A 144179-nucleotide genomic window follows, 5' to 3' on the forward strand; every position below is an offset into this window, starting at 1 on the left:
CTTTCAGCTTCCAAAACCCATCAAGTCACTGAATTCAGACTCAACTAGGATGGCCAGCTTCAGGGATTTTAATGGTGTCTGTTACATCATGTTGCACAAGAACAAGCCTGTTGTTTTCACTTCAGCCTGCTTTAAGAGAGGCATGTGTAATGCTTTCAGGAATGAGGCAGGAGCAGGAATGGTTCTGTGGACGGGACTATTTAATGATTAAGAGCTGGTTCCACGCAGATTCCCACGAGAGAGCTGCATGACTCTGCCTTTCCCAGCAGCTGAGTGAAGCCCTGCTTCCTTCTCTCCCTGAACCTACAGTACACGTTGCAACACACCCCGATCCTGTGAAGCAATAATCCTCAGCTGCAACAGTTTTTATTGAAACACAGATTCTCCAAAAGTTCCCGAACCTCTCCTCACAACTCCTTCCCCTACCCTCAGCTCACCCCCACAATTCCTACTTTTATGGTAGAAACAGTGAGCTAATTTCTCTCAGTTCCACCAGAGCACCAAAACACCGGCAGAGAAAAGCAATAAATCAAAGAGCAAAGACAACCTAGAAAAATATTTGTGCTAGAACACATTTTAAGGATACAAGTGATTCATGCAGAAGAAGGGCACAAGGCATGATTAGAAATAAATTTGAATTGAAAAATACTCAGCCAAAAAGCCTGAATTAAGAACATGCTGAGCACCAGAGAGAGCTCGGAGACACAGTCTGTTATTAAGCTTTCTGCATTAAACAATTAAATGAAGCAATTAGATTTCAGAAAGGAGATAATTATTTTAGGAATGAAACAAAGGCTGGAGGAAATGCAGCTGCCTGAGTGTGGAGAATGGAGAAAAGGAAACCAAAGCATTGTATCTGAAATGTTCACAACAACCAATTTGTGTAAAAGGATTTTTAATTAATAGTCTACAAAACTTCTTTTAACCCAGTAATGAAAATAATGCAATTTAAAAAAAGATAACCACCTCAATATGTGATTATAATTGGTATCTTCAAAAATCATAGGCAACAGCAAGCAAGTGCTGAAAGGGACTGAGAAGTGACAAGAAAAAACAATCCTCCAAGATGAGAATTCTCACGAGATGGCACTTTTAACTCTCCACATGTTTTGATGTGCTGTTGTCTCAAGGCTGTGAGGAAAGATTGTTCTCACGAGACCAAAAGGAAAAAGGTTTGAGTAATTCCTCACAGGCAGATCCTCTTGCAGGGCATCCTAAAGGATTTGATAAAATGGGCAATTAAGTTATTTGTCTTACTCACTCACAGCTTTAAGTGCAGGCTGACACTCCACAGAGCACTCTGTCAATTCGTTCTGAGCACGTCCTCTAAAAGCCTGACCAAGCTTGGACTAAACCAGAAGCCAGGCTTTTAATTAATTATAAAACAAATATAATATCCTTAGCACAGCATGGCTAGCAGAGGAGTAGAGAAGGAAGCCTACCCACAGGCAGCCTGTCTCCCAGGCACACTGGGACTCGAGTTTGGGCTCCTGAGGGAATCCTTCTTTCCTTATACCTCCCTGAGTGACAGCATTCAAATGCTGCTGCTGCTGGCAAACTGCAGCCTGTTTAGCACTTCTGAGAAGCTCAATGACAAAACACTCTGCTTTTTGTCTTTAATGTCCCAAGAAGGGCACAGGTAACACAATGCCTGTTTAGCACCACTCCTTGCTTTCAGTGTGTCCTTAATATCCACTTTCTCCCAGTCAGAGATCTTAACTGCAGACAGCAATCCCATCAAACAAGAAAAAACCCCATTCCATTTATTTTGGTTTTTAAAAGAATTATTTTAAATTAAATGTACACAGAGTTATACAATATAAAATTTTAATCCAAGTTATAAAAAATATGAGTTCAAGGTGTTTAATTTGAAAATAAAAGATTGTCAACTGGATCAGAAAACATTCCTTTACAAATTGTTCCCTTTATCCCTCCTCCCAATAAAAAGATTTTGTTCCCTTTGTTTCAGTTGATTTTGCTTTCGCATAAATAACATTTTAATATCTCATAAAAATAATCTTAATTGGCCCTAAGGCATGGCACAGATCGATGCAGTTTAGGTCACTGCTTTCAGACACAGTAAAAGGATGTATAAAATCCTTAGAGAAACAAGAGGTTTTTACCTCCTGAAGCAGAATATTTCTTGTAGCTCATGAGTGCTTGGCTACAACCAACATTTTATTGTCCTAAAATATCCTGGCTGTATGCAGTGGGCAGTATACTCTTCCTATTCCACATAAATCTCCTCAGTGAAGCAGAAGACTTATTAAAAGTGGATGAGAAAAGCACTTCAACAGAGATTGGACTTGGAGCTGTTGCAGAGCTGTTTGAGCACTCACATAACATCCTGCTCACTCCCACTCCTCAGCTCCCAGGGATTGCTCAGAGGGAGGAAGGAAGAGCTGTTGGAGCAATCCTTTTCTTTGGACACTGCAGAATGGATACTTCTGATGTCTATGAAACAAAAATCTCCAAAACACCTGAGCTTGTCATTCAGCTGAAGCTCAGCATCTCCTCCTGGGAGCCTGGAATTGACAATTGATACAAGTAAAGGGAATAAGAACTCAGAGAACTCTGCCTGCCCAAAAGGCAGACAAGTGGCAACTCCTTTGCTTGGATACAACCAGTAATACTAAATATACCAAATTGGAAAGATACTGCAAATCAGCACATAATGGTTTGGGCAGGGGGGACCTAAAAGATCATCCAGTTCCAACCAATGACTCCTTCCTCTAGGTTCCAACCAATGACTCCTTCCACCAGGTTGCTCCAAGTCCCATCCAGCCTGGCCTTGAGAACTTCTAGGAATGTGGAAAAGAATCATTGAAGGGGAAAAACCTCTGACTGAAATGATTTTTCTATCATGTGAACTTACAGCAGTTTCCACTAACTACAATAAAGTATTCAAGCCTCAGTGTTCGAGCAAGAGGCACCACATGCAATGAAAACTTGAAAATGATCAGTGTCACAATGTTTCTGCAGAGCAGCGACAAGTTATGTGCTAACACCCGGTCTTCACAGCAATGGCACCACATAAAAACAACTTGGAAAGAGCTGAAGTCCCACAGGTGCAGCAGCAATAAAACCTCTTCCAGTGTCTAGCCAGGCACTTGGGAGATATTTGTAGAAACACAGAATCCTACAGCAGTTCAAGCAGTAATGATTTCATGGGATTCTTCCCCCTGAGGCCTCTACAGCCCTGCATGTCCTAGACTGTGCAACTGTGCAATTTCTCCAGCCGTAGGTGAGGCGTGAAGGCCACTGACTGAAGGTTGTCCCAGATGAAAGCTGAGAACTGCATCTGACACAGGCTCACGAATCCTGCTCCCTCTGTGAGTGGCTCACCCCTTCCAGCACACACGAGCAGCCTCTGTGACACAGGCCACGGAAGGATGCCCAGCACGGAGCCCCAAAGGAAAGAGGCTGCTGTAAACATCTGTGTGACACACTCTCTTGGATAGTTTCAGGAGAACTTCGGGATGCTGAAGGCACTTGGTGCAGACATTTGACTTCAAATTCAGGCACGTTTTTTCCAAGAAAGCCACCACAATATTTAATGTCCCTCTTGCACTGCAGTCTGAGGTTACAGTTGTCTTAATATACTTTCACAGAGAGCACATGTATTTGACAAATTACCTAAGATACTATTTTTTGCTACTCCAAGAGAAAAGCCAGCACCAGCTGAAAACTTTACTCCTTCTCCCTTTCACACTGTATTTATAAAAGGCCATAAAAAAACAAAATCCATGAAATTTTTAATTCCAGTTGTCTCAGATGTGTCCCATGGATGTATTTCCAGTGGAGATGCATGTGAAAAGTTCCCGCAGCAAAGCAAATCTTTTCAGGTGAGTGGCAGAACAAAAGCGTGACAATTTCTTCTATTAAAATATCTTGAAATAAGCATCAAACTACAGAGTGCTCTCTGAAAGGAATCTGTTTCCATGTCAATTTTCAGCTGAGCACAAATTAACTTATTAAGGCACATAAATAAATGGCATGATAAACAGCCAGTGATAATTATTTTGGTCCAGAAGAAAAGAAGGCACTCTGACTTTTTTCATTCATAGTTTTACACTGTTTTCAGTTGGTTCCAGTGCTCACCTGTGAGATCCTCTCTTCAACCCTGTCTGCTACCAATTTCAGGTTGCAGTTCTGGAGGGCTTTTATTAAGTCAGCCACTTTTGCATCCTTCCCCTTCCACTTCTGCCACTCCCGTAGTGCCTGAAAAACCTCTTCCTCCAAATCAAATCGATAGGCTGCCTCTACCTTATCCAGCTTCACCTCTGGCAGCCCAAGTTCTCGCATCAGCTTCTTCCACTCTCTCCCAACATTGGCACAGATGACATCAAAAGCTGCTTTCAGGAGACCTGAAACAGAAACAGATCAAGCTAGCCATGCATTTACTAAGGAACTCAAGAAAACGCTTAGAAGTTGTTGGTTTTATTTCAGCAAAATGCCACTACTCCTGTTGCACTGCCCATCCTGAGAGTTCTACAGAAGCCACCGGACAGACTTGGAATCCCAAAAGATAAAAGAAAAGTAAGATAAAAAGGGGGGGAGGGATTTCACCCCGGAAGACGTTTATGTACACATTTACTGGGGTTGCTGGGGAGCGATATGCTCTATATAAGAATCTACCTACGTTTTTCACGCTCATCTGGCTGATCATCATCAGGGGCACGAAGTTCTCCCTGCTCGAACTGCACCACTAGTGACAGCAAATCGCCCCTACTGATGTGCTGCAGCAGCTCTTTCAGGAATCCCAGATTGTTGTGCGCGACCACCTGCTGCTCCATCAGGATGCTGAAGAGCTCCAGGCCGCTTCGCACCGTCTCAAGCTTTCGCTTCCTAATTTTGTCGCGGCAGAGGAACTTCATGGCCTCGAGCTCCGCGGCCGTCAGGCCCGAGGAGATGGAATGCTGCAGGCTCAGGAAACGATCCACGGCGCGGGGGCCCGCGCCCGGCACAGGCCGCGCGTGGGGGATTTCGGCGTCATGTCCCAACCCTCCGGAGACGAAATCCATTCCTGTTTGCGCAGAGTGACTTGCCGGGAACACGGAGAGACCCGCACAGAGACACCGGCACGATTCCGGGATAGCCACCCGACCCGCCCGGAACTCACGTGACACCGCGGCTTTCCCGCCCCGCGCCTGCCCGCCCCAAGATGGCGGCTGCGCCGCCGCCTCTGAGGGGAGGGGTTGTTCTGGCGCCGCCGCCGCCTAACCGGGGGTTGGGGACTCTCTGCCCCGAACCTCTCCCGAGACGAACCGGCTTCTTTGGTGCTGCTGAATGCAGAGCGTGTGCTGGAGCTGAGCTCGGCGGGGCCGGTGTCCTGCTTCAGGAGAAGCCCCGGTGCCTCAGCCGTGGCCAGGTCACAGAATCACAGAATCACTTTGCTTGGGAAAGACCTCGGAGCTTATCGAGTCCAATCTATAACCGGACACCACCACATCAACCAGAGCATGGCGCTGAGAGCCACATCCAGGCTCTTGTTAAACACTTCCAGGAGCACTGCCTCCACCGCCTCTCTGGGCAGGCCATTCCAATGGCTGATCACCCTTTCTGCAAAGGAGTTCTGCCTAATATCCAGCCTAAACCTCTGCTGGTGCAGCTTAGACTATGTCTTCTTATCCTGTCACTTGTTCCCTGGAAGCAGAGCCTGACCTTCCCTGGCTGCTCTCTCTTGTTAGGGAATTGTGCAGAGCCAGAAGGTCCCCCCCGAGCCTCCTTTTCTCCAGGCTGAGCCCCTTTCCCAGCTCCCCCAGCCTCTCGTGGTACTCCAGACCCTTCCCCAGCTCCATTCCCTTTTCTGGACATGCTCCAGCCCCTCAATGGCCTTCCCGAATCGAGGAACCCAGACCAGGACACAAGACTCAAGGTGTGACCTCACCAGTCTAAGCCTGAAGTTGGGAGAACTGTAGATTTCCTGCTTAATATTGAATCATTGGACTTCTAGTGAACACCTACCCCTATAAGAGTTAATCTCTGTGGGTTTAGTTGTTTTTTTTTTTTCCCCAAAAGGTGGAAGGAAAAGCAGCGCAAGGATGAAAGGTTCAGCCTGGGGATGAGGAGGCTCAGGGGGCACCTTCTGGCTCGCCATGGCTCACTGAGACGAGCATGGAGACAGGAGAGGCTCGGTCTCTTTTCCCAAGGAAAAGGGGCTGGACAAGAAGAAAATCACCAGAGGAGGTTTAAGTGGGATATTAGGAGACATTTCTTCACTGAAAGGTTGGACAGGCATTGGAACAGGCTGCCATGGGGAAGTGGTGGAGTCACCATCCCTGGAGAGATTTAAAAGATGTACAGATGTGAGCCTGGGGATGAGGAGGCTCAGGGGGTACCTTCTGGCTCGCCATGGCTCACTGAGACAAGCATGGAGACAGGAGAGGCTCGGTCTCTTTTCCCAAGGAAAAGGGGCTGGACAAGAAGAAAATCACCAGAGGAGGTTTAAGTGGGATATTAGGAGACATTTCTTCACTGAAAGGTTGGACAGGCATTGGAACAGGCTGCCATGGGGAAGTGGTGGAGTCACCATCCCTGGAGAGATTTAAAAGATGTACAGATGTGGCGCTTTGAGACCTGGTGGTGGACTTGGCAGTGATGGGTTAATGTCTGGACTCAATGATCTTAGAGGTCTTTTCCAGCCTTAATTGTTCCATGGTCCTATGATTCTATAAATGGCTTTCTCCACCAAGAGCAAGAAAGGCCCCAGCAGAGCCCTGCTCCCAGAGAGATGCCGTTCCCATGGCCTGACAGCTGCTCAGGGAAGCAGGTTCTGCCCTCCCTGTGTAGTCCTGCTGCCCCCAGAGACCCCCAGCCTTTCCCTGGAAGCACAGGGCATGCAGCCTGGCCTTTGTTCCTCGCGAAGATTAATTGTGACACAAAGTACCTCCTGACCTTTAAAAGGCAAGAAATAGGGCAAATGTTAAGTCCCTGTGTTTTAGAGGCGGCCCTTATACAAGGTGGAAGGTTGTGAACTTTTCTTAAATGGAAAAGATCAAGTTCATACCATTGTTTTGTAGGTGCGTTTTGGCTTTTCTTTTCAGCACATGTAGATAGTTCAGAGATTTTCTTGTTCCTTCTGTGAGCACTGGCATGTTGATTCCCGAAGTTACCCCATTCCTAAGTTGTTTCCAGCACACTTTAATTTATTATTCTTACAACATACTCACAGACCTATGTTCTCTCATCGTAGAAAGGTTTCTGACTGATAAATGGACTTGAACACTATCATCTTCCTCATCTCCATCTCCACTCACATTCCAACGTGAAGACCAACCCCCCAAAACATTTCTAAAACTCCCACAGGCACAAGCCCTCCTTAGATAAACCCACTAGATATTTTTGTTTATTCCCTAAATGCTACACACTGGAGGGAATTAACTTGTTACAGGGTCTCGTGGTAAAGAAAAGAGTGAGAGGAATTGCCACTGTGAATCTGAGCTGGGACAAGATGTGCCTGATTTAAGAGGTGTATTTTTTTTTGCAGCCCTGAATATACTTTAAACTCAAAGAAAGACATGAAAAAAAAGGGTAGCATAGGAGAAATATATTTGCTGTGTGTGCATTAATTTATGAAGCAGGAGTAACCCTTGTAATGGTATCAGAAGTATAAAATCCAGTTAAATAAAATTTCTTTTGAATTTTGCCAGCAAAGTTGACTCTACAAAACAGGAGGGAACAAATCACATGGTGCCTGGTGGTGGCAACCAGCCGAATCCAGAGACAAATCTACGTGACAGAAGTCCAAATCAGCACAATTTATACCTTTATTCTCTATACCCTGACATACAATTGAAAACAGCATCAACTGAGATTTTAATCGGTTCATACAAACCTGGTGGCCAGATTCAGCACTGAGGTACGAGGAGCGTGAAAGTGATGCTGCACATTTATGTAATTCCAAAGGTGTCTAAATTAGTAACAAATGTGAAACTGAAAGACACAAATCAATATTTAATTAAGATTCTTAAATGCTTTTAAACTCACTCCTATTGGAAGGCAGAGTGATTGAGCAGGGTCTTTTATTCTGTCTGAACCTGACTTGGATGCATTCACAGATGAAAATACCCCAAGCAATAAATTGCTTTATTCCAGTGATTTCCTTTGGAAGCAATTTGTGGGGCTTTGGCAAAGAAAGTATTAGGCGAGCCTAACAGATTGTAAGCGCTTCTGTGTCAGAATAAAACTTAATAGAAATTATTTACTGGGGCAGCTCAGATTTCAGTGAAAGTGTCCCAGAAATTTAAGTGCTGTGAATGATCTGGTTCCTAACCAAATAATCCTCAGGTTTCTCGAGGCAAGATGAGTCCTTGCAAAATACTGCAGAGGGAGCTCGAAGCCTGGGAGTGCTTCAGACTTAGCTTTGACTTCACGGTCCCTGCTGCAGGAGCAGGGCAAAGAGAGCGTGAAAAGATTAATTTCAGCAGAGCTCTCGGGGAGGTGTCAATCACCAGGACATTTGGGCAAAATCACTCATTTGGGGACTGCAAAAATGGCAAAGTGCGGGGCTGTCCTGAACTATGGATGGCTGAGGTGTGTTTGTGTGGAAACTCGGGAAGATCCTTCATTGTTTCCAGCCAAGGCAAGAGGCATTCTGCTGGTCCAGAGAGATTGGAGTGTTTAGGAGCTGCTATGTTTTTAAGTGAAGCAGCTTTGCTAATTTCTTTAATTTCCCACGCAATTCAATAGCATATATCCCAGGTGGGATTTAAAATCCTTATCCTGACAATTCTGAGAGACAGGTTGGGCAAACACCTTGGCACAGACAGTGCTGAAGAACTGTTTCTCTTTTGAGGCCCAGGTGATTGTACACTTCTTTTAATATACCTACTCTTGCTTTCCAAGGGAATTCATGACTTCTCCTTTTTTCTTTGCTGTCTTCAAGATAAGAGGAGATTTTGCATAAAAAACCCCACCCTCTCCCTAGCAGAATTAGGCTGCAAGAGGTTTTTGCTTGCTTGTTTTTTACTCCTACACTGAATAAACTGATTTCCATAACATTTCTTAATGTACTTATCCAATGCCTCTCACCCATTTTTTGAAAAACCCTAAAATGCCTATTTTCAGCAAAGAGAAGACTGTTTCTGTGTTTTCTTTTGTGAATTAATTATCTGTACATGTGTATTTTGTCACCCCAGCTATCACCCCTCTGTTGCTATAACATCCAGTCTCTAAAGAAGTGCTCTGGTAAAGAAACTCATTTGTGAAGAGACTGAGAATCTTAGGAGAAAAGTGTCCCTGACAAAAGGGCCCATAAGAAATGTCAAATTATTGTGGGTTGAGAGAGAAAATTAGAAGCAGAGTGTGGGAAAAGTAAATAAGTACTGAAAAGAGAGTGAACTCTGGCATGACTACGTTGTATACAGATAAAAGATCTGGCCAAGTAGCAACAACAACAAGCAATAAGTTGTTAGCAGATGCTTGAACTTCATATTGAAACAGCAGAAGTGTTGATATAATTCTGTTGATACAGTTATGTTGTGTTATTGTTGGCAGAAGTTAGTTTAACTTTAGGGGAAGGGTAAATTGTAGACTTTTGTTTATTTGCTCCGGCTAAAAACCTCTGACTTGACTTTTTACCTATTTTTGTAATGAATTTTCATCATACCATGGAAGTATGAAATCATTCAAACAAACATTTCACATGTCAATAAAGCTGTGTGTATATATTAGCCCAGCACACCTCATTCCTCTAAACCATATTTATTACTTAAGCTCTGCAACATCAATTTTGCACTTGGAAACACAGAAGAACAGAGAAGACAGAGAGCAAGGGTTGTTTGTAGAGGAATGTCATTGTGAAATGACAAAATGTCCCTGAATAACAGTGTATGATCATTAGATCTTTTTTGGGGCCCTTTCTATTTCTATTCAGTTCAGTTCCTGCTCTGTGACTGGCTGAGGGCAAAGCAAAGCAAGTTAAGATCCAAACTGGAAGTTGCTATTCATGCAGGGAAATAATCCAGCAGCTCTGATTGCCAGGCTTGGAAGCTAATACTAATTAATTTCTGCAGAGTATGTATAATTTATTCTTTATTTTTCTGAGCTGCTGTATTGCCAGTTCTGAAACCAGATAAAACCATGAAAAGGTAAATACTTACCACAAGAACATTTATTTTCTGTAAATTGAGGTGTTTTTCTTCATACAATATTCCGAGAAGCTATAAAATAAAGATTTAGATAACAAAAATAATTGTTTTGCAGAAAATTGATCCATTTTGCACCGTTTTGGAGTATTTCTTACAAGCATGTAGTTAGTTCTGTACCACAGGACTTCATCCTCCCACCAAGGAAATTCTTACCCTTTCCTTACTGAGGAGCAGCACTGCATTGCCTGCTGCAGAGCATTGCAGTTGAAATAATGGCAGCAGGGATTTATCCCTTTTTTTTTTTTTTTTTTTTTTTTTTTTGGTGTCTGTGAATATTCAGCTCTTAACTCTTCTGCACCAACAGACTCTGCTTTGGACCTGGTGAAAAATGGAAACTTTTTCCGAACTGTGTCCCTGCATCCAGCCTGTGGAGTGGCCTATTCAAAGATGAGAAAATATCTAAATGTCTCTCAGAGGTACTGAAATTTTGCTTTAATAAATAAAACTGAGTGAGCCTGGTCACACTTACTTGATTTTTGAGTTAAACTCAGGTATTGTGAACTCACTGCTGTGACTGGAGAGAGTGACAAGCCAAGATGTGGGGGTTATTTCCTAGAAACAAGCATTGCCTTAGATATGATTTTCATTCTTTTCTGGACATGCCAATGCAGTATTTTCCATCTGAGTCACTGTCCTGGAGGTTGGAAGGTGCAAGTTTTTTACTCAATTCCGATTAGAGAGGGGGTGCCTCATCTGCTCAGACACAGCGCAGTTATTATCCAGTTATTTCCTTTTAAAACATGAATAGTTTTACGTGGTCACTAAGTGACACAGGATATGACTGGGTGAATTACTCACAGGGATTTAGATATAATAAATAAAAAAGCAAATCTGGTTTCATCATCCCTCTCCCTTGATTCTTTGGGGAGGAAGTATTATTTTCTGCTCTCTGAAGAAATACTGTAATTTGAGCTAGTCCACAGTGCTGTGGTCAGAACCAGATTCAAGCTAGTCCTAAACCACAATTTGGAGTCCATTTTCATACACAAACATGTGGGAAACTTGTTGCATTTGTTCCCAGAGATGAAAAGTCTAGGAAGGGAGCGTGACTTCCTGAGAGAAGGCTGGATTAATCTAATACAATATATAGCATTTATTTATTTTCCTTACTGTCTGTATACTTCAAAGAAGTGAGGAAGCTACAAACGCCACAGCTTGGTGCCAGAAAAGCTGAAGAGTTTTCTTTTTTTTTCCTCGTGTAGATACAAGTCAAAATTAAATGACTTGTAGCATAGATTAGCCCCAAGCTCCCCCTCTCTGATCACTGAAATACACGTCTAACTATACTTTGCTGTTCTTCACCAGTTTTGGAGTGAGGCTTTTGAAAGGGAGCCTGTACCACATCTTTGCCAAGCACCTAAACCTGGCAGTGATTAATTAATTGCCACTTATTATCCCCAAGAAGCTCCAGAGGCAATTACTAGCTTAGCTCAGCAGCTCTAAAAGGCAAGCCTTGTAAAGAGGTGGAGGAACTTGGTTTCAGAAGCCAAAGGCAGAGAGGCAAAAGGGAAGAGGCTCAGTAGAAGTTCAGAGCTGCCTCTCACTTTTACTTCTTTCTCTCTTTTGAAGATGGAGCTGAAGTTCATGTTGATTTGCTCGCAGGAGTTTCACCATTCCTTCCCTGCTCACAACTCCCCTTTTCCACTCCCAGCAGTGCCTGAGGAGAGCAAAATGCCCAAACAGTTCCAGGAGTCAGAGCCCACCAGCCTGCAGACACACAGGGCACACACACCACCTCTTGCAGTAAACCCAGAGCAGTCTGACCTGCTGGGATTTATTGCTTCCCCACTTGCTGGCTAATTACCTGCAATTACCTTCCTTCTTTACCTGGAGATGTATTTCAGAGATTAATAGGTTGAGAAATGTGAGCTGCTTCTGTAATTACACACTGCTGCCAGGACAGATGGGAATTCCAGGCTTACGAACTCCATTCCTCCCACAGGACCAAACCTTCCAGCTTCCATCTCCACACGAGACCCACGGCATTGCCTGGCTTGGTGTGGTTGGGATGGCACGTGGGAGCACTGGCAAAGGCTGGCCTATCACCCACCTACAACGGGAATCCATCTTTTTTCCAGAAAAAAACACTCAGTGGCTGTCAATTAACTTGGGTCTGGAAACAGCAGGCAAAATCTTTTTCTTCCTCTCTTCCCTGCTTTGCATCTTTTCCTCAGCTCCATCTCATAGTTCAGCTGGAGAAGATAACCATTATTTTCTCATTTAGCAGTAAAAATAGGGAAAAACCTTTTGTTCTCTTTAAGATTGCTTAACCACATTTACTTAGCCTCTCTGAAAAATTGACTTTATTACACTTAAGCTTGTTTAGCACAAACACTCTGCTAAATATTTTGTATTTTGATTCTTGCCTCTCATGGCCATCTGAACAGATACGTTTCCTGTTTTGGCGTGAATTTTTTTCCAGAGATGGTATTCAGCCAAATGAAAGCTATGACCTCAAAATCTTCAATTTTCTTGGATTTTCCAAGGCCTCTGCCTATGGCAACCAGCACAATGGTGCACCCAGCTGTTCACTTCTCTCATAACACATCTGCATCAATTTATTCTGGCTTTAGCTGACACTGAGGGTTAGAAAAGTAACCTACAAAAACTGTCAGGAGTTTTTATTTTATCCAAAGTGAAACCAATCACTCAATAAGTACTGCTTAACCTCATGCAAAGCACACTGAAGGGAATCAGTGGGAATATTTTCTTTGGCTTCAGGTGGCCAACATAGCCTTAAAAATTAGGATAGAGTTAAAATTCAAAGCAAGCCACATTCATAGTTAGTTTTTTCTTCAGAAAGGCCTGTTGGGCTAAAAAAAGAAGGTTAAAAAAAGAACTTTGGTTTTTCTCTGCTATACTAAAAATGGCATGTTGTGTTTGGTTATGGAATAAATAGTGCCTGAATGTGCAAAGAATTGAACCAGAGTTTGAATGGAATTCATATAAATTTTGAGACGGGGTTTTTTTCAGTGGTAAGAGGAAGAGAACTTGTGTACTCTGAAAGCTTCGTAGGAAAATATAAATGCACTCAAGTGATGTACGGAACTCTGGGAGAGGTCAGACTCCGGAGGTATGAGGATGAAAAGTAAATTATTATTGCTTATTGGAAATCACAACAGCCAAAAAGATCATTAACAGCTCAGGACCAGAGAGCGTAGGGGGATTAAAAATAGAAATGTGTCTGTGCCTTGGTGTGAGACTTATTCACCCTTAAGCTATTTAAGACTGCAAAATATTTGTAGGACAGTATCTTGGAAACACAATGACATGGAAATCCAGGAGATTCAGACTCACACTGGCAGCACTTGGGGTGGGAACAGCTTCCTCCTCAGATGCACCGACTGGCGTCATCTTTTTGCCACCAACCTCGCATGGCAAACAGCGGTTCAGAAATGGTTCAGAAATGGCCCCTGCAGCCACTTCCAGCAGGAATCTTCCCCAGGGTCTGCATTTTCTCTTGGACCAAGCAAGTGGATGCCATGACTTTCCTCTTCAATACATTAAGATGAGACTTTTTTTTCTTTGATCAAATCTGGGCTGGGAAATGGTTTTTGTGCTTATGGTTTTGGGGCAGAAGCATGCCAAGAACAGGGTGACTGCATGTCATGGACATGGTGTCATACCAACACAGAATTCAGCTTTGTACTTGCACAGATGAAGTATTTGCTTTGCTATCTTTTATCTGGTCACTGTAGTCACATCAAGGCATGTGCAGGTATTCTTTGATCACTTCCAGATCCCTGCTGCCCTGTTCTAAGTTTCTTTTCCCACCCCTCTCTATTCCAGTAAATCCTTTCTAGCACAATCCTGCCTCAAATTTGCTATTGTTAAAAGCAAACTTTTTTTTTTTTTTTTTTTTTTTTCGCCTCCCAAATGTGAAACAACTTTAAGGAAAAGTACCACAACTGCAGTGCAAATGGTTTTTTGGAAGGCATCATCTTACATCTAATGAGCTCATATATACCATTTTATCTTTAATAACCGACAATCCCACATGGTTACCAGCTAGACTGTGGTTTGCCTGCTGCTGGTGTCCATATCCATTCTCCCAGGACACAATTCCCACCTTCTAAACTAAATTTCCTGACTTGGAGCATTAATATCTTTCATCAAGGAAAGGAGGGCTGGTGTGAAGCCTCGTGCTTTGCCTTCTCACATGACAGTTAAATGGGAAAGAGAAAAAAAATTGCAATCAGCAAGTGAGGTTCTGAGGCCAGCTTTGCTTGGACAGGTCCCTCAGGGCAGTGGAAATGTGACTGCCACAGTGGAGCCATTCTGCAGCCAAAAACTCCCTTTTGTACTCCTGGAGATTTCAGGTGGGATTCACTCATCTCCAAGTGGGTCTCTAAAGTAGCTCAAACACCAGACCAACCTGGGACATTTTTAGGGAGATGTCTGTACACTCAGAGCACAAGGAGGGTTGGGAACAGAACCTGTCCCACAGGAGAAACTCTTGGATATTTAAGTTTATTTCAAATAAGTGTTCAAAGAAAATGAAAAAAAAAAAAAAAACAAAATAAAACAGATTTAGTATATATTTGCTTTTCTTAAAAAATGATTCCATGAAAGAATTTTATAGATATCTAAGTAGTAATACAGATTTTTATATACAAAATTCCATTTAAAACAATTTACTGTAGAAAAGAAAGTATAAGCAACTGTTACTATTCCATGATTTCAGCAAATAATGAAAAAATCAGATAAGTATGTGTTCAGGATATAGTTCCACCATTTACAGGAATGTCAGTATTAAGCTGGGAACACTTTCAGGTCAGTATTTACAGATTAAATCCCCTTCGAGGATGATCCCTAAGATTTCTCCCCAGAATAGGTAGTTTGGCTTTCTCCTGAATCTTTTGGGCTACTAAGGAATGAGAGGAAAAATAGGTTTTCAACAAAATGTGTGGACAGAATTCTACTTGATTTCTCCCCAGTCCTATTGCAGTCAACGGGCCTGATCTGGTAAACATTACTAACCAGGCATTACATTTATGTGGGAATAAATCAGGCAGGATTTGGCCCTACAGCAACACGCTATCATAAGTTACAAATTTTAAAAATAGTGACATTCCTGCAAGTCAAAATACAACAGAAACAAGAGTTAACAAAATATAAGCCCTTTATTAATAAAAATCTTTGGTTGGATCAATATTTTAAATAAGCTTCAAGAATATTTGGTTAATACCATTTTCTTTCTTCCACATAATTTCTCTTTTGGTACCTTCTTTGGACAGACTACAGAAAAATATCAAGTTTATCACATACTTTAAAACAAATAAATATATCAAAAGCTATATATGGCATTCTTTTTAGAGTTCTAGCATTAATCTTTAAATTAGTTTGGCAAAGAAAAAAAAAATGAAAGAAAAAAAGAAATAACTAACCTCTTGAAAACAGTTTGGTTTTGTAACAAACCATACAGTAGTTAGACTTTAAAGAAATCTTTCCTTTTTATTTTCTTTTTCAATATTTCATAATGCAAGTGCCATGGACAAGACAAAGCAATAAAAGAAATAAGGTTAATTGCACCAATATTATTTGGAAGTGCAGTTTATCGGTCGACAAAGCAAAACAAAAACGTATTATGCTTAAAAAGAGCTGTATTGATGGGATTTAGCTAGTCATGGTAAGTAAGGATTTCAGACTTATACTTTAGGGAAAAGCTCCTTGTACAAAAGACAGAGGATTTTAAGACAAAAGAAAAGTCCTGTAACTAGCTGAAGGTCTGGTCCTGTAGCCCCAGTGCAGGCAAAGCTTCCATGAAGACAGTAAGTGGGATGCATTTGGGATTTACTCCTCTGGCACAGCCTCTGGGAAGTGCCAGCCAACAGCAGAAAGTCTGTGGGAAAACCTGGCTGTGAAACACACTCCCTTCTGTGCAAGCACTCCCTTCTCCTGCTCCAGAGGGCTACAGGGAAAAGCCAGGCTGGGACAGGGATGTGCTGAAACATCGGGGAAAAGGGAATTTCCTCGGCAACAGCAGTGTGTGAGTTCTTGGCAGGGCAGTGAGAGTCATTGGAGCTCTCTGTGTGCTCATTAACTCAGGGCATTTAACGAATGCTCCATGACCATGGACCTGCTGGGAGGATCTCTGGAATTGTGCTGCTGCTGTTGCTGCTGCCAAGAAAGCACTGCCCAGAATCCCTGTGCTGATGTTTCCAGAGGCAGTGGTGCCCCGGGGAGGGTCTGAGGGACACAGCAGGTTGCAACAAGTCCCCCTCCCCACACCTTTGGGACTCCAAAGATCAGACTCACAGAGCTAAACTCAGTCTTGGGAAGCAAGTCAGTCTGGTAGATGGTAGTATTAATGGAATACTAGGGAATACTGATTTTGCATATCATTTAGCGAGTTACCCCATGGACCTTCAAACCCAGCTTTCCAAAAATAGTTCAAATTATCATTACGATTACTTCAAATTTACCTTTATTTCATTAGCTGATTGATAGGCTAAGATCAGATTCTTAGAGAATATCTCTAGCAAGATTGTCCTAAGTACCTGCATTTCTTAATGCACGTCAGCATCGATAGTGTTACCTAAGGATGAAATATAAAAACTCCCTGCATTACTGCTTGTGCAAAAGAAAAGAAAAGAAAACAAAACCCCAAGGTTGTCAGAAATAGAATGTGGTCCTCCATGTTTTCAAGAAGGGCATTTCTCACAAAGATGGGAGTGAAATGGCAGCACATCCTTCAACATGCACCGGGGTGTCCATTATCGGAATCCTGCCCTTGGCGCCATGGCTTTTGTCTCTGGAATGCCCTGACAGAGTCAGCTCCCTCCTCTCCTAAACGTCCAGAGGATAGGAATGACAGGAGGACAAGCTCCCACTGCGGCTCCTCGGGAGCCTAGGGCTGTGGTTGTTACAGTTTTCCCCTTTTCTCTTGTCCTTGTCTTTCCAGGTTTCCAGCATCTGCAGCTTCCCTTGCTCTTCCCTCATGAAGACCTCCACCATGAGAACTTTCTCCTTGTGTATCTGCTGACTAATGTCCTTGGGAATGTCTGGGATAATCCAGTCAACAAATTCACTCATGAACATGACCAAGTTCTGAAAATGAAGTTGTGAGAAAGTGTCAGCAGGGCCAAATTAATGGGTGGCTGTAGGGAAAGGAGAGGGCACTTAGGAAGGAAAATGAAGAGAGGACAATATTTGAGTTGGACTGCGGAACCAAATTCCCCTCAACTGCTTTGTGCATGCTAGAAGTAGAGAAATACATCAGGTATAGATCTCTATGATTTATGTACCAATCCTGACACTGCAGCCACTTAGAAATCCAAAGGAATTTGCAGTTGGTGAGTGGCTTGTGAGATTTACATCAGGAAGGCAGAAGCAAATACAAGAGGTAAAATGGTAGAAGTTGGTAAAATACATTCCAATTGAATTTTTCTCGTTGAAACCCTTGATTCAAGGAAGGGGTGGTCTTTTCTATAAAGATAATTTTTAATTAAAAAAAAAAAAGACTAGAAGTTGTGAAACAAGTTACTCAGATAAGGCAGACTGAAAACATTTTTGTCACAATAAGTAGCATCACTGTTGTGATTAAATAATGTCTTTTAAGGACAAATTACAAGATTTTAGCTTCTTATTCAGATGCAAATTAAACTTAAACTTGGAAAATTTTGAAAATCTCATTTCTTGGCTAGCTCTAAAAATGCTTTTGGGTTAAATTTATGGTGCTTCAGTGAAATTGTTGATGTCCTATGGGAGAAATTGGTGGGACCCAATTAGTAGCAGCCTTGTGCTTTGCTGGTCTCTAAGGTCATTAAGTTGTTCTGCATCAAACCAATTCAGGGAATCCCTGGAGATGAATTTTTCCACTGAGGCTATACCAATGCCTGGGTGGGTGGGACAAAGAGGGTGATGAAGATGGGCAAATTTCTTTGGCTTTTCCATGAAACAACTGAGAAAGAAGATATTTCTTTGGGCCAATAACTTATTTCCAAGTGCCTGCAATGTCACCTACCTGGAAAACTATCACAAATGCCAATCGTGCTGCTAGGACAGCCCAGAAATCCTTTGAAATGTCATATTTGTTTTCAGACCAGGGGGGTTCTCTGTAATCTTTGTACCTGCAAAACAAGACTCAGTAAATCAGGGGTGCAATTCAGAAATGTTGGCACCAGAAGGATTTATTAACAAACACTCAAACAATAAACGGAACTGTTTAAAAGAAAGCTCACTGTATTAATCTTTCAGAAATAAGACACAGATTAAACTCTCCCATAGTTCAAGTTAGCCTTAAAATTAAAGGTTAATTCATCTTAATACACTCTGATTACTACATATAATATCAATTTTGTATAAGACTGAGTAAACTACACAGCTCAGGTGATTTATTTTAGGATAGGTAAAAAGGCAACATATATTTTTCAAACTAATTTTAAAGACAAAAATACTGATCTCAGATTCATAGAACGTGTTTAACATGTGATTAGCAAAAGGTTGAAGCTAAATTTTGCCATGTGGAGAGAAGAGAATTTTTCCTTAGCTATGGCTTACAGAATCTATGTGTTGATAAACAGGACCAAGAAAAATACATACAATTCAAAACCACAGCATCCTGTCAATATTTTGAAAGAATTAGGGCTCTGCATTTTCAAATGATTTTAAAATCCTTGGGATAAGGATGGGATTTAAAGAAGACAGAGGCTGGGAGTGGAAAGCAAATAAATCTGGCATTTTGCTTTTGGACCACAATGCCAACACTTCCATTCTGTCCTGAAACATGTTTGCCAACCTTGCTTAACCTCTGCCCAGAGAGCAGCAGGAGGAAACCAGAAGAAAGTAAAAGCAAGCAAAGCTACTGCAAATGCAGTTGGGTTGGTTTTGCTTTAATCTCTGAGCGAATTTTCTGTTTAGAGGTCATTTCACCATATTAACTTGCACTATTCAAATGCACAAAGAATATAATATAAAATAATATGATCCAAAGGCAAGGTTTTTTACTGGGTCAGTTAGTGTGATTTTTTTTTTAGTATGCATGTATCAAGTCATCTTTGTTTCTTTCTCCCCTGGAATATCTCTTCCTTCCTTACTCTCCTCTCCCTCTTCCTCCCTCTGTTGTCCCCTTTCCAGCTTTGCTCGTCTAAGTGCTTTCACTGTCAGATTTGGATTTGATCCCCAGTTCTAAGAATATATTAGCTGAAATAGGTAACCACAATTTTCCTTTAAACATGAGAAGAATAGGTATGAATTGTCACAGGCATGCAAATTTCTCCTGTGTGATGACACTACAAATAAGTCCTAAGTTCCAGTGCAGATAAGGATGCTACTGCTTTCATCAGGAATTGGGAACTGGACAAAAAAAGAAGTCATGGTCATTATATCATGACATGACATCAGAGTGACATAATTTTCTTCCCTTAAAGCATCATTGTGCTGTTTATCATTATTTGTCTCCTTTCCTGGAAAAGGGAATCCATAATAAGAAAAGTCTTTGCATGGACAAGCACTGAATTGAACTAACAATTATCTCCATTTCCCAAAATAAGCAGTAAGTCACATTCAGGTATGTGATTACTTAATATGCAAGCAGGATGTTTAAGGCAATGGATCTATCTGATATAAAAGGCTAGCAAAGTGCTAAAAAGGTATGGAAAATACAAAGAACCTGCCCCAGGAATGTAAGAATTTTCCATGTTCTTAGCCAGCTGTGAAAACACTTGGCGTTAGCAATCATTCAAGAGAGTACCTGCATATCTGAACCTCGTAGCCAAGATCCAGGGGGTCGTTGGGAGCTGTTCCTGCTTGGAAATCGCTGACATTAAAAGAGGATAGTGTATGGTTGACGAAGCCATGCATGGTGCCATTCTCACTGTACATGTACAGGTACACGAGGCGTGGAATGAAGTCGGATGTGAATGAGATCACAAATGCCTGAGCCACAAGAGTAAAGAGTGAGCGCGGTACCCAGGCAGAGCTTAACTTCATCACATCCTCAACCATGACTTGCCCAAACTACTCACACCACTCAGGGCAGCCTGAGAGCCCTGAAAGTGGAGCATTCACTGCACCAGCAAGGGATTGTTCACTGCCCACTCCTGAGGTGCGGCGTATTCCCTGGAGCAGTGCCACACCAGCTGAGGCGTCTGCGTGGGTGACAACCTGGGCCCCCAAAAATGGAGCAGCTGTACCCCCAGCATCAGGGGGAGCTACCACAGCTCTGCTTCCCTGTGGCCTTGTCACAGCTTCTCCCTGTTGCCTTGAACAAGGTCCAATTGATTGATTTCCAGCTGCTTTTCCATCCTGCAAACAACCCACGGTGATTTGACTCTTCAAAGTCTCATTGCATTGCAAAAGAATGTTAATTGTGTGTGGTTCTCAACTTCATCAGGATAAAAGGATGAGGAGACTGAGCCCAGTTTTATTTTTATGGTCACAAAAGTTGCATTTCATCCAGTTATTTAAAATTTTCTGAAAAAATCGTGGGGAAAAGGCACAGCAGTCAATTGGGCTGAGTTCCTCATCACTTTAGCCTTCCTCATTTATCCTCATTATGAAACATTGCTACTGGCATAAATCTCATGTACATGTGGAACAAACAGTACAAAATGTTTTACTTATTTTATGGTAAAGAAGAGCAGTACATTGATCAAAGAGGGAAAACTAACACTGGGTATTGATGAGGAAAGACTACACAGAACAAAAGACAAAAACAGAGAAATTATTTCCAAAGGAAAAGAGGAAAAATGGGAAAGACAAACTAAGGCAGCACATCAAAAGAATGGGTTTGCCATAGCACAACAGAACCCTGGGGACAAAATGAAGAGGTTTCAAGTCTGGATAATAAAAAAAAAAAAAACCCAAGGGAGTCCATGGCCATGTGGCCATAAGCCCTGCAGAGCCCCTGCTTTGCTGCACTGCAAACATGTTGAATTTCAGCTGGCTTTTGTTTTCATCTTCCCCTCAGCTGGGGTGCAAGGAGGATGATCATTGTGGATATCTATTCATATAGAATAGTGCAGAAGTACATGTGTTAATATATTAAGGCCTGATAAATTTTTGTGAAATGCTGAAATAAACTTTTTTTTTCAGGATTGTCCAAGCTCTCTGAGTGGGGGCAGCGCAGCTCGAGGGCAGATTTTCAGTGGAGGGATTCTGCACTCTCAGGAGCTGAACTGGTTCTCACCTTTCCCAAAATAGCACTGAAATTAGAAAATACATCTTATGCTACTGATAGTATTTAAAAAGAGTAAAAGTAGAGCAGCTGTGGTCATATTTGTTTGAAGGACAGAACTGTTTTACAAAAACATTCTGGAAAAAAGCGGCAGTGACTACTTACTATTTTATATTATTGCTACTGCTATCACAGCTTGAAAATAAACACAGCAACTCATCCTCAAATATTTCCAAAAATTTCTCAGTCATATACTTTCACTTGATTGAAGGGATTTTGTACTGAAATAAAACTAATGGAGCAGAATGGAAAAGCCAGCCTATTGAAATCAAATTTAATTCATGCTGATTTACTTACATTTATGATGACAGCAAGCTTTCCAATACCTCTGAGGATATTATACCAGATTCCTGAGGAAGGAGACAAACATGTAAATGCTGTTCTCATCCTTAAAATGAGATAAATTACATCTTCAGTTAACAGAGTTAGGAGCATGTATGATTATGCTGAGCTAGTTATATTTTAAATAGAAAAAGAATAAAATTATAAAAAATTAATTTAATGGCTTGTAAGCAAAAGGAGCCCAACTATGTTTTGGCATCTATTTTTTTGAGGTTTTGATGAATGGGATTGAACTGCAATGAATTGCAATTAACACATTCTCAGAAACAAATTAAAAAAAATCAAACCCCACCACAATCAAAAAAATCAACATCACCCTCCCAGTCATCTCCACCAGCAACCTGAACCTGCAGCATCAAATCAGGGAGTCACAAAACACCCCCAAAGCAAAGTCATGACAAAACGTGATGTGTTCTTCAAGTCTAGGATGATCCTAGGGCACAAGGATGAGCCCAAGAATAAACTCTGCCTGTACTGCAGTAGAATGAACTTAAAGTTTAATAACAGATGAACTTCTCTGCTCTTGCTGCTTGGCTCTGTAACAAGGACAGTTACTTTATTTGTACTTTTATTTTTATTTTAATGAGCTTTTAATTCACAAGTAACCAGCATTTGGGAGAAGCAGCTCCCTCATTACAAACACCCATAGGTGTGAGCCCCCTGTAAGAGCACGACTGGGCTCTTGTCCCCACAGAGCCCAGCTCCAGCTCCATCCAATACAGTTTTCACCCTTCCTGCTGAGTAGGGACAAAGGGATACATCTACCCACAGACTTTTGAGTCTCCTCGCATTCCCAAGGGTACTTCTGAGGCCAGTGCAGAGTTACTAAATGCGGAAATTTTTGCTTCTGCATGAAAACTGCATTGCCAGGAAGGGCTGTTGATGTCAGAACCGTGTGAGATATTTTCCTATTGCATTGATCACGTTGATTTAAAAAGTGATAATATTTACTTAATGAAATATTCATCTGAAATTAAAGCTTTGGTCTTCCTATTTTAAAGCTAAAGCCTCAATAAATTATGACAATTCACAGGTAAGCCACAGCTGAATGTTTTGACTTTTCCTATAAATATCTCCTGTTATTGAAACTAGCTCAGCATAATAATATCCTGCCATCAATCCAGGAATAAACAAACAGGGATACAATAACAATATCCACTTACCTATATCCTTTGCTCTCACTGCTACCGGTCTCCTCAGCTCAGTAACAAATTTTTTGGCATCCAGACGGATTTCAATGATGTTGTTCAATAAAGCAAACAAAGGTGCCAGCGGGAAGGAGGCAACAAACAAAGTAACAAACCCGAACTGGATAACTGGAAAGAAAAAGAAAACATTTCACTGCCTGTTGTCAGTATTTACCAAATGCACCCATCACCACATCAGTGCCAGCCCCTCGGTTCTGATGAGGTGATGACTTCTGGGAGACTCAATCCCATTTTCTGTGTCAGGCACAGTTTGCATGATGGCTGCTCTGTTTGGGTATGGAAGGGCCAGTTGTCACCTTGCAAAAGGAAAGGCAATAGTAACCAGAAGGATGGAGAAGCTCCTAAAACAATTTTTCCGTGGGCAAAGCTGGCACAGGAGTCACCTGAAGGAGTGGGATTATGGCAGTGACTGTGTTGGCTCTACCTAAGCTTGCCATGTTCCACCTGGCAGGTTTTTGGCCTTCTCTGGAAGCTTTGGAAAGGACATGGCTGATCCCTGCCTCTGCCAGGAATAGCTTGCTTCCTATAACCTGGGATCATATTTGCTTTTTGTATGGATGTCATGCTCATCCTGGTACTGCCCAGGCCATCTTTCTCTTGTTACTTCCAAATGCTGATCTCAGTAACAGCATCTTTTCTTATTTTTAGGAACTGGCAGCATGGCCATTCAGTTTGTACCACTGAATTCCCATCTGCTTCAAGTACTCTGAACATCAAGGTCACCAGATATTCTAATTTATCTCACTGAACAAGAGATACTGCTTGAAAAAAAAATTCTATGTGATCTGTCAAGTACAACCAGGTCTACAGACATGCATTGCTCTCAGAAAATTTAGTTCAGATATTAGATAAAAAGACTCTGGTGTGGAAATAATCAAATCTGAACTAACTTACTTCCAGTGAAGGGTTCAACTGATGGTAAAATATGCCTCACAATCTCAAGTTGATGCCACTTAATCATTTGCATTTGAAACTTGACAGTGATGTGTTACATGGCTTGAAAGAAAATATCTAAAATATCATTCTAAAGTAAGGGCTTGCAAACAGCAGAGAGCACAATTCAGCCCTCCAGCAGCCAGGGTTGGCTGAAACACTCTCCAGTCCAAGACTGCACATGTTAATAATTCAGTTATCTCATATCCACTGTCTGCTGAATGTACAGTTCAAAAAACTTGTCTCTCCATCCCAATTAGTCACAATAATTACGGTTTAAAATGCCTTCTTTCCACCTCACTTACTCATTTCCATGTACTCAGGGGTGAGTCCAGCGAAGGGCTCCAGGTTATAGTCCACTTCATAGCGCTGCTTTTTCTTCATGTGCTCTTCATGGTCTAGAGAACGCCGACGCTTCAGTTTCAAGTATCGTATAAACTTCTTCATTTTTCTGAGGGAAATGGAGACAATTTGCTGAGCAGTCCATTCTGCTCACTCAGTGCTCATTTCTCAGTTGTTTTACATTACCAGGCACAATAGTTAAAATAAGAAAGCACAGAAGTTGCTACTTACGGGATGCCAATTTCAAACAAATTGTTCTGGATCAGCTGCTTGCCCAACATGATAATACTGAGCTGGATACACAACTCCATTAGGCATCCTCCTGGAGCACACTGGGGTGGACAGAGGAGAGGTCAGTCAGAACATCTCCTCCACCCCATCCATCCAATACGATCCCAGACAGGATAGAAATTCAATTACCTCTTCCATTCGGAAGGAATGGAAAATGTAGACGTAGTCGCCTGGACGTCCAACAAATCTAGGGCACAATGAGTTAAAAACATCAGATGGATTTTATACTTTCAGTATTTGATTCCTAAAGTAATTTATGTCATACTCCATGCCTCTGAGTGGGACCACCTAATGTTTAGTCCTGAAAAGGCCTCCAAGAAGCTGAAACCCTGAACAGCCCTTCCATCACTCACCGGCCTTTGAAGAAAGCCACGTAGAAAATGGGGGTGTAGGCGTTGACAAATTTCAGCAGGAAAGCCTTGAAAATCAGCCGCTCCTCGAAGTTCTTGTCAGTCTTTGGTACCTCTGGAACCAATAGGACATGGATGAGAAACGTTAAGGAATTACCTTACCTGGAAACATTTCAAGATCTTGTAAATGTGGGTTTTTGAGAACATCATCAGCCACTTTTTAAACAAAGGGATATATATATGTGTAGTGCTATATATATACATATATATATATATATAAAAAAGCAGCATGGCTGCACTGAGGTCAGTGGTCAATCTACTGAGGATCCCACCAGTCAGACACGTTACAATGGCAATTCCAATTTAGTTCCACACCTGCCTGACCTTCAGGACAATCATTTGTAGGTGCGCCAAAACTTGACCTGAAAAGATTTCTGGACCTTTTGTTACTGACAATTTCTTGGGAAAAAAAAAGTTCCACAGTGGAATTTTAGGCACAAATGTGACTGTCCTTGGCTTTGCTCACGAGCCCCAGTGATCTGGGTGGTCTGAGTTAACCCCTTGTGGCGAGCTGAGGGTTCCGACGCACCAATCTGCGTGAGCCACCTGGCGATGCAGCCGTACACCTCGTCCAGGATGATGATGACCACCAGGTTGATGATGACGGCGGTGGCAGTGACGGTGACGCGGACGCTGGAGCGCCCCGAGGGCGTGGAGCTGATGGCCAGGGCAGCGGCCGTGGAGATCCTGTAGATGATCACCCCGAACACAATGGCGAACGTCAGCCCAACCTGCAAGCAAGAATCGCCCAAAACCTTACCAGAGGTTTGCCTTTGTCTGGGATTTAGAAATAACCTTAAAAATGGGACCTCTGGGCCACACCCTACATCCACCCACTACTGCATTAAGGCCTTGATGAACTATGGGAAGGGAGCCCCCTTTTTTACTTGAAAAGCACAGGAAAAAGAATGGCACTGTGGTGACGCAATTGCAGGCAAAAGGCTTTTTTTTTTAAGGCATCTAAATGTAAACTCCATGCTTAGCAGCATTAAAAAATACTATTACTAATAAATAAATTCTAAAATACTAATTACTAATGAATATAAATAATAATTGTAATTAACATCAATACTAATATGAAAAGTATTAGTGGGCTTGCTTTCAGCTGTGACACTAGCAGCATATACACATGATGTTTCCTCTGTGATAAAAAATCCCCCAAATTTGAAACAAATAGGAGTATTTCAGCTTCACTCTACACACCAGCCTTTAAATCCCTTAGACAGGCTCACTGTGCTCTCATAATCAAAAACTGAAATTAAATCTGATTAAATCAACACACTTCCTGGCACAGTAAAATCTCTCTCAATTTTTCATTGCTTAAAAAGAGGAATGATTTTAAAACATGATTCTCAAAAGGTACTGATTTTTCAGCTGAGCATATGAGATTTGCTGCATTTCTGCTCTCTGAAAATACAAATTTTTAAAAAACTCAACCCTAAACCAAAATCCCTACACCAAAAAACCAAATTAATTGACTTAGTCTGGGAAATTTTACCTTTGGAAAGGGTTTAAGCTTTTTTCAATATCTCTACCAATCTGTTCCATGACTTGAATTATTATTATTTCTGTCAACATTTGTTTTAAACACTGATGCTTTATCAGCAATTGGAAGAAGGCTGTTCTCATCATTATTTTACCTTTTCTTTGAGTTAAGTGCTCTGTTTGCAATTCTCCTGTTAAGATGGTATAGCTCCAAATTTGACTGATTTATTAAAAATCATTGCAATTATGATTGCAGCTGGCAACGTCAGTTATTTCCTAAAGTTTGATTATAAAAATGATGTTGGTCTCTCCTTCCTGACCACCTTCTGAGAGGGCTCTCTGTACTTTTTAAGCTTCATCCCATCAGTGGTGTAGGAATTTCCATTTCTGTGCCCTCACTTTCCCCTCCCCTAGTTTAGTATTCTTTTGTCTTTATTGGAAAAAGACAGCAAAGTAGAAATTCAAGCTCTTGAAAATATTTCAGATCATAAACCAATAAAATGCTTGAATTTTTTCATTGGAAAAAAGCCATTTTGAACTACATCCCCCTCAGAAAGTTTCCTATCACTTCTTTTCCATACAACGACTCAGTAACAAAAAAATTCATGTTTTGCCAGGTGATGCTTACCATGAAGATGATGCCAACAAAATTGGTTAAATAGGCTGGAAAACGGTCCTTCCATGTCAGCTTCTCTTTATCAGTCTAAATTTTTTTTTGGTGGGAAAAAAAGGTACATTTGATAAAGAAGGAGAGTGTGATTCTGCACATGTGATGAAAACAAAGAGGGGGAAAAAAAGGCTGGGAAAACCACAACCAGTTAGAAGATGCAGACACAGTGTTTACAGTCACAATTCCACACAGGCAAATTGTTTACTCCGTATCCAGGTTCAGACTGGTCAAGCGCCTGCGCTGGGAGTATAAATAAACCAGATTTTTCTGTGTACTTTTTGAAGGAAACATGCAAATAGGCTGTCATAAACCATGAAGTAAGTTCTCTCTTGCTGTTAAATATTTTCTTTTGCTTTCCCTACAAAAATCCCCCACCTTCCTCTCCCCTTCCACAGTTGATATTTGCAGCTCTGCTGTTGCACATTGGCTCCACTGAAATACAGATTTAAGTATTAAATTAATTCATGCTATGGAGTAGCTCCAAGGTGAACACCCACTTGACAGGAAAGATTAAGTTTTGGTGTGTGGCAAGACTTAAAATTCCTTTGATATGAGTGACTTTTAATTTAACCTGGCTATTCCTATGGTATTCAATAGACTACAGTAACAGGAATTATAGAAGGGGGGCTGGATTGAGGTGATCTTTAAGGTCCCTTCCAACCCAAACCATTTTCTTTGTTATTTTCAATATAACAACTCTGTATATTCTCCGAATTCCCTAAACCCAGTCAATCAGCCACTGCCTGAATCTTGTCTACAAAATATTCATTTAGAAGAGCATTGCTCCTCTGGAGTCCTTCACAAACTTGGATGCCCGGAATTGTTTTGAAACACCAGAAAATCAAAGCAAAAGGAACATCTCAGGGGACGATGCACATGTAATGCACATAAAAATATTGCTCAAATTCTATTTTTATGCCATGCACATTGTCTCAGGGAAGTGCAAGCAGCTCTTTCAACAGATGGCCCATGCTCCTCTGCAAAACATAGCATCCAGGATGGGAAATCTAAGATTAGCCGTGCAGTGCCATTCCCAACTCATAGAGCATTGTCCTAAAAAGTGCTGAAGGAATGAGCGAGGAAGGGGAAGAAACCCAGAACTGAATGTGAATATTAAACAAAGGTTTAACAGCCAAAACCAAATTGATTTGTGTCTTCCATAATTACTCATAATTTGAGTTTCTTCATAAGTTTGTATAAAAAGAACCAATTTCACCCCAGCCATGACTTTCTTAACTCTTTGTCTCCATTTGTTTGCTGTCTCTTCTGGAAAATATTGGTGCTTCTGATCGGCAGTCAAAGGAAACAGAAAAGGGTCGGGAAATGTGGCATTACAAAGCACTGCTCAATTAATTCCAGTAATTAATTCCATATTCTCTACTGACACAGCATTTTAGCACAAGTGAATGCTCTGTTAGCTTGGTTAAGGCTTTGTGTTTCAGTTTTAAGTTAATAAAATATAACAGCAACAAAAGAGAAATGCTTGCCCCAAATCCTAGGGAACATCAGGCAATCCTGCAAATGATATTCCCTTTTTAATATAGGATTATGCTCTGCTTTCAATTTTATGAGCTGTAAAGAATGTGGAAATTTTTTTTTCCTTTATTTTTTTTTTTTTTAATTAGACTTCTCTTGAAAAATCTATAAGCAATTTTGGTTTAGCTTTAGATATTTTTTCTTTAAGAGGGTTTCCAAGTATTACAACTGTCGAATTTGAACTTTAACACACTAGATCCCAATGAAAGATAATCACCAAGTCTTTCAGAAAAAAACTTATTTTTCTCACGTTTCCCAAATTAGTAACATCCAAATTGAACACAGCCCAAAAACTTATAAATAGTCTGGTTAAAAAAAAAAATCCTTTCTTAATTGCTTGAATTTCATTCTCCAATATTAGAGGGCCACCATTCATTAATTGTCTGATTAGTCTTCCACATTTAAGACCCAAATTTTGATTATACTCAAAAGTAGAGCAAGTTACAGGTTTTTAGTGGAATACAGTAAAGTCTGTATCCAAAATCGTTTACCCAGCCTATCACATGCAGCAACCCAAAGTGTTGCTCTTCTGCAAGGGATTTAAAAAGGGATTTGGTTTGCTTATGACACTGAACCACTTACAAACAGCATCCTATAGATTAATAGGAACACACCACCAGCAGATCTGTAGCATCTGTTAAGAGGGGCCCAGTGGTACTCAAGTGTAAATTTACTTAAACATTCATCTATATGTGCTGCCTCTAAAGAGTGTAAATGTTATTGCAGTATATTTTCACAGTGTTGTCATAAAATCCCAATTTAGGGAAAGGTCCCACGTTGTCGTGCCACTGGCAACAGACACAAGAGAGGAAATTCTGCCAAATTTCATGTTGGAGTTTTTACTTTTCTCAATAAAACCACGGCACACAAATGGCTCACTTCTTGCAGTGGAGGGGGAATAACCTCAGGTAGGATAGGGGCATCAGTGTGCAGGGGAGAAAAGGAGCTTTCCCAAATCCCTCTGATGCTGACAGGAAAGGAATTCCAGCTCCAGTGAAAGGACAGGGAAGCTGCTTGTGGGGATTGCACAATCCCTTGGCAAGAGGCAGGTGCTCCTCTGGTGACAGGCAGCACCTTTCTCACAATGATATAAAGAGCAAGTTCAGAGCATAAGTGAGCACTGCCTTGTTCAGTGGGATAAAAGAGGAAGCTGCATTTTTAAAAGGCGGAAAGTTATTGCCAAGGCTGGAATTTGGCATGGAAATTGGAGTTAGTACTCTTAGTTAATATTTTTATTTGCAGAGAAAGTCCAGCAAGACAGAGAAGTTCTGCTGAGAGGCTTTAGGTACTTTTACTGCACAGAACAAGATGGTTTGTTACAGTTTTCCGAAACTTGATTTATTACAGTTTTCTCAGACTTGATTTATTAGTGTTAGAGGAGCACCTCTTTGATGAGGCTCTGTTAATTTCCCTGGGCCACACTCCTGAATCTAATTAGTAAAGTCATTTCTAGATTTAATCAGGTCTTGTGCCTGGCAGACCCTGAACATCTCATGTGTGGATGAAGACACCTGGAACTTAAACACAGTGAACATTGACTACTTTTTACCTATTCATTAGTCTCGGGTCACTGCCTGCTGTAACAACCTTCTTTTTCATAAGAGAAACAAATGAATATTTTTACCATACCTCTTTATGTTTGTGTTCTTTTCTCAATGATTTTTCTAAAACTTTTGCTTCATATTCTGCTCTTGGATGATCCTGTGAAAGAAGTAATATTTTTTTAAAAAGCAAGATTTCTTATTTTCTCTATCAGCTACAGATGAACTCTCTGCAGGTTGATTTCCTGATAATTTCTGAGTTTTCTAACTGAATTCCAATTCACTTGGTATGTCATTCATATCAATTGATAGTTGACCGTAGTTTAAAAAAATGTTAAGTGCTGTGAATACAGGAGCAGCTGCAGAACGATTTGGACAGCAATGTGCAGTGCTGTGTAGATTACATTTAATATATGAGATATGCAGCACAACCTGCAGACAGCACAGCTCATGATGCTTGGATTTTAGTTACCTCTACTTTTGAAAAAAGTTAAATGTCATTAACTAATTTCAGTGATCCTCAGCTCATGAGGGGATTAGTTTTCTGCTGTAAATATGCAAAATACTTGTCTTTGGGATCCCATAAAATTGTCAGTTGGGGCGTTCCCCTTATTCTGTCCTGGACAGCATCCACAGATTCTCTGTCTGCATTGCAGGAGAAGGTGTAGGAAACACTTGGAAGTAAGAGACAGCTAAAAGACTGAGGAAGATTCATGGGTTCAGAATTCCCAATAATTACGCATTCATAAAAGAGTCGGAATTAAAAATTATGCATTGGATGGGAAACAGAACGGAGCTGAAAAAAGTCTGAACAAGTGGAGAGGGGAAGGGTGTAAAGGCAAAGCAATCAGTGGGAGTTCCAAAGAAAATCTGATGCTCGAAAAAGGAGAAATGGAGATCAAAAGATGGCATTCATCAGTAGACATGGAATAAAAAAAGTAGGAGCGATTAAAAAAAAAATGTTTTCCAAACCTTGACTGCCTCCTTCAGGAAACCAGAAAAAAACCACGAAAAACAAGAAAAAACAAAAAACAAATAAACAAAAATTTGATTACTGAACTGTTCCAGGTCATATTGTATTTATATATTAAAAGTTACATGAAACAAACATAGGTACAGTGGATGGTTAGACACTATGGGAGAAGACCCAGTCTATTCATGTTCTATATTAATTAACATTACTGCAAGTATTGTGTGAACCTGGCATCTCTAAAAACACCAGAAAATGAGATACTTTGTGCTTTAGCATTTCACTTGAAACCCCAACTATTCAACATGAGTCTAGCTTAAGTTTCCCCCAAATCAGCAACAGCAGAACCTTAAATCCTGTGAAAAACCCCTGGCTGTATTATTTATCACTGACCACCAAACACACAGAACTAAATATACGGAATTGACAGCTGCTGGTTTGGCTGTGCAGAGCTCTGAACTCAGACATGAAGCTGCCATTGAAAAGATACACTTAATCCTCTTCACTTTCATGGATGCTAACAAGTTACCAAAAATAAAAGAGCATATAGTGTCCAGGAAATAAATCCCTATATTCTCTCCCAGTAAATAGGTATGGACCAGTGCAGAGGCTGCTGGCACAGGGTACCAAAATATATTATGGAGGAGATAAACATATTAAGGGGAGATAATTCCTACAGAAAGGCTCTGGGGGTAAGGGGAGCAATGGCTCAGCGAGCTGCAGGGTGTCAAAGCCAGGAAGAGCTGCTGAGGTTTGTGTTTCACGTGCGCAGTGTTTGTTGTGTATCTATTTAGGACATCTAGAGACGTGACAAGGGAGGTCATACTTCTTTTAATAACAATAGCAGGGCAAGGCTGGGGGCTGGGACTGTGCTCTGCTCCAGCAAGGTGTCTCCTTTATTTTCTGTAAAGTGGCAAAATCAAAACCAAAAAGGTGGGAAACAGTTTCTTAGCTAACTGAGGATTTTCTTTCCTCTCTTTCTAAAACTTCATTGATTTTGAAGATCTTTTCTTCATACAGATTTGGGCCTTTTCTCCTTTATGCTCTTCAGCAGATTTAGAATAAACCTGGCCAGAAGTATTACTTTTTTTTTAGCCACTGCAAAAAACTCCACCACCTCACACCGTGTCCTTCCCCATGCCTCAAGCCCATTATGTCTGGCAATGCTTTCTGAAGTATTTTCCAAGTCAGGGCTTGATCCTGCATCGTTAAAGTTAATAGGAATTTTTCAGTGCTTTTTTTACAGCACTGTAACTTTATCAGCTTCAATGCACTCATTTCTGATTTACAGCAGTGTGTGATGAATGAGGTCCTTGGCTCTTGGCACCCTGACTTCAGCCCAGCAGAAGGTCTGAGCTGTATATTCCATGCCTACACTGCTAGGTGTGACCCCACACTTCAAAAAGAAAAAAAAAAATCACATTTTGTGGCTATACAATTATGTTCCCATGGCAACAGGACTGGACTAGTCATGCCTTTGCTACAAAAACCTCAAACAGTTCACGTATAGGGATTTTCCTTCCTCCTATAGGATGGAACCCTCCCAGGAGCACGAGGCAACCCTGTAAGGTCAGGGCAACAGCAGGGTGGAAAGCAAAGAGTCAGAACTGAAGGGACAAACCTCCTCCTCTTCAAACCCAGTCAGGTCCCACCTGTAGTTGAGGCGCATCTGTTTTCTCTTCCAGTGCTCCATAAAGGTGGCAGCTGAAACAACAGTTTAACATGGAACACAGATTACCACATAACTTCATTTTTGTTTTCTTCTATTCAACAGTCAGGTCTGGCTAGGAAATGCTGATGTTCCAGGAGCCAAATATTTTATCCAGGTGAGCTGAAAAAAGGGCATTTGCTACATCCACAGCTTCATGAAGGAAGATGCCTGCAATTTTTAAGGGCTCTAAGAAAGCCAGGCAGCCAAACTTATTTAAATATTTGTATGTGGGACTAATAATATTATTGGTCTCCAACTGTGTATCATTTAATCTGTGAATCCAAAACACTTGAATCTCATATGCACAAAATAGGAATGATTTCACTTGTAATGATGGCAGAGTTATTACCTCAAAGGTATCAAGATAAAGCATTTTTATATCATTATAATTACATCCACCTAGTGGTCACAATAGAGCGGCTGGCTCTAATCATCACACTCACACCCAAACACTCTTGTGAAAGTGTGAAACAGGAAGCCTTTAAGAGTTTTAATCATTAGAAACCCATCCATTTTCTTTTTGATGGAGAAGGCTCAGAGGAAAAAACCTGGTTAAAGTAATTCTTGAGTCCCCATGAATGATCCCAGTCTATATCAGTCTATCTGCCCCTGAGACTGGGCGAGTTCTCAGAGGACATATTTAGATGCTGGGAATACACCAGTGTTGTATAATAAATAAGTGATTATGAAAGAGGCAAGTCTACCAAGAAATGGTGTTCCCAGGGGAGCTTCCCACAGTGAGTATTAACAGATGTGCTCAGAAGCATTTGTGTCCAGAAAAAACAGAGGCAGGGAGAGGGTAACAAAGTTGAACAGAGAGGAAAGGACACCCTCTTGACTGCAGCCAGGCCAGGGCCATGGCATTCATTCGCCTTCCAAGTGAAACTTTCATGTGGAAAAGCTACAGCTGAGCCCCTTCACAAGCCACAGGCTTCCTGTGAATTAGGGTGGCCAGAGCTGTGTCTTGAGAGGGTTCCTGTCTCAGGGACCTGGAATTGCCTCTCCTCTCCTCACAGTTCTCATGCTGGCTGGGGGCTGCAGCTTCCATTTACAGCCAGAGATGAAGAACATGAACGAGATGCTGCAGGAAATCCCCCCGTGGCACTGACTTACAGCAGGGCAAAAGGAGAGGACAGTGTCTGGAATGCTGGCTTGTTTTGGGAGCCACGGGGGAAGGTGCCAGGCCTGCTCTGCCATGAGCACCTGCACTTTCCTGTTTCAACCATACATGAATTTAACAACACTAATTCAAAACTATGTGGAGAAAGTTCTTAGTTTTCCAGTTGAAAAAGACCTTTTTGAAACAATGTTTGGTTTATATGGGATTGTACCACAATAAAACTTTGTGTTGACTCCAAAGAGCTTGAAAAGTTTGACATCCCACTTCAAAACCCTCTCAGATTTTGTGCAGGGCCCAGAACCTGGCTTCTGCCAATCTGCCTTACTTTGCACAAAAGTGCAAAAACTGGATGAAGAGACCCATAGCTGCTTGCTGTGGAAAGGGAGGCAAACTTTTACTTTTTGGACAAGAGGATAACATGCCAAGATCCTTGTGGGGCTCCCAGTAGTGGTAAATGAGGGAGACCACAGCTGACACTTGACTTTCCTTGTGCTACCTGATAATACCTCACAGTGCTGCATCTAAAACAATGTTATCTCAAACACAGATCCTAGCCAAAATGAAAATTAAATTATGCTGAGTTGTACTTAAATCAGTTCAGATGAATGGTAATGTACAAACAGTTCCCTATGTACTCGAAGGGATAAAAACTCAGGGTGTATTATTAGGATGAAATATAATCCAGAACAGGTTAGGTTAATTCACAACGAGCTGTACAGGAGGGCTTGTGCTGCTCTCACTGCTGCTGGGAAAATGTGGCCATCAAAGCTCCTCTTCCCCAGAGCCCATTCCTGGGGCAAGGAGGTTGCCCATCCCTCCCAGCAGGGAGGGGAGAAGCCCTCCATAACCATTCCTGAAGACATCCCCACAAAGATGTCATGAGAGGGTTCATATTTTGACCCAAGTGTCAGAGACATGCCCAGAAAGGGCTCAAAGCATGAGGGCAGCATCAGGATCAGGAAAAAGCCCTCTCCACCACTGTTCCTTCTTCCCAGCCTCCTTGCATGATGTCTGCTTGCAGATAAGCCTAATTGCATCTCGGAGCACACTCAGGAATCAATGTTGGTTTGTCCTGAAGACGCTAAAGGCCATTACACTTCCCCCCAGAGCCCTCCCCTCAACCCCAGAGTACATTAATACATTTCTTCTGTAATGTTCTAAAGTGGAAGCTGGCTCTGCAAAGAGATTTTTTTTTCTTTTGGCAAGCTGTGCAATCCCGTTAATGAAATTTTGACATACCACGCAGCAGTTTTATGACAGATGCTTAACAATTTCATTTGCTATTCAGCTTCAGCAACTTTTTGAATTTTAGCCTCCAGTCCAGAATATAAATTTGGGTGTGACAGTTTCATGGGAAAGGAAAAAAAAAAGGAAGAAGAAAAAAAAAAAAAAAAAAGATAAATTCTTTCTGTCATTTACTGCCTGTGTATAAATATACTGCTTTATCTCCTCTGTTTCTTCCTGTTGTATTTTTAATAATTAAAATCTTTACATCAAGGCCTGTATCTTCTTACCCCAGAGAGCCATGAAGACTGAGAAGAAGACAGTTGCAGGGTTATCAAACAGATGACTCGCACGGGCAGTGGCACAAGCAGAGCTCATCTTCCAGTAACTGCAAGTTTTGTCACACAAGGGACACATGGTGATGTTGTTTCTCTGGTCACACATCTCCATACTGCAACAAAGCCACAAGAGAAGGGAAAAGCATGGTCAGGATGGCTCCAGCTTTGTGCTCTGGTGATCTTTTCTCCTGTGGACAGCAGCTGCTTCTGTAGGATCATTGGATAGGATCCTACACCACTGCAGGGGCTGAAATCCTCATGTAAGGCTGTCTTTCCTCCCCGCTTCCTGCCCCAGAGCCATAAGGCTCTATGCTTTCTACTCTAAGATCCTAGGGAATAAAACAAATAAAAATACAATAAAACACTCTTGTTTTGAAATACAAACTACAGGGATAGATAAGGTACAAGGGAAGTGCTGAACATCAAGAGACTGGAGTTCAACCAATTTATCTCCTCTGCGCTCCATCTGTGAAATAGCAACAGTGACCCTCCCTTTGACTTTCTTCAACTGTTGGAAGCACTACAAAGCAATCTCAGTCAACAAAAAAAATATTAAATCTATTTTTTGGTACCCATTATCTGCTTTTTTATTCAGGGCTGGTGCTTGTTGTACAAACCATGTAATTCACATCTCCAACTGATGATGCATGCAGGGTGAATAATGCAAAATCAGAGGGGTTTGAAAATGTTTTAATACAAAACTTGCTGAAAGATTAAAAGTAGGAGGACATCCAGATTTTGTTGATGTGATCGCAGTAGCTTATTTGAGGGATGTATATTCTTGATACATCTCTCTGTCACACAATGCTCTCCTCAGCACTCTGTGCTGGGAAGCACCAAACCCCCTCATTAGCAGAATTTTGCTGGTTTGTTTTAACATAATGGTCTGAGTTTGGGAAAAAACCCAACCACCTGAGCAACCGGCCAAGAATTATTTTTAGGGCATCAATGCAAACTGCCCAAGTAATAGTAACAATGAATGCTAATGAGATAGAAATGGGTTGCTTTGTGCCCTTGGGAGAGCTCTGTGCCTTACTGGAAGCTGAGATCAGGGGGCCTGTGGAGGTGGATTAATTTTAAGCACAGCTTCCAAAAGATGAAGCATGAGGATGGAGAGTTTTAGGAGCACACCATCCTGCTGCAACAGCCAGTTGGCACAGATGGGAATGGGGACTGTGGCGAAGGGGTGTGGGGGGCACAGGACAAGACCCAGGAACAAGAAACCCCAATTTCAGCTGTGCTTGGTCTAGATATTACTGACAAAAGATTTCTAAAGTGATTTCGACAGCTTTGAGCTTGAAGTGCCCTCCAACAGCAGAATCTATTTATTCATCCATTTTACCTGGGTATATTCTCATCCACAGTTGCACAGCCATAGAGGAAAACGATAATCCCTACAATTGAAGCTGGAATGAGCATTTGTGTATAAACTCCCAGCCAGGCAAAATATAGCCCGATCTTCTCTCCAAAGTATTTTCTGAAATACATTTAGAAAAAAAGAGAAAGAAATGAGAGAGACATGTTTCCTATTTCTTAAAATATAACGTGGCTAAAATTATGAATCACATCTGGATTAGGCATGGAGAAAGTAAGATCTGATGACCTGTGGGAATTTTTTTCTTCTCAGAGGACTCTCTTTCTCATGATGCTTGGAGTCCATCCAGAGATACAGGCACCCTGAAAACAAGTTTGTCCCACTGGTCATTTTTCCCTCCACTGTGTTTCTGCTGTGCAAATTGGTATCTTTGGACCTTCTGTGAGTGAATCCTCTTAGAAAGGCCCCTCATTTTCTTCAGAGAGTCTTATCATGAGCAAACAAAATTAATTAAAAATATATCCCCCGCAAGCTTTCACTCTATGTGGGATATATCAGCATGTTCTAAACTCACAGAAAACTCCTTTTCTCCCAGTGAATTTCCCATTCTCTGGAATCCCCCAGGGTGAGGGCAGCATCCCCCCAGGGGCACAGGGCACGAGCATCCCTGCAGAGCTTCATCTCTGCCCCGTGGAAACTCCATGCCCAGGGCTGAACTCTCACCTCACCAGGTCGATGGGCTGGTATTTATAAAACACTCCGTAGCTCGCCCACTCCTCACACAGGAGCTGGAAAACAGAAAGGCATGAGAAAGGCGAGAGCTGAAGCAGCACTGGGCTCTCCTCCGGCCGCTGCAGGACGCACAGGCCTCACCGCGCCGGGGCTTCAGCCCACATCCCGCCAACACACGCTGCCCGAATTAAATATTAAAAGTAAATGCGATGGTTTGGCGTGCTCCAACAGAGAGATGAATTCCAGCACGTGGAAAGGCTCTTCAGCAGCTGGACTGATGGACACCTACAGCAGAGACGGGGACAGCAGCGCTGCTTTTGCGATCCGTAGGCCCAGCCACCCTCTGGGGGAAGAACCTTCTCCTGACATCCAGCCTCAACCTCCCCCGGCACAACCTCAGCCCATTTCACTGTAATTCAGCATCCAGCAAGAGGTGCTGGGCTGAGCTGCCTTAAAGGCTGCATTTAAAATTTTTCTTCAACTTTAAACCACAAGAAGCCAATGATTTCCACTCTTCCTTTTTGTCAGGGTGTGGGCCAAAGAAAACAATGATCCCCGTTACTGATTTGCAAAACTGAATGCCTCACAAAAATAGGTTCATCTGAGACCTTCAACTTATCCTCTGTTTTGTAAAATATATAAGTAGTGCTTCTCAAACCTCACTTTCGTCTCTCATTCAATTCAGCCAACAGAGAGAACAAGAAATGAAACTCAGTGGGGAACAAAGACCGAAACCAGTATCAGTACAGGGAGGGCAACAGGATGAATCTTGTTCCTAGACCAAACAGGATGTTATTCCCTAAACTCCAGGCTATTTTATCATGGGAAACTTGACAGATGTCAAACTCCTACATGTCTCCAGTGAAATGCAGCAAAAAGAAAAGGGCAGATCAGAGCCTGGCCACTGCCCATGCCCATTCCTCCTGCTCACACTTGATCACAGAGAAGTCCCAGAGCAAACCATGTTCCTACAGCAATTTTGGAATTCTCCTGCCAAACCATTAATGGAGAATTTCCAAGCTGAACTGCTGTACTCACACAAATGGCTTGACTCATTAAAAAAACAAAAAAGCAACTTCTCAGCTTTTACAGAAATATGACGTCAAGAATGTAAGTGGGATGTAGGTTTTCCCCTCTGCAACCCAAAATCATTAATCATTTCTAATTTCCTTACAACAGTAAGGGCAGGAACTGAAACTTAACAGCAGGCCTTTGTTAAACTGCAACATTCTTGCAAATTTTATTTTTATTCTGCTTTCGGTTTCTTTCAACCACATTTTCCAAAGGTTTAAGGCCAACTGCCTATGTCTGGGAAGAAATTATTTGGGACACCTCAACGTCCACATGCAGCCCTAGCTGAGCCCCTTCCTTCTATATATACATATTTAAATTTAATCTTTAAAACTAAGTTCATGCTGGAAATTAGATTCCTTTTCTGTGATCCAAGCTGGTCAGGCATATCACAAAAACACTAAGCTGAGGAGATTTTGCATCAGTGCCATGTTTTAGTTTTGTGCAACTTGAAACCAGATTTGTGTCTAAAGTACAAATGAATTATCTCATTTATCCTGACATTTATCAGCCTGATATTCAAAGCACAGCTTCAAAGACATGATTAGAGGAGATCAGCACACTAGAGCTAAATATTTACTTCATTTCTAGGCCTCAAATCTTTAATTTTCTTGTTAAAAAAGGCACAGGCCTGGCCTAGCTCTGGATAAGATTAAAGAAAGCTTCAAGAAACCAGAAGAGACATGCCAAAACACACCAAAAGATTATTTGATGGAACTGAAAGTCAAAAGCCAAAGTAAACACTTCCAAACACACAATGAACTTCTGAAATTAGTGAATTTGTGAGGTTTGAGATGTTAGTAATGCAGAAGATAATCTGGACACTTTCAGAAAGCATGGACTTTCATCCTATTTTTAGTTGAGTGATGTGTTGCTTAATAACGAAAAGACAGATGTGTGGTATTTTTAACACAAATCAATAGAGGGAGGGAAATAATATTCACTGCCTTTTGATGAGCCATTTGCACCTGAAGGACCAGCACACTGTCAATTTTTGGAACCTATTTTTATATATAAAGCCTGAAGGTCTTTAATTCTGCTTTTCCTGTGACCTGAATGTTCAGAGCATTTCTTTGGAGGGGAAAAAAATAATTATAAAACAAACAGGAAAGGCAAAGTTTCAGGACTGAAACCCCAGCGTACACAACACCCAAATTTAGTAGCTCCTCCTGAGAGAACTGGTGGTCACCTCTCCACTTCAGCTTTTGTCTGATGCACAGACAAAAGCCACCCTTCTTTGGGGAAGTGTGATGGGGAAGATGAAGTCATTGAGCTTTGAATTTAAGAAATCAGCATTTCCACAAAGAGTGGAAAATGTGGTTTTTTGCTCATACTTCCTTACAATAAAGTACTACTTCCTACTTCCTTAGGAAAAGTACTTCTTTAGGATAATTCCTACAGTGAACAAATGTCTTTCACTATACAGACAATAAAACCACGATTTAAAGCATTAACTTCAGCAAAAAGTGATGCATTGTCTCAGTGTACACCCACAGGACAGCTTCTGGCTGCAGAGCACACATTAAAACATTGTTGAGGACCCCTTATTCCTAAATAACATCCAACACTTATCTTTCCCAATCACTTTTATGCTTATGTGCATAAACTGCCTCTGCCTCCCACTCCTCCAATTCTGATCCTCGTGCCATGAAATGAAGCAGGATTTATGCCCAATACAGACAGCAGAATATGACTGAGCATACTCTCATCAGAGCTAGCCTGAAATGACATTATCTGAACATATGTCAATATTCTTACCAATGTGGCATGAAATGTATCATTACTGAGCTGGGTACTTCATACATATTCACATTACATTCCACATTTGGGCAAATTTAAATGCTGCAAAGCACTTTTTTTTCTTAAACTGCTTGGCATTTAGTGCCTTTTTGCAGCATTTTCTGTGGGATTTTGGCAAAAACATCCAGATTCCAACAGGTGACTCTTCAGGCTGGGATTCCTATGTGTATGTCAAACCCCCCTGTGCATCAACTTACTTTTCTGTCATTGGGTTCCACGTTTTCACCTTCATAGTCACCCTTTAAAGAGAGAGAAAATCTGCGTCATCCAGCGGGTTGTGCCAAGAGCTGCTCTGATCCTGCATACCCACGTCTCCCACTCACTTAATGCATCAAAACCAGAAAAAGCAATCTGTAAAATAATGCTGTATTTTAGGACCCCATTTGTCACAGCACACTTTGTCTTCTGTCGTCGGGCACATTAGGAAAGAGCAATAGGGTCTGTCATGGGGGGAAAAGGAATGAATAAGTGATAAAGATGGCCTAAAAATGTCGAGGGAAAGGACGCGGTATTGCCATGGTATTTGGGGTTCAGCTCAGTCCACTGGAAAGAGAAGGAACCAGCTGAGAGAGCTGCTCCCTCTCCAGACTCTTCAAACACTCAGGGCTGATTAGATTTGAGGTTTTAATTTGGAGCTATTTTTTTGAGCAAACTAAGACAATAAATAACTTCTATACAAGACTATCAGCAGCTGTCCAAAGATGTGAGGCTAGAACAGGAAGAGAAGTTTATTTAATCTTACTTTCTCGATTTCTACATAGCACTGCTGTAGTTTGAGAGCCCTGACATGTATGACAAACATCAGGCAGACAAAAAGGCTGCTGTGCTCTTGGGTGCTCCAAGATAAAGCTCTCACAGTCCCATGTAAAGCCAGTGAGAGTGTGGGGAGCAGAAAACCAGGAAGACACACTTCAGCCTCAAATCCCAGGCCAGAAAACCAGCACTGGGCTCCACAGCCCTTGGGCACTCACACTCAGCTCAGGCGTGAGCAGTGTGACAGCCAGTCCCTGCGACATCTGCCAAGCTGTTCTGCAGGCTGAGAGCGTGTGTTTGTCCGTTCTAGTTGCACCCCGAACCTCTAAATCAGAAGGACACCAGCACCCAGCTCTGTGCACCTCTGACAGGACGGGGGTCCCTGGCTTGCCTTGAGTGCCACCAGAATTCCTGAGCTCTCACTGGCCCTCTCAAAGAGCACCACGGCTGAACACATTCTTGACATCTCACTGAGCTGCTCAGAAGCAGATTTCATCAGCAGGAAGTCTCCAGTCACATCCAGCCCCATGGAATATGTGACATCAGATCCTTGCTTATGGTTTTTCCTGGTTGCATGGACACACAACTACTGATACCTCCACAGGGAGATGTGGCCAAGGGAACCAGCTGCTTGGTGCCCTGGTAATAAATGTGTTTCCTGGCAGTGGTGCCAGTGATCTTGGGGGCAGAAGGTCAGGAAACAACAGAAGAATTTCATTTGCTAAAAACACTGTAACAACTCTTCTAATGTTGCGTTCAAATTTGTGATCATCGGAGGTAGAACTGAGGTGGGGAATTCCTTAAAAGAGAGCAGAGGGATGGAAACAACATGCAGAAGTTACTGCAGTCATGACACAAGTGAGAAGAAAGTCAGTCATGTTTGGGATGATGCCACCAACACGTCACACATGAGGGATTTCTTGGTGACAGACAGCAGATGTGTAAAATATATTGAAGACCACTTACGTCATGCAGAGGATATGCAGCACTGTAAACTCCATTGGCAAGAAGGCTGGTGATCCCTTGAAAAATAAAAACATAATAGTTATTTATAATTTCAAGGTTAGACAGCCTCACTTCATCATCCTTCCAGGAGATTTCCCTCAAAATAACAGCCATTTGATCAGATAATGATTTTGCTGCCATCTTATTCCTTTCCATGTAGTTTCATTTTTTAATCATATAGGTTATTATACATGACTCATTTTATGAAATGGAAAACTGCAGAGAGCAAGAGGAAGTCATATATATTTGAGAATCAAGAATTAGAAGCCAATGACTTGGAATTAGTCATTAAAATAAATTACATTTTCTGAAAAGTCAGATTGATTTAAGGGCAAGCCTGAAGATTTGAAAGTGTAGCAGAAGGCTGGATCACAAGGAGAATATGGCTGGAATTGATGGCATAGGGAAACCCACATCCACACGCATCACCCACGCAAAGTTTTGAATTCAGGTTTCAGATTGATCAGAGAAATTGTAGGGAAAGCCTTTGCGAAGACCTTGTCGTAATACTTACCATATTTACCACACTTTCGTCTTTTATTTAAAAGGGCAGTTTCCTTCTTTCTTCCCTCTCCTTTCCCTGTTTACACAGCCGTTTATTAGTGACATGCATGAGGCTGAAAGCAATTAATGCTTCATCTATTAAATGTCTGCGGCACGAGGGACTGGGAGGAGTCCTGCCTTTCCCAGGGGTGGTGTCACTCCTCAGCTGGGGGCCGGAGGGAGGAGTTGGTGTGGAAGTTTGGAGGAGTGCTGCACCATCCCCAAGGGTGGCTGGACCAGGGCCTTTGGAGGGTTGTAGCTCATTAATTCCCTAATGTTCTTTCCTCCTGCAGCTGCTGGCTTTAATAGAGCTACTTCCAATTCTGTCCACCACGTCTGGAGGCTTCACGTTGCCCGTGAACATACATTTGGGGATTGAATGAACCAGTTTCGGGTGCTGAGTCAGAGCTAAGTCAAGCACTTGTCTTTGTGCAGGGCAACGGTGATTAATGCCAACTGAAAAAAAAATAATATATATAAATCTGGCCACTGGCATTGGGAAGGATTTGAAAAGATTCAAAAAAAAGAAAAGAAAAATGAGGTGTTCCAGTGCGCTCCATGCTGCCTGTCAGCTCATGGCTAAGAAAAGAGTGTGGGACTGGTTGTGAAGGAACAGGACTATGAAACAGGAACCAGCTCACTGCAGAGTCATTTTTGATTGCTCTTGAAATGAGGATTGTTCAAGTTCATTAACGTTTTCGAGATACTAATCACCTGCTGGAGGAGCAGCTCCAGGAGTGCTCAGTATCTTGCAGATACTGATATTAATTTTCAAAGCCCTATTTAAGATTATACAGGTCTATGAATTGTCTGCCAATGTTTCCACACTCCTGGCAGGAACAACTGGTGAGCTGATAAATTATTTTTCTAGGGCTGTGAGAAGAGCTACATAGTCCCCTTGTATTAGAGATCTGGATTTAACAGTGAAGCCAAATTCACATTTTCACAAATTTTCCCAATAAATAACAAAGGCTGCAGTGTTCCCCTGAGCAGCTGCTTTTTTTCCTGCTGGGCAGTGGTGCTGCACCATTATCTGTGTTTGTTTAAATCTGTTTGCCACCTCTGCTGGGTTGTAACCCAGCATTCCAGCACTGGAACACAAAGGAGCTGATTGAGTTGATGGCATTTTTATTAGCAATATTGTGTGGCCTTGCCAGTCTCAGGTAGAAGAACCATCCAGGAATCCTAACACTCTACCATACATGAGTGTCTTCCCTATTCAACTAATCCCTACTGTGCTTCCCGTTTACTGGACCAAAAAAGGAAAAAAAAAAAATCAACTGAGAAACCAACTCCAAGGCAAGAATTTAAACTGAGCTGTGTGACCTTCCCCTTTCAAGAGTCCAAAGATGTAATTTCCAGTGAAAATGATCCAGCACCAGACTCGGAAAGGGTCTCGAAAGTCACAGAATAATTTGAATTTCCCATGCTACAGAGAACAGCCGTTCTGTTAATACTGGCTGGACACCAAATTTTAGTGTATATTAGGAGTCAACAATTGTGCATTGTGTGTTGTTACTTCAACACAAAAGTCAAAGCATGGAAATAATTTGTGGCGTAATTGTTCTTCTGTTATTTGATGTCTTTTTAAGCAGCTGATGGGTCAATATTGAACAGAACTACCTGTAATTCAAGTTCCTATCGTTTTATTTAACTTCTCATAGGCAAATACATACCATAACAGATTTCAACAGTTACCAAACATTTTCTTCCATGTTTACGCACTTTTCTTACTTTGTTTGAGAATTCAGCCTTCCACCTTATTTGTTTGGATTTACCATTAACTATCTGTTAACTTTGGTCCCACAGTCAAGTGTGTATCTGTGTATCATGTATAAAATAAAGTATATAACAGCTGAGCAGGATTTGCCAACAAATCTTTAAGGTGGCCTGATTTGCAATTCATTTTTATTACGAGTTTCATTCTTACAGCACAAACCCTAGGGCTGAAACCCTAAAACTCTTGGTCGTGGTAGTACAAACTTCACATCCCCTAACTTGCAGCACCTTTGCTGAGGGCTGAGGTGCCCAGTTCTGGGGCAAGCCTTGGCCCCTGGCTGCTCCAGGGGGCTCATCTCAGTTCCACTCTGGACAGTCACCAGTTAAGACCATTCCCCTCAAGCCAGTGGAAAACCACCCTGCTATAAGATGTGGGGTTCCTGCTTGAACGAAATGGGCCAAGCCACAGGCTTTCACTGCAGGTATCGGATTTCACAGAAACACCCTCAATCATTTCAGGGAGTGTAGAACACAGAGCACATCTCATCTGCTGGCTTAGGTCACCATCCATCCTAAGTCACATCTGCAGGGGCCACATGCTCACTTACCATTTAATTTAATCTATAAATTCGCATTTGAGAAAATGTCAAACAGCTGAATAAATTGAATCAGATTTCCAAATAAAACAATTACATCCACATACATTGAATTAGAAAGCAGGGGGAAAACCTAAACTCCACAGCCATTTACAACATACAATTATTTTCAATATCTGAAAAAGATATTGATCTTAAAGCTAAATAAAGTTCCTTACCCATGCTATATTTTGCTTTGGTACACGTCGTTCTTTTCAATATTTCATAAACCTACAGAAGCAGAAGAAAAGACAGGGTTACTTCACACACCACCAGTGAAAAGCACAATCTTTTTGTGTACAGTTCAAATATTGGCCGAATCAAGATGCGGATGAAGTCATCACTCTTTAATAAAAGTCATGGTGCTCAGGAGAGCGGGGCTCAGAGCTCTGTGTGCTGTGCTTTCTGTACAGGAGAGAAAAGCTTAGCTAAATAGTCAGCTACCAGGAGAACTGACGGGGGCAACCAGGGTTACATCTACCCCCTGGCATAACAGAAATGCAATTTTTGCTCACGTTAGCCATCGATTAGAGCTCAGGGGTGTTCTTCCACCTGGAGCAGCTCTACCCTGGCCTCCCAGAGCACAGGCTGGCTCCATCCCAAGGAGCTGCAGAGAGCTCCGGGCTCACGGCGTGTACGCAGCACGCAGCCGTTTATCAAACTGGACTAACACAGGCTGACCTTAACATCTCTGAGCCTGCCTGACCTCAGTGGCAAAACAGATGTATTTATTTTGGGATTTATTGCATTTATTGTCGAGTAACCTTTGCACAGCTCAGCAGGCTGCCTGCGAGGTTCAGCTTTTGGCCGCTCCCGTGCAGCGATGCTCTCTGGCAGGGCAAGCAGGCAGCACAGGGAAACCTGGAGCAAAGGCACCTCCTGCCCACTGCCTGGCCTGTCGGGGGACCTGGGGACTGTTTCCCAGCTCCCTTATCTCTGTGCTAACTTGACTCTTGCCCAATTCACTGAAGGAAGCAAGTGAGGGCATCCGGGGCAAGTCCCACAGCTCATCCCAAGTCTACTTACAAGTCTGTCGTCTTGTAACCCCAGTGAATTAAAGGGCTGTCACAGAGAGATTTCCAGTTATGTAATACATTTTTTTTATTTTCTTTTTTAATAACTAAAAGGTCTTTGGCTTAGTTTCTATTCATCAAAGACTCATGGGTAGTGACTAGATTCCTGTTCATTTTGCAGTAGGTGGAAGGGTCAATATTTGCACTGTGGTTCAAAAATACATTTGAGAAAGGCAGGGGAGAACTTTAAGAAAGAAGAATACAAACAGCAATGCACACAGAATAAAATGATGTTGGGAAACATTCAATATGTTCTTCATTACTGAGTGATTTGCAGGGATTTCACCCAAAGCAGCACAGCACCAGAATTATTCTTATACGCCAAGTATTCCTTCAGTCATTTAAAAAACCCTTGTGCCTCCTTTCCCTCTCAGCCTCTGCTCTGAGCTCCTGCTTCAGTCCATTTTCCAGTCAGTCTTGCTCTTGTTCCATGGAGCCATTTTGTCTTGCTGCCTTGCTCAGCCTGTCATGAATTTGAACTCTTCATTTGTTGAGTTCCTTGTACTTACAAGGTTTTTTCCCTATACATCTGGACATATAAAAGAAAGCCTACAAACAAAAGCCAGGCTTCCCCCCCCCCCCCCCCCCCCCCAAGTTAAATGTTTTATTTGCAAATAAACCAAATCAATATTTGTCTTTTTCTTCACCATTTCTGTGCTCCTGCATCTGCCTCCCCTGGTTCAGCTCACCTCACCCCCATAACCAGTGCTCACATCAAACCCCTGCTCTTCAGGCTGGTGGGGAGCTAAACTGTGGAATAAGCTGGAATTTCAGAGCAGGAAAGGGAAGTTGGGTATCTTACAGCCCTTATCACCACAGCAATGAAAGGCAGCTCTGACTGGGATATAAGCTCTTCTGGAAACCACTTGGCATCCCAAAAGGCTGAAGTTAAATATAAGATAAACGCATGCTGGCAGTGACATACCAAGGCACCAGTTAGGAGCAGTGGAATGGGGCAAAGAGTCCCTGTTATCCTCTGAAATGTGCTGCAGCCAGGGCTGCTTGGCACAGCCCCTTCCAGCTGCCCTGGATATCACACGAGCTGGCCTTTCAGTTCCTCCTTTGGTGGCTATAAATGAAGTGACACCTTCTTCCTCACCTCTATTTTATGTTCTGTAAGTCAGATAAAAGCCATCAACCTCAACACTTTCAATACCACCACTGCAGAGAATTTCCCTCAAAAACTACATATATAATATTCCCTGTAAATACCTGGCTGTTTTGTTGGAATTTGTCTCAGGGTAATCAGCAGCATTTTGCAAAAAGAACAATGTATAGTTACAAAAAGTTCAACCCCTCGTGGGTGCAGGCAGCTGGTGGGCAGAATGAGTGGTAAAATCTAAACATTCCCAGATGGTGATATCTCTACTAAGAAAATTACCCATGAACTAGAAAGAAGATCCAAATTATTTTCCAAAAGGCAGCAACCTGTTGGCATCAAACACTACTCAGCACTAAATCTGGAATTATTTATAATTTCAGTACCTGATGGCACAGGAGATCCTTGGCATTTGGTTAAGAAAGATAAACTTGAACAGGCATTGCACTAAAGCTGTTAACACCACGACCGAGGCAATATCCACCATAAATTATTTACAGGCAGTACTTACTATAGTGCTTCTGGTTTTACTGTCAAAGAAGGAATCTTTGTCAGACAAATCAAATCTGTTAAAAGATTACAACAAAGCCCATTAGGTCAAAAAAAAAAAAAAAAAGTCAGTAATTTCCGGTTCTCGTTGACCCCTTCAGTATTTTCATTTCTCCTGGGGATCTCTCAGAGCTCAAATTAAAGAACAGTTTGCAGAAACCCTGTTAAAAAGCAAGTCAAACCCAACTCCCACATTTTAAAGAAGCTGCTTGTACATTTCACTGGGTTGATTTCTTTATAGGTTTTTCAGCACAAAAGAGAGTGTTGACACTCATTTAAGTTGAATCCCTGACCACTGCTTGAATTTCCCCTCATAATCTTTAATTTTCCCTGTGAGACCTCTGTTTCCTCCCTCATTCAGCAGAGACCCAGGTGCTGTTCCTGGAAACGCCACCTGCAAACAGTGTGAGGCCCATCCATGTCTCCACTCAGGAGCATATTTTGGAGCTTCCCCGGACCTCCAGGAATGCCCTACTCTCAGCAAACACACCAAGACATTTCCTGCAAGCCCAAGGACAGGCCAAGATGTCACACACACACACACTGCCTGGCCCAAGCCCATTCCCGCTCTGCATCTCTGGATGAAACACTCAAAGCCCTGGGGGTGCAGGGAAGAGCTCCTGCCCTAGGACTGCTGTTTGTTCCAGCTGGCACATCCATAAACACAGCCTTCAAAGTGACTCCTCTGGGATGCTGGCCAGGGAAGAGCAGCATCAGGGCAATCCAAGGCAGGAGAAGCTTTGGCTGGGCTCTACCTCGTGATTTTTTTTTCCCTACACCCACATTTACAGCTGTTCTTGCTGATCTGGGATTGAAGGCAAAGCCACCTCTGACTTCACAGCACTCAAAGGCAACGCCTGGTTGGCACTACCTGTGTGTCAGCTGCCCACACCAGATATATGAAATTATTCTGAAATTTAGCAATCCACATCTCTGGCTACAAGTTTCACTAAACATTTTATTTAATGTGGAGAAGAGACTGTTATAAATCAGATTATAAATCCCCTTTTGGCAGCCTAACAGGTGAAGTGTACAGTTATACAGACACACATTATGTGCCACAACAGCAGCTAAAACACACAGAGATTTCCCTGCAGAGACTCATTCCTCAACAGCAAGCCAAAAAAAATCCCCCCAAAAGTAAATTTACTGTAAAATGGAAACATTCTTTGCAGCAATGCCCACCAAAGTGTTGGTGTTCATGTTCCCATTCACCCTCTGGTGCCTGAGCTGCTGTCAGAGAGGCTGGAACCTGTGGACATGGATATTCAGGGAAGGCTTTCACTTACAAGTGCTGCTTCTCTCTGGAGAAGGGGTAGGAGAGGCGCTTCACCGTCTGAGGTTTGTGTTCTGCTACTTTGGGCTGGATGGGCTCCGTTATTTTTTGAATCACAGAATTAATCTTTTTCAGGAGGCCATGGGTCTGGTTTATCTGATACATCTGAGGGTGCAAAGAGAAAAAAAACAAAAAACCAAACAGTGAAACTTTACTGCTTTTTGGTTATCCATAGGTCAGAGTGAACTGTAAGGAATCAACCAGAATTAGATAAATACAGCACAATAAACTATCGAGGAGTGTGGTTTACATTCTTGAAATCATCCAGAAAGAAAGGGATGGGAAAGTCAAACCAAGGGTTAGGGAACCACAGGATGACAACAGACTTTTTAATATAATTGTGCTTCTGATTAAAATCCCTGGTAAGTGAGGCAATAATGGGGATTAATATGAAATCCAAACCAAAAGTGCGGTTTTAGTGCTGTAATAAATGATGCTGGGCTTGGAGACTGTCTCTGGCTCCATTATGGACTTCTCTGTGCAGTCTGGGACCTGCATTTAGTCTGTGTTTAAATATTAATCCATCTCTGAGCTGCGCTCACTGAGCAGGTAGCTATCTATCACAGGTGATTTAGAATTGATGAAAATACACTGTCATTCCCTTAATGATATTTCAAATATTCTGGAAGGTAATTTATTTTGTGGTTGAGTGGCCCCAGCTCCTGCAAACATGACTGACTCTGTATATGAATAGTCCCTAAACCCAGCGAGACAAATTCTTATCCTTGTGTTCAGATTTAGCAGTCTTCAAGTGAGAAAAAAATGTCCAAAAGACACACAGAAATTTCACCATCAATTGAAACCTCTTCTTTTAAAGCATACTGAGGATGAAATCACTCTCATCATGTACAGACAGTGGTAGCAGCCAGAAATTCTTAATTTCCATTATTCCTTCCACTTTTTCCCTCTGCTGCCCCAAGCAAGTACATTTGTGACTTTCATTTCTGGTATGTTTCAGTTAATTGTTTTGAAAATGCTCGTGGAAAGAGAAGTCTGCATTTATAAAGTGCTCTGAGAGGAACATATGTTTAAACTACGCCTTCATGAGGAAAACAAGAAAATCAAGACTCACCTTTTTTGTGGGCATCTTGAGCTTAAGGAATTCTGCCTCTCGACACAATACATTCCATGGTGCATGTATTTTTACAAATCCAATCCCATGGATTTTGGTCTTAAAAAAAAAAAAAAAAGAAAAAAAAAAAAAGCAGGGGAAAATTTTACTGACGAGAGGAAATTAAATGCATTACCCCTTGTGCTTCATGCATATTTAAGGAAGAAACAGTCCATTAGGGCCAACATGATACATCTCATTTGTTTGAGAGAGTTGGTTTCTAACAACAGGACAAACACTGAACACCTCACTGTGCTGAGCTGCTATAGAATGTGACTCAAAAAATGCTATTGTCTCCCAAAGCAATTACCACAAGGCTAAACAGATAAAAGCTGTTTGGGAAATAAAAGCTAATGACTGTGGACACAAACACAGGCTGAGCCAGTTAAACTTGAAGCAGAGGCATCCAGCCAAAATGGTGTGATTTGGTGAGTGTGTTGTAGTTTCTGGGGCTGAGAGAGTCCTTGCTGCTCACACCTCAGAGGAGCAGCCTCAGAATCAAATGTGAATATCTCCATTAAAGCATCATAGTTAGGAAAACCAGTAGGAAGAACTCCACCAAACAAAGCAAAAGGAGGACAGAAGTTAATGGCAATATTAGTGGTTTGCCTGCAGCCCAGTAATTCTCTGAGCTGTGTTCTAGAGAGCAGGACATGGATGTTTGCTCCTGGCACTCCCACATACACCCATGTTTGCTCCCCCTGGAGCAGCCATTCCAAAGGCTCTGGAAAAACGATACCCAACTAGGAGGCATTCAGCAAACAGAAGAGAAATGAACTTCAATTAATCTTTCTAATCTGGTTGCTGCACCAACTCAGTTATTACAGTAACCAGCCTTCACACAGCTGTATTCTCACTCGCTTTCTAGAAATTGGTTACTCGGAAGACCATGGAATGGTTTGGGTTGGAAGGGAGCTCAGGGGTCATCTAGTTCCAAAACTCCTGCCGTGGACAGGCCAGGCTGCCCCAAGCCCTGTCCAACCTGGCCTTTTTTATCAATTATTGTGGACACTGAGCCAGTGACCACAACTCTTTGTGTGTGACCATCCAGCCATTTCATTGAAGAGAGCTTAAGTGGTTTATTAAACACCATCTGTTTAAGAAGCCTTTGCTCTTTTGGAATCAGTGAGGTCTCCAATGCAGCTGTGTGGCTTTTCAGGCCCAAGTGATTGGAGATCTTTTCCCCCTACATGGACGTGCTGGCTGTGGAAGCTGATGTAAATCCCCAAATCTTGCTTTTGTGTCTACACTTTCATCTCATGTGGTTTGATGTTTTGCACTGAAAGGACAGGGTTCTCTCTCTTTTACAACGTCCTGGCTTGACCCCTGAGTCCTTCTGCATCATTTGAAGTCATATTACATGTCATAGGTGGAACCTCCCATCTGGCAAAGGATTCAATGTCTATGACTTGGCACAGGCAAAGTCCGTGTTTGTTACAGGAACCTGCAAGCTGGACAGAAAGCAAGTCTGATTTTCACTGTTAGATGGAGAGGGGAAACATTTTGGGCTTTTCTTGCATTGCACCATGTTAAGTATATATATTACATATACATACTATATAAAAGATATAAATGTCTGTAATTTTTGAGTAACAGGTGACAGGTTTATTTTTTTTTGCAGTCTGTTCCCAGGTCAAAATGTTTATCTCAACTTTTAGATCCTGTAAATAAAACCAGCATAAATGTTTACCCTCTCTCTCGGGAGTCTGGGGCACATTGGTTGGGTCAGATAATTGCAGCAGCTTTCTTTGAAATTAATACTGCTGTGTCTATTTCTACTAATCACACACTGGCAGCACTTCACATACATCATTTTTTACACGGTTCTAATGGGCTTTTAATAGAATATCCTGTTTTCAGAGTGCAGGTGGGAGATGTTACAAGCTGTACTGTTCACGTCTAAGAATGGAAAGAGCAAACTGTAACACAGACCCATGTGCTCCAGCAGAAGCGTGGACCAGAGCCTCCTGAACTAATTTAATTCTCCTCAAGCCTATATTGAGGAATAAAGATGACACTGCCTGTATCTGATTTTTTCTTCCCCTCATAGCTGGAATTACCAGAGGATCCAAACAACTGTGTACTGCAAACCCACCAGACTGGGATTAGTGTTCAGAGCTGTTTAAGCCTCACTTCCAGACAGCACAACACAGCCGTGTTGCAATGGTGGGTGTGCCACAAATCCTGGCCAAGAAAAGCCAGGAAACTTCACCTCATCAGGGCATTTACAACACCATGGCACACTCCTGTGCAGTCAACTAAATCAGTGGGTGAGGATGGCACTGACTGCCAGAACTGCAATCAAATCCTGCAAAAGCTGAGACTGTGCAACCTTGATCAGAGCCAGGCTCACAGGGACAGCTCAGCATCCCCCAGGACGTGGCCAACCTCTCTAACCCTTTTAAATGGATCCTTACATCTTCATCGCGTTCCAGCTCCAGCCCGGCCTCCACGAGGTTCCCCTCATACTCCTCCCTGCGGAACCTCTTGTCATCCTCATGGTAATCCATGTGAGGCTCACTGTCCCCCATCTCCAGCTGCACCCCCTTCCCCGGGAGTGGCTGGTCCTGCTTGGTGCTTCGGACACTGGCATCGTTCTGCTGAGGTCTCCTGGCCAGAGTCTTCCCGGCCGAGGACTTCTTGTAGTGGTAAACCAGGATGTAGTCCACCTTCCTCTTGCCATCTCTGAAGTACAGCCCGTATTTGCAGTCAGCATCCGGGTTTTTGGATAGGGAATTTAATAACTGGAAGTGGGGAATGGGTGTGTGGAGAGAAGAGAGAAGACTAATGAATGCACAGCCCAACACAAGCACCAGATAGATCATCCTCTCCTTTCAAGGCTCCTTTTGCCTGGAGCACAAGATTCCCTCTCTCCAGAGAGACAGCAGATGGGAGGAGTCCCGTTCCCCCCCCCCCCCCCCCCCCCCCCCCCCCCCATGCTACTTACTCCAAAAATTTTTGCAAGTTAACACCTTTAATTTTACTGATAGCCAGCTGAGATTTTATTGGCCAGAAATAAATAGATTGCATGACTGGGATTTAATCTAATCACCAGCACACTGGTTCATAAGTCAGCTACTTGCTGGGTTTGGTTTTCTCCTTTGGGGGTTAATTGCCGCTAAGATCATCTGTCCTTTTCCACCCATGACATCTGCAATGCTGCAATTCTGACAAATAGATTAATATCATGTGGAAACATTTCTCACTTCTCTTATCTATCATTGCAAGTCCATATCATCTGAGAAAAAGATCATCTTAGATACAGACTGAAGGGAGCCAGCTGCTCCTGCGGCATGGCCAAAAACGCCATGGAAAGTGGCCAGGAAAGTGGGGTCACTGCTTGTTGAGTTCACCACTTTTTTTCCCACTTATAAAAACCTATGTCACTATGCAATCTGATGGTGGCAATGGCTTTATTCCCAGCCTGGGTTAAAGCTGGGTAAGTGTTGCAAGACACATGAAAGGTACAACTCAAAAGACAATTTCATTTCCAAGCATTTATCTGAAAACTGCACAGGGCGACTGTAGAAACAAACAAACAAACAAACAAAAATACTAACAATTTATTTATTTCTACTTTTATAACAGTTCTCATGCATAATTCACAATTCTACCCTTGGAGGTTCACATAATATTAAAATTACAAAAAAAAAAAAAAAAAAGGAAGAAAATTCACTAGTAACTGGCATTTATTTTCACAAAAATTACCCAACACAGGAGTGGCTTTTCAGTGACCAGGGAACTTTTCTGGCTTCTAAGTTTATAGAAGAATGCCCATTCTCCATGGAGGGAAAAGGAATTGTGCTCCAAAAGAGAGCAATTGGTCATCAGTTGCAAAATGCTAAAATCTATTTGGGATGTGCACACCTGCTTATTTCCTACATAAAGCACAAAATGTAAGTTATTTTAGATAGCCTTTGCTATCTGCTTCTCTTTCCTTTAGGATCTCATCCCTCTTTCCCATTTAATCTAAACCCTTTACACCAAGTTAATAAATATGTAACAAAATAATACAGCATTTGGAGCCACCATGGAGTTCACTCATTGTCCTCTTGCCTCTATTCCCCATTGCATGAAAACAGGGGAGGTTATTTAGCCATGTCAAACTCTTCAGGGCAGTCTGTTAATGTTTATGCCCTACCTAGATAGTCTCATTTAGTTAATAAGCATACTTTTGATATAAAAGACCATTAATAACTATTACTTTTCAATTGCTTTATGACTAATGGCATGCACCTGTGAATTCAGAACATTTTTTTTAAAGCAAGCTGACAGTCTACTTGTGGCAGGCAACTCACTTATGCAAATTTCTACAGAAACAAAATATTAACAAATGGCAACTAACTGGATTGTGGGTTTTTTAAAAAATATGTATTGATCTTACTAATTAATTAAACAGCAGTTTCTGAAAAACCAGGCTAAGCCACCACTGTGGCTACTAAAGCCTCAACAAATTCACTTATATGTGAGAACAGCTATATCCACAGTAAACAAGAAGCAGCCAAAAAACTTGGTTCTGTTTTAAAGAAATTAATGGTCAGATTATTTTAAGGGTGGGGTATAAATGCTGAAAGATACTCATGGGCCAGATATTCTTTTGCAGTGCTCCTGTGCTTAAATTGAGTTGCATTGACTTTGACCATGTAAAACTTAGGTCTCCTCAGCAGTGAATGAGACAGAGAAAAAACATTTCAGTTTCACCACAGCAGGAGGATTTTAACACCCTGACAGAACCATTCCTCCATGCTCCATCCAATTTTAAGCACAAGCACAATAAATCACATGCTGCTTTTTCTGGTACCTCTTTCCCCAGTGAATCTGTTGTATAGCCCACTCCACCTTAATAAACTTCTTTTTATGTTCAAATTACATAACCAAGTCGTAATCATGCTGGGTGTTCATATTACTAACGTCCTTTAAAATCTGTGTTAAAAAATTTAACTAAGGAGCAATTATTGACACTGGAAATCTAATGTCTATTGTGTGCTGGAGAAGATCAGTTTAATGTTTTCTATGTTAACAACGGCTTTTGAATGAAATTTGAGACATTCTCATCTGTTCTTCTCTGCACTGGCAAGAAGATGTGAAGGTTGGCACAGCCTTATTGCCAGATTCCTTACTCTGAGAAGAGGCAGCCCCTTTTTATGCTACAGGTTAAACCAGCTTCCGTTCCTCACACATCCAAGAACACCCCCCGCCAAATCAGCATGGACTGTGCCTGGTGGCAATCCTTCCCAGCACCTTGGGAAAACAGAGGGAGAGGATTTCAGAGCATCCTGGGAGTGGAAAGGATGAGAAATAAGCTGCGGGGCAGCATGCCTGGTGTGACCCAGCAGGTTACTCACCGTGCTCTCGTGCTGGTCGTAGCCGATGTCCTCGATGGCTCGGATGTTGATGATGTGGATGCCCTTCTCCTCAGCAGGCAGACAGGAGTACTTCTTGTTCACCCTCATTCCTGTCTCCTCTGGAGCCTCACTGAGATCTTCTGGCAGAAAATCCACCCCATGAAACTCGCTGTCTGCGTCTGAGAAGGAAGGGAACAATTGTATCAAGACACTTTAATCCAAACTTGCTCCTCCCAGAGCCACCCAAAAGCTGAAACGTATCCTGTTCCTGCCCTCTCCTGCCAATGAGCCCTTGGGCAGGGCTCCCACCCCTTCTCCGCTTTCCTCAGCCCTCTTCAGCCCTACCTGGGTCTCCTCCTCCTCCAGAGGAAGAGAGCTCAGTTAACGTTTATCCTGCATGGGTGTCTCAGGGTGTTTTTACTCTGTGGGCTTGTGGAATGACTCTATTTCTTGGCAAGAGAAGGAAAAAGGGGGGTGGAAAGGGAAAAAACTGCTGGTGAGGATAGGTGCCATGGTGCCTTTCCCTTTCCAGGAGGTGTTTTCTCCTTTAACTTGTTCACGATGAAAAACTAAGTCAAGGGTTTTCCCTCAAGTACCTACATCCTGCATCTGATTTACTGAACCATTCTTATTTAAGTAGTCTTGAAAAACTGGGGGTTTCTCTGTCTCAGCCTGCTTCTGATGGAGGCATCAGAACTGTTTCCATTTCCTGTTTAAGTATAAAGATAGGCTAAAGGATTTTAAATAAAAATTTCACTACAAACTGAGCAACCAATAAGTTACAGAATGCAAACTGGGGTTTGCATATGCAAGCAATAGAAGGCAAAGTATTCCAAGATTTTATTAATTTTGACACTGAAATAAAATACTGCAGCATTGTACCTTATTATTTTTTTTTTTTTTTTGAAACCACATAGGAGGAGAGCTGGCTTGTTGAAAGAGTGAAGATAAAACAAGAATTGTAGAATTTATGGCTCCTAAATTAGCTTTCCCAAACAACATAAAAACATGAAACTGAATTACCCTGTCTGGGTCTGGTTGAACTTCAGGGATGTTGAGGGAAGAGACAAAGAAAATCCCACTCCCCAGCAAATTTGCAGATGATGTGAAACTGAGGAGCAGGATTGATAAGCTGGAGGGTAAGGCTGCCACTTCAAGGGGTCTTGACAGGTTGGAAAAATGGAAACCCAAAAAAGTCCCCCACTTATGCAGCCCAAAGGAGGGAAGACAAATGATGGGGGTTCTATTCCTGCCTTCAACCACCAACTGAGTAGGTACAGACACAGCAGGGCCAGATTCTTCCCACAGGTGAAGAATGAGAAAAGGGTGAGGGGCTAGAGACACAAGCTGCAATAAGGGAAATTACAACCAAACATTAAAAAAAAAGAATCTCAGCTCTCTAACAAGAGTGATCACACAATGGGGAAGGAACCAGTGAAGCTATAAATCTCCATCCATCCCTGGAGAAGGTCAGAGCTTGACCACACCTGGCCCAGTCTGAATGTTGGGAGGGCACTGCAATAATCACCACACTTCTGATCAGGCTCTTCCTGGGAACAAGGCGGGAGCCAGCAAGGACAACAACCTGCAACAGGCAGAGGAGGAGGATGCAACTGAAGCCTTGGCACCTGTCCTGAGCTTATCAGAGAAAGGTAAACATTACTGTTATGAAAGCCATGCTTCTGTGGAATTTGCAGTTGCGCTCCTCTGGAGCTTGCCAGCACCACGAGTTTGTGGATGTTCATTTCAGTTCTGGGCAATCCGCTGCCCCAAGCTGCTTTCCCAGGAACACCAGTGCTCATTAACATCATCATAACACCTGAGCAGCAATCACCCTCTACATATTCATGTGCGCAGCCTGTAACACCCACACCTGTGCAGATCTGGGCTGCTGCTCTTGGCTCTTCTCTAACACTCCCCAGTAGCTGTGCCAGAGCAGACACCACTCATGAGATCTCAGGGCAGCAGCACCAAACTCAGCGAGCCACTTCAACAGCAATTTGTAACAACTCAAGGAGCTTTTTTTGAGGGGGGTAATGTAGAGGTGCAGCCAGAAATCTGCTGGCTCATGGGAACAGCTGGAATGTTTGTACCAATTCCCTACATGTGTATGGTCTCTTTTTCTCAACACTCACAGGCACATATGGGCAGGCTCCCTGAACAATGGGAACTGAAGCAAGTGTGGGCAGCTGCAGAATCCTGTGTACTCAAGCCTTTATTCTGTGGCTGCAAAATACTCATAAAGTAATACAACTTTTAGAACTTCATAACTGCAACAACCTGCATTTTTATCTGGAAGGATGCTTGCAAAAACAGTGGATTAAGTGCAGTAAAAGTCCTCTCTTTTCCCTCCTTTTCACATGTGTACTAAGTAAAACCCAGTTATTTCAGAATTTTGCAGAGGGTATTGGAAGAGAAGCAGCATTTACTGAATGTGAATCTGAATAATGGAGCTGTGAACTGAAAAGTGCTAGTTTAGGAATCACCACTGGGACAGAATAGGCTCAGAGGAGAAAATCACAAGCTTCATTGAGCCCAAATGACGTCCCTGTGCTCTGAATCTGCACTTCCAAGCAGAGTTTGTTAAGCCCCAGCACGGAGCAAGGAGACCTGCTCAGATGATTCAGCACCATTGTGCAAGCCCAAACAATCCCCCCCGACACAAGGAGATATTTACATTCCTGTTTACACATCAGTAGCCTGGCAATATTGGAAAGAACAAGTGCTTCAGGTAGGCAGTGAATCATAGAATTTTGGTTTATTATGACTACTGGAAAATATGTGAACTGTGAGAGCTTTCTTAATACAATCTTAATTACAACAAGTTTGATTTCTGCACTGAAGGATGATGTCAGGATTTAATCCTAAGTAAAGCCATCCAAACCACTTTGGTAATTACAAACACCCAGGGATTATGAGCAGTTCACTTATGCTGATTTGGCAGAGGTCAAAGCCTTCTGTTGCAGAACACAAAACCTTTTTTTTTTTTTTTTTACATGGAGTAGAGCATTTCAAAGATTTAAAACCATGAATATTTTATGTTAATCACATTAAACAAGGACAATAATTTAATCTCAAAATAAATTCATGTTCAGAATTATTTATGGCCAGATAGAAGAGGAAAGGTAAGGAGTGAAAAGAACAATAATGTCCTAATTCAGATAGACTGACATTGTAATCTCTTTGTTGGGAGCTGAAAGAGGTGAGCATTATGAAAACTGCTGGCTTTGCTGCCTTCTAATGCTGACTAACCCACTCTCTTCTATTTATTAAGCAGAAAACACTACAACAAAGACTTGAAGAAGCACTCAATGTATTTCAACACAGCCATAAAACCAACCTCAAAACCCCATGGATTCTGAGTCAGCAGAAGTCCCCTAATATTCTGGGGCACAGAGTCAAACTCATGCCTGAGTCTCTCACTCTGAGCCGTATGGGAAACAAGACTGAACTAATAAAAAAATCCCTCAAACTCAAAACCACTTCTTCCTCCATTCAAATTTCAGTCGCAGCTGTTAAAATTCCCAACCTCATCATGCAAAAATTAACACTAATTAATTAATGATCACTTTTCCACCGCTGAAATTTGGCACACTGTGCTGTAACCTTTCCTCATTCAGACAATGCTTCTTCACTGAATGTTGATGACCAGGTGAACCAGGACCCAAAACCTGCTGTAGAAACCAATGTATGTTCTCCATGATTCAATCAACCATTAACATTATTGTCATAACCATGCACAGCCACTGAATATTCCCTGGCAAAAAGTATTTTTGTCATTAAAATGAATTTTAAAATTGCATTCATGCAATGCAACTCTTAAAGAAATACCCTGCACTAGTTCTAAAATAAGTATCATCAAGTCAGCATGAGTACATCTAAACAAATACAATATTTCCCTGCTCAGCCTGAAACCAATAATGTCACTGAAGCTGACTTCCCTTGTTTTCTTTTTCTTTTTTTCCTGGTTTCCTCTTGTTTTCACTTTTAGAGAATATGTTTAAGAAAGTGTTAGAACAAAAAAAGGTCACAAAGACCTCTGGATTGAAAAGGTAAAGCAGCAGGAGAGTTACAAGACCATGTGATTCAAGCTTTTAAATGTCCACGGCCTTATCTTTTTGCTTTATATAAACTATGATAGAATTCAGAACGAAAAATTAAGAAACATGCAGGTAACAAGGAAGAATATTAAGAAAGTCATGCACACATGCATACACACATATATATACCTGTGGTAAAAGAAACGAACACAACCTCTAAGTAAATGTTGAATATTTGTTGATCGTATACTCTTTCTACGGAAAAAAAAATGTTAGTTTGTGCAATACATTGGATAACTTTTGGATTTAAGTCATTTTCTTGAAGAAAAGGTAAGATATTGAGATAAAACTCCTTTTAGTGGGGTTTTGCTTGCTACATATTGCCCCCTAGCAGCAGGATCCTCCTTCAGCACGTCCTCACCCAGTTCTCTACCGCCTGTATCTCCCAAATTCCAAGTCAGAGGTTAATCCTAAGAAGAAAAAAACCATCATCCTCACAAGTGATTCTCCTACCTCTTCTCCTTTTCCTTCTCCCACCTCCTGATAGCTCCAAGGCTGTCAGATTTGGAGGCCAAAGCCCTGGAAGAGCAAGGCCAGGCAAGCTCCAGGCAGGCTCAGTGCCACCCCAGCACAGCCGGGCTCGTTCCGACCCGCGGGTCAGCCTGCGGCCCGAGGAGCCGTGCCCGGGAATGCCAGCCAGCAGGCTGGAATGCCAGCGAGGATACCCGCTGCTGGCAGGGAGGGCAGTTCTTTTTTTGGGATGCTGACACCTGTTTACGAGGCACTGGCCCTGGACCAACAGAGCTGCCGTGCTCTCCCAGGAACACCCGCACACGTCCCGAACTTCTGTTCTGCGCAAAGTCCTGACATCAGGAGATCATTAGCTCCACATCAGGGACAATTTGATGCAAATTCTCCCTCACCCCTCCAGCTGTGAGCAGCCAGATGTTGCCCCCAACTGTGCTGCTGGTGGAGAGGCAGCAGGTTTCACTGATACCACTGACTGGCCTGGCAGGAAAAGGGAGCCCACCTCCCTTGGGGCAAAGTTAATGTTGATACCTCCTGTCCATCCTTTCAGGGATGTTGACACCTCCTGTCCATCCTTTCAGGGATGCAGGGATGTTGACACCTCCTGTCCATCCTTTCATGTTGATACCTCCTGCCCTTCTATCTGCAGAAAGGTGAACCCTGCCTCTTTCATCTTCTCTAAGTAGGACACTTTGGAACTCGCCCATCTCCTTTGCTTTTCCATTTATTTTAAAACTTGTAGCCTACATCTGTGCTGGTTATTACCTTAATGAATCAAGTATGATGTTATAACCCAATCCATTAAAAAAAAAACTCAAACAGTGAAATAAATCCTGGATTCCATGGACGGTTTCCTTTGCAGAGGAGAAATACTTCCAAAGCAGAACGACCTTGATGTGCCTGATGCTGACAACCCACACTGAAGGGCAGAGCCCATTCAGACACTTTGTGCCCAGTGCTTAGGAGTCACAGGGGTGGAAAAACTTCAGCTCCTGGCAGGATTGTCTGGATGATCAGCTGGCTTAGCTCTGTTCCTCACTACTGAGAATGGTGGGGCTCTGGAGTGGGGCTGCAGCTTTCCTGGAAGGCTGTCTGCAGCTTTAAAGTTATTGATCTATTATTATCAGCAGCATATTCAAAGCAGGTTAGAAGGACACACAGCTATGACATCATTTTTTATTTATGCCTGTCTATTTTTGTTTTTAAAGATTTATTTACCCCATTTGCAGGATGCAGTCCTGGGCTTGAACACATGCCTGATCTGACACAAGCCTTGTGAAATGTAAAAACAAAGAACAAAACCACCTAAAACCTCTAAAGATAATGAACATTTTGATTGAAATGGCATTTTCAACAGCACATAAATGACAAGAAAATACAAATTCTACCATAGCACTAGAGCCTGTTTCTTCACACCCCATCAAATCTCACATTTTATGAATAAACATAAAGCCTCTTCCCATCCCAAGACAAACTTGACTTTTTTCTCCACAACTACTTAATGGTCTATTAAGTAAATCTGTTTTCAGACATATTTCTAATACACCTAAGTTAAGGACTCTTCTTCTGCCAGGCACCAGAAAAATATTATTTTCTTCTGTTGCTATTGCACAAAGATCAGCACTAAAACTATGCTCAATGTTATGGTGAAAACAAAGCCAGATATGGGAGAGCCACTGAATCCATGATTTGTGACTCCTATTAGATATGCTTTGCAGGGTTATGATTCTCATTATTTTTGTTTGTGTGTTACAAGGGAAGGCAGTTTTTATCAATGGCAGCAGTGAGATGAAAGGAAAAAAAAATACTAAAAAGCAGATTATGGTAAGAGAATTGGTATTTATTGGGACAGTGGATACGCAAACTCTCACCAGAGTCTAAATATAAAAGATATCTAGATACATTTAAAATATGATGTATATTTTCCTTTACCAGGCTGTAACAAAAGCCTCTTTATACCAAACATGTGGAAATGAGGATCCAAAAATTACCAGTTTTACTCTAAAAAATCTCAGTCCTGGACTGCAGCCTGGGGCTGAAGCGATGGCTCATGTGCTGACTGGCAGAGCTGCTCTTTATCCCTCAGGTTTCCCATTTAAAGTCCTAATCTTGAGACATTTGCACTGGTGTTTACATTTCCATGTGAAGTCACGAGGACTTTTGGGCTGCATAAACCCAGTCATGGATGCCTTGGAAGGCTTTGCTCACCTGATAAAGAGGGTTTGGGCCACAGGCACCACATTCAGGAGTTGCATTTGAGCTGGGAGAGGCAGTCACTGGGGCTTACAGGGCACAGCTCCACCTTATTTATATATATATTTTTTGGGTGTGCCCAGGCAGGTGGAGCTGATGTGGTAGGGTGATGGGGGTGGGAGATATCCAGCTGAGATCCCAGCTCTGTGCTTGACTCTCCTGAGTTTTCCTCACAGCCCTGCAGTTTTAACTTGGAACACCACCAATGTAAGAGAATAAAGGGGCAAGTTCCACCAGCAGTTGGAAGAATCTCCCCCCCTGAGCAAGAGAATGCAAATCAGTGATGGGAAAAGCTCTATTAGCCCCTGTCTATCCAAGGAAATGCCATTCCCTGTGTTCCCCAGTCCTCAGGAACCAAGCTGAGGCACACCAGAGGCAGAAGCCCTAAGAAGTGTCGGTGCAAGCAGGCACTCTGCTCCTTGGTTTTTGGAAAAGAGCTGAGATCTGGGAGGGTGCCATGTCCCAGCCAGGCAGCTCTCCCTGTGCCAGGGGATGCTGCAGGAAAAGAGGACACTCCTGTTCAGGATTCCCAGAGTGGCAGAATTCTTGGAGCAGAAAGAAAAGACAGCTTCTTTTTGGGGCCAGCAAGGGGAAGGAGTGGGCCAGTGCCTTGTAAGGGTTCTTGACAGCCCCCAGGTGAAAGGCATACTTGGAATGGTTGAGGATGGACAGTCTTTGCAGTTTGGCTCAGCAGGGAAGCTGAGAAGGACAGCAGGGCTGAGCCCAGGTTCACCCAACCTCTCCTTAAGGAGCTTTTGACAATAATTATTATCTAATACACCTAGGTATCCAAGGAGCAGTCAGGATCCAGTCTAAGTATAAACAGCTGCCCTGTGGGTTTTGTAACAGGGCACAGGCTTACTAATAAACCTGGATTATCCAAAGGTACACTGGTACATTTCCTGCCCTAAAACAAAGGAGAGGCAATTGCCATGAAATTGCTGTCACCTGCACAATGGAAAGAAGCAGAGCGTGGAGGGCTCTGTGGTTGCTGCAGGTGCTCACAGGCAGCTGGGCCAAAATCTCTATCCAAATATCTCAGTTTCATTCCTAACTTGTTCCTGTTTGTTCTGCAGCAGCACTTTTCCAAAAGGAGCTCAGAATCCATCCCAAAGGCGTGGTCCTTAAAGAGGCAGATTTCTACATCAGGGTGTAGGTGCCTAACACTGCTCCCCCCCAAAAACAAACAACAAACCCAAGGAGTTCATATCAGAAGAACCTAAGACAGACTTATTTCGAAAGATGATTGTGCTCAACCTGTGTATAAGCAAGGACATCTTGGCAAACTCAAAGAGATGTCCTAAAAAAACCAACCAACCAAACCTAAAGATATTTTTTTTTGTAATTATGATGACCATGTAAAACACTAATGAAAACAGAAATAATAAAGGGCAACTCTAGTCCAGTATTTTTATTTCCAAAAGTCTGAGACAGGATTCTCCTGTTCTCTCCATCTTTCTGTTCATTATTCTTTGAGAAATCATTCCCAGAAAGAGCATCACCAAACAATCACAAGTGCCACCAGAAGGGCATCATTCTTCCCATGACAAACCTTCAGCACTCTCCCCTTACTACTAGAAATGAATCCTCCTCCACTGAGGAAACACCTCAGAGCACCACAAAAGTATGGCCCAAATAAGCAAAACTAGTAATTATAGATTTTCAAACAGCATATTTTTCTGTAGCCAAATCTTCTTTAAATTCCCAAACTGCAGCTGCTCCACCATGAAAGAGCCCAAAATTCATCACAGGCACACGGTCAGTGATGGGCTGCTCAAAGATATTCTGGGTAAGAAAGGAAACAGCAGCTCCTCCCAAGAGCAAGCATTTGACATCAACCCAGAGAGAAAGAGAGAAAACATTATTTGTTTTCATATTTCCTGAGAAAGACATTGAGGATGTAACCTTGTTATTTATGCAGGGTCAAGGTTTCATCCTAGAATTTAGGAAAGGAATTTATTTTCCCCTAAACTGTGATTAAGTTTATAAGCCTAAGACAAGTTTTGATTTTGTTTTTTTTTTTTCTGTTTTGGTTAGCAGAATAATATTTCACTTTCTGTCTTCTCTTTTTTTGAAAGAGGAAAATGTGCTGTTCATTTATCTGGTAAATGTTTATCCATTCTGTGTTAAAAATGCCTAAACAATAGAATAAAATGGAATTAAACTTTAATATATTGCTTATCTACAAGCACTAAACCACTTAGAAAAACAATACTCTTCGTGAAAAAAAAACCCCATGTTTTACCAATATGTTTTAGAAAGTAATTGTTTTGGATACACTAAAGGACAGTATCTGTTATTCCATAAACCTGTTCAAAATATGCTGTAAAAGGCTATTTACAAAGTTGATTGCTTTTTAATAGCACATACTCTATGCTGGTGGGTTTGTTAAACCAGTTTACAAAACATGTTTTTGTCAGCTACGTTTCTAGTCTCATGAACAGTCTCTACAATTTTAGGTTTGGGGTTTTTTTTAATATTCAAGCTCTTTGGAAATTGTCTTGAAGTGTTTGCTTTTAGACATGCAATAAATGTATTGCTGATGGAGAGAAAGGAAAGTTCTGACTGCAGTAATGATGTCAATATTGGTATTTTTAAGGAAGAGAGGACAACTAGCTTAATAAAAACAAAGGTATTGCAGTTCTGATTGATTTCAAATCCGACTGAGATAACAATGCTAGCAACATCCTTGGGCCATTTGCTTTGCTGACCTTTTGGGTGTCTGTGGCCTGTAGCAGTTCCTGGTTTTTGTTATGATACTGCATTTGTTTGTGCTTGAGCGAATATTTAAAATATTTGAACCAGTTGCAGAGAGTGGAAAAAAAGATGTTTGATGCGGTAAAATTTTGTTTTCACACTGTCAGACTCCAGCCCAATTCAGCATCAAGGCACCTTTCCATGAGGGTGAGGATGGACAGAGGGGTGGGCACCTCACCACAGCATCCCCCTGAGCCAACACACACTTGGGATGTTCCTGTAGCTACTTGTTTTCTTTGCCTGATTTCAACACAATTTCTCATTTAGGTGAAACTAACCCTTCTTCCCTGAAAACCCTCATCTCTTAACTGTATTCCTTCAGGAAATATTTGTAACTCAGATCAACAGTTAGAGCTCTTTATGCCTCTTCTCCTTGCAGGCTGTTTTTTGCCTGTCCTTGGGACCAGAGACAGGCAGGACAGTGACTGCCACCACAGCACACCTCCAGGCAGCCCAGCAAGATCCTGCAAGGAAATTTCAAAGCACAAAGCCAAGTCTTCTTGATAAAACATCCCACGGTGGTGCTGCACAGAACTGTGTTTTGTGAAAGGCTGGATGCTCCAATGGTACTGATATCTGGAGCAAGCGTAAATGCCGGAATGAGTTGACTCCACCCAAAGCTTTTGGAGCGCCGGTTCTCACCGGAGGAAATGCCTACAGACCCAGGTTGTCACCTGAACATGATGTTCCAGTGGGAAAAACATCATCACACCTAGTCCAGCTATGTAACAATTCCCACAGCCTCCATCGGGATCCCCCCAGGCTGCAAAACGTCTCTGCTAATCTTTACACTTGCTAATCAGCCATCAGGCTCTTAGAAAGGACTCAGCCCACGACCTTTTAAACAAGATTTAAGAAGCCAGGCAGCAAAAATCAGTTATTTGCAGAAAAATCTGTGTCTGAAACGCTACTTTTCATGGTAAAACAATGTCTTGCTGGTTTGACAGAAAGACACCTCTTGCTGACTGTGAGTCTTTAGAGCACCTATATCCCGTTTGGCTTCTCTCATTTATGCCTATTTATTTGGGAAATTCATGGTGGGATTCCCAGAGGTTTGGATGCCGTATGGCTTATCCACATCAGTAAATAATCTAGAGCACTGTTTAAATATGGAAACACTTCGTAGCAGCACAACCAAAGGCACTGGCTGTGCTGCTGCTGTGCCTGAGGGGAAAAAGGGTGTGTGGGGGGGAAAGGGATCTCTGGTGAAGACAGCCATTTATCTTTCATTAATCCACCAACACCACTGGGGCACACCACACAGCTGGAAGATTTACAAATTCTGCCCAACCTGCCCTTGAGCTGGAGGCTCTTCTGATGTGGGTTAGGATATAATTTGTTGTGCCATTTACTGACAATTCTGCTCTCTCCTTAATTCTTAGCTGCCAAAACTAAATCTGTTTCTGCTGACCTCACAGTGTCTTGGTTTTGGGAGACACTTGGTGCTGAGAACTTCCAGCCACCACTGGTGGCAGAGGAGCTCTCAGAGCAGAGCTGCAGAAAGGAGTGTCCAACCAACTGGGAGCCAACACCTTGAGGTCAAACTGCACACCCACTGGCTGTGCACCCTGTGCCCAAGCACAGCAGGGCTCCTCCTTTTCAAGGAACACCCAGAAGAATATCTTCCTCAGGACTGTAGAGCCTCTAGGAGCCCATCAGACCTCCCAGCATGGTGTAAAGTGTTCTGCTGGAAGGCAGGCTGCTCCTAATCTTCTCCAGAGCTGTCACCTGCCAGCACTGTCTGGCATTGCAGGTGCCTCAGGATTCTTTCATTCTGTGCCAGCACAGCTGTCCCTCTGTGAGAAACAGCTCAGGAAAAGGAAAATTACTATTCAGGGTATGTCCAGTGGAGATGAACAAGCAACAGCAGCTTTTTTCTGGGCTGTTGCCTGCAGCACACATCACCCGCTGTGTCAGACACTGGAACTCAAATTTAAACAGACGCAAAATGACAGAGGGTGTTGTGGCAGTGATGGAGGGAGGAGCTTCTCTTCCTAGGACACAATAAAAGAACTAAAAATCTACCCCCTCATTACCCACTTTCCCCATCCTACACTGGATAGTCAAGAAGACAAAGGATAATGAAGGACAAATAAAGTGCACAAGTGATTAATTAACACTTAAAACACTCAAAAGCAGTCATTAGAGATGTGGTTCCAAAGCAGAGGTTCATGCCAGGGCAATAGTGGCAAAAAAAAAAAAAAATTAAAAAAATATAAATAAAATAAACCTATTTTTGTAATAGCACTTGAGAAATTTATGAATGGGATTCTGTGATGTGGTTGCCCGAAATAGCAAAGATTTGGACATGGTGACCCCAGGAGTTCCTGAGAGCAGCTGGCACAGAGGCCACACGTGAACAGAGGGTTTCCCACTGTGCCCTCCCCTCTCCTGTCAGGATGGGCTTTTCCCTCTGAGTTACAAACAAAATTCAGCATCAGCATAAGGCACCTCACACTAGGACAAGGATGACAAATATTGCCCCCAAACCAACAACTCTGTCCAGAAACTCAAAGGGAATTTTGCAAACCCCACTGGCCAGATGCCTCTCTTCCTTTACTTTCTTCCAAGACATATTTCCCTGGATTTCTTTTCAATTTTGTTGCTTTAGGCTGTATGCTACACATTTTTCTTGTGAAAAGATGTTTGAAACAGGATAAAGTACTCCAGGTCAGGCTTTTCCAGCCCTGAGCAGCATTACTACATGTTCCCTACACAGAGATGTTGAGGATTTATGTTTAGATTATTAGTCTTAGACCCTTCTCTGAGGAGCTGCCATTTAATTGGCTAATTATCCCTGCCCAGATGGAGGATTTTGCACTTGTCTGGTTCTCATCTCCAGTCCTGGGAGCACATCCTTTTCCAGGAAGATAAGCAACAACAAGTCTGCTTTAACAATGCAAGATTTAAGGCTGCTGGTATCAGATCCAAACCTCCACAAACACAAAAAGCTGAAGGGGGAGGCACTGACTTCACTGGTTCAAGTTTCAGGAAAGTTTTGGTGGGGCAATCTGTCATCAGCAGGCTTTATTTTAGATCTATTATCAACTGTCTTGCCATGTCCAGCCTAAAGCTGGCATAGAGGAACAGAACTGCCATTAACCCCTCTGGGTGATTTTTTTTTTGAGGAATTTGATGGAAATACAAACCATATGTGGCCGTACTCAAAGCAAATGAAAGCAGTACTTTTGAGTGGCCTGACACTACCCAGATCCAATACCTAAAATTGTGGAATCAGGGCTGAAGTTTGGGTTTTACACAGTAAAACTTAGGAGGAGTAAACCTGGAGGAGATTCTTCTCTGTAAACATGAGAGCACATCTGACATGGAGATCAAAAGGAGAACTTACACTAATTGTACCGAAAAACAATCAGTGCTCCAGAACAGATAATAATGAGAAATGAACACTGCAGGAAACTTTGATGTACTTCTTAGATAACTGTGGTACTTTAACACTGGATGCAGTTCAAACATTTAAAACATGTCAGTCTGAGATCTACATTTCAGATTGAGAATGTGTTGATGCACAAGTAGATTTTAAAATAAACACACAGTGGAGCAGAACACAAACATGGATTAAAATTTTTAAAAAAACAAACCCAAACCCCTGCTCTTCAGTTAAACCTCCCATGCTGAAGAGGTTTTAAAACCACTTCTCCTTCACACAAGCTAAACCCTGATGCCAGATTTTACTGAAATCATTGCTAATAATTCAGTTTGCAGCCTGGATTGGTTGGGGTGCCTGTTGACTCAATGCAATTTGAGTCACAGGCACAGCCTGGATCACACTGCCAGCTCCTGCTCCCGCCAGCAGGCACAACACTAAGGGCAAAACGTGTCAGTCCTGATGGAGGAGAACACAAACCTGTGGATATTTCAGCAGGCCATTTGTCTTGCTGATGCCAATGAAGATTTCTCAGGATGGATAGGTCTGGTTCCTCACTGACTAAGCTGTGGGACCAAGCTGAAAAGGTGTTCCCAAAAGAATTAGTAGTGACAGGATGAGGAACACAAAGCAAAAGGACAGAAATTTGGAGAATTTCTAGATTCTCTAAACATACTTCCTTACGCTCCTGTTTAGCAGTAAAATATAACACCCTTCACCAGAAAGCAATCTAAAACAAAATAGAGAACTAAAAAGACAGCTAAAGGCGCAACTAAAGAGACAGGTAAAGTTTTTCTAGGACTGCAGCTGAATGAAGTACGTGAAGACAAAATGCACCACAGGACAGGATAGAACAATTCCAACAGCACCATCTATCCATCCATTCACACAAGAACTAATGTCCATGTGATACACTTCATTTTCACTCTCTGCAGCCAAGCCATGGGAAGTGGATTTTCTCAGTATCATGATGTGACTTTTGCTGGGCATCAAAAAATACATGATAATCTTCAAAATACCGTGAAAATTCAGAAATGCTATTAACAACAAAAAGTGTTTCGCCCCGACATTTATCATTTACATTTCCTGTGCTCTGAAGTTTAAAATTCCTACGAAAGGCCCTTCTGGGGGCATGGAGAACACAACTGGAAGAGGTCTATGTGCTCCACCAAAAAATTAACAAAAAGATAAATTTTTAGAGCACTCTCTCTATATAAACTGCAAGACAGCACGTGCTGCCAGGATTACCCTTCAGGAACAATATGTGCCAGCACCTATTGGACTGTTTATGAAATTGGCCATTAAATTTAAACACTTTGGAGGATGGAGAAGAGCCTGTGGCTCGCTGGTTTTAATTATTTTGCTGAAGGGGGGCTAAGAGTGTGTGTGACAGCTCCAGGGATGAGCACAGCACACGGGAACAGCCTTGGACAAAGCTGCTCATGTTCCCCGTTACATCCACCCTCCGGGAAGTACAGCTTTTCAAATTTAAGCAAATTAACCAGTGGTCCTCATTAACGTGGCCAACCTTAAGGACATTTGACCCAGGGCACGGAGTGGGGCATCAGAGGGGACACGGGGCACTCTCAGTTGCAAGCATGCACGGGCTTGCTGCCACCAGAATGTCCTGACAAAACGTCCATCATGTCATTTTCAAAACAGCTGCTGCCCATGGGCGCTGTTGGAGTGTTTAATTACATGGAATAAGCTCTGAGGGCCCAGTGCTGCTCCAGCTCCCACGCTGGGCCACCACGCTGGGCGCCTCTCACCCCAGGTGACAGAGCACAGCTGTCACCTGCAGGGTGCTTCCTTCCTGGTGCCCACTCCATTTATTTCCTGCTGGAGTCCATCCCTGGAGTGCTTCTGGAGCCAACCAAACATGCAGCACATGAAATCCGAACATGCACCACCTCAAACATTGGTTTCCTTTCCTTAAGAGGCAAAGGATACAGCTCTCGTTTTATTTTCAGGGTGCAATGGCAGCCAGCACCAAGGAAAACAGAGGCAGAAATACTCTTCTAAAGCCCTTTCCAAAAAACATTTGCCATCTGCATGCTGGATGACGGACCGTGTCCACACACTGTGTGATTTCAGGAGCAGATTTCAGGGATTTCACATTTTTGAAGCAGTTGGGAGTCAAATATTTTTTCAGCCTGTAATTCTTTCAATCAATTACTGCCTACTGGTTACAGAAATATTAGAAATCCTACAGTTCATAATTCTTAAGGTCCAAATTCATTACTTGAACACATAAATCTGCTGAGACAACATGCACCTTCTCCTCTACCCTAAAAAGCATTCCTGGAGCCCACGCAGCAAACTCCCAGGCAGCAAGCTCTGCTCACATGGAAATGTTAAAGAAGAGAAACAATATCAGAGTGCCCCCTATGTTTATAATTATAGCTTTAATAACATTCCACCTCCCTTCTAATTTTTCCTCCAGGTTCCATTTTTGGCCTGTTCTCAGTGACAGCCTCTCACAGGCATTTCCAAACTACAACACATACTTTGGTGAACTATCAGTTTCACTTACTCCACACTGATTTTTACTTGATGACAGCATTTATTTTTTCCTGGTGGGGCTATGAGTTATTCTCTCATGAAGAATAAAGCATTTAGAGGATAAGTGCTTTCAGAGAGATTTAGCAGGTTTTAGTCATCCAGGTACACACACATCTGTTCACTTTTACCTGGAGTTTTTGATGGGTTAAAGTTTTACATGGATAGAGGAAGGAATGACAGGATTCAAGTTTTAAGGTGTATGATTGTGGAGTAAACGAGGGTGGAATGAAACAGCACTACCAAGTTCAAGGAAAGGTAAAGGCTGCATGAAGCAGTCTCAATCAATAAGTGATTGATCAAGTGTTGAAGCAAGAGAATGCTGAGGAATGGGGCAAGATCCCCTAATGAGCTAAAGCAGGTATTGCTCTAAGGTCCCAGCTCCTGAAACCACACACAATGGAAAGCAAAGCACTTTGTTGATGTAAGGGCTTGGAAATGCTGCAGTTATAACCCTCATGGGCCAAGTTCATCATTTTACTGTATAAATTCAGTGAAGCAAGGTGGGTCTTATCCTCTTTTTTCCACAGACTTTCTTCACCCTATCTCACACTGCTGTGCACCACCACTAAAATACAGAAAATGCAAAGTGAAACCCTTGTTCACACAAATTTTGACAAACCCTCGCTGCAAGACACCAGCTGGAGCAGAGCATGCTGGATTCAGAACACACTTTGGCTCACGTTTTACAAAACCAGCCTCTCAAGCCATACTTTGCCAACCAGTGTGGGACCCAGAAGTTATGAATATGAAAGAAAACTCTTCAGGGCTAGGTTGTCCTCCCTCTGTCTGGGTCAGACTCCTTGCTCCCTCCTCAGACATACCTGGAGGCAGCCTGGAGATCCAGAGAATTCCTGTGCCCTCCAAACAGGGTGAGTAAATATTCCCCAAGTAAAAATTATCTGTGGATTGTGCCACAGATGTAAAACAAATCAGACTGTGTAAGACGAGAAGCTGGAAAAGAGAGATCACCCAGAATTGCCCTCTTTCAACAGCTTTTTAGAACGATCCTGTTCCCCCCAGGTGCAGCCTCTCTGGACCACCCAGATGCTCCCACATGGGTCCCAAGAGGACTCTTACATTCCTGGGCACAGCACATGGCAGAGGGATGGGAGCAGGGGGCACATCTCCTACATCCAAGGAACTGACACTCCAACAGCATCCAGCTGCTCCCTGCATCCATTGCTTCCTTCCCAAACATAACCAGCTACTTACCCCATATCCCCAAACTTCACAAATAACTGGTAAACTATTGATTTTTTTAAATGAAAATGAGAAAGTATCAGGGGAAAAAAAAAGGAAAAAAAAAAAAGAAACCAAGAAAGAAAAAGAACAGACACAAAATTAAACAATCTACCTTAAAATAAACTCTGTGGTATTATCTGTCTCTTGTCAAAAAGTTATTAGGGAATAAAAGTGACAGACTGTCTGCTAAGATACATCCCATGACCAAGCGACACACCTAAAACTTGTCAAAGACTTCCCTCTGTTGATGTGTCTGCTTATCCTTAGTGCCCACACGTGTTACATTACTGTATACTCTTGGAGGGTGGAAGCTCTTGATTTATTTGTTGCAGGGAAAGAACACTTCTTTCCCCCACCTGATTTCACCCTTCTGATGTGACAGGTCTCTGTCTGTTCCTCACATAAACCAGAGAAGTCCCAGACTAAAACCAGACTCCATGTAATTATTTTCCCTTAAAAATAAAGCCAATAAAACTGGCAAATATGAACAAATCTGGAACTGATCTATCAAAGAACTGTAAACAAATTTTCCTCCAGTGCGCATTCTTCACATTGAGGAATTACTACTGGTCAGTATTAAAACCAGACAGATGATGTGGTGCTTTGGTGAAAGAGGGGATGAAACAGCTCATGTGGACAAGTTACAGAAATGGGTAAACGAGATGGTGCCTGGGCCCAGACAGCAATTAGCTTTTGGGAACTCGGTGTCTGGTGTCCAGCCCTGCACGTAGGGCCCCTAGAGAACATCTCACATCAGAACTGGAACACCAGGCTCGGCCAGCCCCACTTGAAAACTGGGCTTGGACCACAGCTTTGATGTGGCTGCGCACTGGGTATGTTCCCATGAAGTTTTAATTCTTGTTAAAACTGTGGGAGGGTGGAGCAAGGACACCAGGAGGGCTCAGGAGAAAAGTGCTGCCGTGGGGGCAATCTGGAAAGGGTTTCCTCTGCAGTGTAATCAAAAACATTCAGAGGGATTTAAAAACTGTTTGCAGATGAATATCTGCACTTTTTTTCCTGAGAAGAAACTTTGAACGAAAATTAAACTGAGCAAATAAAGCAAGCTAGAGCTATTGAAATAGAAAGTGTACGGATCATGGGAAGGGGAAAAGAGCAAGAGAAACACTTCACACTGGAAGGTACACCCAGGAGGGCAAGTACACAAGAGTCTGAGTCTGAGCGAGAGCAAACTGTGTGTCAGAAACCAGTCCACACCACGTCAGCTGGACAGGTGGAGAGAGATCTTACCTGTTAACATTCCTAAGACCAGATTCAGCACAAAGATTCATTTTATTACTTCATTATCTCTTCTTGGGGAGCAATTGAAACTCTCTTTTCCACACCATGAATATCTACTTTTATTACACGAATATCTACTTTTGTTCGCTTTTGTCTCAATGCAACCTGAGTGATGTCACGGTAGCCCAACAACAGCAAAATGTTTCTTTCCCAATGCTGTGAGGAATCCATAGGCCAGGGTACCAGAATTCCCTGCCTTCCTGGACTGCTCCTCAGAGCATCCCAACACCAACACAGCACTGCTTCATGGGATTCTGTCACCCAGTGGTATTGAGTCAACCAGAAAAGAAAAGTGCCTTCAAACACGCAGTGAAGAAAAATCCCTGGCCTTCCCAGAAGGAAGTGCAGGGGGCAGGGCAAAGATGAACCCTAAAAAAACCCAGGTCACAGAGGGTTTTGCCTTTTAATATGGTTTAGATTAAAATCCTATCTGTCCCCACAGCTTTGATGAAAGTCTTGTTTTCCGTGTCAACCGAAAGCAATGAACTAAAACAAAGAACTTGACACATGTACATGTCTCCAATGTACAAACAACTGGCTGTTTCCATAGAAAAACCAGAGAACAAACTGAAATAACTCTAAAAAAATGAATTCCTGATCTTGTAATAAAGGCCACATGGTCTGCTCAAGTGAGTGTAGAACCGGAGAGGCAAAACTGATCAGTTTTACCCAAACACCAATACTGATTTCATCTCTTACTTCATCTCTTCTTCATCCCAGGGCACATTCCTGTAGAAACTGCAGGACTCACCTCTTACTCAGCAGAGCATTGGCAGAATTAATTATTGAGCATTTAATCAAATCAAACAGTGAATGAACATACCCTGGAGTACGAGTGATGGAAAACAAAGCAAACCCAACATCATCGACTGAATTTTTGTGGTTGAATCCAAATCTCTTATCGGTACTCACTGGAACCATTCTGGTCTGGGCTGCACACAAACTTATTTTGTACACCAGAGTCAAACACAGTTCAACAAAGCAGAAAATCAACAGAAACACCATTTGGAAGCTGGATATTACAAACAACTCTTGCGAGATTTTAATACCATCAGACTCTAGATTTTGCCCTGATTTGGGAATAAACTGATATTCTGAACCCCATCTTACAAATCCCACAAGCCCAAACTCAACCTTGCCTCCACTGGGTGCCACTATCAGCAAAAGGTCACTGATAATAATGCTGGCACTGTAAGCTCAAGCAAGGAGTAGTACTGGCAAAGGCTTTGGATTTGAGCTGAAAACCCATTTAGTTAAGAATATTTTATTGTGGAAAAGCACGTGGAAACAGAAAATAAGTTAAAATGATAAAGAGACCTGAATAGAAAACCCGTGGTTATAAATGGAACAGTCGCTGTGAGCAGACAGTTCTGTACATCCACATCTGTTCCAGTTCAAAGCAGTTCATGTGAACCAGGGGAAGGAACTATTTTTTTCTTCAGTGCTGCAAACCTATCTACAGCCTGGCCAGGGCACAGGGTAGGAAGAGGGAGAAACCACCATCACTGGCTCAATCCAAGCTTCAATGAGATGGAGCTGCCACCAACATCTCTTCTTGCCTTTCCTTATTTTTCGTCACATATTAAAACGCACTTAGAAGAGAACAGCAACATTTGCAAACATTGGTGGCAATTAAAGCCTTTTGTTTTTGCAAAAAACAGGCTTAACAAAAGCTCTGTTTTTGTTCCTCTGCTCACAGATAGTTTCTGCTTCACAACTGTCCCTTCTGGGGCCGCTTTGATGATAACGTGGGAAAAGCAGACAGAACAGTTAAACAGGGAAATAAATATATAAAAATATATTTTTATATATTCCTGGCTGCTCCAGGACTCATTCAGGTTCCAGAAGAGCTCAGATTTCGTGCCAGTGGATAGCTGAAACATTTTATCTACCCAGTTTGGTCTTGTTTCTCTAATATCCTCTTTTCTCCTTCCTTTGAATCTTAAAATTGATTTATTTTTTTTTTAAGTAACAAAGTAACAAAGAAAGCAGGGGCAACAAAAATGTGGTGCGAAGAAACAGAAAGAGCACTCAAAAAAGGGTGAAAGCTGGACTTAGATCCCTGTTTTGCTCTGACAGCAACACCATACTTCAGAGGAAAGACACTCCCCATAATAATCTGGTCATGAAAAGTATTTATTTGCCTACTTACATTATTAAATGACTACATACATACAATCCCTGGGATTTAAAAGCCTTTTTTTTTTTTTTTTAACATTAGATCGTTCACATTGAGGTTGAAATATGTTTATAGGGTCCCTGAGTTAATTTGCCACAGGAAAAACATGAAACTTCCTGCAAACAACCCCGCTCCTGATGGAAAACCCGCTCAAGTCAGTCAATACTGAGTAATTGCTGGACTGAAATCAATCACAAGCTCCCAGGAACTGCTTCATCTGGGTTTTGCTTTAAAGATTTAGTGCTGTGAGTGACAAGGAGCTGAAATCCTCAGCTCCCATTAGGCATTGCTTCCAAACTGGATGGCAAAGCCTCCACTGGAGCAGAGCACACGAGAAGCTCCCCGAAAGGCAGAGATCTTCCACTTCAACTAAAGAATCCTAAAAAACCCTTACACAGATGCACAGTGAGTGAAGGGGCAGGGCTGGGCTGTTCAGTGCTGCCCATGCCAGGTGGAGAAAGCACTGTGGAGGGTAGGAAGCTGCTGCAGATTTCCTTTGGACACAGAGGCATGGAAGCTGTCGGAGCACATGGGAGGGTCTCCTGCTCAGCTGCCCACTTGCCACCAAAACCAGGGCTATTTGTACACTTAAGTGCTTCTCTGGATGAGGGCCAGAGGGCACAGGGAATTGCAGGACACAGCCCCCAGGAGCTATTCTGAGAAAATGTACTGAAGAGGGAGAAAAAGGAAAGCTTTAGTTAAGTTATATTATCAAGACAACAAAGATCTTGTTTTGGAAATGATAATCTTGTTCTTTTAACTGAGAGCTTCTTAGCAAGATGCTACAAAGAGAAGCTTTAAAAATTAAATTATTTCATCTGCCATTTAGGAACTATTAGCTTTAAAAGGCTTAGAGTTGATTGCTATGCCTCTGGTATGTAATGATGTTTAAAACCTAAACCAAAACCTGTTTCTGCTCTTCCTCTGATAATTAGTAGATGGTCTCTGGTTTTCATTATCCAGCCATTCATTTATATTGTTAGATGGGCTTAAATGGTTATGATTAATCAAAAATACTTTATCACAACAAACAAAAAGACAAGTCATTATGGCACTGTAAGAACAGAGCACAATTTCTCTTGCTGCCAATGACTTGTCATTATTTTCAGCATGTTTGAGAGAGCAGATTCGTTCTCAAAAGAAAAGGATCAGCTGCAAATTTACAAAACAAGAGATTTAATTTTTACAGTGTGATGGCACTCCTCAGTCCCCTACAAAGTAAGCAGCAGGGTGAATAAGCACAGCCTGAAAGTTCCAACTCCATTTCTGAAGTAAGGAGCACCGAGAACAGTTTTACCCTGTGTGATCTGGGTCAGACACAGAGCACTCTGCTTCTTCCTCCCCTACACAGTGCACAGGGTCTTACCCTGGACAGGTGTTCTCTTCTCTCATCTGGATCCATTTCAAGTGAACTAAAATGATAGTTCTTGTTCTCTGTTGCCTGTCAAACCCATAAATTCAACATATTCCTTCTTGTCATATGACAGAAGTTCTGCAACTTGAATGCAATGCAAATGGGGTGATGGGCTCTCATGAAGTCTCCCTAAAGTTTGTGAAGTCCTCCAAGATCTGTGGATACAGACATATGTTCTAAAGCATATACAAAGGGCTGGGACATGATTTTGGTGTTCAGCCTCTTAACCTGGGAGTTAAAGGAGGATCTCCTCCGTATCCTTGAGTACAATTGTTCAGAAACAGGATCTGTTCCTTTTCCAAAAGCCCAAACATCATCTAACACCTCAGGGCACATGAAGTCAAATATTTCTCCAAAATGACTGAATGTGAATTCCGTAGCACAGGAAGAGTTGTCTCTGTTAGCTGAATTGTGTCCTGGCAAGGTACCTCAAGCTGCTCTCCTGTGCCTTCAGCTGGCCTCAGCTTTCTGGCAAATGGATTATTGACAACAACAGCAATAACAATTCAAAGATGAAATAACATTTCAAATCCATGTCCCTGTCAATGTCCATGCTGTAACCTAAAAGACAAATTGTGGGAGCCTGCAAACAAAACCCTGCTAGTACAGTGCTGATATCCAAAACCCCAGAAACCTTGACATGAAAGTTAAGGATTGCTCAATTCACACCCTCTGTACAATCAGTTCTGCTGATTTAAAAAAAAAAAAAAAAAAAAAAAAGGGGTATCCTATCACTCACTCTTCATTATTCTGTTTGCCACTAAGAGAGGTACTCCAAGATCTTTTCTGGCAAAGGAAATGATGCTCAGTATGTTTTAACTTAGATTACTCACCATTTTTAATGAGTGAACAAAATTACAGCATCTTCTGCTACTGTTGTACAGAGGCAGCCTTAAATTTCACCCAAAGGAGAGCTCTACCTAAAATTCCTGATAACAGTCATTTCTTTTCAGATCTGTTTAATTCAAATTTATGGTTGGTTGGGGGCAGAAACATGATGAACTGACTGTATGCCCTAGGAGAATAAATTTGTGAACATACATTGCTTGAGCTGATTAAAGAAAAGCAAGTGTTGCTTTGGATGTTGGTCTGATGAACCTTAGGGATAGTGTGAGAGGAATAACTGACTGGAATCTCACTTTGATTATTTTAGTGATCAATTAACCTTAAGAATTCCGCTTCTAATGACTTTTTTTAAACTCTTTGCACAAGGTTTTTGCACAAGCTGCAAGGTCTTACCACATTGGAGGCAGAGGCAGAAAGCAGCTTTCCCCTACAAACTGCCCATGCCATGTGTGAGACCCCTGAGGCACAAGTCCAGAGCCAGCCCTTTCCCTCACTGACCCTGGAGCTGCAATTCCTACACCTGGCGAAAATCCTGGAAAAAGCCTGGCTCCACATCCTTACTTTGTGACTCAGGCTCATTTCTGTTTATACTCTTGTGAGCTGAAGAATGATGATGACTAGTAGCTATATAGATAAATAAAGTATATTAAGTCACAGGAAGTAAAAAGGGAAAACCATTAATTTATTTTTAGAAACCTGTTCTTGCCATTCATCAGAAGAAGAACATCCAAAAAGTCTGCAGTGAGATACAAGCATCTGGATGGGGTTTGCTGACCACATACCAGCATTCAGACTACTCACAGAGAAGCATTTGCCTTCTTTAGACCAGTCCCAGACTCTGTGCCAGGAACACAGGATACGGACAATAACGGAGTGGTTTCCACTAGCAGGACAGGGTGCTGTCACCACAGAGGCTACAGCTGCTTGGTCTCCCCCTGCCAGTGGTCCTGCAGTAGATTCCTCTCCAGATGCACCTCAGCACCAGCTGGTACATCACAAACTAGGAAATGAATAGGAAAAGTGTGTGCTGTGCACACACCTTCCATCAGCAGTGCCCACACCAGGTCAAACACCAGGGAAAATGTCCCGAGCTCCAGACTGACTTCTCCAGATGGACAGCCCAAGGTCCTGCACCCTGGCTGGGGCAATCCCCAGATTCAGGGAAAGGACTGAGAGCAGCCCTGAGGAGGGGGACTCAGGGCTGCTGGCTGAAGAGAAGCTCAACTTGAGCTGTCAAGGTGTGCTGGCAGCCCAAAGAGCCAAACTTGTCCGGGGGTGCCACAAACCCAGCGTGGCAAGCAGGGTGAGGGAGGGGATTCTGCCCCTCTACTCTGGACCACTGCATCCAGCTCTGGGGCCCCAACATGGAAAGGATGTGGACGTGCTGGAACCAGTCCAGAGGAGGCCGTGGAGATGCCCCAAGGGCTGGAGCCATCTATGGAGCCAGGCTGGGAGAGCTGGGGCTGTTCAGCCTGGAGAAGAAAAGGCTTTGGAGAGACATTAGAGCTTCTTCCACTGCCTAAAGGAGCTCCAGGAGAGCTGGAGAGGGACTTTGGACAAGGGCCTGGAGTGCCAAGACAAGAGGGAATGGCTTCAAACAGGGAGGGCAGGTTCAGATGGGATACTGGGAAGGAATTGTTCTCTGTGAGCGTGAGGCCCTGAAACAGATTTTCAGAGAATCTGTGGCTACTTACATCCCTGGAAGTTTCCAAGACCAGTCTGGACAGGGCTTGGAGCAACCTGGGATAGTGGAAGATGTCCCTGCCCATGGCAGGGGGTGGAACAAGACGATCTTTAAGGCCCTTTCCAACCCAAACCACCCTGGGATTCTGTGACTGTGGCTATGCTAATCAAAACCAAAGACATGATTAAATCTGGATCTGGATGCTCAACGCCCAAACACTGAGTGAACTCAGGACACCCACATACCCCTTGCTTCCCCTCCTCTTGCTGGTTTGCCAAAACAGCACCAATCCAACAGTGGAAAACCTTTTGAGGCCAACAGCGCCGTGCCGCACTTGTGATTGAATTTAACGGGATTTGCATAAAAGCTTCCATCTCTTGCGGCCTGCAGAAGTTATTTTTTTTCTGGGCAGTCATACCACAAGCATAAAGTCACACCATATTTTGAATCTTTGCCTTCCAAAATCCGGGAAGAATTGCAAGGCAGGCTCATTGACATGTCTTGTGATGTGTGGGCAGCCAAGATGCCAAAGCTCAAATGGTCAGACACAAATACACGAGAGGTTTTTCTCTGACTGTTAGTGCTGCTCTGGACAAGTGTCTTTAACTACCCTCACTACAAAGTAGTAAAAACCCTAAAACTTTGAATGATGCTTAGTCTTGAAACTTCCATCTTGGCTCCCTTTCCACTTCTTAAGAAAAATTATAGAGCTCCTACAGTACCATGTTGAAAAGTAGAGTTTTAAAATGTATTCAGAGTTCATTATTTTACCTCCATGATCTCACTGAAGTCACTATCTGCTCACTTTTCCTATTCAATTTTTAACAGTCTGTCCTGAATCTGCTCCGAAAATGTAACTGAGCTGCTAGACTTTTCCCTTTTTTCACTAATTGAATGTTGTGAAATGTATTTCTCTCTCCCTGGCACATTTTCTCTTAGTAAACCTTACTTATCAACACACAGATCCCTATTGCACATTGCGAGCTTGATCTGCAAGCAGGGTATCAGCTGACGTCAGTGAAGATGTACAAGGGGCACCAAATATTTTGCAACGTGTTTAGAAAACAGAGATTTTTTTCTTGTTTTAGTCTGTACTCATCAGGATACAAATAGAGGGAGAGGTAAACCAGCAGGACTGGGAGCCAGGAATACATAACTCAGATTGTTGTGTATCACTAATGATAATAATTTATAGGCTATGAAAAGAATAGGTAATGTCTGCTAACCACTTAGGCTTTTCATAACAGGGTTCAGGTTTTAAAACTCCCACAGAGCACTTACAGTTGTGTGGAAAAAGTCATAGGTGCTTGTGTCAGTTTAAAAAAAGAAAAGGTTCTGCCTTTCAGAGCTGCAGTCTGAAAGGCCATCTCAGTAATTGTATACATTATTAATGTACCACTGATAGGAATAAGAATGTACATCCAGGTCCTTGCACAGATAGAGAGCTGCCAAGAATAAATCAGATATGTAGATAAGGTAAGCAGGCAAAGATATTAAAGAGGAATGGCACTGGGTCTGGTGTTACTGCTATCTTTCCATCAGTTCAAATCTGGAAAGAGTTTCTGTAATGGCTGGAAGGACACACTGCCAGCAGAAGGTTCAAAAAATGTGAACTGTGGGAGTCTGAAGGAGACGGCAAACACTGGCATGTGGGCCAGCCACAGAGGAGAGGCAGGGACAAGCCACTGGAAAGAGCAGAGGAAGCTGGAACATGGAACACACAGAGCAGCATAAAGGGCAGAACAAAGGTGAGGTGAGGACGGAGCGGGGACACGAATCAGCTGCTGCAGAGAAAGGCTAAAGGATGCAGGGAGGTTAGGGGGCAGGGAGAAGGGCTGGCCCTCCCACCAGGATGCAGTAGTACTTACAGAAGTAGAGGGATGAGGGATACAAATCAAAGGCTAAACCAAATAAATAAGTCTATTTCACTGAGGGCATGTGGGCTCGGCCAGGACGCAGCCTGGTGACTAATGCAGGCCAGCAGAGGAGCTCTGCTTCCTGTGCATCCCGAGCCAGGCAGACATTGTGGTTGCTGCTAAAAGACCCACATTGACCATAAATTACTTTGAAGGAACAATGGAGACACCACTATCTCTGTGCTCTTCAAAGCACCAGAACAAAGTGGCGCAGTGTTAGTGGCATTGCTCAGATCTAACAGCTGGCACAAGATGACTTAGCACCACTGAAAATAACCCAGTGACACAGCCCCAGCAAAGCTGCCAACCCCTGAAAATTTGTCATTTGTAAAGCCCCCTCCCCTTGGGATTTGTACCTATGACAGAACTGTAAGTCTTGTCCTGATCTCCAGTTTGGCTGCAAACATGGATGAGGTTGGGGAGGTGAATAACACCACGCCAGCTGAACACCTTCTGCAGTCTCAGACATCATACAGAGCTCTTTCATCCCACTTTGCTGACTTGGCTTGTGTAATAAAATGTGAGGCTGTGAGCAGACAGGCTTTGTCAGAATCCCTGAAAACACTCACAGGGAATAAGGAGAGTGGCGACTTCTGTTCCTGGAGCTCACTGAACCAGTGGTGCACGTATGCCGTGACCCATCAATTCTATAGGAAATGCAAGTTTTGATAGTGTAGATGCTTCAAATTTCCAATCATCTTGCTTGAGGACATTGCTAAGGACTTCGGACAGGCTTTCCTCTGGAGCCTGCTGGGTGCCTTTGGCTTTCCCAGATCTCATCCCTGTGCTGACTGCCCTCTGTGGCAAATGAGGATATTAGCAGAGGAATCGGCAAAGATTCACGAGTACCTGGACAAGAGGGAGCAGGCTGCTGAGCTCTGTGTGGAGGCTGAGGGGATCTCTTTTCCCCAGACCTTGCTGTACAGCGTGACTGATACAAGCACCTTTTCAGCACTATGATCTCAGTGAGAACAGCTCCTTCCTGCTGGAGAGGTTTCTGGTCAGGGCTAAGATCCCAGGGGACCTCGCCCAGGACCCAGCTGTGTAAGATGCCAAACGTGCCCCGGTTAGTGCCAAGTATCCCCAATAAAACGGGAGTGGGGCCAAACTTGGCTTTCATCAGCCTTTCACACAGTAAAGTCCTCAAGCTTCTCATGCCTATCACAGCCCCTTCCTTTCCTCCTCTCCCCATAGTGATCCTAATTAAAAGCGAGCCTTATTTTCCAACCACAGCACATCCCCAAGCATTTCCTTTTCTCAAAACTGCCAGAACTCAAAGGGTGCAATTTGAGTCAAAAGGGACATTTTTCCCTTCCCGATGCCAACAAACACTGCTACTTCCCAGGGTTACTCTGCTGCCTGCCTTCTGTTTTGGCACGTTGCTTTCCCCCATATTTCACATCACACACCCGTGCAACCCTCGGCGTGTGGCCCCAGGGCTCCCCACCATCCTCCCAGCACACGCACCACGCCTGACTCCACAATGCCCTATTTCCCACTTTTCCTGATGCCCTGTCAGAGCTCCCAGGGACTGCCAGGCTGTCCTGCTTGCTGCCAGCCTGGGGCAGGACAGGGAATGCTTCCCGTGGCACATGCCTGCAGCCCGGCACTGAGTCAGAGCCGCTGCCCTGGCCGCGTGCACGCTCACCCCCAGGAATTAATAAGTTATTACGACAAATTAAAATATTAAGTTAATGATGTGCATGACTGCAAGTTACGGAGCTGGAAAAGAAGTCCTAATTAAATCAATACAGTTATTAGTCCCTTGTCATCTCTGATTAATTATTAGCTTAATATGCTCCATCATTTTCACTGTTAATGGAAAGAGCTGCAGTGCTACCAGGGGAAGCTGGGCTGTACACACCAGAAACCTACAGAGACATTCTGGATCTCCCTGCTCTGGACTGAACAAGGCCTTTCAGAGAAGAGAGGAAGAAACATTTCATTTTTGGGGGTGCTGCTCTGACAGCATTTAAGTTTGTTGTCAAAGGGGGCAGATATTTGCTCAGGGGATTTTTGACTGCTGAAAGGTTAAGGGGTAAAGACTTGACTTCTAAAGCTGGGCTCAGTCCTGGGCACTTGTCCCAGTGCCTCCAAGCTTTTCTCTGCAGTGACAGGGTACCACCACAGCCTTTTCAGGAGCCAACATACCCCTCCTTTGCCCCAGAGCCCACCCCGGTTGTGACCCTTACTCCTTCCTCACCAGATGCACTTGTTACCCCATGCACGGAGAAGGAGTGGGCATCATAATAAGCTGGCAGGCATCAGCTGTGGTGCCTGGCTCCTCAGGGCACAGATGTAGCTCAGGACACCTGTCCTTTCATGCCACCGACAGGGCCAAAAATAACGTGCTGAGCTCACTTTTCTCCTTGGAAGTGATAACTGAAACAGTACTTTGGATTTAGGCAACAGATAGTATCTACCCGGAGCTCAGAGGAGCACAGTTTGCCTTTGGCTTTGCTGTCTTCCATCATCCTTTCACTGCGCCCAACTTTTTCCTAACTCCTTGCAACGAGCAGGTTTCCTTTGCTGTCTGCAGGAGTATTTTTTTGAGTGCAAAAACTTCAAGGATGGGTTTTCACGCATCTCTCCAACAAGTCACAAAGTGAATTTGTACCACAAATGCTGCTATGTCATTAGACAGGAGCTTTGTTTTAGAAACAGCTTTTACAAACAAGATCTTTTGGATAGGTTATCAACAGAAATACAAACACGTGCTGCTGAGAACAAAACTGCTCCTTGAACTTATCAGTGAAGCTGTTCGTGCTGCTAAGGGGTGATTCAGTAAATTAAATAATGTCACTGTAAAAGACTGCTTCTCAAAGATAAAAAGTCACTCAATTTCTCAGGAAACTCACCACCCTATTGCTGCGATTACCTCGTGATAAATTGCCACCTGCCCCATGAGTAATGGTAGTTCCCAGTGCCATTTTATCATTTAGTCCTCTTGCTGATATCTCTGTTAATGTACTGCCACAACACTTCAGCTTCCCATGATCTACTTGCCTTCCACTGCAGTTGTGCAAATTTGGAGCTCCTTATTTCCAGGAAGAAGTTAAGGTGGGACAACCAGTGTCATGCAGAAACCCTGCCCCTGCTCCTTACATATAAAGCCCACCTGTTTTGTGTCAGACATCAAAGAAAAAGTTTAAATTCTGAGTGCTCTGGCCAGCCTAGGTTTGATGAGCAAACAACATTTCTTCTAGAAATGGGCTGAACTCCAGTGAAATATTTGGCTATTTAATGAGCAGGCTCTAGGATAACGGTTTTCGTGGGAATCCAAAAAGAGGGAGTAAAGGAAAGGGCTCCCCGTGCTATTCTTAGCTGCAAACAGCTAGATTTGGAATTTTGATTGTAAAGCATGGAATTTATAAATGGTGCCATGCTAAATTTACTTCATTTGTATACAATTCAACCGGATAATCAGAAGTGTTCCAGCATGTTCCTGGTTAGCATCTCGGTTCTGGTTTTATTGTCTCCAAGCTGGTAGAAGAAATGCATTCAGTAAATGGTGCTTGCAAAATTTGTGTCCCAGTGCGTGTGCACGAAGGTTTTTTATACAGAGATTTTATATAAATGTGCATGTGGGTGCACATGCATGCACACAGACACTGAGCCATGATTTATTTAGAGAGGGAAGCCAAGGAAATTCCCACTCCCTACCATTTAAACGATCTGCTCTTTGGCTCCAAACATTCTGCAACTTCTCAGCCAAGGAATGTATTTTCCCCTTCCAATATATATAATTTATTTTGCCGAACACATTAGTTAATGATAGCGAGATACATGATTTAGTCAGTTCTGTAAAAACATTACTGACAATCTCAGACAGATCCATTTCATTTAGCAAGTTGGGTTTTTTTTTTTAGCTCGTCTTCCGCAGCACGGTGTGAATTAACAGCAATCATCAACTCAAGGATTTGTCACATATACTTCGTACTCCGGCAATTTTTCATAATTAGATTGGCTTCCCGTGGTTAGACGAGCTTTTAATTATGATATTAATATAGGTTAAAAGGACTTTACACTGTTTTACGCTTCGGGGGGCGGGAGGGGGAAAGCGGGAGGTGGGCGACGAGCTGTTTCATTTCACCGGTACTCTGCGGCCATTATTTCTGGATTTTTAAAAATAGTCGATGAAACGCTAATAATAAATCCCTTATCGGGGCGGCCGGGGTGGCCGCCGGCCGAGCCCGTCCCCGGCCGGGCAGGAGCACGCCCCCATCCCGCACCTTCCCCAGCGCGGCGGCGGCGGCCGACACTTACGCGGTCCCCACGGCGCGGCGGCCGGCAGCCTGCGCAGGTGGATCTCATCCTTCTCCATCGCCCGTCCGAGCTCCGCAGCCCGCCTGCCACTTGGTACCAAAGTCAACTTGCCAGGATCCCTCCTCCCGCCGCTCCTCCTCCTCCTCCTCCTCCCTCGTCCCCCCCCGGCCGGGGCGGGCGCGCTGCTCCGGGAGCGGCTCCGCGCAGCGCCCCGCCGCCCCCGGGCACACTTTAAATACGAGCGCCGGGCGGCGGCCGGCCCGGCCCGCCGGAGCGCGGCCCTCCGCGGGGAGCCGGCCCTCCTCCCTCCCGCCCTGCCCTTCCCTTCCCGGCGACGGCGGCAGCTGCGGGCGGGGACAGCGCGGCCGCGGAAGGTCAGCGCGCCCTGCGCTGCGGGACAGCCCGCCCGCCCGCGCCCCGCACTCGGCGGAGCACCCCGCGCCGCGTCCCAGGCTTTTTTGGGTTTTTTTGGCCCCCCTCGAAGCTCCCGCACCTTCCCGTTTTTCCTGAGGTGAAAAGGAAAAGCGAGGCTGGGTCTGCTGCTGAAGCCCAGGGATCGCTCTCCCTTGCCCGAAGTGCGGGTTGGACACTCCCCGTGTTTCTCACAGCCCCGGTGGGAAAGGTGACGAGATTCCCAGCTGGGAGAGCAGGGTTAAAGTTCTCCATCCCGCCGGCACAGGGGCAGCCGGGGCAGCCCGTCTCCCGGGAAAGCTTCTTCTCCCAGATCTGGTCCTGGAGGGATGCTCTGAATGTAGCCACAGACACCGACAAACCCGGGCCCTCAAAGAACAAATTTTTTAAACTTTTTTTTTTTTTAATGTGAGGTGTAAAATAGCTGGCGCTCACTTTTTACACCTCCCGCTGTGTGGCTACACTATATGTACAGGGGTTTGAGTAGGATTTCAGGCAATTCCCCTTTTCAACACCCCACAGGGATTCCCTGATCTTCTCCAAAGTTACAGCATGAGCCCGTGCTGTGCTGCAGAAACCCACTCAGGCAAACCTGACACAGATTTATCTGCACCATTCTCGGTCTCCTTTCTCTCTCTTTCTCTCTCTCTTTTTTTTTTATTTTTTTTTTATTTTTTTTTTAATTTTTTTTAAATTGTAATCTCAGACCAGCACTTAACCCTCAAAAATGCAAAGCCAGGAGTGTGTGAGGGCTCTGCCAGAAGGAAAGAGGCTCAGCAGGCTTCCCAACTTCTGGCAGGCAGCCCCCAAGTGTCCCACATTTGCAAGTTCCTCTCACTGCCATGCCCCTGCTGTGCCCAGGCCCTTCCCGGTCCCGTTGCATCCAGAAAAACTGCAGGGACATTGCTGAGTGGCCTCTTGCTGGTGGCACTCACCCCTAGGCTACAGATCATGGCTCTAATTCCACTGTGAATTCCCCTTTGCTACTGAAAATGTAGTGGGTTATGGCTCGGGTATCTCTGTGGGGCTGTTTTTCGGAAAACTGTAAAAGCATCTTTCCTGGGTTGGTTGGAGGTCTGAGAGCAGAGGCAGAAAACACGGTGTGGTAAATACGTGAACAAGGGAATTTATGCATATGGACTTTCCCTTCATGGAATATAAGCCCTAGAGGCCCTGAGTCAGGATGGTTTCAGGCCACATTTCCTATCTTTTTTTCCTCCATTTTAACGTTTGGGCTGGTTTTGGGACAGTTTGGATGGGACTATTTATAAAGTGCACATCACTGGGTTTAATTTTAGCAGGGGAAGGGGCGAGCAGATTGTGTTGCACCGAAGCCTCACTCACCAGCTCGCTTAACCCCCAGATCAAAGGCACTTGGGAACGTGCTCTTTTCCCTTCGCCTGTAATTAATTTATTTTGGATGGAGATCTGCCACAGACCCAAATGTGGGCATGGGACCAACATATATATTTGTTTTACAAATGTGAGACACAAAGAGAGATCTGGGAATTGTGCTGGATTCCAGTATCCCATCTCGTCATGACCACAAGCTCCGTGAGCATCTGCTGGATGGAGCTGGGATGGGAATTCAGCCTGGATGTATGCACATCATTGAAATTATCATTGAAATGCCACCTTTCCTGGTGGAAAGTAGGCTTTCAGCAGGCTTTCCCTACTCAAAGCCCAGCCAGAGGTAGATCAGCTGACTGATTACATCATTTTGTAGCAGGTTTTAGGAAGTTGTTGCCTGATAAGCTGGATTTTGAGAATTAAAATGTGTTTCCAGGTGTGTATTCCAGCTTCACACCTAAAAAAAAAAAAAAATTAAAAAAAAAAAATTAAAGCTGACATTATTGCCTCATTTGAGGTGTTTAAGTCTTAATGAGCAATAATTTATCTTGGTGTCCTGAAAATTAAAATACATTAATTGCCTGGTATTATTTTAGAAGGTCCTGGGCTGACATGGCCCAGATTTGAGTGGAAATGGAAAAATCTCAGCGCGTGTGGAACCTGTGCTCCACCCTGTATTACTGAGAGGCAGGACAAGAAATCCCCATCCCACAGCCCTAGATGAGCTCTGGCAGATCCTTTAGCTTCTCTGGAGAAGCCCATTGTTGGAAACTCCTGTAAAGATAGCAGGGAAACTGTGAGTCTGGACAGAGCCTGCCTGACCTCCATCCCCCTCTGCTGCTTCCCCACACTATTCCTTTTACCTGTCAATATTCCCTCCTCTGCGTGGGCATATGGGCCTTGTAGTTGGGCTAACAAGAGCGGGACCGCTCACCTGAGGTGACAGAGCTGCTCTGTGGGACTGCTCAGGCTCCAACAGGCACAGAGGATTTGTCTTCTCAAGAGCCCCACGAGCTAAAACAGGCTGCTGGGATGACAGGAAGCAGAGACTCCAGTTTTCTTCCTCAGCCTGTGATAAACCCAGCATGCCATCTCAACACATACTTGTGAGAAGAATGGTGAGGGGATGGAGAACCCTCTGTCTGTGCAATAAAACAAAAATGCTCTCCCAGCAGTGAGGAAGGCGACAGTGGGGCTTGGCACCCACACCTACAGTGAGTGCTCTTGCTGGAAATATTTACAGTCTGTGAGATGAATTGTGTGCCTTCTGAACAATAATAATGCAGCTCTGGGCTGCTGTGCTCTGGAGTGGAGGCTCTGTGTGCTCAGGGTGCTCTGAGGAAACGCCTGTGTGTGGCACCTGCCCCACCACCCCAAATGGCAAACCAACCCACCTCACTGCCTTGCAGCTGCCTCTGGACTATTTTTTCTGAAGCCTTTTGCACTTTTGAGGGGTGCCCAGAGTAGGCAGGGATCCACTGCAGCTCTGCTCTCAGCTGGGGCACCCGGAGATAAGAGCCCAAATCCCTGGCAGGCACCGGGAGCAGCGTGAACACAATCACATGATGGTGAAACAAGCCCTGGCTGTGACAGCAGCACAGCCCCTGCCCCTCACCTTCACTGCCACACACAGCACACTCCCTGCCTGTCACGGCCTCACAGGCAAAAATAAAAGAGGATATGTTGTATAGAATCAGGTTCCAGAGAGCCCTAAAACTGCAGGCAACACGGGAAAGGTAAATAGAGAGTGATAAGTCACAGTATAAAAACTAAGGCATGCCCAGAGGAATTAGCAGGTGGCAAGATTAAACAAATAGGATGAGTGTTTTGCCATGTAATGCACTGAAACCACAGGGTTAGTAAGTAAATGACTATATACTAGTAAATAGAACAAAACTATACACAGAATACAGAACATTGTTACATTGTCATGAGATACAAGTTAAGCCAGAAGCGTTTGTTTTTTTTTTTTAAATGGATGAGAAATATTTACAAAAAAATGCTCCAATGGCGTCTACTGTACAAAGGAGTCTGGCTGCAATTTTCAGCTTAGTAAGCTCTCAAAGCTGTGATGCTTGGAGATGGGGATTTAATTTGTGGGGATGTTCTATTTCTCATCTCCTTTCCTTGCTGCTTACCCCTGACAGACAGTGGGTCCTGGGTGAGGTGGACCTCAGAGTTCTTTTGGCTCTGTAGCACTCAGCATTTATGTAGAGCTCAAGTATCTAAAGCACAGACGATTCTGTTTGTTTTGAACTTATTTAGGTCTGGTACTTTTGTGAGCAGTCTCTGCTTCTTTTTTAATTCTTTTAAAAAAATTTTTTTAACTTAACATTTTGCAAAGCTCAGTGAGAAAAATGTTTCTGCTTGTAAATAGTAATGTCCAGGGGAAGCAGGACTATTCCCTTTCTTAGGTCCCTACTAAATACTTCCACCAGCTGCTGTCAGCCACGAATCTGGGAAACACCCCGGGTTTTCCCATCAATGCTGCCGAAGTTTCCGAGTGTCGTTTTACAGAAGTAGCTCGAGGCACCTCCCACTTCTTCCCTGTGCAGTTTGCAGCTGAAAGGAGCACCAGCCGGGAGCCTTTGGACCGAGCTCGGGAGATGCTGCGAGCGGCGCTCCCGGGAGCGGCTTTGACTCAGCCCGGGTGAGTCACAGCTGCTCCCGCTGCTCGGGGAAGGAAAGTTTGACAGCCGAGCCACAGCTGCACCGGCCAGAGGGGCGGCAGGGAAACCGAGCCCACTCCCAGCTCCCTTAAACCCTCTGCTGTTGGATCCAGTCACCCTCCCAGTCCCAAAGCTGATTGAACCAGAGCCAAACGACTGCTGATGTGAGTTTCCTTTTGGTGAGATCGCCATCATCCTTCTCCATCTCCTGTGGGATTCTGGTGCTGTGCTTAAAATTATCCATGCATTTAGAAAAGTTTTTCCTAATCCCAAGCACTTCTTGCTATAGGCAAGACAACTGGTCCATGGCCATTTCCATCAGACACGGTAGTGTGTGTGTTTCCTGCTCTTTGTGACTAAGAGCAGCACAAACTGATTACCTTCTTGAAACGAATTCATGAATTCGTGAGAGAAAAAATCAGAATGGTTCCTTTCCTTTCCTTTCCTTTCCTTTCCTTTCCTTTCCTTTCCTTTCCTTTCCTTTCGCAGTCCAAAGCAAAAATCAGCCCACAGTGTTTCCATCTTCCAGCATGCTACAACCTACTTCTGTGTCTTTGGTCTTCAGCAATGAAGGTTAAAAAAAAATGATACAAAACCACTTAGCAGAAGTTACCTGTAGAGCTTTAGCCAATTGAATCACAAGGAGGAAGAAAGGGTGAAGCATTTACCTGTGACTGCACCTCCCACTCTTTGCATTTATAGAAGGCATCACCTCCCTCAACACACATTTAGTCCAGGTGTTTACTGCAACTTCATTTTGAACCTGCAATGGTTTCACCATTTGTAGTTGAGGCAGCAAGGCCTTTTGTTGTAAAATACAAAGTGGCACTAACAGTGAGTCAGGTTAATACTGGAAGTGGCTTGGGTACTGGGAGGCTGCAGCCCCATGTGCTGCAGTAATTCTGCAGCATATTTAGCATCCTGCACGCACTGGCAGCTCATTGAGAGACAAGGTTTTAACACTTCATTAACTGTGATGGGACTTTTGCCATCAGCAGCAATGGCTTTCACATGCCAGGACCTAAATATTTCATATTCTCCTTCCTTATCAGCAGATATCCACTAAAACTGCTCAAGATTAGTTATCCACTGGAGATTAGAGATGCTGCAAAGCTCAGAGTTTGACAGCACTTGCCAAAGGAGGTGCTGGTTCTTCAGCCCATCCATGAGGCCATCTGCTCACCAGGATAACAGAGATCACACCCACAGACCAATCCACGGGGTTTTGCTCCTTGTCCATTCCACCTCCTAAGTAGCCAGGAGCCCAGACCCATCCCCCTTTCCTGAAAACGTCACAAAAAGCAGCAAATTTGTGCTTCTGTAAATGAGTGCAGACCTGAAGCTACAACAGCACCAGATTGTGGTATAACACAAAAGAACCTGTTGCTCTAATATTTGGATAATATTTCACTCATATATTTGCTTTTTCTAATTTGAATTACGGCAGTGCAACTCTCGGTGGTCTATATACAGCAATTGCCTACAAATACTGTAAGGCCCTTCCCTGAGACATCACTAATGAAATTCCACATAAGACTGTCACTGAAATGTAGGTTTAAATTCTTTACTTTCATATATTTAATTGCAACTGGTGGCTACGTCTTTTTGCGTGGTTCATTGTTTGTTTCCTTTCTAATTTCCACAGTTTATCTCCAAGGTGTTTGTGGTTTAAACATCTGAATCATGAATTGAGTTGGGATTTCAGTGAAGACTCCCTGGAAACAAGAGGACAATGAGCTGAGACTCCAGCCCAGGTCTGAGTCAGAGGCAGGTTCAGAGACATTCACCAATATTTTCCAATGCACAGATACCTATGGCCTGCATGAGAAACTGTGAGAATGGTGAGCTGGTTAAAGGAACAGCTGTGTTCACTTTTTCAGCCTCAGAACTCTGTGTTTCTGCAGGACAGGTACTGAAAAGAAGAAACAGAGACAAAATTGAAGGATGTTTCAACATAAATCACACCCTTGAGACTGATCTTAGCAAGAGAGAGCATCACCTGCAGCAGCTGAGTCCTGGTGAGGTAATCAGGTATGGCTGTGTCCTCACATGCATGTGTTTGAATATCAAATAGATCCAGGAAAGAATATAGACCTTTTTCTAGGGTGCTTTGGATCCATGTAAATAAAATAATGCAGCAGTGATTGTTTCCAGGTGGCTGAGCACTGCATACCTTCCTGCATTATATCTGTAACTATAAGTAGCCTGTCTATATCCAGATGGGTAATCAGGATTAACAAAGCCAGGCCACTTGTTGCTGTACACAAAGGTGCCATAAAAATGCACTGGTGTTTGAAAAACACTGGTGTTTGAAAAGCAAGTAGCCAGCACTGGGTCCTGTGTGATCCCAACAGCTCCAGGAAAAATCAGGGTGGGAAGGCAAGCAAAGCCAGAGGGGATGACAAAACCAAGGTGACACAAAAGCCCAGAGCTGTGGCCTAGGTTTAGTAATAAGAGGGGAAGGCTGGACAAGAAGGGATAAAAAAACGTGATAAAAAAAGTTTTCAAAATCCTGGTGTCTTATTCAGTGTGACTAATCCAAAGTCAAACTCCTCTGATGAGCTGTTGGCTCCTGTCAGGGTAGCTGTGACATCCAGGCCATTCCTTCAGCTCTCATGCCACCTTCTCCATGGAATCTTCATAAATATATCTTTTTAATTGCACCACTTAGGAGTGAATCTGTCGTGGGAGAATTTTTTTGTAGCTCCAGACTGTCAGGTCTGCCTGCAAGAAGAGAAGAAAGGGTGCTCCGCTGCTATTTCTGTCAGGACTGCGGTCCAAGAGCCGCACGGAGGAGTTTTCTGTTTCAGAGGTGAACTCCCATCACAGCAGCCTCTTGCTGGCCACAGATGAAAACTGAATTTGAGTGGGTTCAGGCAGTTTTGTGTGCATCATTTAGGTAGGTCAAAGCAGGAAATAGACACCAAAATTCACACAAATTTCTGGTGATTCTGGAGATTTCTTTTCAAGAGCAGCTCTTGAATGCTCTCTTTCAAAACGCAGGATTTTCAACATATGTAATATTTCTTTGGCCTATATTATCAGCTATTCCAATGATAAAAACCAAGATCTTTTATATATATAATTTTTATATATATAAATACAGAATTCTTTTATCTTAGCAGCAGGTTGAATTCCCATGGAAAGATGCCAGCACATACCCTGAGGATGAGGATATCAGCAGTTATGAGGTGAGGGACTTGGCAGAAAGTCTGAAAGGGACCAGTGACACAGGAGAATTTCCAGTGGCTCATTCTGTCCTTCTTCTCACATAAATCCTGCACACCCAACAATTCACACACCTTAAAATATTTTTACCTGAAAACAAGTCCTCAGATATCTTTCACCATCAGATCATGGAGAGTATTATTTAGTGATTGAATGTGGACAATAAACGTGAACAGAATAAAGAAATCTCAGCCTTCTTTCTGAATATTTTAAAATACTTGTAAAAATGCACTTTTTATAAATTTATAAGTAACTTTAATTTATCTGTGGCTCTGAGAACATCTGGACATATGTAAAAACAATCCTGAAAAATTACAAGATAAAACTCTGTTTTCGATTCTGAAAAAAAGCTTTTATCTTTTTTTCTCTATGCCCTAATTCTCACACCTTTCTCAGGCAAAGTTATTTAAGTTCTTCTCCATGAATCCTGCATCTTAAAAGACAGACAGATGCAATTGATCTTTATCACATTCTTTTAAACACGAGGGGGCACCAAAAAGCCAGAGGAAAAAGATAAAAACGTTTCCCATACAATAAATCAGAAAAAAAACCTGTTACAACTCTTGATAGCCTTGTCAAGTGAACAGATTTTGAGGGAAAAAGAAAGGAAAGCAATGCAATGTTTTATCATCCCTTCATCTGAAAGGACTGGGAAAGTATTCCTTGCCATGTGTATCTCTTGCTGCCTCGTTTCTTTTACTAGCGAGTATCTGGATTATTTCCCACCACAGATGGCTCTCGAGGAAGGAGGAATCCTGTGTCCATGGTCTTACAAAGGAGCAATCCAGCCTTGAAGCTAAAAGATGCCAAATACCCCCTAAAATACAAAGTTGAGACAAAGGTGTGTTAGATTTTTTTTTTTATACTATAGAAACATGAGTTATGCTTGTGTTACTAAAATTTCCAGCCTTTTTCAATCAATCTGTGTTTGCCTGATAAAGCTGACTAGAAATGAAGTTTTGATATGAAGACTAAGACATGAAAGTTCTTAATGTATCATGATCCCATCTATTGAAATCTGCGTGTCTGCACACCCAAACCAAGGGGATTTTCCCAGTGCCGGGGATGAGCAGGAGCCCCAGCACTGCACAAACCCTGAGAGCAGAGCTGTGGTGTGAGCAAAGGGCCACCTGAGCATTGCTCCATCACCTTTTTGGCTGCTGAGGCTCTGCTGAGATTTTCCAGCCCCACACAAGCTGTGGGGTCAGGCTGCGGGGTTTGCTGTGTGACAGATCTCCGCTGTTTATCCTCCCAAGCTGCTCATAAAAGGGAGCAGAATTCAAAGGAATTGCCACGGTTAAGAGCAATGAATGAAAGCAAGGCTCCTCTGGGCTTCAGGGAATGGCTTTGGCAGAGTGTTTTTCTTTCTGACTTTTCCTAACTTCCTTTTTTCCTCCTCTTTGACTTCAGATACTGAAGGTTTCCCCCCAAGGAGTTTCCTGCTTTCTTAGGTGAACTCTCCTTCTCCCTGGATTTTTTTTTATGTCCTCCTAACTCTCAAGGCAATTATCCACCTAGCTCTTCCCTCTTCCCAGCCTAAACAAACATTGGTACAACGAGTTGTCAAAGGAATTAACACTTTCCCCCTCAACATGAGGTCTTGAGGGAGACATCCCTAACTGAGAGCTCGTTTAGGTGCATTCCTTAAGTCAGCAGGTAGCAATCACAAGGAGGAATTTTTTTTTTTTTTTTGTGAGTGTTAAACTGTTTTAACTCATTTGAAATCCCAGGTGAGCCCTGCATGGAGTTAAAATGCTTTTTCTGTGTAGTCAGACCACACAGAGGTGGATTATTCCATCCATGAGATGATAGTCCAGGTATGAAGGTTTCAAGCTCCTGTTATTCTGCTTGGGATAATGGTTCTGCAGTGACACAGATCTCATGGTTAAGATTTTCCTGATAACTGACTGTGTTTGGACCTGCACAGGGCTGCTTTTCCCATTCTCTGTGTTCATCTAGGTTGTGAACTCCCTGTTCACTGCTGTGTTTGTTACCTGCTTAATGTAGGTAAAACTGTTTATCAGTGGTTTCCAAAATGAGAAAACTCTTTGGGATTTGTAAATTTATATATCTATATATCTATATGTACCTGTTGAAGACGTGATGTGTTTACATTCATCACAAACACAGCAGGATCCCCTGTGTCAAAAATGGACTTAGGGATAAAACACAGGAGAAGGGAGTCATGAGATGTGAATCCTTTTCACACCATTACCTTTCTTGTGAATATGAGTCAGTGGACTTGACTGTGCTTTATTCACACGTGTGAATGTTTACCTTGTGCATTACTGACAACAGAGCCAGCTCTGACAAATCCCATCACCAATGCCTGGCCTGTCCAACCCTGACATCAGGGCTTCCACTGCACTTACCCGCCCTTGGAATCAGGGGAGTCTGTGACTTAATGAAGTTTGTAGGTGTGTCAGGGGTTTTTATTCATCACTGAGGCAGATGTTGGGATGGAGTAGAGGTGAGGAGCAGGCTAGTTTAGGAGCGTCCAACGATTGCCTAATCCAAATTTTTCTCTCTTTTTGCTTAATTCTAAAAATATTAGAGGTTCTGCTTGCATTGTGCCCCAGGCATTTCTCTCTGTGTGTGTGTGTTGGTTGCAGCATTAATTCCTGCTCGTTCCAGAGTAGGAGTTTTGCTTGTGCTGAGCTGCACAACATCTCTTCAAGCAGACCTGCTCCTGTCTGACACTGCTGGGATATTCAACAAACAGCTCCCTCACTAAAACTCAGCATCATCACCTGATGCTTTTGTTCAGATCTTCCATGTGATTTGCGGACTTTTTGGGGGTCATTATTCCTGCAATTGTGTTTGGGTTTGTCTTCTCTTTTTCCCCTCACATAAATACGTTTTATTCTTTTTGCCTTCCTTTCATTTGTCACCTCTTTCAGCTGCAGATATTTGCCCAGTAGTGCTGAGATACCTTTGCTAGGTGTCTTACATTAACCATGACTCCAGCATCCCTCCCTGCAGAGTATCTAAACCAGACACAGCCCCAGGGAAGCTCTCCAAGGACACCAGAGCAGCCTAGGTCATTGCCAAAGCTGTCCTGGGATTTTTAACCTTCACACCAAATGTCTGCTTCTTATCCACCCAGAATACTTAATATATCTCCCTCAGACATATGAACCAGCTCTCTGGGGATTTGGGATCACTGATTTAATGAAACAAGGTACTTGATAATGAAATTATGGCTCCACAGGAACAAATTTTGGTGCCAACTCTGGCTCAATCCATCCCTCCTCCTGTACATGCTGGGCCATTTATTGCTGCACTCACTCCCTCCTCTGAACTGTGGTTCTGGAAGCCTGTGAGGAACAACCCAGACAACTTATCTGAATAAAGAAAGAAAGAAAAAGAAGGTTTGGGGTTTTGTTCAGATGAGCCAGTTCCTCAAACAATCTCTCAATGACAACACACACTTTAGTGATGGCCCAGAGCAGGAGGCAGCTCAGAAAAAGGCAAAAAGTTTCTTATAAAATCATAAACAACTGTGCTGCTGGATGTGGCACTATAGCCTGAACTGGAATCAGTCAGAAAAGTTAAAATATTACCCTTTGTGAATACTGAAACTTCTAACATCATGAGTGTCAGGTCTGATAAAATTTCCTTTCAGGCAGCAACAAAAACTTCCTGAACTTTATTTCATTCACTCTGTCAAATATGGCATATAGTGTTTCAATCAACCTGAAATAAATAGTTCTTTCCAAAGCACAGACCTTTCCTGCAGACAGGAAACTCTCTTACTAACCAACCAAGTAGAAATAAAGTCAAATGATGAATACAACCTGGCTTTCTTGCTGTTACATTTAAATTTCCACCCAATATAATTTAAAAAACAAAGAAAAGGGAAGAAATTGTTCCTTAGCCTTTCCAAACTCAAGCTCAACAGTAAAGCTTTTGAGCCATGGTGCTGTTTCTTTTCTGTGCTGTGCAGGTGTGCTGCAGATTTCCCCTTCATTTTGCAATACTCTATTTGTATTGAGGAGGAAAAGGAACTTTGATCTGCAAAGCTGGCTTTCATCCATCAGCTCTGGAGCTGTCCTTTAAAAGGAATTCGTGTTTCCTGAATGCATTTGATACATGCAAAACCCAGAAGCAGCTAGAAATCTTGGGCATACTAGAGGATAAAACCCAGCAGGGAGTTACAAGTGTGGCTAACCTGAGTGGAGAAGTGCACAGAGCTCATGAAACTCACACTCATTCCCACATCCATCCCTTCTCCCCACTTCCTGCTGCTTGGCACCAGCACACAGAAGACCATTTCCAGTGACAGAGGGAAGAGCTGCCTCCTCCTGAAGTGGCCCTGCTTCAAAAAACAAAACCAAGAAACAAAACCAAGTGCTGATAAACACGCACTCCTTGCCTTAAAGGAACCTGGCTGGGAAAAAAGGGAGGTGCCAGCAGTGGTTTCAGCTCTCTGGGAGTGCGTGGCTGTGCTGATTTTGAACACCAAACACTCAGCTGATGAGAAAAACCTCATCTGGGAGAGCTGTACTACCATCACCCTGAGCCTTGCAAAGCTGGAAAAATTAGGATAGCTGTCTTGATTTTGGTCAAGAAAAGACATCCTTTCCTCCTACCTTCATGCCATTGCCCTCGCTTCTGGGCAGTGAGCACCTGCTGACTTAAAGTTTTGGTTCAATCCATAACCCAGACTGGAAGCAGGGAATAAAACCCTGGGGATGTATTTCAGCTGCTGTGGCCTGGGTCTGGTGCCAAGAAAGCCTCCAGCAGGATGAAGGGGTAGTGAGCACTGGGTAGGGATGGCACCACCAGCAGGAAAGCCTAGGGGAGCTCTGCTCAGCAGCTCCTGGGCTTGCAGGGGATAAAAATGCAGGAAAGCGAGATGTGTGATGAGGATTTTGTGGTTTGAATCTGCCTCCTTTCACTGGGGTGATCAAAAGGAACTCTGGCTAAGTCATGAGTTTTAATGGCAAGAGGGGATAGTAACAAATCATTAAAAAACTTTAGGATGCTGTCAGACAATCTAATGTTTAAGTTTCGGTAAGAGGCTAAAGCAGCAGTTTAAGAGCTGCCTAGTGTAGGGTTTAAGTATTTATATGTATTTTATTAACATTCATTTTATAATTACCAACATGTTATTGTGCCAGCTGTATGTTTATAAATACCACCAGACTCCCTGTAGCATCAGCTTCACTTGTGTGATAAATATTGACATGTTTGTCTTAGAAAATGATCTCTTTTGCTTTGGAGTCTTTAATTAGTTCCGTTTTCTGTCATTGCCTGGAATTGATTTTTGTGTGTTTACTCTTTGGGAACTGTGTGTACAATCCTGGCATAGCTGCCAGAACTTGGGTGATATGTTGTTCATTTCTGGAGCTTTGTTAAAGTGTTTTGAAAAGTGAAAAACTGAGGTTTCTATAAATCTGCCAGAGGGTTGTAGCCAGTTTTGGTGGTTTTTAAAATTTTTAATTTTTTTTTAGAAGCTGAAGAAACTTGGAAATGGGCAGGAAAAGTTTAAAAGTGTTTTCTTTAACAGTTTGAAACATCGTATTTCATGTTGCTATTATAAACAGTGAAATGCCCTGTTCCCTTATTTGGTTAAAAAAGCACACAAGCTATATGCACTGGGTATTCTGCCTTTAGGACCTTTTTTAACAACAATTATTAATTACAGTGCATGCTGGTTGGCATCCCAGATTGGTGCTACTGAGCTGAGAAGCCAAATATTGAAAGTTTCTGTCTGAAGGTTCAGTTCGTAACCCCTCTGTTTGGATTAAGAGCAGAATGTTTGTGTGAATTTTTTTTGTAAAAAAAGTTGAGCTTCCAATGTTTAATGGAAGTGGTATTATAACACAGGCCATGTCTCCAAAGTCCTCTCAGAGAGAACAGCAAAACAGTTTTAAATGCAAACATGTTTCATAAACTTTGGTTTATTTAACCTCTTTTTTTCTTTTTTTTAATGAGGAGATGAATTTCACAGCTGACAGAGTCAAAATTAGGCAGCATTATGTTCAACAAGCATTCCATCCTGAAGAGGTTTTTTTTAAGCTTCACAACAAAGATTTCTATTTATCTCAGGTTGTGCAATATTCAATGACTGGAAGTCTAGTCTGTGTCAGAATTCTCACATTGCTCTGCAGCCTGTCTCCCAGGTTGGTTATCTGTTCCAATCTTAGCCCCAACTTAGCATTTAAAAGCTTTGTGCTGGCCCACAGTGCTCAGACACGAGAAACACCACCTCACTTCCCCACACATTAATGGCATTTATTGAGGAGGAAGGAGTTGTCCTCACTCCACTCATGCCACTGCTTGCCCAGGAGTTGGGTTCTGCTTCCAAGAGGCGCTCAGTTATCAAAAAGCAGGAATGCCTTTAGATGAGTGTGTCCTAAATGTTTTAGATGTAGAAGTGGAACACAGAAAAAAAGACTTGTGGAAGATGGAGGAGAGGTGATTTGCCCAAACAGACTCTGCTCACCCAGGTTCCATCCTGAGCAGAGGTGCTGTAACAATCCACCAGGATTTTTACAGCACAAAACAAGGCTGGAGGGTCTACCTGTGTAAATTCACTGTAAAAGGAGAAAATTCACAGTCTTCAGACCCCTGCAGAAAGGCACTGGAATTTATTCCCTTTGTTTCCCCTGACAGATGATCTGGGATCACCCCAAACAGAGACAATCTGGCATGCTCTGACCAAGTGAAAGGCTGTCTTTTCCCTTAAAACTCTCAGTTTTGGGTGTTTTTTGTGGGTATGGGATCAAATCTACCAAGATTGTTTAATACTAGACATTACATGGCTCTGTAAGTGCCTGACACTGCCAGGCAAGTAATTAAAGATTGTTACAAAAATAAACCAAAACAAACGCCAAACAAACAAAAAACCCCCCACAACTTTAAAAATGAAATAGAAATCATCTTTAACCTTTTGAATATTCAAAACTGAGGATTGTTTTTCCAAGTTCAACTACAGTAGGAAGGAGAGTTCGATGATTTTAACTTATTTTAATTGTTCTTTACTACTCACAGGTAAGAGAAAACACATCTGTAACATAAAAATCCAGACCACATGTCCATTGGAATAAATTTGAACTCTAAATTCTGAGCTCCTTACCCACCCTTTATCACTCTGGAGAGAATTAAACTTCATATTTTAAAAGAGTCCTTTAATTTTTCTCTAGCTGGTACTGAATGCAACTAAAGAGTCTGGTGGGGATTTTAACATCTGGAGTCGCCAAAATCTCACCCTTGGGTGGAAACTGGAGGACTTATGGGTGAAGTGGAGAACAAAATACAGCAAAATATTAGGTTATGATTCTGTTTGGAAAGTATGGAAAACTATCAGTGTGTGGAATTACTCCATATAGGAGAGGCAGATTTTACCCTTTGTTGTTCCTGCCAAAAGGGAACAACCAGTAAAACGAAAATATTGATCTAAAATCTCTCCATACACATAATCAGCAGAATGATCTAGTGCATGAGTACACTTCACATTAATGGACTTCCTGGGATTAATGAGATTAAGAAATATCACTGAAGACACTGGGCAAACTGGCAAGTCTGCTCTTTCTCGTGAAGCTGTGCAATTAGAAATGAATCCAGGCTCATTCTTAGGCCTCAGACTGAGATTGCAACATCTGCAGGGGAAGGGAATAAAAACTCTATAACGAGCACCTCAATGCCCCATGAGCCATTACAGCCATAGCTGAGATAAATTATGACTGAAATTTAGGGGAATGAATAAAATCTTCTAGACACAAATCTAAGGTACCCCAAAAATAACACAATACATTCAGAATTATAGCCCAAATTTTACAAGGTTTGTTCAGCACCTGTCTCTAAGTTTTACCATGCAAAATCCAAACATCATGAACTAGAAACAAGTTAAGCAGATAAGTCTTTTCTTCTCTTAATTTGGATTATGTATGTCCACAACATGGTCTTAATTACTTTTATGTGCACCAAAACTGTTCCAGAATTAGCAGAGGAGGGAATAACTGAATGGAAAGAAAAGGGAGTAGAGCTGACAAGGACAGTTCTGAATTAGTTTTGTCAGCAGCATTTCTGGCTTCTGAGAATCTGAAGGGTCTTGTTTCTGAGATGTCAAGTGAGCAGTGTGGGAGTTGCCAAAAACAAAAGACAACTTAAGAATAAATATAAATCCCATCTAGTTTAGAAGAACTCGTCATAGGGTAAGAGTTTCCCACAGGACTGAGCACAGTCAGGGGAATGATCCTTCTGAGGACATTTCCGTTCCGGAGGAATCCCCCTGCAAAACTCCAACATGCTGTCCCAGAGCCACCATCTCCAGCTGCCAGAAAGAGTCCTGTGAGAAAATTACTATCCTGACATTTCCTTCTGAGGTCTCTTCTTTCTCATTTTCTGACTGCAGAGCCTCTGCCTGGGCGTGTGAGTCAGTGGCATGAGCGGGATTCGTTGTGGGGCAGACTCTGAGGTAGAAATACAGTTTTTCTGCCTATTCTTTGCTTCATTTTTCTTCTTCCAAGGTCGGGATTAAATGCACAAGATGGTATTTCTTGTTCAGACTCAGAGGTTTGTTAGTTCTTATCTATATAAGTCTCACAAACTGTGAGTTCTATGGCACTTCACTCTAACAAACTAAAAATGGAGCCCCATCTCTCTCTCTACAAGGCCTTTTAAGAATAAAAGACTCTGTAATTGCCTGACACTGCCAGGCAAGTAATTAAAGATTGTTACTGTCCAATTAAGAAATGACACCTAAATTATTTTTACTTTTAACCCAATGACCAACCACCCATGCCTCGCAACGAGGACTTTTTTATCCAATCATACATTACCACCCAAACCCATGAAGAGGAAGGTGAAGAAGAAGGACCAGCCTCCGCCCTAAAACCTCTATCTTACCTTACATATATTACTATACTCTAAACACTTAAACTCTAAACTTCCACCATGTGATATCACACACTTCTATTCAAACTCCACACCCACAATCCAGTTCTACCATTCCATTTTGGAAGCCTTCTCCACGGCCTCAGGTCAAATGCAGTGTTCTCTTGGGGTCAGTGCCTGTCAGCACAGAAAGTCTAGAATTCTCAGTAACCAGGGTTCCAACACTTTTCCATGGATTTCTATACCCCATTTACTACTGCTTTGTCCAGATGCCTTCAGCAGTATTTAACAACATGACTGCCATGTGCCTGCTCCCTCCTCTCCTTGCCAGTGGGAGAAATGGGAACAGTGGAGTGTGTTTTATAACACACCCTCCCCCCCAACATGTGCACAAAGGCACCCAGAGCTCTGCATATAAATTAGAGAAAGATCAACATCCCAGACGTGCTCCCTGAACTTTGTCTGGAGGGCTGTGACATTTAGGATGGTCCCCAGCTGCTTGGAAGATCAGCAGGAGATGGGGAGATGTGAAGTGAGGAGGTGAATTTTACCCTCATTGTAGAGCTCCACCACACCAGGGGAGGACTCTGCATCCCCTTGGCTAAAGATGTTTCTTCTGTCATTAACAGCAGCTGATGATTAAGGGTTGCTTTGGAAAGCCCAGGAGCATTTCTAAAGTCAAGGCAAGCTGTAGGCTCGACTCACCAGTTGTGAGATCTTCAACCAAGGGAGTTAAAATAAAAGCTTTTATGACTTCTGTCACATAAGATGAGCTGTGCTTTGGAAACACCCAGGTTTCCAAAGGAGCTGCTTTACAGTATAAATGGGCTGAATTAAAGTAATCAGATCTGTAGGAATTGGGTATAAAATATGGTCAATATTCAGAATGAAACTGTAAGAAACCCAGCCTTTTCTGAACTCAGGCTACTCAAGATTCTTATGGTCTCCTCAAAGTGCTGGTCCATGGGAGTTTCCAGGTCTTGATTCTCCAAGGAATCCCAAAAGTACAGCAAAAGCTGCAGGGGAAAAAAAAGGACAGCAGGGTAGTTGTACTCAGAGGACCTAATTCCTGTTATTCACGTAATGTATGATTCACTTTATTATCTCTCTGTGCCTGTATCTTCCTCTATTCTTGGTCTGCTTAGACTGAACCTTCTCAGAAACATCAATCATGTTGGGGCAGCACCACTGCCATCTTTCAATAAAACTGTTCTTAATTTTGAAAAAGGAGTTGGGCACCAGGTATGTACTTTGGATAAGAGCTCAGGAAAATCAAGCTCACTTCTGAGGGGGAGCACAAGGCTCCTGCATGAACTTCAGCAGGTATTTAACTGGACTTCCACTTGCCATGCACAAAACAAGGAGTTTTGCTTAATTTCTGTCTTGCCTAGTTGGATTTGAAGTTCTGTGGTGGATGGACCTCTAACAAAGTATATTTATCTACATGCAGGACCAGGAAGAGGGGGAGCTCAGGCAGAGTCTCTGGCACAAGGCTGTTTTACATCCACTGGTTAGGACTGTGTTTTGCCCAGGGTTGAAGGTTTGCACATTGATTTGCACCTGTTTTCCCAAGCCTGGAAGACAAGCCAGCTTTGGAATTCAAAACCTCATTCAGGTTCACCAATGCTTCTAAACTTGTCATTTTCTATTTTCTTTTTTTTTTTTTTTGTAAGTCTGCCTCTTTAGACAGTGAGAAAATGTGAAATTAGGTGAACTTAATCTCTTTTTGTATTTTGCTCTCAGAATTTTACACACGTCTGATTTTCACTTTACATCCACGACAGACAAAATTACCAATCTGGATTTCTTACTGAAGTTAAAATGTTGCCAGAACTGTTGCCCAGGTATGGATTGCTGGATTTAGTCCCTGCTGTTCACCCTTAAACACTGTTACACACATCCCGGTGGGGGCAGAAGGAGATTCTGGCATTGAGTCTGTTTTCAAATCACCCCATAAATACAGAAGTTTTTACCCCACAGGTAATCTTTTTGTTCAAAAGCAGAAACTTGGGCTTCAACAAATCTAGCAGCAAACTGCAACACAGGAAAATTCCATTTGAAGCTTAGGTGGCAGTTATTCCCTCTTCTCCTTCTTCTGAGCCTTAGAAATTGCCCTTCTCTTCCCACTGCAAAGAGACCTCCTTTTAAGTGTATTTCCCTAAGGAAATGAGAATGTGTATCTACATAATTTAAAAAGACTGCACAGAACTGTGTTTTGGAAATTTTCTAATCTGATGATGAGATGCAGTCCCTCTCACTGTGCTGCAGACACTCTCCCAAAACAAATTTTTTGCTGACACTCTTTGCTCTCCAAGTGGAGTCTCATTTTCAGAAAGGATCAACACATCTTCCACTAGAGAAAGATCAGTCAGGTCCCTCTGCCCCTCAGCAGATGTCTGAGTTTTGGTTTTTTATTTTAATGGGAAACGGTATCACCAGAAAATGGGACACTTGTTTCAGCCATTTAGAGAAATGGGAGGATTCAGATACAAGATTTCACACATTTTAAACTAAAATAAATGTGCTGAGCAATTTTGGTAGAAGGAGAATGTCAGGTAAACAAAGCTGGGGGCTGGTATTTAGTAATTGCTGAGAGCAGCTAAATGGTAAACAGCTGAAATGCACCTCTATTTGTCACGAGAGCTGAAGAAAACCCCAGGTTATTCCTCGATTTTTCATTCCTTACATTGTGAATAGTAGACCATTTATTTAAAAGCAATGGGTACTGTGTGGGAATTAGCAGTGATGAAATGTTTAGACTCCCTGAAAATCATAATCAGCACGATATTATTGCCTCATTTCAATCCTTCAAAATACATCCTGTTCTCAAACTCTTCAAGTTAAATGATTTCATTAAAAACCTTTAGGCTTAGAAAATCATAGTTGTCTGTAATATTCTCAGCTAAAATTAGTTACGTGCTGTGTGAACTATGCTACAATAATGGTGTTGTCACATGTAACTGCTTTGCAAATGTGAACTGTTTTTCCATCTGAATTATAGTAAATATCTGTTTTTATATTTAATTTCGCTCTGTGATTTAATATTTTGTTTAAATACAGCAGTATGTATATTTTATCCAATCCTGCTACCACCTCACCAAAATTTTAAAGTTGAATAGAAGAAAAATAGCTTTGTAGACCTGAGAGTCCTTCAGAGTTCCATTCTCATTCCTATGTATTTTTTAAAAGAAATACTTCTTACTTAATGTTTTTGCAAATATCAGTGATATAAATGCTAAATACATTTAGAGTGTTTTTCCTTTGATGAAATAATAATTAATTTCTCTCTTTTCATCCTTAACTTTGTTTCATTGCTGTGCAGTGGCTTTAAAACCCAAATAATTCTGATTTACCAATCATTATTAGTCATATATTGTCAAAACATGGAAATAATTTTCTACACCTGGCATTAAACTAAAAACCATATCTTTTGATACAGGAATTTTTCTTCCTACCTTGCTGTTGCATAGTTAAGAAAAAAATCTTATGAATATGTCTAATTCTTCATAGCTCCCTTTGTCTAAAGAACAAAGATAATGAGTCCACTGTGCTATTTCTCAACCTTAAATCCAGTGCTCCATAGGTTCCTGGATTTAAGGAAACCAAACTTAAGGATCCAGTTACCATAGGTTCCATTTTGATTTTGTCAGGAAAACACTTTCTTTCACCCTTTTGATTTTTCAATGGTGGCCAAAAACCCAAACCAGTAATGAGTCAAACTGAAAATAGATTGCACAAAATCCACCTCGTGCTTGTTTGAATAGCTTTTGCCTGGAATTCACGCTGCAGATCTCCCGAGACCTCCTCATCACATTGACATTTCCCCGCCCTGCTGGGTCAGAAACAGGGCACTCAGTGTCCTGGTGCAGCTCAGAGCCTTCTCTTCTGACCACCACCAAGCAATGCAAGAAAATAACATGAGTTTAAAGGCTTGCTAAGCTACGAAAAATTGAAGTTCCTTTGGTTGGATTTTGGGCCTACAGTTTACATCCTATACATTTAAACAAAGACCATTGTCACTGCTTTCTCTAACAAGGAACTGTAGCCATAATTTGGAGGTTTTAAACTTCATTCAGTCCTTGTTCAAACAAAGAAAACAGGAATTAAAGGACCCTTAAAACAGCACCTAAACAAGCAGCAAGGTCCAAACTCAGCATAGCAAAGTTGTGGCTTGCCTAGAGTTAAGTTCAACTGAAGGTATTTCCTGCAGATATTGAAAAAAAAAAAAAACCAGCAAAACCTAAAACACCTTGGGAACATCAAAGACAAGTCAAGCATAAATTATGTGTCTTAAAGAGAGAATAACTTCCTCTTTTTATTATAAGTACTCTAATAATGTTTAATTCTATCACATGTTCTTCTAAGGTATTAGAAACAAGAGGGCCAGACAAGTTTTACAACCAAATTTCTCATTTACAATGATGAACTTCATGACTTTACTCCTCTGTTAAACACATCATTCTTAATAACCATCAGTGAAACAAAGGTATCAGTTTAGCAGTCATTTCTAAACAATTTTTGTGAAAAAAATTATTTATTTTAAACATTTTTCCTGTTTCTGAGTTCGAAAGGCTCCCTGAGATGTGTCTGCAGTATGATCTCAAGCACTAAATTCAGTTAGGCACAGGTTTATTTACTACTGTAATCACCCCAGAAAAAATTCCTTGCAGGGAAGCTGACAGCAGAGAACAGAAATCTGCTCAAAGGCTGGGAGGTTTTTTGTTTTTTTTTGATTGCAGCAAAGGAATCTGTTGAGAAAACAGGATATTATTTGCATAATGCATCAAAATGACTGTTAGTTTTCCTTTATGAAGGCACAACAAACTTCCTGACACAGATAATATCCTAGCAACTCCTTGTGGTAACAGAGACACCATTCCAGCAACAGAAATATTTACAGTATGTTTTTATGGCATATTAAGTTTCAGCTATTTAAAAAGCTGGAGGAATGGTTCTGTATTTCTAAAAATGGATGCTTGAGAGTAAGCTTTTAAAACTATGCATAGTTTAGAATCCAATTGTTTCTTTTTTTGTGAGATACAGGTTGATTTTGGAGGAATATTTTTAAAAGACAGGATATTCCTGTCATTCTATGTTGGTCAGTTTTCAACAAATTTGCAGCAGAGTGGTAATTTTTTGTTAGATGAAGATTGGAGAATTTGGAGTAAGAATAGATATGTGGCAAAATTCAAGTTTTATTAAGTAAATTAAGTCATGAATTTATATTAAAAAATATCAATGGAAAACTGGGGTAAGGCATAGTTGAAAATCCATATTTTAAGATCCGAATATTCAACTTCCATTTCATCTAAAACATTATTTTTTCAAGAATAGTATAGCATATTAATCATAGTCTATGTACACAGTTGATGGCATAAATCTTAACTTACATGTGTAGTTTTAATCTTGAAAATTTTTATACTATAGGAAATTTGCATGAATATGAAACTCTTAAATGAAAAACTAAAGAATTTTGATAGTAAAAGGCTGGTTTCTGAGCTGGCTTTACACTCTGGGGTTGGTTACTCATTCATGTCTGCCCATTCCATTATAGTCAGCAGGAATTAATGGGTGAGGAACTTCCTGAGGCCCCTTCCTGAAGAAAGTTTTGGCTGTAGAAGGATGATTAGGTAAATGTGGATGTTTCTCCTGAGCAACATTTTTCCATTTACTTGCTGAAATGTCTTCCGTGGTGCCTTGCCTCAAAAAGTGAATATATAATCAGTCTAAAGCTGCATTAAATGGGTGTGGGAAACCAGCTTGAAAGTCAAGATCCACTTGTATTTCATAAAAACCTTTTTCTTTAGTTGCAAATCTGGACACTTCATTGTTTTTACGTTCCAAAACTGAACAGAGATATCAAATAAGTGAAGAAGGGCAGCCCTGCTTCCTGTGAATGAGCTCTGCTGTACACATTTCCCTGGCATCTCCAATGACCTGATGATACCTCTTTGGAGGACACCACATTAATAACCCAGCATGGCAAACACTTGTATATTTATGCTTTTGCAGCCTTCTCGTTGAATTAATTGAGTGATTTGTTTGCCTGATGACCCAAGTCAGGAAAATGTGTGCTCAAAGTACCCTGTCATCAATCATTTTCTTAACTTTAAACACATGTCAGGTCCCCATGAAGCTGACCAATCCTTTGGGTCACTGAAAACTGACTTTGGAGCCTCTGAAAGAAGTGGGATGTAGTTTTAAAGAGTATTTTAACCTAATCCTTCATTCCTTAAGATAAAAAAAGTCAAGACTAGGCCAGGCAGCTCAGGATTTTTTAGAAAATGGAAAATAAAGCTCAACACACTCAGCTACCACACAAACAGGAGCTGCAAGAATTCTGCAAAGTTTTCTGTGAATGCAGGAATCTGTGTGGAGTTTTGCTTAATTTGTTTCATTAACTCTGTCAGGAAATATGATATAGTGCTCCGGAACGTAAACACTCTGACTTACAAGTTTGTTGCCATACAAGTAAAGGGCTTTTTCTCAAAGTCATGGCAGACATGAGTGTACACAAAGATATTCTGCATAGCAGGGGAGGCCACCCACAAAGTTACATGAATTCAATTTTTGATTTACATTCTTCCTCTCCCATAAAAGCCAAGGTGGGCCATGACTGTTTTCTTTTTCCCTTATAATGCTGAGAACGCTCAACCCAAGCCATTTGGACCTTGAACAGAGAACAAACCCATCCCCTTCCCGCCACCCCCAAAAAAAAAACAACCTATTTTGTACATCCAACAGGATAGCAAATTCCCCAGAGGAAACACTCAGGCTGAGGGAAGTGCTGCAAAGACGTTCTCCTTCTGCCTTTCCAAAGAAATTCCCTGGCTGATATCAGACCTGGCCCCTGATGCCAACCCAAGGCCCAGCCACAGGAGATGGCACTGCTGCAGAAAAGGCATTTTTGTTTTACAGCTGCTGAGGAGGCCCTGTGGGTGGTCGGAGCCTTTGGTTTCCTTTCTGCAGCCAACAGACAGACAGAAGGGAGATAACAGCAAGGGGAAAGGGAGAGAGGAGTGACACAGAATGGACAATCTGAGATATGTGGAGCCAGAATTTCTGAGACCTCAATTAACTTGTTCCTGGTTATGCCAATTTACGATTTTGATGTCTTGTGAAAAGTGCATTTTACGTTGCAAAATTAGTGAGGGAGCAAAATTAACCCCTAAAGTCAAATTTCTACTGAGTACATTCTTCTTCTTCCACTTTAGGACAAACATGAACCAAATCAAGAACAGCACTGGTGTATTTTCTCCACATGGGCTAAAATCCTGTCCTGCTCCTTTATTGTCATTTGTTGCTGTGTTTACCTGGAATTTGAACAGATACTTCAGCGTTGTATGACCAGCAAGCGGCAGATCTGGGGTGTGTGGAGCCAGCCACCTTCTGAGTGGTTTGAAATCCATGAGAAGCAGTTTCTGGCATTCCAAATATGTGTATACATAGGCATTGTCAGGTCATTTCTTTTTCAAGTTACTACTGAATGCAACAAAAAACCTGGGAAAAGGCTCACTATAATTCTCTGCAAGTATCATTGGTTTAGGAAGATGAAATTGGAAACTGGGGTATTCCTCTCTTGGAAGAAGTTGAAAACTACTTAAGCTCAGCAGATCTGCTTTAATTCTGTCTACATTTTGTCCTGGAAGCAAAGAGAAAATATCCTTTCCCTTATAATCTTGACAGTGTTGGTCCTTGATCTGCATCAGATGGCAAATACAGAGATAAATTTTGTAATCTAGTGGAGGCAAAATTAATTTCTCTGTTCCCCACTTTAGTGGGAAAAAAAAAAAAAAACCAGAGAGCTTTGAGGACAAACTCATGCTTCTAAAGGAGGGTGTGAGTTCATGCTCAATGCCTAATTACATTAAAGATTACCTTTCCAGTATCCTCTTTGGCTTTTCCCAGTGGCAGCTACGGAGAGAAAAGCCCTGCCTCTGTTCTGTCCTGCTGTGGGACACCCTGAGAGTCCCCAGGGGAGCCAGCCAAGGCCAGTCCTGTCCATGTGGGGCTCTGCAGCCTTTCTGAGGGCACCCCATCCAGCCCAGGTGACCCCAACTCCATGATGCACCGACAAGCCCCAAAGCACCCTGGAAGGCAGTGCTATGTGGGATGTGCTGCTTTTCCTGCCATGTCCCCTCAGGATCTCCTGTCCTGGCAAACCCTGTGGTGCTCTTACTCAGCACATGGAGGCGGCAGAGAGGCAGCAACATGGAGCGAGCAGAAATCTTCTACACTACGTTTGCATGAAATAATTTCTGGTCATGCTTAACAGCCACATCTCTGTGGAATTCACTGACCAGAGGGGCCAAATAACAGAGGGGATCCAAAGGCAGCAGCTGTCCCCTTTCTCTGAGGCACAGGGATGACCCTTCTGCCTCTGAGGGAGCAGCTCCACCCAGGACAAGCCACAGGGTGGCCCTGGGAGTCAATCCCATGGTGTGTAAGTTCAAAGGACCTCCTCCAGCAGCAGCCCTGTAAGTGCTGGAGGGCTCTGTGCTGTGCTGCAGAGCCCAGGAACTGCCTGATGCCGGTCCAAGGGGCAGAGCTGACTGACTCCTAGGTCAGGAGGGAATGGGTGGGGAGCCCAGGAATAGATGTCCTACTGTCCACAGGCCACAAAGCCCTGGGACAGATCTTGAATACTCCAGCAGTCACAAGTGACACCTAGCCAGACAAACTCTGAGCAGTGTGAAGCCGATGGATCCAGCACTGTCCTGAGCATCAAACCCTGTCAAACCCTCAGAAGAAAAAAGAAGGCACTAAAAATCACTCATCCCATCAAATGCTGCTGTGTCAGGTTGTCCCTCAGAGGAGATATACACAACCACATTATCATCATATTGCAAAAATTCAATACTGTTGTCTCCTCATTACAAAAGTTTCATACCTTCTTAGTATTTCCTCATGGGCAGCTCTTTAGAGCACTAACTCACCCTCCTCTTTGCAAAGCAGCCATCCCACTCTTTTATAGCATTCTCCTTCTCATTAGTTACAGCTGTGGCCTGTTAAAGTCAGGCCTGTTCCTAATCTTTGCTAATTGGCCCAGCTGCAACTTCTTAGGGGTGAGATTACATTCTGCACTATCTTTATTTTCTTATATTCTAGCCCCACACACAACCAAACCTCTAAAGCAAAAATCACCATCTCTGTGCTACCCCGATTTGACAGAAATTCTCCAAACTGACTGAAACTGTAACCCCTTGGGCTGGTGGTCATTGCTCTGGCTTGCTGAGGGTGAGGACCTGGTTCAGCTGCTCACACACCTCTGTCTCATGCCCTGTGGGCCACCCCAGCCTAGCTAAGATACCCACATGCTGGAAGACTTACAGGACACACCTGAGGCTCCAGGCAGAAGCCAGACAGGATATTTTGGAGCATCTCAGATGGGCTGTGGGGGCATCAAGATCTTTGTCTTTGCATTGACCTTCACCCAGAACTAAAAAATCCAGACAAAATCCACAGTGATGGGCACTGTGAGGGAAGCACAGACAGAGAGGAGGATCCTTCTTCGTGTGCAAATCATTTTTCCAGGCATGCTCATGATCAAGCCCAAACTTATCCTTATTCACCTTGTTAGAGCATCTTTTCATTCACTGCAGCAGGATCTAAAGCTTCCCTGTGGAACTTGAAGCTGGCTTCCCATGGGGATTTGTGTGATCTCCAGGAGTTAACATCCTAAAGCTGAATTAGCTTTAACACCTCTTTATTGAGTGGGTAAATATTTACATCGAATTGTCCAGACTTTAGCATAACAACTTCAATTCCTCCTGGCAAGAAAGCCAGAACAGGTCACTTTGTCAATGACAAGGCTTCCAGATAATTAAACAACACTCACTGGCCACTAATTTATATACATTATAACTCAGACTTAAGAACCCAAATAGAATAAACTTCACAGACACTAAACACTTATTTGCTGTGACACTATTTACATTTGGGTCTACAGAAAGCAGTAAATCAAAAGAGGACTTTAGAAGAAGAAGAAGAAGAGAGAACAGCCTTCCTTTTCCCAATATTAATATTTAATAACCTTTCAGGCATATGTACTTTTGGATGCAATTCCTAGAAATAGGAATTTTACATAAGGACTTGAATGAGCCGAAGAATTAAGGGCCAAAAATGCTACATCCACTTTTTCTGGCATAGTGGCAGGGCCTATTGTGAGATTTTGGGGTCTGATGTGAAAAGAAGCAAAGAAAGATGAGTAAAAAACATATTAGAAGTGATTACTCATGTGGCAGAATTTGCAAATTGAATGTTGCAAAATTATTTCCAGAGGTGCTATGAATTCTTTGTTGAGGGAAATAAGTCAAAGAGAATAAGGAACACAAATAATATTAAATCAAAAGAGCACGCTCCCCAAAACTAGGCTAGAAAAAATATCTGCATAATCAAAAAGTTTTGGGGCTTGAATTGTTTGGTTTTTTTTTTTTTTGGTAAAGCTAAAAGTGAACCTTGAAAACAGGGAACTGAACACGCAAGAAGTACAGGGGTAATTCCAGGGGTAATTAATCTTTGCCACAGGGAAATAAATAAATCAATTTCTGTTAATGTTCCTGGGTTTTAGTGTCTGGTGCTCAAATTTTGTCACCATCTTTAATTTTCATCATATGATTTTAGTAAAATTATTTTAAATTATGCAATTTATAACCATGTATGGAAAAATCATTTCCCATTCCTTTTTCTCCATGTAGCAATATCCAAACCAATGTACAAGCTGGTTTTTTTTTTTTACTTTGAGCCTGGTGCTTCTGTATTTCCCAAGGTGTTTTATTTCAGGAAAATGTTCATGAAGATAGGTTGCATTCTTTATTGCTTTTGTGTTTCCTTAGTTGTTGTATCTTTTATTACTCTTGGCAACAAAGTAAAACTAGCAGAGGTGTCTTTTCACTTGCAAGCAGAGAGTATTATATACAGCTTATCACTTCATTAAATCAATTGTTGTAGTGATTTCTCAGCTTTTCTTGGCTGTTCTTCCAGTGCTTTTGAGTTTTCCCAAACATCACAGGGTACAATTAGTGCTAATAGTCAGCCATTATCTACATCATTTTTCAAAAAGGAAGTGTTTGATACGTTTTGCAGTGCAGGAGTTAATAAAGCCATCCAGAAATGCAGACATTTTTTCTTCGTTTTAAGTGTTATTGTTTCACATCCTGTTTGGTTTTGAGAAAATGCACTGCTTAAATGTGGAGTATATTTTCTAGGTGAGCACACAAGAAGGGAAGGTACCAGCCCAGACAGATATCTCACAGTAACAGACTTAGCAGATGTTTGTATTTAATCCCTCTCAGGGCATTGAGAGAGGCCTCGATGCCTTTCAGGGCAGATGCTGAGGTGCTTCCTCTGGATGCTAGAGTTTTCACTCTCATAAATAAGAGGCCTTATCTCCAACACTGAAAATGAAGGATATTTTCAACCCAGCCCTATCAGATGGGATGCAGCAGGAGGGAGCCTCTCAGTTTCCCCCATGGGTGTCAGCACCCCTGGTGCTCTGTCACACATCCCAAGGCTCCAGCCAGTCTTGGTGCCTCCTTCCAAGTGCTGCTCTTGCTCACTGCTTCCCATTTTAGGCAGAGCAGCCACGAGAGGCTGTCCTGCTCTGGAGCTATTAGCGCAGAGACAGTATCCTGACATTTTTTTTTTCAGCTCTGTATTGCTACTGGATTTGTGTACTTGTGTTTATATACATTTTAGATTCAAAGGGCTCCCCTGTGCTGGAGTACATCCAGGCTCACAGGCAAGGTCACATTAGGGAGAGTTTTCCTTGACAGCTTCTTGGGGAAAGGCATTTTCTGCACTTTCTGCACTGAGCCCAGGGCTACAATTCATCACCAGAGGAATCTTTGATGGGGACGGCCAGAATCTCCAAAACATGCAAATTGAAGTAAATATTTTGAAATTATTATGGTGTCAGAAAATGTCCTCATCTAATGCTCTTTCATCCTGGGAGCTGCAGAGATAAGAAGTCACTCTTCTACCCCGGCCCAGAAAAATTGCCTCTGACAGGGGTCTTATAATCAAAATAGAAAAGAAAAGGCAATGCTAAAATACTGCCCATTCAGTGTGAAAGTGGAGAAATATAGGGCCAATCTTAAGCACAGGGTGCTGACCCCACTATCAGACACCTTGACATTTTTAGGCTCTCTAAGTGATGTGAAAATGAAGATCAAGTGCAACCTGATGTGGAGAATGTCTCCAGCATGAAGAACAAAGCCAGTGGCAGCCCCATTAAGCCGGAAGGAGGAAAGCAGGATCTTCTCAGGGACATGCTGAAGAAGTGAATGGAGGTACCGTAGGAAGGATGGAATAAAAAAGAATTTTTCACTGGTAAAAGCTAAATGAGGCCAGGATTTCTAAACCAACACTAATTACCTCCCCGAAGGCTGACAGACTAAGGAAAATAAATAAATGTAGGAAATAATCACTGGCTACAGTAACATCAATACAAACATTGCATATCACTGGAACAGTCTCCTGATCTTTCATCATTCAACTGATGATTCCACAAGAAAATAGATCTTTCAGCTACCAATCTCTTCAGGTGATTGAGGCATTGAGGCTTTCCCTGAGGACTCTGATGGACACTGTAATGCTCAGGTCAAACATCTGTATTCAAATATCTTTATTCTTCCTGGGAATGTACACTGCACTCACGGCCTGGCAGTGTCCTGCAGACTGAGAGAGACTACAGGGACAAAGGAAGTGCAAACTCACTGGAAATTGGTGTCCCCCTCAGTTGTACCATCTGATACTGAGCCATGGCTGCTTCATTCTCTCCAATAAAATATGGATTTGAAGGCACAGCTTTGCTACGTCAGTGTGATAAACAGTCCATACAAACTGAGCCTAAGAATGTTTCCAGGTAATTGAATTCCCACTGAAGAAATATTGAAGCTGCCCATTTTCCATGTGAACTGGGTAATCATTTTCTTTCCTCTGCTAGGGACACTGAAGTCACCAAAACAACAAAAAATCCTATCTTGCTAATAGACAAGCTGGCATTTATATAGGTGCAATTGCAATTTACCTCTCAAAAGCTCACTAGTAGATGAAAAGGTTGATAACACTCTTTAGAATATGAATCATACATTTGTCTTTTCCTCTCTGGTGAAACCTTTAGTGAAATAATATGTGCAGAAAAATGAATGCTTGCCCTCAAGATGGGAGATGCATGAAAGTGCTGGAGCTGGTTTCCTCTGTGTTGGGCTAAATCAGGGGTTATTGCATATATCCATGCATGTATCCTCATGTTAAAATATGGTCTCTACAATGCAAGAACAAGTGCCTTGATTGCACTTTCAGATTTTATTTCAGAGGGGTGGTTCTCAGCCCTTCTGTCATAATAGCCTGGGGTAGATCCCAGTACTGCCCAATTTTTTTCTGTGCTAGCTGATGTTTTTCTTTGCTCAGGTTTTCCTGACCAAAGCAGATGAGGATTTAATATCTTTAGTTTTTCAAAGGTTGCTTAATAAACACCAGCCTGGAATAACCTGAGTTATTATTTTCTAAGACCTTCAGATTTGTCACTGGAAGGCCAAGCAGTGGAATGACCACGTTATGTTCCAAACATCTCTAAAGCTAAAACAAAAGCAGCAATACAAATACATATGTCAAGGACTTGTACTTTTTCACCATTCCTTTCACCATCCCACAACATTTGTTGCTGTTCCAGCCCTTCTGAAACATTCTCCCAACATTTATGTAATGCAAGTAATTCCAGTTTCTGCCTCTGTACCTCAAGTCACTACATGTTTACGTCTTAGTGCTTTGAATTAATTGCAAGTGAACTCATTAATCGAGAAAGCAGTTTTAAAAACCTGTGCTGTTTAATGAGGGGATTACAGAATCAGACCAAGAAAAGGACTCTATGAAAACTGGAATAATTTGGGAGTTGGAAGAAAAGGTCACATGAACTGTGCTTGTCTTTCAGGACTTTTTGGTGATGGCAATTTTAGGCACCTGAAGTCCACCTGCCCAAGGAGCACCGAAGGACATTGTCACACAGATACAGTGACAGGAAAAAAAACTGTCTGGGGCTCAAAGAAAACAAGTGTCTCTCATGTGTCTCGAGACTAGGAATAAATAAAAATATTCAAGTAAAAGAGGTGTTTTTAAGACACATGCTTCAAATCTCATCATAAAGAACATCTGGTGATGAACAACCACAGAGACAAACATCAGGTATTTGTACCTCTGCCTATATAGCTGCACGATTTCTCTACTTTTCTATGACTCTGCAACTTTCTTTTATGACATTGGAGAAATTAATTTGATAACAATACGTGCTCTGACAATGAGCACTTGGTTTCAAATGTCAAGTGCCACAAAGAGAGGCTTATTTTAACATTTTATTGCCAGTGGAAATGGGTGAAGACCAAAAGGCCTGGCAGGATATTTATAGGTTTGTCAGGCAATCTGAAAGTACATGAGTACAAGCACAATCTCAGATTCTATTGTTGATTCCAGTAGGACATATAAACCACTATCCACATTTTCCAAAACAAAGAGGGCAATAACCTTCTTCTTGAATTTCCTATCACTGAAATAAGCAGATTTCAGCTGCTCTCAGCTTCACCAGGCTGAACTGAAACAGAGCAGTCTATCTGTAATTAGAAATTCGTAAATCACTCATCCAGATTGTGTATTTTTTGTAATTCAAGGTAGGCAGGATGTGTTATGCTAACTTTTAAATCCAATCCATGACCTCCTGTGTTTTGAGAACAGGGCCAAAGATGGAGCTGGGAAATGAGTGTCTTGGTGTTACAAGACACACTGTGCATTTGTGAAATACAGTTTGGAAAGCATTGCAGAGTGGCAGGCATGCACGGGAAATTTGATATGTAACAGATTTAGAACAGTTATAAGGAACAACTTCCTTTATGATGACGTCTAGGAAGTCATTTATCATCTCACAGAGGAGTCTGGCACCTTAAAGTGTTTATCTAAGGAAAGGAAATGAACCCCTGTCATCTAATAGAAACAGTATTTGATCCATCTCACAAAGAAGTACACTGGTCAAAGGAATTTTAAATAATCCTCAGCTCCAGCATTTGGCTATACCTGCTTCTTGTCTCCAGGAAGCTCTCAATCCATTACTTTCCTGGTGTTTTCCTTTCTTTTCAATCCTTTCCTTATTTAGACAATCTCTGTGTTTGAACAATACCCAAGATTTATTCCTTTTCAGATTAAATTAACAAACACATCCAGTTACATTGAGTTAAATAGCAGGTGTACTTTAAACACACCAAAAATTTAGTTTTCAGGAAGAAAACTAACTTGGATTCACTAAATATTCCTGAAGTTTATTCCTCAGACTGGAACACAAAGGCACCACTTTTAATGCATGATCCAAAGTCCATGAAAACCTTTCCATAGTCTTCAATGGGGCTTTGATTAAGGCATGTGGGTGGGACCATCATTGAAAGCTTTGCTGAAAGTGTGTTATAGGGAGAAATTTTTTTAAAACAAGCAGAGAATGAGGAGGGAAACCTGGAAAAGAGGCAAAATGGAGGACAGGATGGGAACAGGTTTGATGGGAAGTATAAAATGTAATGAAAATAGCAAGAAAGCCCATGAGGAGAAATGAGAGCCAGAATGCACAAAATAGTAGATTTATTGGTCCTTTGAGATGGAGATTTAAAATTGATTTGTGGGCTGAGAAATCTAAGCACGAATCTGAATAAGACACCAAGAACAGCAAGAAATAATGATTACTCTTCCCATAGTATTTAGAGATGGATGAGAAAATAGGTAGGGAGGAAATCTGTGAAAAAGCAGAACCCTGGAGCTTCAAGTTTTATTTGCTATGTCTTGGTAGTGAGAGTTTTAACTGGAAAAGGAGCAGCCTAATGCAATCCCCAGCCTGCTGTCCCAAGTTTCCATGAGGGTAAAACTAAAAGAAAAGTGTGAAATTTGGTATCTCAGAGAATGTTTGCACCTTTTATGGCTTCTTCTGCACCAAACAGCCAGATGGACATAGAAATGTCCATTTCACAGGACAAGTGTGAAGGAGGTCATAAGCTCAAAGTGATCAGTATTGAAGGTTGCAGTTTATTCCCCAAGAGAATGAAATACAAGCTGAAAAATTGGTCCTGGTCTGCAGTCCAGAAAATCAGAAGAAAGAAGACTGTAGGGAGACTAAAGGATATGATTGTTTTCTCTGCGTGGGGGGGAAAAATTATGAAGTGAAAATAAAAATTGGGCAAAAGCTATTGTCAAATATCAGCTTCTGGTCACGGGGCAGTATGGAATCAGCTCTTTAGGGTTTATTTACAGATGACTGCTCTCTAGGGCTTCAGACACAAAATATTCCCGTGAAGTGACCAATAATAACTGAAACAGATTGAATTTGTAATTTGGGGACAGTGTTGATTGCCTCATCAGGTAATGCAGGTGAGTTCTAGAACCCTTCAGTTTTCCCTATTACTAGGGAGCCACTGCATAAACAAACTTTCCCTAAAAAACAAAAATAAACAAATAAAAAGAAAAGAAGTTATTTTTCTGTTCCCTTTGACCTAAGTTTCTCTTTTCATGATGGTTCATCATGGCCACCACTGAGTTTCCTACCTTTAAGGATCTGCAGAGTTCAAAGCTCGTGATACCTGCCTTGTCCTGATGGTCAGGTTCATCAGCTTCCTTCAGCACTGCTCTTGGCTCCCCCACAGGACTTACACCTCCCTGTGCTCTTTGCCTTTCCCCATGGCACAGAGAGCTGCTGGGACAGACTTTGATGCTTTGTTCTTGGTGCTGAATTCAGCACATTCCTGCACATCAGGATCTGTATTAAGTGTTTTTCTAGGGCTTATGAGAACTGGCTCTAGGACAAAGAACTTAATACAGGATCACAGGGTTTATTCTGGCAAATTCCACTTGGTATTCCTTGCCTTCTTCCTCTCCTAGCTGTCACGGGACATGGCCATTGCTGTTACCTACCTTCCACCTCCCTCCAACTTTCAGTTAATGGGTTTATGAAGAATGTAAATATCTGCCAGAGCACCTTTCATCTGTCCATAACCTATTTGAGCCCCTCATTAAAAACATTTTTAGGAACTGCCAAAGTAAAAGGGGGAAAAAAAGCTCCTTCCCTCTCCCTGGTCTTGGAAAGAAACTCTCCAGGTGACAGGTTTTTGCTATTGACATTTTTTTCTATGCTACACCCTTCATTTGGAGAGAGTGTTGTCTAATTGCAGAACAATGACAAATCAATTCCAACTCCTCTCTGACACAACTTGCTTTCTTCTCTTACTTTCATTGGGTTTACACTGAGACCTCATTTGGCTGTGCTCCCTTACCTGACTGAATTGTCCTCCCCTGACCTGTGCTTGTCTTTGGAGCAGCACATCAGAGGCAGGAGCTGAACAGGCCTTGCTGGACAGGAAAAGGAAAAGTGTCCTGAGTCCAGCAAGCCTTTTAGGTTTATCTTTTCTTGGTGTTCCTGAAGTGCCAGTAAAACCTTAAATCCACTCTCTCGAGTACAGAACATCTGTCTTCCCCACAAGTTATCCAAGCTTTTCTTCCTTAACGACCTCATTTTGGCAAATTACACCCGTGTTTACTACCTTGGTGAGATCTCGGAGTTTGAATTCCCAGTCTGGCCTTAATTTTCCAACTTCATTCTGCATATGCCATTCTCACAGTAGTTTCCTGTTCAGTTTTATGATGATTCATTACACATTTTCACTACTTCTGGAACTAAACCTCTTCTTCCAATGAATTAATTTCTCTTCTTGAAATAAAATACCTGATTCTTTCCCCCTTCTCTCTTCAATTTGTTTCTTTTCCCTGTATAGACCATGGCTTTGGCTGGTTTGTAGCAATGAGAATTCCTGGGAAATGCTAATTCCTCTATAGGTGTGTGAAACAGATGCTATGGCCAGGCTGCAGATTATTGTCACTTAAGTCTACATAAACCCTGAATAATACCACTGAAACCAAAGGAAATAGATTTCAAATACCTCTCCCATGTTATACCTTTCAAGCAATGAGTTTCATGTAATTTCAGAAGAAAAGAGGCCAACTTCTAAAGTAGCCTTGATCTTATTGTAACATTTTTGTAGAAAAACACATTCAGCCTGATAAATTGTCTGAGCTAACACGTAAAAACCCTCTCTTTACCAAAAACCCAGAAGACTGGCTCAGAGCTGTGTGATAGCATAACCTCCTGTATGTCTCATGCCCTCTCCCAATAAAGTATTTGATGGCAATTCACTACAAATCCCAGTCAGTCCCTAAATGTAATTTTTTGTACAAAATATTTTCATCTTTGGTGTAAATCCATTAATTTTTATATAATTTCTATTCTGCAAGTCTGTGACTACAGTGGAAGTGGGGCTCTTGTCTCTTCAAGGATAGTGTTTTATGTGCCTGTGTCATTTGAATGGAATCAGTTGATGCCTTGTGAAGGCTGGCCTGGAACAGAGGCTGGACAGAGTTAAAGAATAAAGCAGGGATTTATTTAAAGTCCTCAATGGATCCACCTTGAGCAGCACAAGAGCCCAGCCAGGGCTGCACCCAAGATGAACCCAAAATGGTCACAAAATGGACAACTGGTCACGAGGTGTCTCGCTTTTATCAGTTCTGCTCCATTTGCATATTGGAGTGAATTGTCCAATTACAGCTTCAGGTTATGAAGTCCCATCCTTCTTGTTTTTCTCTCTTCAGTCCGTGTTGTTCATGCTCTTGGGCCTGAGACTTGGATCATTTGTCCTTGGTCCCCAGCTGGAGAAGGAATTGTTTTGTCTCCCTACTCTGTGAAGAGAGCTTACCATCCATTGATGTAAAGCTCAGACCCACACACTAAAGCAGCACAGAATCTGAAAAATATAAAAGCCAAAACCTGAGGCATAACAGTAAATAAAATCCCTTGCTTCCCTTTCAGTGTGTCTGACTTTTGATACATTCATCCAAAAATTTCAAAACTTTTAAAATCTTGTACCATCCATCAACCTTTCAATGCTTCCAATTCTAGTGTCTGCCAGCTGTGGAGGCTGGCACTGTCCCATCACAATCATTTCTATTCTGCTCATCATTGGGCCCTCAAGAGTAAGGGATTAGAGAAAGCCTAAAAATATCATGAAGGATGTCATTAATTTCAGTCACTTCCCTGGAAACGCAGGCACTGCACATTCTGTTCAGACCTTTGTCCACATCAGCCTGTTTGGCCTTTCCACAGCTGCCTCCAGGCTGTGGTGCTCCTCCTCAGGAGTTCACAGAGCCTGGTGAGGCTGTCCCAGAGCCCTTCACACACTTTCCTGCTCTCCAATATCAAAAGCTAAATACTACTGAGATAATTCTGTCATTGCCTGGTAGTGCCTGAGAAAATTATTTCCCTAATGTTTTGGTTCCTCATCTACTTTCTGCCTACTCTGTGTCTATAAATAGGGTCAAGTGTCATTTGAGCAGGGAACTGCAGCTTCGTGCTCAAGGTTTATTTCTGCTCCTCTAATCATCTGGTAATGGACTATATTGTAGCATTCCTCTGCATCAAAAGGAGGAGTCAGCATTTATTTTTGCTCCAGAGCCTGAAGACATCCTAACTGCTTCAGAAAAGAAGCAGGAAACCCATTGCCAAACATATAACCTGCCATCACCAGACTGAAGAGTAGGTAATAGCACAGAGTAGGTGAGAAACAGAAAATGAGGAGAATGGTTAAACATAAAAAGATAAACAAAACACCAATGAGAAAATGGGTTTTATGAGCAAGGCCATGATCCCATGTCACTGAACCTGTCTGAATGAGCAGTTCATTTCCTACTGGTTTGTTCAAAAAAAGATGTACTTGTGAATAATTGTGTGTAGCATTAAGATTGTTTCCTGTGTGCTACCAAGAAAGGAAATAACCTCTGAAGGGATTGGGAAGTGGAAAAGGACAGAGCTTAGTCCAATGTGATTTTTTCCAAGGGAGAAGGACAAGGCACAAGGGAAAGTGGAGCTGCTTACAAATGAAGCAGAGAACTATATCAAGGACACCCACTGGTGCCACTTGCTGAGTACCCTAAGCAAGATCACTGGGATGAGTGATTGGGATTTCTTCATGTTGTTTAGTGGATTGGGATTTCTTCATGTTGTAATAGTGGTTGGGATTTCTTCAGGTTGTTTAATCCTTATTCACAAAAGTTTAGTTGAAAGAATTTTTTATAAAATATTTTTGGTCCCCCACACAGTGTCCTGCTGCAGTGGGATCGTTTGAGGTCAGGACTGTCCCTGTGTAACACGGGGCTGTCTTTGGGGATGACTGACACCAGGCAAGCCTTGGCAGAAGGGCCAGGGCAGCACCGCTGCATTATCTGTAGGATCACGGCTCCCCCATTTCCTCATGTGGAGACAAAGTCGGGAATAACAATGCAGGCCCTGCTCAACAAGGCCTCAGCCCTCTCGCAGCCTCTCTAATCTGCACCATATTTAAAGATCAGACCACCTTCAAAGCATCACTTGACTTTATCTCTCCTGTGTCTGTTCACACTGTCCTGGCCAAACTGTTTTACTGCATTTTATCTGCAGGCTCGCTGTGACTCATGCAGAACGTGGCCACCCTCCCACTGCCACAGCCTGTCACTGTCCTGCTGCAGCCCTGTCCCTGTCCCTGCTGTGGCACTGTCCTTGTCCCTGCTGTGGCCATGTCCCTGCTATGGCACTGTCCCTATCCCTGCTGTAGCCCGGTCCCTGCTGTGGCCCGGTCCCTGTCCCTGCTGTGGCCCTGTCCCTGCTATGGCACTATCCCTGTCCCTGCTATGGCACTATCCCTGCTGTGGCCCTGTCCCTGTCCCTGCTGTGGCCCTGTCCCTGCTATGGCACTGTCCCTGTCCCTATCCCTGCTGAGGCCCAGTCCCTGCTGTGTCCCAGTCCCTGCTATGGCACTGTCCCTGTCCCTGCCATGGCACTATCCCTGCTGTGGCCTGGTCCCTTTCCCTGCTGTGGCCCTGTCCCTGCTGCCGTTGCTGGAATTGCAATGGCATGTGCTGTGGCTCCAGATGAAATACAGCTTCCCACAGCAACCCTCAGCTCTCATCATTTCTTATGCATGCTTTATTGAGGATCTTGGGCCTGGCATGTGTCCTGTCCCCATGTCACTCAAGATGAATATCCGTGGTTTCAGAATGGAAAAGGGATAACCCACGCTGCTGTGGCTGCCATGCCAGTTGGAATCAGTCTCCTGCTGTCCAGAGGATCAAACACTACTAAGTTACTCCTTTGTGAAGGATTATGTACCCAGAAAACAGCATGAAGTAGCCATCCTCTGGGAAAAAAAACCCCTGGAATACTGAAAATGAACAGTTTGCTCACTTGTAATCCAAGGCGGGAGAGCCTAGATGTTATCTTAGTAATTCTGGAGGGGGAACAAGGATGTTATTAGTTTGCACTTCACAAATTTTGTGAGGTATTTCTGAGGACAAAAAAGATGAGACAGATAACCTTCAGGCAGACAACCCTTTTGATTAGGTTTTATTTCAAATATGTGGACTAAGAGCTGAATTTTCCATGTTCACAAGAGAGAAACATTCCTATGTTATTCAGTGTTTGCTAGTAAGAAATCAGCAAACCCAAGGCCAAGGTCAGTAAAGCATGTAAAGCTTTGCTTAACTCTATCCTCAAGCAATGGAGCTTTTCAGAACTTGCCTTCTTTATCCCCACACTAAGTCCTGTTGCCCTCAGTTTCACATTAGCACAAGACTTCTGTTGACTCTCTGTGAAAAGTTATGCCAAAAAACACAGTCCAGAGCAATTCAGAGGCATGATGCTTTTAAAGCAGCATTAATGAGCTTCCCCTCTGTATTTCTGCACAGTCACAGTATCTGAATCTGCCTTTCAACAGGTAATGTTTGGACAGTATTTTTCGTTACAAATCTTACCCACAACAGCAAATTAAGCTGAAAGGAAAAGAACAAAAATGACTTTTCTGTTTTCAGTAAGAATTCCCATGCTGTACTAATGTGAGGGGATCTTGCCAAGTGTCAAGCTCCATCTACTGGCATTAAATTGAATTTGTGACTCAGCATGCCAAGTTCTGGGTCTATCTACAAGAAACAAGCAGGCAATTTCACTGTCTCTGTGGAATTTTAGTCCAATTCCATTATACTCTATGTTATTCCATCTTATTTAAATATCAGCTATATTTTCAAACTCTTGTGACATTTGCTGAGCTATGTGAGCATAGGAGAAAAGTCTTTCACTGCATGAGGTGCTGGGCTGTGCATAAATAACAATATCCATACAGCAAAACCAGAGACATTTGTAGAGCTCTGTTTTGTGTGATGTTCATGTGACCTGTGGAAAGTCACTTTTTAGTGGTATCAAGGAGGACAATTTATACCTGTAAATAGTTCCCCAAATGATTAAATAGGGAGGGGAGATCTCCCTTCAGCTGCCATGCATGAGGGAACAGGGACAACAAATGTGGGCTGCAAAAATAGACACATCTCATCCTTTAAGCAAGGACACAAAATTGATTTTTTTTCTATCAGTATTTACCTCAAACTCAAAATTTATATATATACTCTGCCTTTTTATATACACTCTGCCTGCTCTTAAGTGTAAAATTTCAGAGACTGGAATAAATTCAATGATCATTTTAAAGAAGAGCAACTGCTTCTTGTACCTGTAATCTTTATGTCAGGTGGGACTTTTCATAACCTAGAGGTAAAAATACATCATTTTTACCTCTACGTCAAACAGAGTAAATGGGCACCATAACAATCCTGTGTATTCATGATAAAACAAAATCAGTCAACTCAAATACAGAATGGCAAGGCTTCTGTAATAGGGCATCACACAAATTCAAATTACTTTCAAGATATTGAAGATATAAAAATCTTGAAGAAGTACATTTCTTCCTGACTGGTGAACAAGAAACATCATAGAGTTTTAATCTCATTGAGCCAAAAAAATAAAAAAAAAGAGAAGGAGAGAGCAGGAAAAGCCTTGACAGGAATCTGGTGTTCAGAAAATTCAACAATCAGAAAAGTCTGTGATTAGTGTTAATAGAACATAACATCCCATCCGTTTCATGTTTATTTACTTTTGAGGGAACATTCTTGCCTGAAATTGCATCCTGTTTCCACAAAAGCCACTATGCTGAAGCCTTCCATGTACCAAGATGAGGAAAGTAGGTCGAGCAAGTCCTGTTAATCTGCAGTGGAAGTCAGCTGGGGGGATGTGCAAGTTGCAGCTGCCACTGGGACACTCCTGCTCACCTGGCCGAGATGCTGCCCTGGTCCCTTTCTATTGGAGCACTTTGCAGAGCTCATCCTGCCGGGAGCTGGAAATCCAAATCCTTTCTCCATTTTCCCGTGGTTTGGGCTGTTGACCATCAGCTCCACACTCCAAACTTCTTCTCCCTTAGCTTTTCTGACTCTGCCCTCTCCTGGCTAGTTTCCCTCCTTGTTAATTGTTTCCTCCTTCCTGAGGCAGGAATTGAGGGGTATCTCACGAAGATCAGTCCTTGGCCCCTCTGTTCCCACCCTGTGTATTTCAATAGATGTAGTTATTAGAAAATAACTATTTCTGTTTCACCACACCTGAAAAATGCTGGTGACCACATAAATAATGTATCTGCTATTTTTCAACCAATTTTATTCTCTGGGAAATCCCATTCCAAGGCATAGGGTCATTGACAATACCTCCCCTGTCTTCTTCTCTCAAACTTAGGAACAACAGCAATGTAATTTTATGACACCATCAATAGGAAGATTAACAAAAGTACCAACTGAAAATACTGTGAAAACTATCACTTTCTTGTTTTAGTTTGGGTTTGTTTCATTTTTGTTGCTTTTTATTCTGTATTTCTCTTCCTGTTTTGATATAAACACTCATTTCAACTAAAACTCATGAATAATAAAATGTATTTGGCCCAGCTCTGTACTTGGCAAATGCCCTCCTATCACCCTGAATCTCTTCCAAAATCCTTGGCAAAGTCATGACCCTGGGCTTGCTCATGTCACTCCCTTCATAACCTCACTCTTCCTCCTCCTTGTTCAAAACCCCTCTCTGAAATTCCTCCAGTGCTTCTTGCACCTGAGCCTGACAACTTTTCTCAGACAAGCCACAGAGCTCTGTCTTATAGAGATGTTCTTGACTGTCCCATTCATTTTTTTAAAATTTCTATTTTTATGCAACTGTTTGCTACTCTTTGGGGGAGATTTCCACAGAAATCCCCTCCTCCAGAACCACCTTAGGCCATGAAGTGTGTAAGACAAAATGTGACTTACTAAAGTGTAACTTTATATGTCAATTTTACACTGCAGCCTTTTACTTTTTTCTTGTTCCTTTGTTGAGCAACACCTTACCTGCCATCATTAATGCCATATGAAATATCTGATGCATAAAGGATTTGCCTGTAGCAGCCTCTGACTGCCTTAAGCATCCTGGAATCTTTTAATCAGCTGTAAATATGGATGTAATCTCATTCAATCTCTATCAACTGTGACTTTTGAGTTTAATATTGAGGCCCTTAAATAGACAAAATGTGAAAGAAACTAAATAAAAGAAGCATGTTTTGGTACTTTCATAACATTGAGACAGTATTCCAGTCATTTTTCTCAGACTGCTCAGTGGGAAATGCTGGTATCTCAAATCACATAATTTGTCTTTACTAAGAGCAAAATTCTTCTTTAGTATTTCCTGGAGCAGCCTAAGGCACTGATAACTCTGGGAAGAAGAGAGGCCATGAGTCAAATATGGGGAGCAACAGTGCTCCAGTATCCAAACAACTTTATGCTCTTTATTTTGCCTTGCCAACTTGTCATGATTAGACATTTTTCTTCAGAGAAATCTGTGTGAGATAGAGGCAGAAATATTTGGGGAATCTGGGTCTAAAGTCATCTGATAAGGAAGCAGAGGGCGGAGGGCAGCCTCTTATTATTTCTGAAGTGAGAGAAGACACATAACTGGGGAAAAGCCCCTCCTCTCCTGCCCCTCTAAGTACAGAATTGCAGTACTTTGTCCTCAAACTCCCAAAGGGGATCTTTAACCTGGGCATGGGCTTCAAGAACATTTTAATGTACCCTGACAGCTCATCAAAATAAATGCAGGGTGATAAGAGGAAAAAAAATACAGAAATAGTAAAAAATCTTTATTCTTCCTAATTTGTTCTTTGGATATTCTTTTTGTCCTTCTTTCCCTTGAAAAACAAGGATTTTGACAGCTCTGCCTAATACAGTAAGACATCACAGGGTTTCCCACAGACAGGATTTCATTCTACCCTACATTTTGCTGTATTGGTTGGTGATGCATATTTTAAATCTACAAGCTGCTCTGCCACGTATATTTAGATGAGCATAGCCTTTCTTCTGCAATTACCCAGCAGTTTTCCCTTTTGCCCTGGCATCTGTCCCTTCCTGAGCACTGTCACAAGGCTCCCTCCTAATTTCCTACTGCCCTGTCCATGGCCCTGCTCTCTTTGAGCAATCCCACATCTCTGCTGTATCCAACAAAGAGGACTTGTCTTCACCTTGAAATCCTCCCAGAAGTGCACCTTGCTTATCCCTGTTCTCTGCTGAAATATCAGTAGGGAAAGGCAACGTAATGGACATTTGGAGACTGACAAATTCCTTTCACTGTGAACTGGGATGGAGTAGAATCTGTCCATGCATTCTCTCTCTGCATCTTTTCCACAATTCCTGGCCAAATTTTCCCTGGGAAGTTTCACTCTATTTTTTTTTTTTTTTTAATCTGATGTGAGATGTTTGACTCCAGTTAAGAAAACATACTTTGATGGAAATGCATTTGGCTGAAACTGTTCCAAAGCATCAGCTCTAATCACCTCTGACTTTTAATCAACCCCTGATAGCAGCCTTCCACTGCAAACTTGGTACTTTTTCCAACTTTAGAGTGGCCTGCTTCCTCCCATGCTGTGTTTTAAACCCCCACAAAACTACGTCATCCTCCTTCTTCTAATACCTCCCTTGAGGGAAGCTTGTAAAAAGGAAAAAAAAAAAGAGAAAATTATTTTGCTGTTCAAAGAAATTAATAATTCTGAAGAAAAGAAACTAATGCTGCAAAACAAGCACACAAAAAAACAACTCACTATCAACTTTTTAGAAGTTATTTTTGAGTGAAGTAAGAACTTTCAGTTCAGCAGAAACTTTCTCTAGGACAGATTTCTCAGGACAAAGATGAAATTTCTGATTAAAAAAGACAGGATAGGAATATTGCAGGTATGTTTATGTTCATAGCATTGAATTTCAGTGGCCCACTTGTCCTGATGAGGAAAAGCAAGTGCAGTGGATGGTGGGCATACTTTGATTTTGGGTTTCTTTCTGTGTTTCTCCTTAAAAATAATCATCTGTGGTTTTATTTTAGGACAAAGCCAAACCTTACCATGAATCTGCAGAATATTTTGAAGAATGAGAAAGAGGATTGTTTTTCTACACCTTCAATTTTAATTATTTAAACATGGTTTTGTGAGGCACATTGCTCTGAATTGGTTCCAGGCCCCAAACACCAATATGTTGGAACAGACAATAGAATGAGCCACAGAAATATTTCAATATTGTTCACACATATTAAAAAAATCATGTCATACCTGTAACATGTCCTCCATGTACTCATAAAAGTAATGCTTCTATTACTAAAAAACCCCAAATATTGGGATATGTGATCATCCAACAGGGAAATCCATCTCTTCGGACTGTAAGAAGCTCCACTAATTGTAAATTAATATTTTTCTTCTTCAAAAGCTTTTCAATAAATCAATACATTTTCATTTTCAAATATAGTATGACTGGTTGGCAAATGCTAACAAGAAGCAAACCTTTCAATTCCAAACTTTCATTTCAAAGTGAAACAAGTTTTTTGCATCCTTTTTCTTCACTTCATTTTTGTCAGTTTAGGAAATGAAATTTTACATTGAAGTGTTGGTTTGAAACAACAGAGGTAAATGTTCAAAGAAATTGTATCTACATGTCAGACAAGAAAAGTCTCAGTTCTAGCTAAGATTAAGTCTCTATCTAGAATTGAAAGAGATTGACTTTGAAACTCCATTTTTCCAAATTCTATTTGAAATAACTTTATTGTTGGTGCCCAGACTCTTTCTGCTGTCAGCAGATGGCAGCCTCGACATATTTCGGTGAAATGCAGGTTTCTGATGTGAAGTTTAAGTGGCTTTAGTCAGCATTTCCCTTTTGAGGTGATTCCTTTGCTCTCCACTCTATCCTGACTTTCTCTCCATCTCTGTGGTCTGCAGTCATTTCTAGCTGAAGCCAGTCAGCCCGGAGTCAATTTGTTGCTTTAAAATCGGCACCTCTGCTTCTTAATTGCAATGGAATTTGGGGCTACAGAAGGGTTTCCTAGGCAAAGATACAAAAAAGTAAGCTCAAGAGCAGGAGCCCAAATCCCCTTACCTGATTAATGAAGTTTAATTTTTATTTACACTGCAAGGCAACCCTAGTGTCCTAAACAAATAATGCTCAGCTATACAAGGATTGCAAGACTGAATTCCTGGCTGTGCTCTCCTGCTCCCCTGCCCAGCTTTACATGAAAATGCCAATACCTTCAAACCAAAATAAGCATTTCCATGATGGCTTTTTTCTCCAAAGAGCTGGGTATCTATTATCCTTCTTGTTGTTTGTGAAAAAAATCTGAAAAATTATTTGCTTAAAACTCCAGTATTTTAATACATGGGAGATTAAACTTTTTGGAGATCTTAAGCCTGGTCTATAAACAAAACAAAGGAAATGTTAGGTGTAGCATTGTCTGCTGCTGTTACCACCACAGTCATGTCACTTCTGAAAAGAGAAGAAGTTTGAGATTAAATTAGGGACTCAAATGCCTGTGAGCTTTCTAGAAATAGCAAGTATCTAAATCCAAATTTTGGAGCTAGTTTCATAACACTGGGTCAAATCCTCTTGTCTGGAATATACTTAAAATGTTGGGTTTACTGGCACTAGAGACTTCAGCCTGAGTTTGGTGTTTCAGCCCTCCTTCATTTACTGCTATCAGAGATTTTCCTTACCCCAAGCTTCCTCTGCCTTGGATGAGAAGGCAGAAGCTCACAGCAAATGCCACTTACACAAGAGTCTGAGGTGGAAAATAGCAGTAAAGCCCTCAGCTCATGAATATCCAGAGTATGTGTGCAGGATCTCTGGTTTAAAACATATAATCCTGAAGACATCTATGTAGACAAGCGCATTTATTTTTTTAAATTCCTGAAATTCATGTCCAAATCAATTTCAACTTGAGTTTGTTTTTGCTTTAGAGATATCAAATCAACACTTGCAGGCCTTGGATGCTATTTCTGGAGAGGGTATCAAAAAGAAAAGTATTCCTTGATAGTTGGGGGAGATACATTTGAGATAGCTAACTGTAAGATTCGAAATGTGTAATCAGCTCCAGCTACTCATACAGGTGGTTCTCTAGGAATATTTTCCTAATTTTCTTTTTCATTTCCTTCCCTTTAATCAGATGTTCTGATAATCAAACCACCCTGAGGCAGGTAATAACTCACTATGAAGCTCAGGGAGAGCCTGAGGCTAAATGTGCTGAGATATGAATAACACACAGGTATTTCCCCCCTGCTGTTTTACTGCCACATCCCTTGGCATGTTTGAGAAGTGAGCACAGGACTTGTGAAGCCAACACAAGTCTTGTCTTCTGCCAAGGAAGGAGCTGTCTTATGTCCCCACCCTCCAAGCCTGAGATCAGACCCCACCAACAGCACAGCTCCTCACTGCGGGATGAAAATATCTAGCAACAAAAATCTAATTGATGTGTTAAAAATCTGTGACTGGAGGTTCAGATATTGACGTTGTTCAGTGAGCTTTTATTGCTCAGGACTTCATGTTCTTAAATCATTATGCAATTGTTGATACTGCACCGTGTTTATTCCCCCTTGAGCTGTACGTGACTGAGGTCAACCCACAGCATTTATAAACACACTTTGTTTAGTCTCAGGGTTTATCTCACCATAAAAGGGAGCAGTAAATTAAAATAAATAAATAAATAAATAAATAAATAAATAAATCTGGACAGACAAAGGACAGGCTTCCAAAATCAGGATGCTGGATATTTTACTTTGAACCCTATGGCTTCAGAGACTTACAAGAACTTTTAAAGCTTGAACTAGAAAAAGCACATGCTGAGGACAACGGAGCCTGCCTGCTTGAGCCCGGGATTAAGTGTGTGAACTGATGCTGACACTCTGTCATCAGTACCCAGAGCTCCTCCAACTGGGCCTGCCACACACGGCACTCACGGGTTCATGCCACCCCTCCTAAAGATAGCAAAGCGCACCCAGGGAGCCTTTGCTCCAGTTTCAGGCTCATTAGATGAGCGATGACAGCTCATAGTAGTGGTCCCCCGTGGCCAGACAACAAGCAAGGCCCCCCACTGCTGCTGCCCACCCTGATGGCAGCTGAATTTTGCCAGCTGTCGTGGCAACCGGTGGGACGCCAGCGCAGATCTCCCCGTGTCTGTGCTTTTGGTGCGAGCTCCCCTGGATCCTCTCACTCCTAAAAAATGTGCCCCCCAAATCTAGAATTCTGGTTTTCCCTGTTTCTCTTTGCAACTTGTTTTACCTGAAGAAGATATAAACACCCTCAGTGTCTCCCCCTTGTTTTGAACCATTTCAATGTTGAGCATTCCCACCTGTGAAATTACTACTCATCCGAGAAAATGTTTGCTAATTAAAAGTTTAATTTTGATGTCTTTTAAATATCAAATCCATTATATGGCTACTTCAGCTTAATCTGTAATAGGATCTTCATGTGTTCATTTAGTGCCATTGGCTGTAATCTTATCTAGGCTCCAAAATAAGTTAAACTCATAGCACTTCCAGTTTAATGGTCCTTTTACTGGATCATACCTAATTTCATGGGTCTATGAAAGGGTTGTTTCTCAAGTCTGTGTTAGCAATTAAATCTAGGAAAGCATCTTGAATGGTCTCCACTGTGCAAAAACTTCTCAGAAAATGTGGGAAGGGTTTTGCTTCTGTACTGTAAATGTGTTGATTCATTGCTTCAACCATTTCCTAGTAAAAAATCACACATCATTTGATGCAGATGAAGGCAAGGCAGAGAACCAGGCACAGGGTGTGTTTTGAGAACATGATGAAGCCTTTGTGGTTCTCTAGGTCATATTTCAAAATAACTCTCCTTAATAACAATTAGATATTGCAAGTGTTTTCTTAATACTATCTCTTATTTTCAGCTCTCAGAGAGACAAGGATCTTCTTCTTTCTAGAGATATGATGCATGAAACATCAGGAGTCACTGAACAAAGCACTGATCTAAATCCAAACAGAAAAGAGTCTTTTTATGGAAAACTATCACCACTCCGTGCAGTGGTCAGAGAGCTGTTCCTTAAATGGCTCTGAGTTAACACATTCTGTTACATCTTAGTGATTACTGATTTTTGTCCTACTTACAAAAGTAATTTCATGTTTCTATGGAAAGCTATTCAATGATAATTTAAAGCCTTTATTTCATGTGCATTATTTCCTCAGCCATGCTGCATTCTGGTAAAGACCTGCTGTCCTGGTTGTCTTTGTTTAGTGTGAACATCAGAACATGCAACACTGGTACATAATGCATACTCTGTATTTTTAATAGACACTAGACAATTCTAACTCTAGGGCAGTAAACAGCAACTCCTCTGCTTTAAATGCTGGGATTTGCTTGTAGTTGTTTGCTTCAGATCTGAAATATTTAAGCAAAAGTATTCTTCCTTCTTTTTTTTTAATTTTGTTGCACAACTCAATTTCCTCTATGTTTAATTTGCTCAATATGTAAAAAATTTTCTCCACTCTAAAACTAACTCAGAGGCATTCACTGAGGCCTCTCTGAACTGCACCACTTCACAGACCGGTGCAAATTCCTCACACATTTTTATGATGCTTCTCACTGCAGCAGCTGAGTGCAACACAAACAGGAATATTCATGTATTTACAACTTTGTGAGGTGAAAAGTGGTGTTACACCATCATTTTACAGCATCATGTTCCCGAGAGCTGCACTGAGAGCAGTGTAAGTCCCAAAACTCATGCTGAGCTGCCAGGCCTATGACCTACAGTTCATGTAGCTGCCAGTATAAGAATTTCTGGCTCCACCTGTCCGATTGGGAAGGGAGGATCTAGACCCAAAGTCCAGTACCCAAGTCACAAGATCATTCTCCTCCGTTTGGATAAAAACTGGTATTAATATAGGTCACCTGTAAAGTAATCAGTAAAAAGGTGACCTGCAGTCAGGAGCACAACAGAGTCGTTCAGAAACACCAATGATATGATCTGTAGTAGTTCTGAACCGTTTATCCTCATTCACTTAAAACATTGTTTTAGCAGAAGAAGAGGAAGGACAGGAGCAAGTGTTGGGTCTGACATTGTTACTTATTTCCCTGGATTACCTTGGTACCCTGAATTAACCCTTCAAAACTATTTTCCAGAAACAAAAAAAAAAAAAACCAAAAAAACCAAAAAAACAAAACACAAAAAACTATTTCCCAGAAAAAGTCTCAGCCTGGTGTGTTTTTTTTCAGAGCTATTTTCACTGGTGTTTATTTCATGTGAGCTGATGAAAGTCCTAAGGGTTTACCTCAGACAAAAAGAGTGGGACAAACACACAAGTGTCCAGCAGCTCAACCCAGCTGTGGCGAGGCTGCCAAAGGAGATAATTCTGCCAAGCCAAACGGCTTCCAGACTGTGCACTTGTGTGTCAAAGTGACATTAGTGTATTTTGACATAAGTGCTGTCTTTTATCAGGGATAAGCTTCAAAGCCACAGAGATGGAGAGATGGGAAACTGGAGGTTGACAGGAAAAATAGAAGCTGACAGAAAAACATAAAGAGAATTTGTTAAAATAAACAAAACACTCCAAGAGCCAGCGATACCCTCAAGCATCAAATTCAGAGCAAAGGGTGTTTTATTGCTTTGAGACCATGATAGTTTTGGCATGGTAAATAAATTTTCTCTGCAAAATGCAATGGAATTTGAAAAGCCTTGTGTTTGCTCTAAAGTCTGGAGCTGCTTGCTGATGAGACAAGCTTTAGTCACAGAGAATGGGGGTAGTTTAAATAGACTGACATGGCTGTTCATATCTATTTTGGTTTAAGTTCTGGACAACTCAGGTCCTTACCTAAATAAAGTTTGTCAAGGAGCTCTACAAAAAGCAGTGTAAAGTGCTTCAATCCCACAGCTTGCTGAAGGGATACTTTCAGAGGTGAAATTATTTACTGAAGTTTACATTCACAGCAGGCCAACAATGATACCAAGACCAGAATAAAGCATCCCCAGTCCCACCCTGGAGCTGAATCCCACAGCTCAATTCACATGTGCAAGCAGAAGTGTTGTGGATTGCTGATAATGCGGGTGAACTCACCCTGGGTCAGACAATTCCCCTGGACAATCTCTCCCTGATGGATTGCAGGGCACTTGGGATGCTGGCTTTGTCATGGGAAGTACAGCAGGGAGATCATACACCTTGGCTTGCAGCACTTATCACCGAGGCTTTCTGTCTCTTTGGTTAGCAACACAGAATTTCCACCCAATTCCACGGACCAAAGCCTTGCAGGATGGGGCTAAAGGTTTTAACTTGACATCAAAATCTCCTGCCAGAGTGATTGTCCAGCAAGGTAGGTCATTTCCCTCTTGAGTGTTTTCCTCCTCTTATCTCTGGTGGCTCCCAAAAGCACATATGTTTCACTGGAACTCAAACTAAAACAACACCCAGCATCTGGTAAATCAGGACATCTCTGATCTTTTGGTCAGTCCCCTTTGACAGCCACACAGTAAATAAAAGGCTCAGAGGTGCAAGTAAGCTGAATCCCCCTCTCTATTCCTTTCCTAGGCTTGAAGCCTGCAGAAGACAGAACAACAATTTTCACCTTCCTACCCAAACTTCAGCAATCGAAGAATTTGCCAATTAAAGGTGCCACAGCTTCTTCTGACAGCTGTCTATTAGTGTGACTGATGTCTGCTGGAGTCCAGAAACTTCTGCAGGGCACACATGAAGATCAAAGACTTCTATCTAAGTCCCTTACATCAAAATATTTACTTGCTGTCATCTGGACAGATAAAGAGAAGTCATGGCCTCAACATCTGACAATTCTCCTGTGATGCTATGAATGTGCCCCATTGGCCATCAATGTCCCCAGTGATATAAATAGGATATTGCAATGCCTACACAAGGGTAGTTTCCAGACAGAAATAGCCAGATCAAATTCGACCTGGATAAGGCAAAAGGAAAACAGCCAGGAAGGAGGGATCACCAGGAAAATGGCCCTTGTGGAAGTAAATGTACACAGAGAACAAGCCCTTTAACTCAAATGACTTTTTTTTTTTTTTTTTTAATTCAAAAATGAGCCTCTGATCCTTTAGCCCAGATCTGTGTGCTTAGATTTGATTCTCAGCTTGTTGTTATTCCTTAATGCCACACAGTCCACCATGATTTAGTCACTCCAGCTGCACAAGGCTGAAGAAAACATTTCATCACTTTTATTAGCAACATATTTATAAAAGTGCAATATCATCTCTGAAGAAAGCCAGGAACCACTGAGAGAACAGAGAGGCTCCACAGCACAGCATTTTGAGTCAAATAAAGAAAATTAGAAATAAAAAAGGAATCACAAAGCAATATTAAAATATTACAAATATCAGCACTCAAGCAAAAGCTGTACTTTAGAGAGCTGCTTGTTTTCTCCCTTCTCAAGGCCTTTTTAAGCTTCTCATAAACAAGATTTTCACTGTATAAGACAAAGACCAGCACAGCAGTGACAGCAGGAGCTAAGGGACAATTCTGAATCAGTGTTGGTTTACAGTTCTACATGCTGCTGCAAATATTTCCTGGTAAGTTCTGGTATTTTTAAAAAATCACACCAGGTCCACAAAAGCATTGAGTGAATGGTTCACTCACATTAAGATCCCTGAAGAAATCAGCAGGAGTTCAGCACTTGCTCCTAATCACACCACTGGAGCAGCACAGGCTGGTGATAAACAGTAAAACCTGCTGCTACAGCTGCATCTGGGAAAGGATGACAGATTTTCAGTCCAGTTGATTTTCAAATCCCTAGTTTTATGCCACCAACAGCAGCCCCAGTTTTGTTTAAATGACATTTTGTTAATTACTTTTCTAGGCTGCGTAGCACATGGCCTGGTAGTCATTGAACATGAGCTGGAGACCACAAGTCAAGACTCTCAAAATGCACTGCTGCCTGCAGTGTTTTAATTTCATCTGCAAAACCAGGTATCATGAACAAAATGAAATTTTAGTGAGGAAGTCCAGGGTTAAGCCTGTGATCTGAACATTTCAAATGATTACTGATTCCTAATAGAAATTTTGCTCTGGTCTTTCCCCATCCCAGGAAAAGTGATTTTTCAGAACATTTATTTGGAGGCATGGTGAATTCATATTCCCATCCTTAATTCACAGGTTGCAGAGGTAATTTTTGCAGCAGCTCATGGAAATGAAAGTCAACATGTCTGTTGACTCCAGTACATTTTGCAGGGCTTGAATTTTGGACCTTTTCCAAAGTGTGTCATTGTTCACGTCCTTTGTCTTGCCATTAATGTCCCTACTGTTACAGTTTTGTCTGTTGGGTCAACACGATTAGATTTCATTAGCACAGCAAACTGAAAAAAAAAAAAAAATTACAAGTTATTAGATAATCATTAAAGCACATCTGTTGCCTTTTTCAGAGTGCCAAAGTCTGAATTCCATTGAACTACTGACATGGCACTTGACCAGCGCTTAGTTCAGCTATGGGCAATGAGCTGCAAAAGGATTAAAATATTAGCAGTGAGTGGATTTAGCCTAATCCTGGCACTTTTGTTTGGATTGCAGAGAAAGGTGCCCAGAGCAAGAGAGAATGAAACAATTGCAGTAAGAAAATGCCAACATTTTTGAGGCCATTCCACAAATTGTGCTGTGCTGGTGCTCCACTTTGGTGTGATGCCAAGATATCAGTTCCTCACTTCCACGCTTTCATCTGCTTCTACCCTGGGTCAAAACTTCCTGAGAACTTCCCAGCCTGAAAGTCTGGCTGCTGGAGAAGGGAAGCAGGTTTTCTCCCCATCATCCAGGTACCCAGAGTGGCAGCAATTTGGACTGGGAACAAACATTCTGCCTTAACCACAAGCTCCTTTTCTCTTTCAGAAAGTCTTTTGAAACATCATGTGGCAAATATTTTGAGCCATAGGTGCTTTTTATGTATAATTTTTGTTTATTTATTAAAGAAAACTTGTATGTGCTATGTATATCTCTTTGCAAAGTAACCGGAAATCACATTTTCACAGACAAAAACTAGGTCTTACAAAGAAGTCCGAATGGAGGAGGCACCAGTTCCCAGAAGATGTCACTTGTGATTTAAAATTGAAGTGTTGTCACATAAGCACTCCAGATGTATAATAATGTAACCATCTATGACCAATTCTACAGAATGATACAAGAATTTACAAGGGAAGAAAAGGGAAAAAAAACTTTAATCATTAAAAAAAAAAAACAAAAAAACCCCACATATTAGACCACACACATTGTTGAAGATTTACTTTCCTTAAGAAATGGTCTGGAGTATTGAAATCACTGTTGCTTTGGTGTGGCTGTCAGCAGCTAATTTTAGCATTAAAATCTTTTGTGATTTTGTATGAATTAAGATATTTTCTGATTTAGTACAGGATTCCTGATTTTTTTAGAGATCAAGCAAGTTACACAGAGAGTGATAAAAAATTCTTGGATGGTTTTCTGCCATTCCTGACCCCTGCAAAAATCCAGAGTCCACCTCTGACCTACATAGAAATTCACAGGTGCTAAAGACACAATCTAAAACCCTTGGGCTTTTTTAGTTTGGGGTTTTTTTTGCCTAAGAAACACTTGCAAAACCAAACTACACGGAAGAGCTTCACTACCTGGATTGGTTGAACTATTCCTCTATGGCATTGGGAATTTTTTACTAGCTCATAATTGCTACATTTCAAGCAAATTTGCATGAATGAAAATTCTATTGATGCTGATTTTACAAAGTGTGAGACACATACACCAAGGGGAGAGAGGGGCTCAGAGGCAATCATGTTTAGCCCAAAATGTGAATGTACATTTTTCTGTTTAATCAAATAATTTCATATGTCCTTCTCTCCATGACTTGCCAGCGCTGCTGCTACCCTCCCATGCAGCTATTACTGTCCTTGCACTCATTAATCCCAATAAATGGTTGCTCACACAATTCCTCTGCATTGTACTCCTGGAATACGCCCTCCCATGTATTACTCACCTGGGATATCAGTCATAAACTAGAAAAGGATGATAAGCCATCAAATCTGTGACAGGTGGTGAAAGGCAGAGAGGAGATAAACCCTACAATTAGAAGTTTATCATTGGTGATTATTTCATCAATTGTTTTGTTTTTAATAACTATTTTTCTCTCTATGACTGACTTATCTGCTGGAATTCCTCTTTTAATGAGCAGGAAGTCAGCAGGATGACTTTGCTGCTTCTTAACAGGCTGAAAAAGGCATGCCAAGGAAAACACAGTGCCTGAGTAATGTTCCAGAAAAAGCAATTAAGGAATAAAACCCACGCAACTCTGTACTCCTTGCCTACATAAAAGGTCATATTTTTGATTGCTTTTCCTAGGGTAGGTTCTACCTTGATTCCAGTCTTGCAACATTCAGGGATAAGAAATGTGTTTAGGATATATCCTGCTGCTTGTCTGTGGTACATGTTCTACATGTGCAGCAACTGTACCTAAAAAACTCACCAAAAAGCAATTGTTTAAAATTAATTGATAAAATATTTCCAGTTTAACTAATTGATGGGCTTGACAGTCCATGCATGAAGCTCATCCATGAGGCCCACGTGCCTCCTGTGTCATGGAGGAACTTGGAAGAACTTCCACTGACTTGGAAGTCAGTTTATGTACCTGCAGAGTCTGCATTATTTATCTCAGTTTGTCAACAGCAGCTGCAAATTTATCTGGAGAGAACCTGTCTCCTCTGGCTCCCAGAACAAAATGAAAGTCAAGAAATTGTAGATAACTGGCTGCATTGGTGGTTTGGGGATTTTTTTGTGTCTTAGTTGGTGGTTGTTTTTTTTGTTTTTTTATTGGTTTTTTTTTAATCCAGAGCATTTCTCAGCCCTTTGGAAGGAAGAAGGAGAACAACATCCTGGATACAAAGCCTAACTTTAGCTTTTTTTTTGTCAGCAAAGGAGGGATCATCCCTCATGTCTGGCTGTCATGTAAGGTACCCCATCTACCAGAGCTAAGGGTAAAGCTGTGCCAGCATTCAGGAAAGAGTTCAAAAATCTCAGGGTGAGAATTGCTGTCTTGTGCTGTCAAATCATGGTTCAGGAACTCATTGAGGGTGTGAAAAATTCTGATTCTGGTCCAACCTCCGCCAGTGGACAGGGTGTTTTCATACAACCAAAGAATCATTGAATGGTTTTGGTCGGAAGGGGGCCTAAAAATGGAGGGGTTGCATTTAACAAGGTTAATGCAAAATAGGCCAAGGAAGGGACAGTTTTCAGGGCTCTCCTTTTCTGTCTGCTAACTAGAGGAAGCAACCACACAAAAGCAGTTTCTTTGGCTTGGCAGTTCTTGATTTTTTTATTTTTTTTTTTTTCTGCAGAACAGAATAATGTTAGTGGAAAACTGAGAGCACACAGAGCAAGCCACAGGGCCTGGAGCATCCCTCAAAGGGGGTAAACTCTAATCCAGGTCTTCCACCCACTCAGGCATTGTGCTAACACTCCATTTCTGTATGAAAGTGTCCCAGCTGCCACAGTGAGGATGGTCCTTCCAGTCTGTCGCTGACCCTCAGCCTCTTTACAAGTCTTTAACAGAGCACTGAAATGCAAACCTTCTGCGAGGCCACTGCCCACCTCCCCAGTGCTTGTTGGAGCTATAAAATGGGATTGGGGCCAAAGTGTGATGTGATCTGGCAACTGCAGCCTGCAGGAGAGTGCCCTGTGGAGTGCTGGGTTCCAGAAGCAGGTTAGAGAAGCCATAAATCCGTTTGTACTTGCAGTGGAAACCCATTTTCTCTCTTTCATCCCAGGCATCTCTCACCTCTTCCTCAATGGTTCCCAGTGATTTTGTATTTTATTTGCAGATCCTGGCATTTCCTACAGGAGACTTTATGAGAACACATCCCCAGATTTGTGCAAGCCTGGCTTTGAACATTTCCTTAAGGTTTGCTTTCTGTGTTTAGAAATAAAACCAAGACTAAGTCAGTCAGAGGTGACAAAGGTCTGTTTCACACCTTGCACATGGATTTGGGTAGAATCTCACTTTGGAAAGCAAACAGGTCACTTCAGCTTTCCTAAGAAAGTTCCTGTGACTCAGACCACTGCCTTCTGGACAATTATGACCTAAATGTGACTAAAATGCTCCTAATCTTTGCAGTGGCCTGTGTACACTGGTAAAATGTCCATTTACCTACTGTGGTCACAGGCTGACATCAGTGATGTCATGATCAAATATTTCCTGGTGTTCAAGAGAATAAATACCCACCAAGTTCTAAAAGCCCCTGTCGTGTTTTAAGCCTGAAGAATATTTTCACAGCACCAAGGTTAGAAATAGTAAAATAATGATTCATTTCTGCTCTTTTAGCAGCCTGATGCTCTTCCAGCTGAGCTCTGATTCTCAATGCGTGATTTTATTCCCATCAGCAAAGGGCATGACATCTTCTTATTTCAGTCCCTGGGGAAGTGCTCAGGAGAAAAATATGGCTTGTTTTAGCTGTTTGGGAAACACCACCATCGTTCCTGACAGGAAAAGGAAAAGGCAGGTGGGTTACCATGAGGAAATTGAATAGTTCTACCACCCTTTTAATGGCATAAGACACATTCAACATAGAGCAGACAGCCAAGAGAGGCAACACCTTAAGGGGTGAACAATTTCTGGCCAAACAGCATTATGCCAACCTGCAAGAAAAACTTACAGAAAATAAGAGACATTTCGCAATTACAGATTTCCCTGGGTGGCTGCTATTTGTAAGAAAATCACTAAAGAACTATTTTTTTCCTTACTGGGAAGTCTCCATAACATTAGCAAGACAAACTTCTCTCCCTAAGTAAACTCAAGAAAAACTATTTTAGAAGTAGTAAACTGACTAAAATTTTATGTTTTGTTTCTTTACACTAGCAGTAAGAAGAAAAAGTTATAGGGAAATGAGAAGTGTTCTAAATGTTTTATTCTGATTTTTATTACTAATTCTTTTAATTCCTGTTAATAATTTTTTCTTTATATCCTTTTAAAGTTTTAAACCACTTTACCTTTCTCTAATCCTACCTCACAACAAAAAGTAAATGCACTAGTAATTAACCAACACTGAAACCCACCACACTCATTAGTACCCAAAAAAATCTCAAATTAGCAAACCAAAACCACTACACAAAATTAGTGTTTCTACCCAGTTCAAACTAAAACCTCCACATCATCTTAAGAAATAGGTCTGCTTTTAAACACTGACAGGTACATTTATATTTTTATGCAGTGTATTATTTTATCAGTTATTGCATCCTTCTGAGGCTACAACACCACCTTTCCCAAAAATCCAGATTAAATCAATTTGCTCTTTACCTGAAACTGTTCCATGTACTTGCTGAATAAAGACCAGGAGCTGGTGAGCATTGCCACACCTCAACATGTTCTTCATTTCTCTTGCATTAGGAGGGTTTTATGCACCCTGAGGTCACGTGCTGAGTGGGGATTTTTGAAGGACTGTTCAATGATTTAGAGATGGGATGTATGAGTTTTCTAGATGGTGTGATTTATTGTTTTTATTTTTTATATCGATAGGAAGGGTGAGTTTGGTTTATATTGTTATTGTGTAATTTAGAACGTTATAAGATTTTTAGTTACAAGATTTTTAAGGATTTATTGATTAATAAAATATTGCTAATAAGGACATTTATGTTTTTGATTTAATTTTTAAATATTTTGCTTTATGGATTTATGTTACAGTATAAGTTTTTTAGTTAATTATGTTATGATATATAAACTAACAGTATTGTATTTTAAACTTTTTTTTATTTTTGTAATCACTTTTATTTTTTATATTGTAAACTTTAAAATTTTAACCTTTTTTTTTAACTTAATGTGGTTTTATTTTAAGGCATAAATTTATATTTTCATTTTTAGTACTTAAGTTTGGAAGTTTTTTCTAAGGTTGCAAATTAAGTCTTGTGTTTAATTCTAAGCTTTGGTTTACAGGCTTAAAGTTCTGAGAATTCTCTACATTTTGGATTCCAGCAGTGCTGACCATGGGGGTTTTTATGGAGCTGATGGGGAGCACAGCTGGATCTTGGTTTGTCACGTAAGAGAGCGCATAGGAAGGGACATGAGGGAGATTTGGAGTCTCCTCTCCCTCACTGGAATGGTTGTTGTGATGTTCTGAGCACCAGAACTGATGGAGTGCCAGTGCACGTTCCGATAAACTTCAACACTCTTTGTCAAATGCAAAGCCTGATCCTTAATATTCAAAATATTGGTGCTTGTAGGGATCCAACAGCATCTCCACAAGGTGGCCACTGTCTTACAGAAGTCTGGAATTGCAGCCTGTTTCTTTTCACTGCCTGTGTTAGAAAAGAACTGACACTCTGCAAAAGCCTCCTGCAGGAAAACACAAACGCCGTGAGTTACACTGAGCTGCTTTTCTCCCAGTCGCCTACAAACCAAAAAAAAAATTGCTTTTCTGTGTAGAACATTTATTTGTTTTTCTATGTAGAATAACAACAGAAGATAGCAAATATTTTGCCTTTCATTTTCAGAAAAAAAAAATCATCATTTTGTGTAACTTCCATTTTTAGGTTCAAGCATGGACATGATTGACAGGTGTTGAATTCATGTACTGCCAAGATTTTCAATGGCAAAGAAGCAGTAAAACAGAAATTATAGTCTGCTGGTTCTAAAATGTGCTTTTGTTACCCAAAAAATAGTTTCAATTTTATTATAAAGCAAATATTTGTATATTTAAGATGTGAAGCTGAATGGAAATCCGGTTAGTCCTGGTTTGGCCAGAAGTTACCTGTAACTTTTTTCCTGATGTAAAAGGTTTTCCTCTTTCCTCTTGGCAACATTCAGAATACTGTAGGCCTACCATTTATGGCAAAGACTTGTGTTTATTGCTCAGGATGAAGAACACACTGCAGATAAAGGCACACAATTCTTTTAATTCTAATAATACCCTTGAATGAGAACCAGGAATTGTGTTAACCTTAAGGTCCATTTTGAGAGTTTCCAAGAATTCTTAATTAGACCTTTGAAATATCCCATAGAATGCCTCCTTCTTCACATCATTCTTTTGCTGTCATGAAATAAAGTCAGCAGATCTCAAGAAATCTGAAAGTTTTTATTTACAGGTTTTTCAAAATTAATTTTTAATTACAAAAAACCCCAATCCCTTAACATTCTTCTCTTATCAAAAGCAATCAAAAGGAACAAACTAATGGAGTAACTTCAGAGCATTTATTACTCACTGGGAGATACTGTACCAGACAGTCCATGGCACCTAAAATAATTATCAAGCGTTTATTATATTATTACTGCCACTTGCCCTGGCAAAGAAATCACATGACTTAAGAAGAAACTCTGGAGTAAGACAGAAAATGTTGGATAATAATAGGTTGAAGTCTTGTTCCCATTAGGTCAAAGACAAGAATTCCTGCTGATTTCAGTAGTCTCGGTGGGGCATAAGAAATATTTTGCCAGAGTCATTCTGCCTGATAGAGCTTTGGGTTTATTTTTAATCAAACTGTGGTATCAGAAATTAGATCAAGGAGCTGATAAGCTCTTTTTCTGATACTCCCATCTCCATTCCCTGCAGCAGATGCTTGCCTGGGCAGAGTGGGTCAC

General features: G+C 42.1%; 2 protein-coding genes across 4 annotated transcripts; both read right to left on the bottom strand.

Moving 5' to 3' along the window:
* Positions 1-393: 393 nt before the first annotated feature.
* On the bottom strand, positions 394-5105 carry FADD (Fas associated via death domain). The gene is made up of 2 exons (XM_041412838.1): positions 4643-5105; positions 394-4367 (listed from the first exon to the last, which is right to left on the bottom strand). Exons 1-2 carry the CDS (start codon positions 5022-5024, stop codon positions 4081-4083), a joined length of 669 nt encoding a protein of 222 aa, XP_041268772.1. The 5' UTR covers positions 5025-5105; the 3' UTR covers positions 394-4080.
* Positions 5106-14808: 9703 nt separating this feature from the next.
* ANO1 (anoctamin 1) lies at positions 14809-86020 on the bottom strand. Of its 3 annotated transcripts, XM_041412553.1 has the most exons (27): positions 85909-86020; positions 55538-55716; positions 52610-52936; positions 50154-50252; positions 49035-49186; positions 47708-47762; positions 45204-45255; positions 42642-42707; positions 42089-42144; positions 40567-40608; positions 37490-37554; positions 36794-36928; positions 35404-35564; positions 32680-32762; positions 31061-31072; positions 30177-30248; positions 26970-27044; positions 25386-25587; positions 24800-24911; positions 24576-24633; positions 24387-24487; positions 24119-24264; positions 22836-22988; positions 21628-21680; positions 19846-20030; positions 18118-18223; positions 14809-17201 (listed from the first exon to the last, which is right to left on the bottom strand). In XM_041412553.1, exons 1-27 carry the CDS (start codon positions 85964-85966, stop codon positions 16941-16943), a joined length of 3066 nt encoding a protein of 1021 aa, XP_041268487.1. In that variant the 5' UTR covers positions 85967-86020; the 3' UTR covers positions 14809-16940. The 3 variants fall into 3 exon arrangements, with proteins under 3 accessions (XP_041268487.1, XP_041268496.1, XP_041268504.1); XM_041412562.1 differs by lacking the exon at positions 31061-31072; XM_041412570.1 differs by lacking the exons at positions 31061-31072; positions 42642-42707.
* Between the last annotated feature and the right edge of the window lie 58159 nt (positions 86021-144179).

Source organism: Onychostruthus taczanowskii, unplaced genomic scaffold, assembly GCF_017590055.1.
Source record: "Onychostruthus taczanowskii isolate IOZ18803 unplaced genomic scaffold, ASM1759005v1 scaffold101, whole genome shotgun sequence".
NCBI classification, from domain to species: Eukaryota; Metazoa; Chordata; class Aves; order Passeriformes; family Passeridae; genus Onychostruthus; species Onychostruthus taczanowskii.

What these genes read in the sequence shown, in the direction of transcription:
- ANO1 (XM_041412553.1), bottom strand. Translation starts at nt 85,966, where the DNA reads ATGGAGAAGGATGAGATCCACCTGCGCAGGCTGCCGGCCGCCGCGCCG. An exon ending in ACGACCAGCACGAGAGCACG is followed by an intron (nt 52,937 to 55,537) that starts GTGAGTAACCTG and finishes CCCCACTTCCAG; the next exon opens with TTATTAAATTCCCTATCCAA. An exon ending in TCCAGAGAGAAGCAGCACTT is followed by an intron (nt 47,763 to 49,034) that starts GTAAGTGAAAGC and finishes ATCTTTTAACAG; the next exon opens with ATTTGATTTGTCTGACAAAG.
- FADD (XM_041412838.1), bottom strand. Translation starts at nt 5,024, where the DNA reads ATGGATTTCGTCTCCGGAGGGTTGGGACATGACGCCGAAATCCCCCAC. An exon ending in GCCAGATGAGCGTGAAAAAC is followed by an intron (nt 4,368 to 4,642) that starts GTAGGTAGATTC and finishes TTTCTGTTTCAG; the next exon opens with GTCTCCTGAAAGCAGCTTTT.